Below are 109359 nucleotides of genomic sequence, written 5' to 3'. Positions count from 1 at the left end.
AAAGCGGAAGGCTGGTTTTCCAGGTCAGACCCCTTTGGATACTGCCTTTATAAGCAGGCCAGGCCAGGGGAGAGCAGAAAGACAGCCTCCCCCACCGCCCTGCACGTCCTCTGCGAGTCTGCGCTCGGGCAAAGCGTGCTGAACAGCTCTTTGAGTTTCATCTTCAGAGCAGGGTCCCAGAGGGGAGAGGAGGAATGTGGAATCAAACCCACTTAGCACATTCAAAACCCATGCTTTTCCCAATGCCAAACCCCGTCTCTCCTCTGCAAGGTGAACTATTCTGTAAATATTCCTAGGGGCTGCTTTTTTTCTTTCCTTCCTTCCTTTTTTTTTTTTTCCCCCCCTTTTGTTTTTCTTTTGGAATTAATCACTTGCGCTACTGAAACTGAAAAAGCAAACTCAAAGTTATAAGAGAATATAGTAATATAATATATGATGTATATAGAGGTGGCTGGGAGCCGGGGAAGAAATGGGAGGAGAGTCTAAAGAAGGGGTTAATTGTTCCTTCTCTTGGCAGGGAATAATGTTGTCCTACCGGGATCCAGTCCTCTCACCATAGCTTTACAGTCATAATCTGTTGTTTTCCTTCATCAGTTGGAAAATGTCCTGAAAATAGTGCTAGAGAGAAGCACAGAGCATCTGGTGGGTGGGGATTAGCAGTGGGTGTCCTCACGGTCCACCGGTTTAGCAGGAGACCCACAGCGTGAACAGAGATCCCGTCCAAGCTCATCCCAATCTCCTCCTAATCAGCGCAGGCACCTCTGGGGCAGATCGCAGAGCAGAGGGGCTGAGCTCGCCCCTTTAGGCAACGCGGGGAGCTGAAGGCAGAGTACGGGGTGCAATGATCCATCCCACAGCTGCCTTGCAGCACTGGGGCGGCCAGGGCCGCTGGTGTGCAGGCTGCCACAGAGGAGCTTGCGGACTGGTCTGGTGGTGCCGACAAGCCAGACCCTAGAGCTGCCTGTATCTGATAGCAGCAGGGCTCAAGGACAGACTTTACACCCAGTTACGGAGCAGAGGCGTCGTACCGATGCAGCAAAAGCTGTGCAGTGATCACAGCGTGGCTGCGCGGGTCAGTTTGTCCAGGGTGCTGGCCCTAATTATGACTTTATGACTTTATTATGACTAATCATTACGCTTCTTGGCACTAGCCAAAGGGAAGGGGCTTAACCTGCGCCTCTCCCTCCACCTTCGCAAGAAGAAAATGCCTGCAAATGTTGCACAATGAGAGAGTGGGGCATCTCCCCCAGTGGCAAACCAGCCTCCTTATTGCCTTCCCTGGCAGCAGCGGGAACCATCGCTGCGTCTCGTGCCGCTGCCCCAAGGCTGGAGCCCACCTGCGACGGTTGCGGGGGGCACCCACCTCTCCTCCCCCCGCAGCCAGTTCTGGCAAGATTCAGGAAAGGGACCTCCGTGCAATAACAGTCAGAATCAGGGCTCGGTCCCATTCGGTCCCAGCAGCGTGGGGGGAGGAAGGACGTGTGGGTGCCGGTTACGTCCTTGTAATCGCCCTAAGAGGCCCAAGTCAGGAAAGCTCTTTTATACAGGTTGATCCAGGCACTTTCACACTTGAATTTTTTTGCCTCTAAAGAGAGGAACGAGCTGTAGTTCTCCCAGCAACGCCAGCTTTTGATTCAAATATTATTCTAGTGCAATCAGCTGTTCCCACCACCCCTGCTAAACCTCTGGTGACACTTGCTTTGGGAAGGAGGGGATGCACAGGTCGCCTGCTCTGCATCTTCCAGCAGCCTGGCTTGTCGCAACTTCTCTTCCCTGAGCAAGATCCCTCCTTGCCAGATGCTGCCGGGGAAAGACAGCAAGAACAGAAACACTACAGTGGTGATAAACCTCACCCGCTTCTTCAGCTGGAAGGGGAATCAAGTAGGCGTGATCCAGCGGTGACAGACATTGCGGGGGTTGTAGCAAGATGGTGACTTAAGGATGGGATTTTTGAAAGCACTTTTCACTGAGGAAAGCACCCGAGGAAGTCAGAAGGAGCAAATCAGTGCCCACATTCTTTACATCCCTTCCCAAACTGACAAGCACTTGGGGGGGGGGGGGAAGTGACCCTCCAGACAAGGTCTGAGCCCGTCTGCTCCCTCCGACCTGGCTTCAGGCAGAGGAAGGTCTGTGGTCAGTGCCTTCGCTAAAATGTGTCCTTTTACCCAAGAAACATCCGCGGCTCAGCAGAAATAAAAGGAAACCAGTTACACTGATCTGGGGAAGGCTCGTCCCTCTGTCCAGCTAAGCTCAGCCAGGGCACGTGGCCTGGGGAAGCTGTGTTGAAAAATCAGGTTAACAAACCAAAAGTTGAAAGAACAACAACAACAAAAGCCAAATAAGCCCCAAGCCCTGGCACAGCAAGGGTTATTGCCACCTTCAGCCAGTTTTTGCTGAAGAGTTCTCTTCTGAGGACATTGACACAGGCAAACCTACCCAAAAAAAGCCCGGACGGCTGCCTGCCCCGCCGTGCAGACCCCCAGGCAGGCGGCCGAGCAGAGAGGGAGCAGCCCGTCGGCGGAGCGCGGAGGGACGGAGCGGGGAGCAGGTCAGCCTGGGTGAGCGGAGCTGCCGATCTGCCCCAGCTGCAGCTCAGCCCGCACACTTCACCTCTCGCTGCTGTTACCGGTCCCTTACCCTGCCTGTAAGCTTCTTTAGAGTGACCCAGTTAGGTTTCACCGTGCCCAGGAGAAATTCTTCCTTCACTGTCCAGATTAGTAACGAGCAGAGCTGCTGCCAAGGGAAATGTCATTAAACTCTATTTTCAAATGGCAGGTACCATTTGCAGGGAGCACAGCCGGCCTTACGAATGTTGCTGTGCGGAGCCCTGCCAGAGACCGGTCTGCCTTTGAGAATAAGTGGCACTCGTGACTGAGCAATAGCAACGTGTACCTACTGTATATATCACCACCTGGAGCACTGAGAGACCACTCCTCGCTGCCTAACCCGTCACATTTTCTATTTAGCCTGTTCTTTTTATACCACTCACTTTAGCACACTGCCAGCACAAACCCATTGAGATCACACTTACTTTTGCAAGTAATTTCTGAGCTTGTCTCTCTTGTTCTGTTGTGTTCCAGTTCAATAAAATACATTTATATATATATACATATATAAAAACAAATATACATACACATGTATTTTCAGTGGGAAAAACCATATACAAGTTGAGGATTCTTAAAGGAATACAATGTATATTGCAACTAATAATAAAGTTATGTTTTCTGAACGGAGCGTGTTTGAGGGCATCCTTGGTGACTGCCATCCATCCGGAGGGTGGGAAGGGAAAGGCAGAGAGATATTAAATTGCCGTTCAGCTTGTGGAGGAGGGGGCTGCACCCCTGGGCGCTGCCGGATTGCCGGCGTGGCCGGTACCTGCTCCCCAGCCACTGCGGACGGGGGCTCTGGGGGCAGCCCAGTCTCATGGAGGCCTGAGGTTCCCGTACTGCTTCAAGATCAGCTTTTCGAAGCGCCCTGAAACCCACAGCCTCACGCCACTGTTTGCTACAAGCCCAGAGCAGCACGAGAAAAATTTAGCTGGGGGCACTGCAGGTGTGAGACGTCTTTGCATCTAACTCTGACCTAACAGGGCTGGCTGGCTGGCTAATCTCAAGGAAAACTACCTCTACTCTCCTCAGAGTCAAAGCTTGCTTTTTTTTTTTTAATTGTAGCTGAGGTGCTAACTCAAAAAAAAAAAAAAAAATCCCCTGGCCCAAATGCTTCCCCACCCCAGACAAAACAGCAGTCCGGAGCTGGTGGAGGAGCCCGGAGTAACAGGCAAGCTCAGCCTGCTTCGAGACCTGGTTCCCACGCTTTTACAAGCCCGTTAAAATATTACATTGGTCCTGAACTGTACCCAATTCAAACAGGAAGCATCTGCACCGTGGCCAGGAGCAGCAGCCGCTTAAATCCTACCTTTTGCCCCCGCCTGCGACTCCAGAGAGGGCTGGGGAGTGCAGTTTGCGGCTCTCTCAGCTCCCCAGCAGTGCCCAGGTGCTGTAAGAGCCCCCGGTTCGTTTGTGAGGGCTCCCCGGCCACTGACTTGCACCCCAAAATGGGTGACGACTGGCACTGCCGCAGCAGGGGACAGAGGGGACAGCGCGTCCGCGTGCCCACCCTCCGGCGGGAGTCATTAGCAGCACCAGACCCGGCCCGCAACCTCCAGCAACTCATTTCATCCTCCTCACGCCTCTACTCGCTAAACCAAGAAAATAATATTCTCTTCCTGCAGCCCCACGCGGGCTGTATTTCTGATCAGGTCGCCAGGTCAGCAGCTCTGGCCATCGACTTTGTGCACATTGGCACCGAGAGCAGAGCAAGGGCTTTTTGCCGAGCCAGCGGGCACACCGTGGTGGTGAGGGACATCATTAGTGACAAGACTTGCTTTAATACCGGCAAGTCCCTGGCCCTTTCACCTGGTATTTTCGTGGCTCATTAAGCTCCTTGCAGCTTTGAGGGCCACCGGAGGGTGCATGCCATGGTGCTGGGACAGGGACCGAGCCCAGGAGGGAGGGGACAGTCCGGCATGAGGCTGGGAGCAATGCGGGCATAAAGGAGCCTTTTTGGCGATGCAGTTTTTCCTGGCGTCACCACCTGGTGCCCGGCAAGCTGTCACGGCTGCAGGTGGCCTTTCTGTTTTTAGCACGTGCTTCTAGTCTGGTCCCACAAGTCTGCGGGAGCCCTGAAGCTTTTTGCCCGTTGCTCTTCCCCCAGCCCGTGCTCACTCTGGTGGTTTCTCTCGGGGTTGGTGCAAGGTGGGGATCAGCTGATGGTAAAGCAGGAGCCAGAGCAGTGCCATGGTGTGTAGGGGAGAGAGCCCCTAAGGAGTCCTCTCCGGCCACCCCGGCAGGGCTGGCAGGGACAGGCAGCCTGCCCGGCCATCGGGGTGTGGGATGAGAGGTGTCACACTCGGTCATATGGCTGCAGGGACCGTGCCTCGGTCAGATGTCTGGGACCACACACCCCATCACCCGGGCCAGGTTCAGGCACCAGAAAAGAGCCAAATGCTGCAGCATCAGTGAGTGGTGGGGAATTTTAGTTCAGAAGATCTGCTCAGCATATAAACCCGCAGCGCTGCGGTCACATTTTCTGCTGGCAAATGGTTAAGCATAGGATTTATAGACCATGGGAGGAGGAGGGAGAAGCAGGGGTGTAATTCACTTCAGAGCTGCTGGTGGGGGCAAGCGGGGACTCGCACCTCTCCGGCTGCTGCCATCCCTGCCCGGCCTCAGAGAGATCTCCATCACGGGGAAAGGGGGACCATCGGAGACCACCGCTACCGCACACTGTGCCGGCAGCCTGACTCCTGCCACCGCTGCTCCTGCTCGCTCCAGGCTCTCAAAAGAGGGTTTTTCAGGCAGCTGTTTGCTCTCCTCTCCACGTACGGGCACAAGAAGTCCCCTTAGTGCACAGAAACAGGGCAATGCTCTCCCAGCTTATCAGTCTGGGATGGGGAAGCTGCTGATGGGGAGCTATCACTCACCTTCCTGCTGCTCTCCTAACAACTGCCCTGTTAAACCAAACAGCCGCATCCACAAGCAAACACTGCAGACCCACATCTCCCGACAGGAGCAAGCCAAACAACCGGCCTTCCCGTGGCCACTGCTCCTCGGGAAGGGGGGACACGGGATTGATTTCCCTTCCCTCCAGGGGAAGCTCTTCAGAGTCTGGAAACATTCCAGGAATTCAGATGAAGAACAATTCCCAAGAGATGAATTCAGAGTTGGGATGGATCGCATGATATGCGCTGATGTCTAAACAGAGGAAACTTGGCAAAGCAAGCTGCTTGGCCTGGGGGGGAGCAGAGGGGACGGCAAGGTGTCCAGCATGGAAAACTCGTCTTGCAAGAAAACACACAGAGACGAGAACGGCAGAGGCGAAGCAATGGCAGCTCGGGTGCAAAGGATGAGAGGTACCTTCCCTGCATCAGTTTAGGAAGGGTCCACGACCAAAGGCAAGCAAGTCCCTGCCAGACCATGGTAAACCCTGCTGTGAGCCAGAGCCCCAGGAAAAGCATGGCTTTCCAGCCTTCCCAAAGTCAGCAGCCTTCGTATCAGAGGCATGCCTTCATTTAGATGAAAAACCATGCAATGGCAACACCAGCAAAGCTCTCCTCGGGCCAACACAGTGAACCCTGGAGCAGGATGGATCCACACGCTAGAAACAAACAACTCCAGTTCCTCATCCAGAGGATAAAAAATCAGTTTTTCCCCTCATGCTGGACTGCAGGGTCAGCTTCATGCTGCAACGACAGCAACAAGCCGCCTGCCCGCAGCATGGGACAGCCCTCGTGTTGTCTGTATCAAAAGCTTTGACGGCGCTGAGCTTCCAGGGCTCACCCCGTGCACTTTTAACACCAAGTCCTCTCTTCCCACGCCAAGCGTGCATGCAGCCCACGCTGTGGCTGCTCTGCACCAAACCCCAGCCCGGGGCACTTGCGTGACTGGCAAGTCCTGGATCCCCAGCAAACCCTGAACTTTGCACGCTAGACCGATCTGCCCTGCTGTTGCAGCCAGCACTGCGAGCACCGCAGTTGGCAGAGCAAGAGAAGTACTTTCCCCTGGTGCGCTTTCAGACCTGGAAGATTGTTGTTTAATTGCATGCATGATTGGAAAAGGTCACATAAAATCAGGGAACAAGAAACACCATCTCCCGTGGCCCTGGGAAAGGAAGGAGCGGTCACCCCAGGAGCAGCATGGCCAGAGCCAGCGCCTTGGACGGCTTTGCAGACGCCGTGCCCCACAGGCACTCAGACCGGAGAAGCAGCACGGCAGGAAAAGCTTTCTGGACAAATCGCCTGAAGCATTTTCAGCTTCTCAATGACAGCCTTTGGGAAAGGGAATGAGATTGAACTTGCCGCCAACAAACTTGTTTTAAAACTCCTGGATAATTTTCAGTTTTAGATCCAGGGAGGAGGGGGGTGGAAGGAGTTCTAGTGAGCAGATTGCTGGCTCCCATTATGGAAGCAAGCTTAATAAAATTCATAGAAATATTGGTGGTTCTGCTATGCTGTGCCAAGAATGTGTTAGAATAAAACCTTCTGAGCAGAAGGGAGAGATTTAATGTCATCTTAGCCTTGATATGAAAGATCAGCGTTCATCTCCAGGAGCAGTAACTAACACATTCACTTGCCTTCCCTCCAGAGCAGGTCTCTGCACAGCCTTGCTCGCACGGCTCATCACTGTCGCAGCCTTGTACGAATGGTACTGGGATGACCCTGGCTCGCAAAAAGAATAAAGAGGGAGGCATTTTTTCTTACTGGGGTTTTAATGACAACCCAGCGCAACGCAGACCAGCTCAGTTTCCTCCATGGGAAAGCTACATCAAGTTACTTTGGATTTCGGACGACCGACCCCACACTACCCTGAGCCCATGAACCAATGCGTCTGGCCCCGCCATAGCAATCCCCTCAGCTCCCTCTTTCCTCACGCACCGTCCCAAAGCCGTCCTCGTCTTTTGCCATACCCGCTCACAGAGCGGGACACGAAGCAGACCCACTGGCAGGGAGCTGCAGCCAGGAGGGAGCAGATCTCGCTTTCCAATCCTGCTCCCTTTCCCCTCGAGCTTGCCCTGATGGTAACAGGAGGAGGGAGAGGAAAGCTCTCACACTCATTTCTCAGCGCTTATTTTGGGAACCGAGCAGCCAGACCCTTGGGACCAGAGCTAGCTCTTTGCCTGGGTACTGATCCTCTTCCAAGGCTTTCTTTAGTCTCCTGAAATGCTCTTCAAACCTTGTCCCGAACTTGTAGGCTTACAAAGTTAACCACAACTAGGAAAAGTGGAAGGCATGTGCATGCCTGCCCCCTTCCCCAGATGCTGATCGCATATAGCTTGAAGCTTGTAGCGTGGCTTTGGCCTTAAGGGTCTGCATGTCCATAGCTGGCCCCAGACGTGGCTGCTGTTCCCCAATACTCTGCCTCGCTGCAGCCCTTGCCTTGGTTATTGCCAATAACCCACCTCCGATTCCAACCTAAAGCCCTAGAAACCACCTGCAACCCTAGAAAAGGAGTTCTCTACCCTTCTCCTTCAGCACTTCTTCGAGGCAGGCAGCAACCCCGACGGAACCAGCGCCTTTATTCAAAACAGGCCCCAACGCTGACAAATGGTTTGCCAGCGTGGCCTCTCCTATCTTAATAAATTTGTTATGTCAAATCTGTTTTAGCTTAGAAGGTAAAACAAAAACCTGCTCTGCCAGCACCCCCACCCCCTGTGAGCAGAGAACCGAGCCAAGCCTTCCCTTCCCATCACCAGCCCTAAGCCAGGTTTGTTCATCCCTGGGAGCTGAGCACAGACAGACACAATCCAGCTCCCCAGGCTGTGCCGGGCTTCGCCAGGCTGCCCACAGCAAGGGAGAGAAAAAACTCAGTGTCACCACGAGCAGACGAGTCTGTCAACACACACCGACTGCGAGCTGTTACGTGGGAAGGTGCTGTCTCCACAGTTTGACCATGACTACCAACAGGAACAGCTCAAGCCTCTTCAAGAGCCTCGTCTTTTACTCCAGGCTCTCACAGCACAATGACACTCCTTGTAAGCACTGTTTATTGAGTCCCAAAAGCCTGATTAGTGCTTGAAGTCTTCCAAGCCCAGTCCTTCCCTTCAACAGCATTAGTCATTCAGATGCTATTAGGATCCCGCCCCCCCTCCAAAATTTGCATGTCCCTACATGGAGCCACGGGGACAGGCTTGGATCCCCGTTCCCTGGATGCCAGCCACGCTCTGAAGTCAACAGGGGCTGCACACAGGCAGCTCAGTTGCTGTCACTGAGACTATTGCAGCCACCCAGACACACAAGAAGGCAAAAGAGAAAAAAAAAGCATCTGTGGCCTCAGAGAAGAAAGGAAGGATTGCCCGGGCACTTCAGCAGACGTGAGGTTTTGGAGAAAACACATGCTTCAGAGGCTCCGTGAGTGCACTGAACAAGTCAGAGTAGTTAGGCACAGAGGCTGAGAAATCTCCGTCCTTGGATTTAATGGACAGTCAGCAATGACAGAGGCACGGGGTGACAAGAAGAGAGGGAGCGACAACTTACTTGTCGGGGGCTGCCCGGAGCAACTTTCCGAGATAAACATCACCTCCCTGACGCGCCACCACCACGCTGACCAAGCCTGTGCCACGGTGCCGCTAATGAAACGGAATAATCCTGGGAGAAAGGAGCCAGTAAAATCAAGCCGGTGCTTTACGCCCGTGTTCTGGCAGGACTGCGCACACGGGTCACCGAGGGAGGACAGCAGTCACGCTTTCCTCACTGCGTGGAAGCCGGGCGGTGCAGAGCCAGCCCTTGGCCCGGGTGCGGGAAAATAAGCTGAAGGAGCCCACTGAGTCCTTTCAGAAATAAAGCCACGCTGATGTTGTCACCTGGTAACAAAGAGGCCAGAGCAGGAACAGATATAGTGAAATATACTATTTTATTGCTGCACACATGCTTACACATTTCTTCTTAAATATACTGTTGCTCTGACAAATTTTACAATCTTCTTAATTCAACAAGTGGCTGGTAGTAAATGAAAGAGGACAGAGGCAACAGAACACAATAAGGACACTGGCAACAGAAGAAAAATCAAAAGGTTTTTATTTTGTGATAAAATTATTTGCAGCAAGAATAAAGTGAATTCAAATCTAAGTTTTGACCTGGCTCATCTTAATTAGAGAGGCTGCCTGCATGCTGACCATCTGCTTACGCATGCTTTTTGATAGCCCTATTTTGCCAAAAGGGATGGGGGTGGTTAAAGGACCCCGAGTAATTGGACAATCTGACAGGGCTCACAGATGTGACCACTAAGTGCATGCAGACAGATGAGGCGTTTGCTTGGCAGCCCGTGTGGAACTGCGCTACTGGGGAGGAGATCAAAAGGCCACACTGACCTTTCCTCCCACGTGTACAACTGCAGCCTCTCTCGCTCCACGCTTTCGGACGCAGGAATGGAATTATTCCAGAGCAGCCATATGGAAAATGCTTCCCAGCACCACTGCCCCTCCTCTGCCTTCCTCCTGCTTTGCCTACTACCCGTGTCCATTTTGCTTTAGCAGCTGAGGCATCTGCAGAGAAAAGCATTAGCACATTCCTTGGTAATCCTGTTTCTGCATCTCGTTGAGTACAAGCAGAAGGCAAAGGCCACGCTCTGTTCTCTGGTGGCTCCGTGCAAGCTTTGCGCAGGGCTGTCACAACCATTGCTGTGGAAAGCTGACTACTAAGATGTCAGACGCGGAATGTATGCAGGAGGAGCAGAGGGGATGTGATAAACTAAACATCCTGCTTATACGTTCAGTGTCATCTTCAGCCATATAGTGAAGAGAAATGCAGGGGAACTGAACCAGGTGGGTTAAGCTGTCGGTTGTTTCTCTAGCGGGCTTTCATGAGCCTGACACTCCACTGAGCAAGAAAACAGGCAGTTCTGCTTTCACCTTCTTTCTCCAAAATATATGGGACTTCATATTAAAGCTTTCTCAATAGCTCTTCCCCACCTCAAGTCCACTGAGATGCCTTTATCAGTTCAAGTTGTGCTGGGCTCTTTGGTGGTCCTGTCAAAGCCACACCAAGCTTAGAGATGGACATGGAGGGATTCCACAAATCACACACCACACACAGAGCTCCTCTCCATGTTGCCACCCCAAACAGGAGCACACTCCTGCTGCTCCCTGCTTCCACACAGCAACACACCCCTGCAGGGACACATCCTCTTCCCTCGCCCTAATACGGCTGCAGAAAACAAACCACAAGAACTCCTTGCGCTTCCTCACAAGCATTTTGAAACAGAAGAACTGAAGCACGCCCTGCTTGAATAGCCCTGCAGCCATCATCCCCTGCCCCAAAGAGACTTGTTCTGCAAGAGAAACCAGTTAAACACAGGTGACAAAGTGCACAAGCATCTGGGGTCCAGTTAAGTCAATGCACCTCATTCCTGCCCCACCAGCTCCGTCCCCAGCTTCTGTTAGTGCAACTCAGTCCTGACACATGATTTTGCCAAAGTCCAGCTTCGCTCAAGTGCAGCGGCCAAACCCTGGTGCCCCCTCCTCACCGCAACCAAACCTAGCCTACCTAGTGCAAGTGGTGCCCAAAGCCTGCCCACGTACACGCAAACAGCTTCAACTCATGCCAGGTACAGGCAGATGCTCTGAGCAGGGGCAGTGAAGCTGCAGTTCTCACATGGTGTGGGAGCATCAGTCTCTTCCCTGGTGAGATGAGCAAAGAAGAGAAACCCATCCTCCCAGTACAGCCACACCTGAAGCAAGTCCCTGCCAAACGCTGGATCTTCAAACCCTTTCCTCATCCATGTGAAGCACCACTACCATTATAGAAAACAAGACCCTGAAGCTGTGGGGCATCTGTGCCCAGTTCCCACCTCAAACACTAAAAGCACGCCTGACATGGATTATTTCAAGCTTTTGCCTCACAAAGTGACCAAAATGACGATATGCATTAGAATGGCACCACACTGCCTGTGCAAGATTCTCTGTGTGCTTCACACAACACCTCTTCTCCCTCCCAGCTCACAGCATGGCAAAGTATACCCGGCCTGTGCCTTGGTGACCGGAGACTCTCATACCATGCCATTCTGGAGATGAACAGCTCTGAGGGCAGCCTATTTGGGAAGGCAAGCTTTACGCAGGGGTATCGACTGCCGATTGGTGCCAAGGAGAAAGAACATCATTACCCTCATTAGGAGTCTAGGAAGACAACACGAGATAACACGACCTACTGCAGAACACAGATTCAAAAACATTCATTAGTACAAACAGTGAATTTCCTGGAGAACAATGAAGCTACAAGGCTCAAGGCTGAGCAAAGCCAGAAGGTTGACAAGCGGGACAGCTGCCCTGCGAGAGACCAAAACGGCCCCTTTTCCTTTTAAAAAAGATTTCCCGTGACCCCTCTTCCCTGACCCACCAAGCAAGTCAGTTTTGCTCTACCACAATGGACAAAAAGAAAGGGAAAAGTGCTGTTTCCAAGAAGAAGGTGTTTCCTTCCCCTGTTAGGGAGAAAAGGGGTGTTCTCCCTTTTTTATGCATTGAAAGCTACTGCTTTCTAAGAACGGAAGGACTCTGGTCTCTACTGTATTCCCAAAGATGTTTGTTCAGAAAGCAAAGCTTTTAAATTCTGAGCACTTCAAAGCAATGAAAAGCTAGGGAAGACCTGGAAATCACTTTGGTTTTTTTCATCTAAGAACTAGAATAGCAGGTGAAGACAGTGCCTTCCACATAGTCAAGTACTCCTGTGTCACCGTTAGGGAAGCGCTGCCCTCCTTTGCCAATCTTATAATGCTGACAGTGAAAGAAAGGCCACCTCCTTTCCAATATACTTATTTGGAGAGTTTAATCCAGTTTTCTTCCTCTGCTGGTAGCAATTCAACAAATATCCTGGCATGAACCAGTTTCAGAGGTGTGTTGTTGGGCAACAGAACAGGATGGGTCCTAACACCAGGCAGTAGCAAGTCCCCCAGAACAGCTCCCTTACCACCCCCAGCAGCTTGCAGTTTCCTATCCGTGCTGTATTGTACAAAGCGGCAGCTACTGATTTGGGCTGAGCTTTGGGAGCTACTTCTGAAAGGAGAAACAAAAAACAAAATAAAACCAAACAGAAACCAGACATGCAAATGTCCAGACATAAATAAATTAAAAAGAAACCATGCCTGAAAGCGGATGGGAAGGAGGACAAAGGAGGGGAAGAGAGACATTCAGAGACTCAGATGTTCTTGCACTCCAAGCCAACCCACTGGGGGCTACGCAGGCTGCATATGACAGGCAGGGTTTGCACACATCAGCACTCAAGCCCTATACTGGCCAGGAGGTTTTCCAGAGCTTCAAGTTTCTGGTTGGCTTCCTCAATGGCACTGTAAGTCTGCACGTTGCTGGTGATGTGGAAGCGGATGTCATCCACCAGAGGAATGGAGTCAGTCTCCTGCCGTTCCTCCACAGCCTCTGCATTCTCCTTCACAGCAGCCACAAACTCCTCCAACTCCACCAGCTGGAAAGGGTGGAAAAGAGAACGATTAGGAAGAGAAGACGACAGGTAAAAGGGACATAAAGGGTTGGGATAATGGGCTTGGCCACTGTTGAGGGATCCCACAGAAGAAAAAGGGAATGCTAAGGGTACACTGAGACCCAAATCTTCCTGTGTCTCCTACAGACACCACTTGGAGATCCTGCCATTCATCCTAAGGAGGTAGTAATACTCCAACAATAAATGCTCACAACTGTAAGCAATCTGCATCTCAAACAGCTCACTGTAATACCCACTAACTAAGCATCCATAGCTCTGGTATTGGGGCACATGAATATGCACAATATTCCCTCCAGAAAGGCTCCTCAGCAGGAACCAGGAGATGCTGCCAGACGCTTTTGGGAAATGTCTTGCAACAGGCAAGACAGCAGGTGCTTGTGCCCAGTTCAGAACCAGGAGCCACAGATGACTCTATCCCCACCATGGCTCTCAGCCCCACCACCAACAGCCGACCAGCAGATCACAGCAAGGCAGCTGCTCTGTTCTGCACCCAGCCTGACAGAATCGGGTCACCCATGAATGATTTTGCATCAAGTTCCCCAGGAACATGTGGTGTGCTGAAGGGTGCGAGGCAGCTTCCGTCTGTCTACGCTACCAAATTGTGCCTGGGCACGGCAGGTTGCTGAGCCCTGCTCTATGCTACACACACTGCCAAAATCTCTCCCTGTTGAGATGCATCCCTGTAGAGATGCACTGATGCATCTCTACAAGACACTGGCAGCTGCTGATGTTTGAACAGCTGGGGTGGCTCCATTTGTGCCAACAACCTTAGGAAGGCACGTTGCCAATGCTGGGTCCGAGGACTCCCACGCGGGCTGGAGAAGGGGAATGCAAGGGGAACACACAAGCAAAGCCCTACCTTGCCCGATGACTACTTGAGATATTCATTCAGCTTTCAAACCAAATCCCTTTTTCAGAAGCCAGAATCTGGGTGCATGCTAATGTGTCCATCATCCCCAAGCTATACACTGAACAAAATAACAACCCCAGAATCATTTCCTTCACTGTTTTCACATGCCAAAAAGAATTTCACACCTTTCAAGCTGCAGGTGAAAATGTTACATTCCCACCTGAACTGTACAAGCCATTTATAAAGATCTGTCTTGGGATAAGAACACCCCATAGATTCTAGTTTATCCTTCCGTATGGCAACTTTCTCCATGAGTCCTGAAACTTCAAGCTATAATCACTCAGGATTACACTTAAATGGAGCCACATAAAGAAAACTTCAGTGTTAGATTCATTACTTCTGGCTGTTCAACGGCCAAATTTCCCCTGTGGAAATCCCTACTGTTAGATTTATCAACCTGGAGGAGACCAGAGATCACACCGATTACTCCTTTCTATAGCGTTATGCCAGAAAGAACTCCCTCCAGCAAATGCTAAAATACATGTCCTGCACGGAGCTCCCCTGCACACCCCGTTGGGTTCTCCAGGCTGCAGCTGGTGTATTCAGGCAACACCGTTGTTGCTCTGGGCATGGTGGCTGAAAGCTCGGTGAAAGTCACCCACCCATGGCACTTGCAGAACTTTTTGGGCAGGTTTTTCACCCCACAGTCCACAGGGATGTGCTAGACAGCCACCGGTATCTGGCTTACTGCAGGGACATCAGGTACTGCCACACTCCTCATCCTCTGTCCTAAGTCACCATGTGCTTTGCTACTTAACCGCTGCTCATTTTCAGGAAGCACATTAAACCAGAGAGGGCAACCATTTATTACAGACCGAAGTGCAACCATTAAATCTGTTGTATCTATAGCTCACTGTGCAGTTAGATTTACGGGCACATGCGGTAAGCGCAGTGGGAAGTGTTTCTGCTACCTTCTCGATGATCTTTGCCATGTACTCCGTGCACTGGTCCTCCAGCCGGGTCAGCTGGAACAGCTTTGCAATCCTCCAGATGCTGACAATGTTGTCCTCATCAAGGATCTGAGCCAAGGTCCTGCCACAAAGGCGCTTGAGCCCAGGCAGCAGGTACATGTCTGCCACACACAGCACATCATAGGCGTTTTCCGGGGACAGCTGGCAATGGAAAGAGGGGAATTACTGTCCAGTCCTACCCACTGCATTTGTCTCTGGCAAACTGCCTTCTTCTCTTATGTCTTAGCAGAGATTCCCTAAAGTGTTGTGTGGTCCATTACCGGACAAGTGTTAACAGTACTATGGAGAGACAGGAGCTCAATATTCCAGGGCTAGGTCTTCCACTCAGTTACCACAGAGGAGTTTAAAACGCTGCAGAGGCAGCTTGCTCAGCAAAGCAAGAGGTTTGCCGTGCTGCAGGTAACCCCTCTAGCTAAGCACAAAGCAACGCTGAAGCACTGAAGTGCAGCCAAAAGCTGGCTGCTAAGAAATGTTCAATGTGGCAGTGGAAGGAGGTAGCTTTTACCAGAGGTACTGACAGCCCTTAAAAGAGACAAACGGAACAGGCCGGCAGAATAGAGCACCTTGTCCCCACTAGGACTATTCCTCCCATTTTGTACTGCTGGACTTGCATTTTGTGAAAAACGTGCAAAATTCTCTTAAGTTCCTTCCTCAAACTGGCTCTGCTAACTCAGCCAGCACAACCTCCCTGGCACAGGGATACATCCCAGGACAGAAAATTGCACTCCAAATACACTATAGGTGAGGCCCAACTAGGTAAGGAACAGACTCTGCACATCAAATACTGCTGGAGCTTTAACAGGCATTCAAACTGAACTAAATTCATGCACCAGATGCTGAAGCTTACACTGTTGTGAATGGCCTTTAACATTTTCAGTCTCTTGAGCTAGAAAACCACCCTCCCATTTCCCTCTTGGGTACTTTTGCTCTTTGCTAGTGATCTGAGGGTAAAAAATGCTGTAGATAACGCTGGTGACACCACCTCCAGCTTCACTCAGTCTCTTCCCCCTGGCTGGGCAAATCCTATTTTAGTCAGCCATCTGCGTCACTAACCTGGAACTAGAGCCTCTCTCTGCACAGTTCTGTTCCTGCTAATGTGAAGTGCAAAGAGCGCAGTTACCCCCATCCATTTTAACAGCAAATCTGCAGGATGCAGCGTACCCTGGCTGTGGAGGAGGCGAGATCACCTGCATCTAGAGACCAAGCCACACTGGTCTAGATCAAGGAATGGTAACTCTGGTGCACTCATGGTCCACTGCCCTCATAACTGGTCAGCAGCAAAACCACTGCTGTCCACATCTACACATGTGGTTGCTCACTCTGACGACTGCGAAAGGCTGATTATTACTTCCCCTACAGCTGTCCACACCGGTGTTTGGCGAGACTGCTCACAGCAAACGTCTCAGCTGTGTAACACCCTGCAACAGCTGTGCAGAAGTATACAAGATGTATTAGAGGCATGCCGTGAAATCCATAGTGCCAGGGGTGTAACAAAGCTCTTGGGGTTATTAATCAAGTGCTGCTTTGTCCTTTCATAAGCTCCAGAAACCTCATGAGTTGGAGGCGTTTGAATCAGTACTATTGATGGCAGCAGCTCCCAACTGCTTGATTAAGGACAAACCTGGCAAACACTCCTCCAAAAGCCCCCCTTGAGCCCACACAAGTATTCTGATCAGCAGCTTGCTTTCTGCCTGGAACCCTTTCTGTCCTCTGCACACACTCTTCCCTCCAACTGCAAGCGTTGTCATTACTACATGGCAGAGACACATATAAATCCTTTGGAAAAAGGAACATGGAACTGGGAGTGCTGACACTTGGCTGGAGAAACCCAGGGCAGGGAGAACACTCCACACATAAGCATGGAACTTGAGCTACATTCCTGTTTTCCTGACCATTTTTCCTGGTAGTTTTTTGTGACAGATGAATTCTCTGCAGAAGCTCACATCTTGGCTGCTCAGTTTGAATCCAAGCTAGTTTCTGTGACAGCACCATTCTGCCTAGAAAACATATGAGCAAGACCCTTTCAACTCCTACATGTTGTTGGTCTGTCCTCCTGCTCCAAGTCCAGCCAGGGCAGCTGAGACACCCCTTGGAAAGGAATGGCTGGTTAGGAAACATCCTTCCTGTGAGCCATCACAAGGAGGGCAGGCAGACTGGAGAGGTGCAAGGGAACAGGGTCACGCTGCAGTGCAGCCACAAGGTCAGGAGGATGTTCACAACCCCAACGTGCTGCTTTCCCTCTCTGCCTGCCCTTTCAGCACATGGCTGAGGGAAGAGTGCAGACAAGTGAAGCATCTGCTCTCTGGCATACCAATGGCAATCCTGCCCTTGCTGCCTGCTAAATACAGCTCTCCCTACCGCACATTCCCTGCTGCTACCCAGAGGTGAACAGATCAGCAGAAACAAGGTCACAGCTGCGTGCGCTCTCCATATGCGGCACCTACCCCGGAGCACAAATACTGCTTGGGAGAAGCGACACTGGCAGGTGCAGCAGCATCTCTGATCACCGCCCTAATGCCAGAACGCGTTCTGGCATCTTGTAGCTAGACCTGCTGAAAGCATTTGCCACAAAACCAAAGCAGGAAGCTCCTTAAATGCTAAGATTTGCTGCGCCTTCCATTAGGCGGAACGCTAGGTGGGTTAGGGCCATTTTGTTACTGCTTGCGATGCTGAGCACAGCAAGGCGTTGGTCTCCCAGTGGAACCTTTGCCCATCCCAGCAATAAATAACAGTGGAAATAATGACTTGCTACAAATGGAAAAGTGGGCTACGGTGCCAAGAGTAGACAAGCAGAATCTCTCAACCTTTCCACATCTCCAAATGTGTTCAATCTGCCATCTACTGGCAGTTGCTCACCTTATCCTTCCACAGCGCCCAAGAGGGAAATCTGCAAAGCCCTGCATTTATCACGCCAACATAAAACATGCAATCTAATTTCCAAATTTTTGTTACGGGATGAAAGACTAGGGATTTGTTTCCCAAATGTCATGCACATAAACTAGATCCCTGCCTGGCTAACAGCAAGTCCCAGTATGTGGGTTCCTGAGACAGAAGTAAGGGAGCAGAGTAGGGCAGTGGGTTTTAAGAAACCACACACACACACCCCCCCCTCCAGATGCTGCACGGAAACACAGCGGTGAACACCTCCAGAATTAACCAACAGAGGAGGAAAGGCTCCATGGCTGGCCTCACCTCTGTATCATCACTGTAGATGTAGTAGAGGACCCGGATGAAGATGTCTTCTGAGATGTTGTGGAGAGTCACCACAGGGATGCTGGGCTGTGTCTGCAGCTCCTCACTCTCACTGAAATGGTCTTCAAGAAGGGCTTTGAAATAATCACTGCGACCACAGAAAAATGCCTGGAGAGGGAAGAAAGACCAAAACACTAGCATCTTTATCATTGCACCAAGTCAAACAGCACTACCAACCAGCTGTCACAGCAGCTCAAAGATATTTCGGAAGTTCAGACTCTGTAACTCTAATTCTCCCTGTATTTTGAAGCTGCATCTCCAACATTTTTCCATACCTTATTTCTATCCATGCCTACCCTCAGAACAACAACCAAAAAAAATTAAAAAAATTGTAAACTTAAAGAGATTCAAAAGTAGCATGGCATTAGGGCAGGAGTTTGAGTTGAGGCTGGATCTCAAAATCCATTCTTAGTGCTGTTTATTTGCAGATCAAACATTCCCCTCTCCAGACGCTGAACTCACAAGCTGGCAGTAGGAGATTTTGCAGCTGTGAATGTTGTAGCTGAATCCATACATTTATCTCCTCACCTCTACAAGAAAGGCAGGGTTTGCTGTTTTGTTAAATGTTTTAAATATAGTTTCCAGCTGCAACAAGACTTTTGGTTTTCCAGCTGATGAGGCAATGCTGCTTCTGCAGAGCATATCCAGCACTCAGTGAGTTGGGGAGACAGGTAGACTAGACTCATGGCAAAAAAGGGAGGAGAATGAAGTCTAGCACAGGCACATACCTTATGGCACAAAAAGTTGTAATCTGCCACCCGGAAACACACATCAGGACAACTGTTAAAGTTGTCAGTGCTGTCAAACGGCAACTCCCCAAAACCAACCTAGGAAGAAAAACCAGAAAACCCTACCTTTAACATTCGTGCTTTAAACATGCTCAGGCTCCCAAGTTTGGACTTCTTGGTCTTCCCAGAAGCAACCATCCATCCGTTCCCTCACCACAATGCAGAGCACCAGAGGTGCTCTGAACACAGATTTCAATGTGAGGAAGTGGAGTCCTCGCACTCCTGATAGAGATATTTCTGGTACAAGTTACAGCTGCCTCCCTATCCGTGGAAACTCCCTGACCCTCCATACACCTCTGGAAAGCATTTCTGTGCCACCTAACAAGGCAGATATCCATTACATGAAGTAAACTTCACCTCCACTTGGTTATCATAAGCATACTAGAGCTTAGGACTAGCTCTTTACTGTGTAGGTGTACAGGTAGATGTACTAACATATAGATTATAGATGTATACACCCATTTGAAATGGTTTGGCTACAACTACTGCCTCACTTGAATAATCCAACGTTCCTAAAGCACATTTTAAATTTCTCATTTGATTTGCAGCCAAAGATAGTGTTGTTGCAGTATTAATACTCTAGTGAATTATTTTAACACCAACACACCTCCTCCCAGTCCCACATGCCAACAAAGACAGCACACACACACACGAAAAAAAAAAAATCTGTTGGCCTTATGTTATTTTAAAGTGACACTTCCAAATATTTTCACTTTCACCTTATCCTATATAAAGGGTAATTCAATTGTAGAAAAAAAAGTTTATATTCACAGTCATGTAACCAAGACAATTAATCTCTAGAAACAAAAGTTTCCCCTGGTTCTTGCTTTCCAAACACATGTCCCTGAGCTGCCTGCGCCGAGGAGTTTATTACCACTGTCTCTCATCCAGGGAAGTTACATCCCAAGTTTGCACCTGGGAAAACCCTGGGCTGACCGTGAAGATCAGTCTCCCATTCGCAGACTACTGAAGCACCATTTCCAACACGCCTGCCTCCATCCTAACTGAAAGCAACTGACTTTCAGCTTTACCGAGGAGCCAGATGACACCTCCCTCCCAAATTAAACAAAAGACACAGCCTGCAATACACTGGGTTGGTGCTCAGCCAAGCTCAGTTCACATGCAGCGGGGTTTCTCTCACAAAACAAGTTCTAGGATGTGGCAAGGCACCAAGCTGGCAAAAGCTCACACCACCACTGAACATGGCAATCTGGACCCATTTGCCAGGCTCTTTGTCTGTCCACAGCAACATTTGGCAGCTTCTGATTCCTCATCAGAGGAGAGTAAGCCCAGTGACATTCAAATTGTGCGCATGGCTGTCACAGTAACGCTGCCTCTCCATAGCACCTCTCCCCGTGAGTCCTTCCCCATCGGGGAACTCCTCTCCCAGAGGAGATGCAGCACTTCAAGGAACACTCCCCACCCGATCTATTACCTGCTTCTTATACAGCTGTAACACAACGAGCATCTCCAGCATCGAAGATGAGATCAAATTGTCTCAGTTGTAGATTCCCCAGGCTGCTCTTTTGCTGTTATCTGTGTCTCATGTTTCAAGGCTATGAACAAACGGCGGTCTGGGATCTGCAGCCGCGCTCTCTGTGGCATCCCATTACAAACACTAGTAGCCATGATCCAACTGCCCACTCTGTTTCCCCACCCTATGCCCACAACTTCCATGTCCTCTCCTAGAAATTCTGACATAACTTTCAAGGCTACATCTTTGCAGGCACATTACAGGTAAAACAAACCTAGAAACAGGCTTTGATAAGACGCTACTCTTTGTAGCATAAGAATTTTAATTGAGACAAACTCCGCATCTCCTACGTGCATCGCTTCTTTGCTCCCCTTTCATTGTCCAAAGGTAAATCTTTAAAAGGAATCCATCCCTCTGGAATGGACATGGGAGTTTTATTTGTCTCGGAGTTTGTCTCCTGAATTACAAACTCCTCTGGGCTCAGTTTCCTGCTTCTAGCCTTGCCTGCTCCCCACTCTGACGCTCAGGTTTACAAGGTCATTTCCAATTCCTACTACAAAAGCAGGTTTATGTCTTTGTTCCTCCTATTCAGCATAAAGTGTCTTTGCAGAATTTTCCCTTTTACTCCCCTTTTAAGTCTCTACTACTTCTACTCTCCTCCCTTCTCACGCTTGAGGAATTTCATCTCCCTTTCAGGGTCTCCCTTTCAGGGTCTCCCCTGCAGAAAACTGGCTTATTCCTCCCACCCCGCATTCAGGCAACCTCCTTAGCATACCCCTGTGCAGACAAAGCACAGCTGCCAAAGTTAAGTATGTTGCCCAGGAAGTCTAGCCTACAAGGTGCAAAACACATTCACAAAAAACCCACATTCACTGCAAAAAACAGTCTAGCCTATAGGTGCAAACACATTCACAATAACTCATTCACCATACAGAAATATTCTCAACACCTCTATAGCATAAGACTGCTTGAACATTCGCAGGATCTTCCAGCCATCATATGTGGAGGACCACATCTCTGCTGCTACCAATTTGCTATTAGCACTTAAACAGAAATGTTGCTGGAGGCAAAAATACACAAAACAAATCAGTGGCAGCAATTTGTACCTTGGCCAGATTATCTCAGCAAGAAAATTGTAAATAAATTACCACACAAAATACAGGGGTTAGTGATCCAAGAGAAGATTACCAGCCCATAACCAGATGCAAGCGGATTGGATTAAAAAAAAAAAAAAAAAAAATTGGAAGCATGTTGTAAATAGTTCAGTTAATTTGCTTCTGCCAAATGGGCAAAGCAAAGCACAGGAATAACTGCCATGGACAACCACACTGCACGGGTGTGGAGACAGACAAGATGGAACCATCTACTGGTTTCCAACTATTCTTTCTACATATTACAAGATTTAGCTTTACCCCAAAAGTGACAAATGGTCACATTTTTTTGCAGCCACACCAAACATCAATACAGATGGAGAGAACAGTATTTATTTCATGGCAAACTCTGGTCCTTTGAAGTCTGATTTCATCTTGGTTTGGAAAATAAGATTTCAGTTAAAAGGTAATAAAAACCACACCTAGAAGGAAATGATGTGCCTACAGTCTCACACACTGGAAGCCCTGGAGTCTCTAACTCAGAGGTCACCTGGCAGACACAAGATGAAGAGCTAGGCAGACAGACAATGGAAAGCCACATGGTTTTTGACAGCTGCCTGGCTTTTGATGGTATTTTACTTAAATCTGTCACTGCTAAATTTTATTGCAACAAACCAAAGAAGCAGGTGGTGTGGTCAGAAAAATTCTGGCCATTACTAGTTTAAAACAAAATAGAGACAATCACCACACTTTTAAAAACAAACACTGAAAGAGGAAAAGGCTTTCAAGTATATACGGGAATGAGAAACAAGATGCCAAGATTATAAACGTGTTTAAGAGTTCAAAGAATAGATTGTTCTTACTCTAAAAAACTAATAATGAACTGTGATTGGATCTCAAATGTTAATTATTGTTTTAGTCATATAACGTATTACTGAACTATGAAATTGGGATGCATAGAGTTTTCTGCATCATTCAAGTATCAAAGACATTACATGCAAATTATTTGTTCATAGTTAGAAAGTTGTGTATATCCCCATTTCATGTAATACGGCATTACATGACATGCAGCAGCTCAGAATCTCTTGCCAAATTCTGGAAATGCTGGCTTTTATCCAGAAGCCAAATACCTATTTTGTTCAGCATAGGCTGGAAAAAAAAAATAAATGTATGTTTCTCTCGAGGACACGGATGTTTGTACGTGACTACTCAGCTGTCCCTGACATTTGAGGTTACATAGTTTGTATACTATTCCTTGTATGGCATCAAACCCTGTAGGAAGGAGGATGTGCAATGCCTCTGTCCCAGAGCAAAGATGCCTAATTCACGGAATTTAACAATTTGCAAATATTAGGATGGGATATAAATGGCAATAGGATGAAGAGCTTTGTTCATATATTCTTTGTAAGTTAAGGGGAAAAAAAAAGACCTAGAGAGAGGAAAAATGGCAATCTTTTAGAATTTACCAGACTTTAACAAAGCACCCATGTTTGTGTATGGCATACAAATTCTCTAGTGAACAGGCGTGTGCCCATGCCCTCTTCACCTTAACAGCCATAACAAGTCTAATGCTACTGTAACTGCCTTCGTTCTGATCTATGAACATCGCAAGAAAACCACAGCTCAGAGGCATTCTCAGTGCTGTCAGATGATTATATTATTCCAAGTTTCGTATTTTCCATCCAGCTCCTATTCTGCATGAAAGAATTAAAAGGGAAGCGTTTCTAACCCTTGAGAAGAAAAGCTCAACCCAACAGGAGCGTGCCATCAAGGTCTGGGAACAAGCAATCAAACAGAAAGCACTCTTTTTATTTGTGAAGTGACTTAAAATTTATGTAAATCTCACTGTTTTGGGGCCCACAATCCTTTTTTTAGTTCTTGGGGAGGTAAATCTGAGGCTTACTTATAGTGTCACCTCCCTTTAAAGCCTGCAAACCTACAGAAAAGCATACTGAAAGCCACAAATAAATGCACAGTTATTTGAGGGAGGCAGGTTACATAGGAAAGATTTCTGCACTGGTAGATGGAAACTTGATGGAGAAAAACTCCCTCTATAAAGTGCTCAGTACTCAGAGAAATATGTCTGCCAAAAGCCAGCACAAAACACGCTGGCTTATTAGAGGTAAGAAACCTTATCCATGCACACACACACACACACGCTCTCTGCAGCAAGGCAGGGCTATTCAGCAGGGGACAAAAAGAAAAAATGCAATAAACTTTGCTACATCACTCAGTCATACAACCTCTGGGCACAGTAGCCACCTAAAATGAGTTCACGTTATTAAATTCAGTGGTTGGTATGAGAGAGAAGAAAAAATGGACAGACATAAGAGCAAAGTGAATCTGCTGATATTACAGAAAACAACAGATGCAGGGAGAATGAAGACCACTAATATTTATCCTGTTGCCTGCAACTGGGAGCGAAGATCCACGTATATGAGCCTAACTAATAATACTGATGGTGTTTTAACATAGTGATCATCAACCTGTGGTCTGTGGGCTATTTCTAAGGGTCAACAAGACGTAGTTATGAAAAGCAAATCTACTGCCAGTCAAGTTAAATTCGCTTCAGAGGGACTCACATTTCTGCTGGAAATATTTTCAGGGTTTGAAAGCACCTCTCCACTGCAGGGTGTCAGTTCCTAGCAAGCAAGCCATCTTCCATCTAATATGTCCCTTCGGGTACCAATGCCTGCTGATAAAACATTTCTGATACTCAAGAAGGATGGCAGAGAGAAGGAAAAAGAGCTGGGGGCCAACTCTTGTCCCCTTGTCATCAACGAGGAAATCCGCACCAACCCTATAGCAAGGGTTTTGTTTACAGAGATCCCTACCGGAGGAAAAATCCAAGGGAAAGGACCAGCACCGACAGCCTCATTAAACAATTTTACAGCTTTTCCAAGCAATAAAAGGCTTTCAGCATTTGGAGCACCAGCAAACAAGCAAGCACTAAACTCAAATGGAAAAAATGCGACTGAACACACGTGAACACATATCGCAGCCCCACAGAGACCAGAAGTAGTATAAATGCTCCCTACCCGCAGTTCGGCTGGCAGGGCGCAGTCTGCTAGGAGAGCCAGATCTTCCTGCAGCCGGCAGTTACCTGTGGGCTCAATCGTCAGCACTTTCACACAGGTCCCTGGCTTGGAAGAAACTGGAAGAAGCAAAAAACAAAAGAGCAGAGATACCTAAATTCCTCTACAAACATTCTCTCCCATTTAGAGAAAAGACACACACCCTAGGGAAAATCAGTATTATTGCTGCTTAGCTTTTCCTGCAACACACATGTGATTCCTCTATGTAAACATGCATACAGCACCCCTCAGTACAGCTGGTGAGCAGGGCTGGAAGGGGATGCATGTGGTGTTGCCTCTCCTCAAACCTCCACTTAATTCTTTGTGCTGGAATAGCAACCGTGGCAAACACAAAGTTGCCACAGGCATATCAAGCCCAACTTGCCCTCTGCAATCCTTGTCATCTGTCCTGGCTTCGGCTACACAGCACTATACCAGCTACTAGGAAGAAAATTAACCCTATCTCAGCTGAAACCAGGACATCATCAATTATAGCTGAGGACCATTGATCAGGCTGCCCCTGATCCCTGCAGGAGCCACTCATACAATGTCTTCCCCAGCCGACCGCCCCTACCACTGACAGTGTCGCCTAAGGTGAAGCCTATGCCAGGGCGTATTTAGTTAAAACAAAGCTGCTTCCATGCCTCTCTGCTCGGCCACGTGCTCTCAGGGGTCCCATTTCAGCTGTGCCGTCCCAACTTCACTCCAGGGAACAAAGGGATTTATTCTTGTTTAGGTAATAAATTCTCTGCACCCAAGTCTGTCCTCTACTCTCTACCTGTAGATCCCCAAAGCACAAAGACCCCCAAAACACCTAGGCTCCTGAGCGTGCCTGGGTTGTTTGCAAACATTAAATAAGCATTGCTACCACCACCAAAGAGATCAAATAAACCATACAGAGATGGCACCTTCATTTGCCTTTTTCAGACCTAGTGCGTCTTCCTGTCTTGCCTTACCAGCCTACACAATTAAACAGCCTGATAAAGGGGAAGCAAAATACAGGATCTTGCTATGGTCTTGCTACGACCAAAGTTGCTGTGGAGCTCATTGAAGCCAACCCCGCTAACTTCAAACAAGCTGCAGCCCAAAGTACACCCAGCTGCTGTGTTACGACATCGCTGCCATCACAGCCTTTCCTCTTTCTGGCCACCTCCTGCCCGCAGTTCACTACCCCAGGTTTGGTTTCAGCTCAGCATGCTTTGGGGTGAGGACTGAAGCATGTAAGACATTCAAGAGTCCCTGGCACATAGGAAAGCATGTGAAAAAACACAGAGCACCACTGGAAAAGGCAAAGTTGTGGTGAGGAAGACTCGAGATGCTGTTGGGAGCCAGAGAGACGCAGAGTTAACTTTCAAGGACAAAAGAGTTAAGCGGCCCCACACTGAAGCGTTCAGAAGAATTTCTGACAGGCATGATTCACCACATTAAAACCCCTCACAGGTGAATCACGCCACCTTGAGACCTCATTTTTCCTGACATTTTGCACAGCATTACATGAGCTCCATCAGATGACTCCACTGGGCCGTGGGCGAAACGAGACCATGATGTCTCACAAAACACGTTCTCCGCCCCCTCCTCCATGCTACTGCTGCACTCTTCAGATGTGCCACCACTGTACCTCAAATAGGCTGAATATCCCAGAAAGATACTGGAAAGGGAAGGATAATTTACCAATACAAGACAGTCAGGTACCATCATTGCTACACACGGAGCTACACCAGCAAGGAAACAGGCTGCTCTATTAGCACTAAATGGTACCGTCAGATAGATGACTTCCAGGGTAAATAAGCCAAGAGGAGACCTGGCACCAACACAAACAAGACTGAGTGCATTTTCTCAAAGAGCCCTGTCCACTTACAGACCAGCATGAGAGAAGGAAATTTCTCACTGGGCAATTAGAAACTCTTTACGGCAGAGAGAATCATTTATATTTGTGTAGGGCCTATTATAACAGTTGCCAAATTGATCAGGCTCTGTAAGCGCTAATGGACCCAGCAGGTTTTAAGCAGTAGTCAAGAGAAAGAGTTCTTCTCTTGGGATCTACAAAGCGTCTATGCACTTTCATAGTGACATGAAAGAACAGTGATTTGTCTGAGAAGCACATCTACCACGAGACATTTCACGCACTGCATCTCTCAAACCCAAGAGCACAGCATTTGGTATCACAAGCAACTCTCTCCTAACAGAAACAATAAAAATCAAAGAGACAGAACAGGAATAACCTGTTGGCTGCAAGCAAGCAGCAGGGACCATCACCTTCTTGCAAGAATCAGGAATGAAAGGGTTTCTGAAAAGAGCAACATAAACAATGCAAGGAGCTGGAGGGAATAACCCAACTACGGTTGAGAATGAAGGATTTTGTCTTTCTTCCCAATCTAGCCCAGCTGCATAGCACTGAACATCACCTACCAATTCATCAGCTGCCTTTGTTTCCACTGCTCAATACTTGTTTTGTAGTCTTTTGTTTCAACTGAGCCAATGCACCACAAAAAATAAAAGCCACAAAAACCCCACCAAACTCCCAAACCTTTCCAAAATGATGCCACACTCAGATACCTGCCTTATACATCCTCCTCCCAATGCCACGACTAGCTATAACCACAGATGCTGTACATCCAGTGCCTCCGCTATGAAGGCAAGCATCACAAACCTTGCTCTCAACCTTTTTGCCCTAAAACTTGTAGAAATAACTGCAGAACATTTATTTTCAAATACTTCCACTTTGAAAGGAAGGATTATGGCTTAATCTGGACAAACCCTGTCTAAGCTCTTCCAAACACTGCAACAGTTTTTTCTTGCTATAGCCACAATATACAGGTGAGGGAAAATATGCAAAGCATTCACACTGACGTCTATCTGAGGTGCAACAGAAGGCACTGGGTCATCTTCTCTGGGGTTTTCCTAAACTACTGTCTGTGCATGCCAAGATACTAAGTGCTTTTGAAATGCTGCTTAACTCCATATAATGAGATTGCAGAGACTGCAATTATCCACTGGAGCTGCACAGGCTTGAGTTCATGTTGTTTTATTAGACACGTTTCAACTTTATAATACAGATGCAAGACATGACCCTGCTCTGCAGGCCTGAATCAGCTGTCTATTCCACAGAAACCACTTGGAACAAGCGGAGATACCAAATGCACTAGAGGGAAGAGCAATGCTTTGTCAAGTGCCAGACATGATGTGATCTAATATCTTTCCCAATTTTTAACTTCTGTAACTCTTACATGTCTTATTTTCTGGAGAATGAAGTTTTCCTGGCTTCCACATGAGATCTGATACGAGAAACAAATATTTAACAGATCTATCACCAGTTCTGTCTATTCACTTGAACCCAACCTGTCATAAATAAAATCAAGCCTAGTACTTCCATCAGTGCTTTACACCACCCATTGAGTATGTCTTCTGTCAGCCCTTAGAAATGAAGAACAACTGTTCCCTCCCAAAGAACCCAAAAATTAAATTATTTAGCCAGTGCCATCCAGAAGTCTGTATTATCACATTTGCAAGCAGAGCTTGTATCTGAAACTCCCAACCAACCTGAAACGTTGCTTCACCATTTTCCATTTTTGAACCCCGCCAAGAAGTCAGCGTTTTTGCAGTTCATGAATTTAACCACTGGACTTCATGATCCTTAGGTTGCCAATTATGTACTATGCAATGGCTTCAGACGGCTAGCAAACTATCCACCTTATTTTCCTCCCACAATCTAATGCGAGATGTTAACTTGATGTATTAAGATAGAATGGTCACCTCCAGGGTCTCAGCTAGACCCTGGGAGAGAAAAAGAAAAAAAGGAAAAAACAGGGTGGGGAGTGGGGGGGGAAGATCTCCAGCATCTCACTGGATTACTCTGATATCAAAAGATGCCACAAGATAATTCTGTTACCTGATTGTCTGAGTAGTTTTTATTTTCTAGTCATGGTATTCACCACCACTCCCCTTTTCCACCACTTATTTAATACACAAACTGGTATCTTACACTACTTGTAGCAAGAAACCAAGAAATGCATTTCTCATGTCTTCAGATGCACCCTTACATTTGTGCTTACATGGCTGAGGTAAGATACAGCTTCCATGGTACAAGGACTTCCACCCCGGTCTACATGGGAACAGCTGTACTGTGGTAACACAGCACCCCACCACCACCAAACAATTGCGCATGCCTAAGGGCAGACATACATATGGTAATATCTTCCATGTGATTTGCAGATGAGGAATTTCTTGAGCCAGAAGTATTGCCTCTATCTGTTAAGCCCTGCAACTTCAGGAGGCTGAATAATCAGAACTCATAATTCAAAAGGGAAAGGTGGAATAGCTACACCCTTACCTCTCAGGTCAAGGAAGAAGATGCTATTGGCTTAAAAGTTACAGACTGGATTCTCTTCTCAAACCAAAATTAACTCGACTGAAGTAAAGGAGTTAACTCAGAGCATGAAATGAGAATCAGATATTTTCAGCCTGAAGGTTTTGTTACCAGATTATTTTTTTTACTTAATGACTAACACCACTTTTCCCTACTTGTGCTGTTTTGATTCTTCTTCACGTGTCCCTTAGCTTGAACTAAGGAGATGAATGATAAACTCCAACTGTTGGTTTTCATGCAATAAGCTGATATCATGCTTAGATCACAAGCTCTTTGGATAACAAAAAGCCCTTAAATAGAGGATTGCATCACTTAAAGCTTGGCACATACATGTGTTATAAATACTCACATGCTTTCAAAAATACTTCTCTGCTCTTCAAGAAGTGTTATATCTCTCTCTGCATTAATTTTGAGCTAATTATCAAATGTTTTACTTTGGTCAGATAAATACCGAAAAGGACTTTTAATTGTACATATTATATCTCCCCAGGGATTTAAACAAGGTCTCTGCTGAAAGGCACTTTCCAATATACCCCAAAGTGTTCCATGGAATGTCTGGCAACCACAGCAAAGTCCTGCTGCCATGGCTGCTCTACTATAATGAAAACATTCAATATAAATGATAAACATGCATGTGTCAGAAACCACTACGGCTGCCCTACAGAGAACTCACGACTGAAAACTATCATGCAAACATGGGAATTCCACAACAGAATCATTTTCTGGAAGCCCCAAGAGCACCATGAAACACCCACCATCACACTTCCATCTTTCTCCCTGAATCAACACACAGGCACAGCAGAGACAACAGCAAGTAAAATACTTACCAAATTCATAGACTTTTTTACATTTGGTCTCCAAATCGTCTATGAGGTCCTGCAGCCGACACTGCTTGGCTAACCTCTTGCAATCATTTACATATTCTACGTCGATATCAAGACGACCTGCCAAGAAGAAATGCAGCCAGCTCTTTTAACCCACACCACTTAGGTGTAAAAATGGCAAAATCAGGGATTGAAGACTTGATGGCACAGAAATTCAGTAATTAGACACATTGCCTCACTTCTCAGCATCCAGTTACAACTCAGTCCAAGAAGTTAAGACTTGGTACCCCACTGCCCACCCCTTTGATGAGACTCAGTCTGGCATCTGAATCACATTCCCACCTTCTAGTGTCTACCCTAACAACTTCATTCAAGAGGTCAAAAAGTGAACAGGCTTATACAAAAGGTGTCTAATTCCCTCAGAAAAGAACAAAAGAGCAGCACAACAGCAGCATGCATGACTGCCACCATTGGCTATCTGGCTTAGGGCGAGAAAAGACTTTAGGCTCACGAGCTGTCATCCCAGAATCTTTTACCATCAACTAAAAATGTGGTGTGGAACATTTCTGAAAACACTGGACTTGGGGAGGGAGAACCTTGAAGATAAAGTTATTTTCTGGCACCACCTCCTGGCCTGAAATAGTTCAGCAGTTAGCATGCCTACAATACAACATTTGGCATTTTCATAGAAGGTTTAGGATCAACTTCTGTTCAGAAAAAAATATTAGAAAGGATTCAAATAATTCAGCACACACTGCTCAGGTCTGCCAGACTGAAAACGTCCTACGTGGGAACCTGGCTTTTCACCAGCTTACGGGATTGTTATCCCAGATGACAGATTTACCTTCCTTAAGTTAAAAATACATTCTCCACATCCCTCCAACCAATCAACCCAAGCTGATCTTTTTTTAATTGACTGTATAGTTATTGGCAGGACAACAACTGGCAAAAGGTACAAACAACTTGGAAGAGATGGGGATTGCTCACATTCTCCCTTTCTGCCAGCAGAGAGGATGTGTTGCAATTCATGCACCCAAACACGGGTGTCTGCAAGCCTGTGCCACCATCACAGTGCTATGGCAGAGGCACAGACAGCTGCCCACCAGCCATGAATACATACGCTAGACACTGAGTAATTTACCTGTGTATAGATACTGCAGAAGAGAGCCAAAGGCTGCTGGATTAATCTAAAATAAAACATGAGAAAGTTACCTTTAGAATTCCCAGGTTGCCTGAAACTTGCCTGAATACAAACATGATCCCGAACAAGTTGAAAAAAAACCCACTTAAATAGCAATTCACACACTGCACCCAATTTCCTTGCTCCTTGCATAACTAATGCTGCCACTCCACCTGGCTGACACAGCTCTTTAAATGTATCAACTGATACGAATCCATGTGCCTAGGGGGACAAGACCTGACTAACGGAGGTGCTCCGATGACGCAGTTGTAATAGAGGCTCTGTAAAATCCAGTCTTTCACTGGTCGCAAACATTTCCAACCCTTCTTAATTTGAGAGGAAAGCCGTGTTCTTGTACAAAGAGAAAGGAGAGACATTAAGCAATGTCCTGAGAAACGGGAAGTATGTTTGTCACGAGAGGTTTTGCACAGCCACAATCAAGCTATAGAAACGTATGCCAGAGTATTGGTGATTAATGGATGGAATGCACTTATGGCCTATTTAGTTCTTGCTGCAAAGGCAACAAAAGGGACTCAATTAGTGCCAATTATGGAGGTGATGTCTTCACCACAGACCACCTGTCCACCAGGAATTAGACTCAACTCATCCCACAGAGGAGTCGCGGCGCAGCTGGCAGATGGTAACAGCTACCTGCTACTGCAATTAATTAAGATATGTTTGAGCCCACGACAGAGGGAACACAGGGGAAGTACGCAGTCTACAGCCTTTTGTTATCCGAGTAAGATGCTATTTTACTGCATAAAGTGCCTCCACAAGCCCCTCTCCTTGACTAGGGTCATTCTGAGCTCCAGGAGCTATTCACTGTGGAAGTTAACCCTCAAACTGTCTTTCCTACTCACTTTTCTCAGCCAGTTGAAACAGGAAAAGAAAGGAAAGAGCTGGAAGCACAGCCTTGCTCACCAGTGGATGTTTCAACACTATCATGTTCTTCCCCTTCCATTTGGTCTCAAACATTTCTGCAAAGTAGGCGCTGCGAGCGCTGAGAATGCAGCGGTGGGCACAGAAGGATTTGCCATGAACAATGAAAACGATGTCGCTTTGGTAACCCTGCTCCAGCAACCTGTAAGGAACAAAGAGAGGGGAAATTCATTGCAGAATGAGAAAGGAGAGAATGGAGTCAAGCCAGTGGGGGACACGGTAAAATTAGGTCTAAATGAACCTCTGGACATTGCAGTCTCTCCCTGCCCAGTTAGAAGGCCAGCATGGGGGCTGGTACATCACATACTAGACTGGGATCTCCCAGTCCCTCCAATGACTCAAAGAAGTTTTGTTAGTGCAAGAGGAAGGCTGGAGAATGAAACCTTCCTGACTCAGGTGAACCCCTGAACGCAGGGAATGGATTTTGAAGAGGAACTAGTTGCCCCCAAACACATCTCTAAAGGTTAATCCTGCTTTTAAATTGTCAGATGACAAAAAGCCCTACAGAAGCACACACTTTCAGAAAGAATTACCCCACTACAAAGTAAGGGGCAACTTTCCTGCTCTCGGGGCACCGTCAGCGTGCACGCTTTAACCATGCAGCAAACAGGAGAGGACTTCATGTCACCCACCCTCAGAAGAAGGAAGGATGTCACTAGCATGAAATGCAGGCAATTACCACATCAGAGATGAAGCCTCGTTTATGATTGCATGCCCATACCCTCTTTCTTTAAGAGGAAAAAACCAGAGATAGCTACTTCTAGAGTTTACGGCAACCCTCACCAATGTTTCCTAATGCCCATCACCCCTTGCATATATATATCTTCACAAACATCCCCAAGAGGTCAGATCAGGCAGACATCAGGCATCACGCTCCTGCTAGAGAGCGGGACTGCTGCACAGAAAGGTGCAGGGTTACACAAGGAGATGATGTCAGAGCAGGGTCTTGAACGCTGATCTCAATCTCCTGCCACTAGAACATCCTTCCTACTAGTGTCTTGCCCAAAACAAAACAGAAGCAGTTAGGTGTTTATTTTTTGCCCCCTACTGTTGCCCTTTGTTTCAATTTTAACACAAGGTCTGTTTGGAACGAGAAGCGGAAAACAGCACATTTTAGTTTTCATGTGTGCTCAACCCCACATCATCTGAGCCAGAAACTCACCAGGGGAGTGATAAATCACCCTGCAAAACTCTGCTTCCCTGAAAGGCAGAATCTGATTTTAAATATAAAATTATAATGATATGACAAATTAGTTTCCTTCCTCCCTTCTTTCCTCACAGCTTCAGAAATTAGGACTCTGTAGCAATGGGAAGATTGTCAGATCTTTCTAGGATTTATCTGCTCTCCAATTTTGAGGATACAGATGCTGAAACCTTGTTTTGTTTTTTTTTTAAGTCAGTCCAATGGGAGGAAAAAACCAAAAAACCAAATCTGTGTAATAACATCAGAACTACCAGGGTAGAAAAACAGCAAGAAGAAAAGATAGCCAGTATTCCTCTACTCCTAGAGCAAGTTAGGCTTCTTCTCAAGCTCTAGGCTAAGACTACAAGCTGTGACAGGCAACTTCCAGAAACATCTTAAAATTAACACATTTTAATGAACAAAATAAAGAACTGAGTACTGTCCCTATAAGTCAGAGCACCTTAAGGAACCTCAAACTATCTCAGAAATGAGACACCTATTATCACTGCTGGAAACGTCGGCTTGCAGGCTATAGCACTTCAGGCCTAAAACTTAATTTCAGTTGACAGATTATCCTAAATTGCTGATGTGGTCCGAGTGATCTGATTTTGGTTTGACGGTCAAGGATGACAGTCTAACGCTTCTGCATTATAAAGACCAGCTTTCTGTTGGCTCTGGAGTCTGTACCTAAGTCACTGGAGGCTATATTTTAAATGCACACATACCTAGAAGTCATCCCTAAGGGCACAAAGGAACATCTTCTAGGAAGCTCTAGATGCCCAGGAATGAGACATGGTACTGATCAGCCTTTCAAATCTGCCCTTAACAGAGAGCTTGAATATCCAGGTTAACAGCAAAGAAAGGATGACAGAACACGTTGCACATGGAGCTGCCTCATCTGCTTACCGCTGTAGGAAGACATCATAGTAGTCTCTCTTCATGCACTTTGCCGTGATCTGTTTGTACTCCTTCAGCAGACGTCGGATGGCATCACTCAAAGCTCCGTACAAACAACGTTCCCCATCAAAAGTGTTTGCCTCACATTTCGCTCCTGCAAAACGATCACAGATACATGCCAGCAGGCAGAGTTATGTCTTTCTCAAGTGCCCCCGAACGGTCGCTAAATGAGTATGACTTTTGGCTGGTGACATGTTTCAGTGTGATCCCCTACGCTACTGAGCACATTTACAAAAACCGAGCTCCCCTTACATGTGTATAACCTAAAGCTGTTCTCCCACAGCAAAATCCCTTTCTGAAGAAGTCATGAGTCATTTAAACTGACCCTGGTAATAAGCCTCTCAGCATGGCTCCAGCAGTGTTCCGGGAAGAAGAATTTCACTGTACAGAGTATGATCACTTATTGGACTTCTAACAGCTCTTCCTCAAAAGCATTTCTGCCTTGCACAAGGCAAGAGGTGCCTCTCTAGGTTAGACTCTGCTAGAAATTTGGAGGGTACTTGCATTTTGCTATTTTAGAATTACACAAGTGGTTGATTAAGATGCTCTGAAAGCAGTGGAAGAGACAAACCTTTTGAGATCTGACTCTGCACTCTGATTCCTCTGCCAGAACACAGAACACCACCACTACCTAAGGGAATTTGGGTGCTGGGAACCGAATGAGCAGGCACTTTACCTGGAGAGTTTGTCTCGCTTTGTTTGAGGTTAGTAAAAGCCCTTGCGTTTCACCTTTAAGTCCTGTTTACAAAGCAAGGCTATCAGAAGAGTATAAGAAAGTTTTACACAGACAGTTCTTCAGATGAAGTGCAATTCTTACATCAGCACACTACCAACAGCAGTGCACCCTCGCAAAACATCAGCTGTGATTTCAGAGAGTCGTGCTGCCTCGAGTCATCACAGAAAGCTTCCCTGTAGCAAATTCAAGCAGCAAATGGCCTGCAAAATGCACCATGAAAGCGAGTCCAGGGCTCCCACCGCAGCCTGAGATCACTGATCAGATGGCTGATTGTAACAGAAGAATTTTCCACGAGGGACAGCTAGAAGGACATACAATCCCTACAGACCAGTACGGAGAAAGATATTTCACTCATAACCAGGACACTTTTGCTCACCATTGGCTAGAAGATAGCGTACAAGCTCCTCATGTCCACAGAGGCAAGCATAATACCTGACAATAACAAGAGAAAGAAAATTAGAGATACAGTAGGAAGCAAAATTCTGTGTTTGGGCACAACACAGCATGCAGACCTCAGCACTGAGCCACCTCTGATAAGCTTAGAAGATGACTCCTCACGGGAGTGAGGCATTGCTACCAAATACCGTAGAAGTCTGACCCCAGCAATAGACTAAGCAGGATCTGTTCCCAGCACTCCTAGGCACTGCTGTCCTGCAAGGAGATCTCAAGGTCCCAATTTGGGTTCAGCATCTTCTGTTGCACCACCAGCTGCCAAATCCATCCTCATTTTAATGGAGTTCATTTCATGGGCACTCAGCAATTCCACTGAATTCTCAAAAACACTCCTTGCTCCTTCTGTTGTCAGGCTGACTGCTGCACGCTACGATAACAAGGGAACAGCACCCACACCGGATATACAGCAAATCCACCCCTCAAAGTCCTATGTACGATGAGTTTCGTTTTCTCTTTCACAATCTAAGCCTTTCATGATTCTCTTTCACAAGGACCTCAAATTGTCCTACAAACTAGGAGAATCCTGCAACGGGCACTGCAGCAGGCAAATGTTAGTCTTTGGGATGTTATTCCATACTCTAAATATATTGCAGATGTCTAAATGCACTTTGGAATTCGTATGTGAGGAGGTAAAAAGCTCACACCACCTTCCTCAGCACCAGCATGGGGATTCCTCACTACCTACCGCATGTTCACAGCCTTGCCAGACAGACTGTGATCCCACAGTCACTCTGCATCTCACCAAGCCGAGCCTCCGCCTGAAAAGACATGCTAGAATGCCATAGACTTTGAGGGGGGAAAAGCCTCATCAGGCCAAGAACAGAGTGCTTAATCCAGGGAATTCAGTCACAAAATTAACCACCCTTCCGAGCACTACTACAGCAAGCGTCAGTCAGATGGGGAGACAAAGACATATTTAGCACAGCACCCGCAGAGAAGAGAAGCAGAAATATCTAGCCAAATCTCCCAAAAAGCAGAACCTGAGACGTTTTGTAACAGTGCTCCTAGCTGCTGATGCAGAGAGAGCAAAAGAGCTCTGAAAGCCCTCCCCTCCCGCCCAGCCAGCGCTCTAGGCTGCAGGACTCACAGAGGTGTACTGTCCCATTTATCACGGACATTAATTTCCACATCCCGCTGTTCAAGAAGGTATCTGGAAGAAAAGGGAGAGCAAAGTTATAACTTCAACCAGCTACTCACTCAGTCGCATTCTCCTCTTTCAAAAGATGTAACTTTGAGTTTATGCAGTAACTTCCAAAGGTATGACAAGATCTTGCGTTCGACTTGGGGAGCTGTCAGCTATGGCTGAGGGGGCATCAGTCAAATCCTCAACCCAAAGAATGGCTGCAGCATGGCTTGGCAGCTCCCTTCAATCTTAAGTGGTGCACACGGGGAAAGAGGGGAATCAAACCCACCTCCTGCTGACCCCAACGAGGGCAGCAATCACAAAAGAAGCCTGAGCCCTTCAGCAGTACCTTCACATTCTCCAACAGTGCTCATAGCCTGGATGCTTATAAACAAGTGGCTGGACTCCCATCCTGCTTGTGGCTTTTCTTGCCACAAGTAAGGACATCAGTGTCGCTCCAGACTGCTCTTAATTCCTGCCACTTCCTTGTCCTGCATAGTTAGGCTATATCAAATGTGGCCAACACTCCCTCTTTGGCACCTCTAGAAACCAGCCTTTGCCTTGCACACAAATCTCCTACACAGCCTGGCTCTTGTTATAGCCTGTCCCCAACTGCTGCAACAACCATCGCTCCTAACCACACCTAAGAGTCCCTCTCAGCCTTCACAAAGATTCTCAAGGGTTGGTTTTTTTTTTCCTCATCCACCACATCAGTCCCCTCTTTCACTCCCTCCATCTTTCCTGCCTCAAACCTCAGGTTCCTCTGGCCATGTTTGAAACCCCAAGTAACTCAGCTCCTTTCTACTCAGCCTCATGTGGTCAATTTGTCCCCTCTGCTTTGACAGCATTCCCAGACCGATCATTTCTCCACTATCGCTTCTACGCTGGTCATCTTAAACCTCTGCAAGGCCACCTGCAGGGCCCCTCCTTCTACAGTAAACCTGCAATTTACTGCTTGCAATGAATGAATCTAACAGGAATACACAACCAATAACAACGTTCCCCAGACTTCATCTATCTGCCTATTTATCCTTCATTAGCGAGCACCTTGAAACAGAGAGGCTCCTTCTGATTATCTGGGAAGATCCACACGCTGAGAGCTGCAAGAATCAAGTAGGATCAAGAGGTGAGGAGCATTCTTAGGCTCAAACCAGAAGATGCAGCAGAAAAGCCTGTTGTAAACTCTGGGCCTTCGCGTTACAACGTCCATTCACCCTGCAGACAAGCAGCCCATCTGACTCCTGATCTGAAATCACTGCAGCCGAGCCACACTGCTGCCATCTGAGCAAGGAGCCTTGACCTGACGTCGAGCAGCCCGGTATTTCTCAGAGATACCACCACAGTCTACAGCACAAGGTGTCCAAATGTTTCCACGCTGATTACTCTCCAGAGATCTAGCTTCCTACCAACGCAAATACATTTTCCAACAGTAAAGAAACAGCAGGTAAAGGGAAGAGACTTTTGCAAGGACATCTGCCACAGACACCATTCACACCGATGAAGCCTGATACTCAGATGCCTGAATTTTAAGAAACCAGGCAAACCTGACACAAACCTAAGAACACTAGCAAAGACTCGGCGCACACCCAGTTCCTTCGGGGGAAAAGCCAGGCACGTTTATTTATAAAGAGACAAACTCTCCTCTTCACACCCCAGCTGCCCCCCGGCACCGCGGCTGCCCTAGAGAGACCCGAGGCCGCGAAGGGCTCAGCGCCCAGGGGGAGGCCGGGCAGGGCTTCTGGGAAATACGACCGGCCGCAAGACCGTAAGGCGGCCCGGCGAGGCCCGGCTGCGCCCCGCCAGGCCCGGCCCCGCCTCCCCGGGCGGTTAGAGCGGTGAAAGGCAGCGGATCACCCGGGGGGACGCCGGGAGCCGCCCCCCGCCCCTCGGCCCCGGCCCGGCTCACCGCACGCGGCTCACGTCCCCCTTCTTGCAGCTGGTGAACAGGTCGCTGGTGTCCATGGCCGGGGCAGGCCGCGGGGCGGCGGCGCCGCATTGACGCGGAGAGCGGAGGGCAGCCGCAAGGGACCGGGCCGGGCCGGGCCGAGCCGGGGGAAGGGGCCGGAGGGGCAGCGGCGGCGGGACGGAAGCGGCGGCGGATGTAAACACGGCGGCGGGCGGGGCGGGGCGGCGGGAGCGGAGCGGCCGCGCTGGCCTAGCGCTGCGACGCGCAGCGCCCCCCCGCGGCCCGGAGGAGCAACTGTGGCGGGGTGGGAGCGGAGCGGGCTGCTCCGGGACACGCGTGGAACTGGGACACGTGAAAGGGGTGAAGGGGGGGGGGCTGCTCTGCAACACACCTGAGGGGGGTCCTGGTCCAGAACGTGGGTGGGAGGGGGGTCTGGACCACAGGCAGTTGCGTGGGGTCCAGCTCTGGAGCAGGCGTGGGAGGGTGGGGAGCTGGCGGGGGCATCTGCCCTGGGACACGCATGGCCCGGGGGCGTGCACACATGCAGGGGCTCTGCTTTGGAACAGAGGCTTGTGCTAAGCCATCCTAGCAGGGAACAGGGGCCCTGGGCCGGTCCTGTGGGGATGGGGTGGGGTGGGGGGCACCCCACGGGGCCGGGACTGTCACAGCCCACAGCCCAGGCACCTGGCACGGCTCAGGGCTCCTGCAGCAGGCTGCGACAGGAGCATTAAGGAGCGCTGTGTGGGGCAGGGGGGCGAAGCTGACCGCCCCATCCCAGCAAAGGGACCCTGGCCAACACCGCTTTAACAGAGACGGCAGACACGAATTCAAGCAGATGCAACCAAGCAAAGGACTCCACTCGGGTCAGTGTTCAGACACCCAGGAGGTGCGTTTTATTGCAAAGAAAACATAAACCACAACCCTGTCGCTTCCAGGGCCAGACACGAGTGTTTCTAAGTGTTCTCCGGCAGCGATGCCGAGCAGTGGCCAGGGCTTGCGGACAGTTTAGGTCCAGCAGGAACGAGGGTGTTGAGAAGAACGGCTGGGAGCCTGGTTGTCCGCCAAGATGAGCCAACGAGGCTCTCGTCAGCCAGCACGGGTGAAGGTGCTTGTTGTCTCTGACTGTTCGAGCTGCCCCAAACCCTCGGTGAAGGAGAGAGATGCTCCTGCGTGGCTGCAAAGGTGGACGGGAGCAGACGAGCTGCTGACAGCAGTGGCTGCAGCGGGATCCTGCTGCGATGCTCTAAGGTCAGACTGCAATAATCCATACGATAACGTACCTCCATTTCACGCTGCATCCTTTGCCCAGAGGGATCCTTAAGGTGGTATCTTGAACTGTATTCTCAACCTGCATTACATACACCACAGTTACCAGGTTGCTTCTCATTGTTTCTTTACACCCTACATACCATGAGGTGGTCTGTAGGATGCACAGTCCCAGCATGTGTTGGACTCCACATTATAGACACTGTTCTAGACATCTGGGAGTAATCTGCAGCTTGGCCATCCCAGACCACATCTGGCCACCGTCCCACAGAGATGGAGAGCCACTCTGATCTTGGCCGTGCATCCAGCCGATGCCATTGCCGGCGTTCCCCAGGGCACAGAGCTCCTCACACCAGCACCTGATGCTCTCTCTGAAGAACCACCTCCGTTTCAAGCCAGAGCCTCTGCTTTCTGGCTCTGTTCCCCGGGAGGAGAAGAGGCAAGTGGAGGAGAAAGCAGGGAGATGGAGCCGAGACCCTGTATTGCTACCCAGGGCCTCTAGACCGGTGACTCCAGGGAATGTCTCATCTCGTTGCTTTGCAGACGGGGATGTCCTCACACAAACCATCCCTTACGTGCCGGGTGCGAGCCCCTCTGCTCACAGGCGAGTCCAGCAGCCCCTCGTGAATGAAGCAGGTGACTGTCCTAGGCAAGTCACAGGAAATAAATACCCAGAGCTAAGAGGGGGGAAAAGTCCTTTTTTTTTTTTTTTTTTTTAATTTTTCGTCTCCAACTCCCAGCAGCCACCAGGCGTCAGTGCGATCAAACGTTTGGCAGACGGGACTACAGTGAAGTCCGAGTAGGTGGAAAACAGTTTTCCAGGAATCACTTTGTCTCCTGCATCTGCTCTGTCACCCGGCACACCGCTCTGAGAAGTCCAGCTTTGACAGTTTTTGTTAAAAAGAAGTTTAACTACATTAAGGTGATAGAAAAGCTTCCTGTTACAAATGCTAAGACAAAGTTTCTCTTCCTCTTTAAATCCTCCCTGCGCAGAGCTGGAAACCCAAGCACTGAACAACAGAGTAAGTGGGCTAGCAACAGCCTCTCTAGAGTGCTCCCCAGCCCGCAGGTCCCCGGAGATGACCCATCTCTGCAAGGCTGGCGGGAGAGGGACAACAGTGCAATCGACTTACCAAGATCAGCCTAGTGCAAAAAAATGATACAGAGAACAAACAAATGGTAAAGGTATAAAAAGTACTACCAGACTAAAGTGAAATGCTATTAACCAGTAGATTTCTGGAGCTAAACTGAGATCATACAGCCAGGTGCATCCTGTCAGAGACAGCAGAAAATTGTTCTCAGCCTCGTGACGGCCACCCTTAGACACTCTCAAGATCGTGCGGATGCTCCGGACGCAGAAGAGAGCTCTACAGTCTCTGGAAAACCTTCAGGCCGTTAAGAAGCCAGAAGAGCAAATCAGGAGAACTTGCTAGCTTATTAACAAGCCTGCATAGCCCCCTTGGTTTCTTTAGAGTTTGAAGACTTTACATGAGATCAGCAGGTGCTGAGCCCAGCCAGAAGCATTGCTTTATCAGCACCTTGTTGTTTCTCTGAATTAGTAAAGTGGAGAGAAAACAGGGCAGCCAAGCAGCTCCTAGCAAAGAAGTGCAACAAGGGAGTGTTTTGTGGGTGAACTGATTCACATCTGATTGGTGGTGTTACCTTTTTAATAGCCAGCGGGCATTAAAAACATATTTAATGAGGATTATTGGACTTAGAAACCTTTATATGGCGAAACTGCCTAAAGGCCCCGGCCATGCCAGGCCCCGTTATGCTAAGTGCTATACAAACTCAAATTTTAACTCCATGCTTTAATTAACTCACCATATCATAACAACAACTTGCATTTAATCCTGTGAGTCCCAAAGTGCCATCAGCACAGCCACTGAACTTGTGCCGTTTCACTGCACAGACCCATCAAACTCAGCAGGAGCCATCATCGAGGGGTGGTCGGAGAAGAGCCACATGCAGCTCTCCACATACATGGACCTGTCCCCCATTATCCACTGCTGGGGCAGGAGAGGGAACTCCTCTGAGCACCTCTGCAACCCTACCAACAAGATATAAATGGAGCTGACGGTCACCATCTCCTACATAACACGGGGAAAGGTATGGAGGCAGGATAAAAACACTGAAAATTGGAATCTGGATAGGAAACGAAAGGCTATCACCTTTCTTGAATCCCTAATAGACCGTTATCAACGTGGTCCTACATCGAGGTGATCTGTGATTCAGTTTGTATGCAAAGCGCTATGCAAACTGAAACAACAGACTCTTGTACCTTGACTTTAGGCACTCACATCAGGGATGAACATGCTAAAAATATCATACATAAAGGGATAGATTTACAGGCTCGGCATCAGGCTGCATATCTGGGGTCTTTCTGTACAAAGGTTCCCTTAAAGGCCAAATGCGAAGCTGCACCTTGCAGTAAGCACACATGCAGATCACCATCACAAAGAGGAATACTGTTGCCTCTGACCAAAGCAAGTCCCTCAATCCCTCGATGACAGAAGAAACAAATGTTCTGGGATTTCAGGCTTGACAGTAGTTCTGAGTCTCAGTTTAGGCAGGGCTCAGAGAACAATTATGCATATTCACGTGCCTTTTATCACACCTCTTCAGGGAGCTGGAGCCTCAAAGCTGCCTGAGGCATGCCTGAGAAACGTTCATTGGGGAGCTCTTAGATCTGGTTCTCATCTCATCTGAACTGGCTTTTATGCTTGCTTAAATGCAGCGATTTTAAAGACCGTTACCCTGATTTACACCTATGGGACATTAAACACTTCCCCCCCCTCAGGGCAGGATGCTGAAAAGGAAACAAAAGGACCAGAAAATTAGCTGAGTTTTTACTTTTCTCCCTGTTTAAAAAGTCTCACATGGTCTTTACATTTACCTCAAAAAGACCAATTGAAACCAAACTACCCTGGAAAATAGACCAGGAGTGCAGAAGGCTGCCGGTCTAAAACTGAGACTTAAGACAAGGGATACTTTGCTGCTCATTTCACAGGCTGTTGCATGAAAGAGGCAGGTAAATGTCCTTTTTGAGCAAATCTCCAACCTAAAGCAAATTTCCAGCTAAGATGCTGCACCATGGCACTGAATTCTCTGCAATCAGTCAAGTAAGGGTAAAGTGCTCAAACTTTGCAAACTCAGCTTGGAGCTGTGGAGCTGAAAAAGGGAGTGGGGCTGTTGGTGGTGCGAGGGGGGGAAATGAGATGACAGCGGGATGTTTTCCCCAGATGTAAATATCAGCCCATCTAATTAGCAGCTGAATGCTAGAGCAGTGAAGGAAAAAACCAACAAAACTCTTCACAGGTGGAATGCAAACTCTGCCCAGGACATTGCCTGAGTCTTGGCTCCCCTCCATCCAGAATGCACAGGTTTTACTGCACCTGCAGGGACTGAACATGATCTCAAGGTCAGGATCTGGCTGCTGTAGCTCCAGCTGGACTCCCAAACTGAATTTACTCCCCAAAGCTGGACTCTTGGTGGCAGACTTAGCCTCACCATCTTGCCTCTCAAGCCCAGCATCTCTCAGCCACTACCAGAGAGCTACAGTAAGTGCATTTAAAGGTGATGAAAGCATTGGTGCTACTGATAGGAATACACACAGAGACCTACACACCCACCCCTCCCGCTTCCCTCTGTTCAGCAATCCTCCTGGCTCCAAGCCTCAGATGCAGGCTCAGGACTTCTACTGGGAAAACTTGCCCAAAGACTTGACCTGTCCCAAGCCTTTAAGAAGTTCCTGAGAAGCCACCTGATCCCGTGGTCCATCAGTCAAGATAGGAGAGAGACAAGTGCATTTAAGGGGGTGGTTCCCTCCCTTCTTTTTCTAAAGATGCGTGTCTTCCTCAAACACATCCACATCCTCGCTCGCCTGCTTATTGATCAGGACATCCCAGCTGTCAGGGCCATTGATGGTGTTTCCACCGTTCACGCTTGGCTTCTTCTCCTGCATTTCTGACTGGCTGTCACTGGCCACATCCAAGGTGGGGTTGTCATGGCAGCCGTTCTCAACAAAGCGCAGCTCCTCGCCGTGCGACTGCAAAGGACGAGAGGAACACAAATGGAGACAAAGGGGGACAGGTCTTAATGCTGCTGAGAAGCGCAATCAGACCAGGCTATAAAGGTCACCGAGGACTTTGCAGGATCAGTGGGAAAAGGTAAATTTACTCCTAGCCCAGCCCTCGCAGTGGAAATGAGCTGCCCTGAGCACAGCAAGAGAGAGGTTTGCACCTCTCTTACGCCTGAATGGGCTTCCTTGCTGCTCCAGCAGTGTATGCAGCTATGTCCAGTAAGTGGACAGGGGAAAACAACCTCCCTCTTAACTTTCCAATCCCCTCCATCCCAAGGGCTAAGAGCCCAGCCACCTTCTCCACCCATCCAGTGCTCACCATGTTCTTCATCTTGGGCAGGCGTCTCTGCCAGCAGTTGTATATGAGCCCCAATACAATGATGATGGCACAGATGGAGCCGATGATCACCAGTACCACAAAGAGTTTCCCATAATCGCTGCGTGTCTGGTTGGGGTGCGACTGGCAGCTTGTGGTGGTTGAGTAGTTCTGGATGCCAATCTGGAAGGAAGAAAGGGGTACACTAAATCCCCTGGCCTGCAGTCAGGTGGGATCCTGTTCAGACTTTCCAGGGTCCAAGTACAGGACCATCACTGTGGGCAGAGGAACTAAAAGCCAGGGTTGGGGAGTCAGGATGTACACTGTCTTACATGACTATAAGACACATAACTAAATTTAACACTATCTTCCATGAAAGCTAACACGTCAGCAAATTACAGTAGGCACAATCTTATCTTGATTGCCTGCACAAGGATCACACCTACGTGCAAGACAAGGAGGCTTTCATGGGAGAAACTGCCCACGGTTAAGAGTTCCCAAGACAAACTATGGACCACTGATGGGTGCTGAGGCTTTGGTGAGAGTTTGACAGATAATGTAACCATAATAAATAGGTTTCCATTAAAGCTCTGGTCCCAAGAGGGCACAGTGGTCTTTCCGAGGTCTTTCCAAGGTCTTGAAAGTGGACAGCTGCCTGCTGATCCAAAAAGCTTAGGAATAGCTGCCCTAGAAATGGGCCCCCAATGGTTGTCAGCAAACAAAGCCCAACATCCATCCCAGCGACTTGGCAGATTTCAAACAGGTTACGTATCAATTTGATACCAAGTATGATGGGTGTAAGAGAATATCCTCCCTCCTCCTTCCAAGCTCGTGCTAGCGCAAGGTCAGTGCACTGAGCGGTGTTTCATTACTGATAGAGCCAGAGAGCTGGAGGCAGGTGGCGAGGCTGCTCTGGTAGGATGCACGTTAACACAGGGTCACAGCTGCACAAAAGTCAAACCTTGCCCCAACGCAAATCCTTCTTTCTGGACAGTTCTAGCTGCTGATACTTCAGTCACACAATTTCTACAGGGTTGGCTTTTCACACTTTCTCTGGTGTAAGCCAATCAATACAGCACTGAGCACTTAATTTGCTTTGTATAACTGCAACAGTTTGTTAGGTCAGGGAAAAACCTGAGAGCCGACAGCCAGCAAGGCAGTGGCCCAACTCTGCTGCTAAAGTCAGCAGAATTACTCCAGTAGTGTAAAAAACCCGAGCAGAATCAGGGCCTCAGTGCCTACATATCCCATAGGCCTAAGGGGCAAAGTCAGACAGAGGCCATGGGACTAATCTGCCCTCATCTCTACCCTCTTCCAAGCTGTCCAGGGTTAGAAGGGAATACGTGAGGGCTAGAGGCAGCTGGCAGTGGAGTCTGGCATCCACCGCCTCTGGTCCTCTGCCTGCCCTTGGGTAGGCAGTTGGCTAAAGGAGTGAAATGCAGACCCTGGGATTGCAGGAAGGTGTGTGAACGTGTCCCATCTAGTACAGGCACCTCTCCCACCTCCTTCAGCAAAGCCTCAACAGCCAACATATGTAAATCAGCTGTAGGGTGAGCAGGGCCAAATCTGGGGCTCTGCAGCACCCACATCGCCACAGGCAATAGTGTAGAAGGGATGAGACCAAGTATCCCAACAAAATGAATGTGTGAAAAGCAACTTCACAACCAAGCCAGAAAAGCAGGGAGGGAATAACCCCCAGTTACTCTCTTAATGGGAGCAGACATTTGATGGCCTGGCAACTACCAGAGAGGGAAGAAGGGTTTGCCAAGTGTCTGACTCATCTGTTTGCCTGCTGCGGGTTCAGCAGTCGGTTAGACTGAAATATGGTCCCAGTTTTCAAGGTGCTTATTTTAATTGTATAACTAGTCTTAACAAATGGATGCAGGCAGACAGGCTCTTACCTCGGCTAAGCTCCTCTTAACATCCCCCAGTGCCATGAGAACATCTTTTGTAGGGATGACGCCTGTAAAGAAGGAGAGGGAGAGATCAGTGCTGCTCTCAGCTCAGGTTAGCTCAGATGTACTCATCCCTGTGAAATCCCCAACAGAATGGAGGCAGGGGAATGCACATTTTTGTTCATTGGTACTTTAGGAGGCTGAAAGAATGCAAGAACCACAACCAAGGGTACCTCCAAATGTTCTTTAAAGGGGGGAAAAAAATCCAGGCACGTACTGATACCGGAGGCACCTAGGTGCCCTTCCCACAGCCACAGAAGCTCTGAGGATCTGTGTCTGCTCTGGGACAAGCAGCAACGCCCAAAAAGTCATGGAGGCAGGTGCCTACGCTGCCCAATCCAGCCTCCCTGTCCAGCACAACTTGATCCTGAGCTGCAGCACTCAAGATGATCCCAGAGCTCCATGCTCACCTATCACAACCTTTAGCAGGTGTGTTTTGCTCTGCAGGACACCCTGGCAAGGTGATGGGCCTGGCACAACAGCAGAGGCTGCAGGAGATGTGCTGTAGCAGCTCCGCTCGCAGCAGGAGACAGCTTCAGCCAGGGAGCCACCAGCCCACACCGAGCCACCCCTTCCTGGGACCCTTCCCTAACAGCTCCCAGGGTGCTCTAAGCCAGGAGAACAGGAGCAGTCAGGGAGGATTTAGAGGCTGAGGCCCATTTCTCCCTTCATTTGCACAGCAGTAAAAAGAGGAAGTGAACAAAAGCTTGATTAATCAGAGCAGAAAATACTTTGGTTCCTGAGGTTTCTAAACTCAGGGATATCTCCCAGCCCGGCTGTGCTTCTGGAGTTCAGACCTGTTTTCTTCTCCAGGAAGGGGGATGTCCCCTCTCATGACGGCATGAAGGTTTTAGTTTAGAAGACGAAATGCTCACCAAAGCCTTTTCACTGGCACATGCTCCAGCCCAAGGGCTTGGGAGAGATGCAATGATTTAAGGCATCGATACAGCAAATACCACTTAAATGTTAGCTCTATTTTCCTATCACCGTGGGGCATTTTAGAATACTGTTGGGTTTTTTTCATACAGGCCGTAATGTCAACATTAGAGGCCTCTATCACTGAGCAGGCAGCAGAAGCAGAACAGGAAAAGCACCCCCCTACCAAAGGGAATTAAAGAGATGGTAAAATGTTCCAGCCCAGCACACCTTTCACTGCCAGCTTTTGTTTCTTTGGAGATGCAGGGGAGGCACCGTCAGGACTGGCCTAGTTCAGACAAGACTTAAGAAGTGTTAGGTTAAGAAGTGAACTAAGAGCAGGCTGTCATGTCCTGCCATTGCAGTGGCCTGCCCATGGAGGAGAGTATATAAGCACCAGGATAAAGCTGATGGATGCTCAAGTGAAGGCAATCCAGGGAGGGAGCAAAGCAGGAGGCAAAGAGCAGAAGATGGAGCTTTGTGCAAGCAGCGAGGGACAAGCCAGAAGGCAGATGTGAAGAAAAATGGTTCTTATGTCCTCGGTCCCCCTCCATCCTCAAGTCCAGTTAGCACTGGGAACTAGTGGGATTGAAATGGACTGGAGAGCAAAAGCTCCTTCCAACATGGCTGAGCACCTCCATTTGAAAGCCCCTTAAATACACCCGCCCATCACGGGAGGGCTCCTTCTCCCAGCACTTACCCTGTTCCCCCGCCAGTGTCATTAGCAAGTGCTTGTCGTTCTCGTTGGGTTTGCTCAGAGAGATCAGCCAGCGGTCCTGCGGTCCATCCGCCTGTCTGGAGAAGGCATCCTCCACCAGTGCCAACAGCTGGGGACCCCTCTCCAGCCGAAACTCCTCCTGCCGCAGGAAAGGGACCTTGGTGAGTGCACGGAGGGAACAGGGCAGATGTAGCACTGCAGGGCCGGCACGGCTGCGTGGCCGAGACCCCTGGCATGCCCAAAAGCCAGCAATGCCAAACCTGGTGCAACACTCCCTGCACATCCCCAGCACCCCAGGCTGGACCCACACGCGTCTCCTGACACACCAACCCTCCTCCTCGGCTCCTGCGGCCGCCATACGCCCCACAGCGTGCCGAGCCCAGCTCCCCCAGCGCACAGGGATCCCGAACCGACATTATCGTGCCAGGCGAGAAGGAAGCAGCCAGGCCCTTCCCCATGGCCAGCGCTGGGCCAGCGGGTGCTGCTCCGCCTGACGTGCTCCAGCCATCCCTGGGCAGGCTCCTTTGCCGCCTTCTCACTCCGGTGTTTCTATTCTTATCTCTAGTTGCCATGCCAACCTGAAGGCCACACAGATGATTAATAAAATGGAGAGCTCTTGTTGCCATGGCAATTCGAAGCGCTCAGGGCAGGCACAGGCCTGTGCTGAAAATGGCCTAATTGGAAAAGACACTGATGACTGGGGCCTGAATCACCAGGGCCTGCCAGTGCCTCGTCTCACCCGGTGACGGGTTTCGGCACGGGGAGGCGGGAGGAGCCGTGCCAGGACGCAGTGCCATGCCGCTCAGCTGCGGCACCGGCTCGCGGCCCCGCGGCTCCATTTTGGGGGATGCGGAGGAAGGGGAAGCAGCTTAGCCCAAGAGCAGGAGGAGGGCAGGGGCGAGATGTTTGTAGTGATGGGGAGCGCAGAGGTTGCAGAACGCTGATACCGAGCACCGATGTTTCTACGTGGTGGGGAAAAGGGAGCTGTGAAGGAGCCTGAACACAGGTGAGCCGGGGTGGAGGTCACCTCCTGATGTGTAGCCAGGTACCGCTGTCGGGTCAGATCCCGCAGTCCTCACTTGGGCAAAATTCCCAGGTATGTTGAGTGGGAGATGTGCCCGGGAAGAGACTGAAGTGACTGCCTTGCCCAGAGCCCATGAGAAAGATAAACGGGCTGCCAGCTTAACCCAGCAATACAGACACGCAGCAGGGAAAAGCCTGGCGCTATGAAGAACATTAAAGCTCAAGGTGCAACCCTCTGGAAGGGGCTAAGCATACTCCATGACCCTCGGCTTTTCAGTGGAACTCGGTACCACACCGGATCAGGGCATCAAAACATAGGAAATACGCGAGGAATCCCCATTCACACCGATTTAAACTACAGCACTCGCAACGCAGGTTCTCCCTCGCAACCCTGGAAATCCAAACACCACAGGGCTCGGATACAGAAACCGGAAAACAAAAGGGACAGGCAGAGGGTAGGTGAGTTGCCCAAACTGAGCAAATCACCATGGGCAGGAAACAAACTGCATCAGCATCAGTGGAAAGAAGAGCTTGATTCCAGCTTCAGCCATGCAAAGTGGTAGGGGGAGGCAGGGAAGGAAGCGATGTTCATGTTAAATATGTATGTTGACAAGTGTCCCTTTGAATAAGGGGGAGGAGGGCACAAATCATTCGCTGGGAAATATGTTTTGAAACATGAAATCAAGTAGAAAAACAGTTCAGTCCTGCCTATCCCAGGGCACTGTCTTCTTCCAGCAAGGCAGAACTGAGGATTCAACAGTAAAGACACAATTTGGTCAAGAGACATTTGCACATCTGCTTTTCAGTTCTCACCCTTCCAGTGGTTTAAACAACACAAGTGCAAGTGACCATAGGAAGGAAGCTACTACGCATTACAAAATTAACCAGCATTTAAACTCCACAGAGATGGCAGAAAGAGCAACAGGGACTAGAACATGGAGGAAACAGGGCAGCAGGACTCTGGTTTTCAAGGACTGCTTTTCTGAGTTGCAATTGTGAACTGTAGCAGAGATACTCAAAACCCTCCAAGGAGCAAACTGGTTTGCCTAAATCAGGAGGAGAGAGACTGACTTTTCATCTACCCTTAAAGCAGTCAGCATGCTTTATTGTGTATAGGAATTCCCCCATTCCCCCTGTCCCCAAAAGGTTCACCTTAAAAAAAAAAAATCCCAAACCACACCCCAAAAAAAATCCCCAACAACTCACCAGTAGTGAAAATAGGTCAGTGCCACAGAGCCACCCTGCAGTGACAAAACCAGCCGGCTCTGCCCAGAGCAGGAGCCGCAGCAAGCGAGAGTGCAGACACACAAGGCCAGAACACGGTTCCCCGATGAAACATTTTGGTCTCGGGCTGTCAGGCTCGTAATAATTTCTTAGAATTATGAAAGGCACCTTGACCGCAGGCCTTTCACAACTGGTTTTAAAGTGCCTGATAAAAGGCCCAGCAGAGGTGAACGAGCCCTTCTAGTAGGGAACCACAAGGGGCTCTGGCCTCATGAATTAATTGCAGCTTTATGGGGATGGATGGACAGGCATTGGATTAGCAGAGTGTGGCTGGTTAACACACCCAGATAACACACAAGATAACGGGGTGGGGAGAAGAGGCACTTAAGGAAGATTTAGTGACAGCTGCTTGACATTGAACCATTCACGCTGCAAATGGGGAGTCCCTATTCCTCTGAGCCATCAGAAGAACGTTACTATATCCTGGAAGGAGAGGAAGGCAAAGGCAGAGAGGGAAGGAGACTCACACCTCAGTCTTGCCGCGTTTCCTACCAGTAAGGGGTGCGATGTTAAAAGCTCTCATGTCTCATGACAATCCAGGTACTGACTGGCACAGACTAGCAGCCAGGAGTTAGTCAAAATCCAATACAGGACTGACGTGCTAGACTTTAAGCAAAATCCTCTCTCTCCACCCACTCTTTCCCCATTTGGGGAACAGGAATATTTCTGTCCTCCTCCCCTTCTCTCCACAGCCTCTGTAGAGACTTCGAGATTTAGTGCTTTTAAAATGTTTTGTAGCGAAAGCAGACAGCAAGAGCTGTGCCTGCCTCCACACCTCTAAGCACTATTCCCCCCATGCTATCAAATCTCTTTGCACTGACTTACACAGTCAATGTTATCCGACATATTCAGGATGATGTAGTTTTTCCCCGCAAGGTTGCTCCAGTCTTTGCAGATCACCTGGAGAGACAAGACAGAGACAGCTGGGTTTGGGTAGCAAATGCAGCTCTCCTGCTGAAAGCACGGGCTACACAAGGGACAGGAGCAAGGGGCTGTGCCATACCCCAGAGAAACACTTCTCAAAGGAAGTAACTGTCCTCTAACTCTCTGCACTAAGGAGGAAACGCTATTTCAGTGCTACCACATGGGGCAAGGACAAGGTACTGTGCCAGCTCGCCACAGCCCAGCTTACCTTCCACCTGTATCGAGACTCCAGGAGGACTCAGGTGCTCAGTGGGAAGCTCTCTAGCCTGCAGCCTTACCCTGTACGTGATCAGCACTTAACACAACACAAAACCTAAGCAGGAGCCTCTGTGGTCCTTAAACTGGTGAGACGGGGCAGCACTTTGCAGGCAGGGTTGGACGCACAGAGGGACTAAGTCACTTGCTCAGGGTCCCGAGTACCACGAGGCAGAAAGCAAAATTAAGCACTTTCCCTGGTACTTTCTCACGAGCCAGCTCCTGCTACCTATCTTCCCTCAACCAGCTGCCAGTTTGCTGGATTCAGGAACTGCAGTTCACCTCACACTTCCTCTCCCACGGGCTCTCCTAGACTAACATCCTCACAGATCTCTGTACCCTGCTCCACCTGCTCTGCATCTGGTCCCTGCAGGCAGCAGCAGCAAAAATAGCATTTCCTTCTCACTCCCTTTCCAGAAATCCTTGGGGCCGTTTTTGTCCTGACACTTCCAATAATGCAGGCTGAGGAAACAAGGAGCTTTTGCTGCTGTGCATGCCCCAGAGGGAAGGTGTTTATTAGAAGCAGGATTCTGTGCAGCAGTTTGCTGGCGAAGATGTTAGGGGGCAGGGCTTTCACCAAGGATGATGGATACCCTTAAGAAGTGCTGTAAAAAACATCCCCCAAAATTCAGTTTTGGCTGGGTGAACAGAAGAAGCTACTTCCACCAGTCAGACTTCAGGACACGGGCAAGGTTAAGGGGTTAAACAACCCCTCCAGAGAGAAGTACCCAAATATCTCCATTGCAACCTCCCACCCACTCCCTGCTCCCAGCGCTACCTGTGCCGAGTCCCAGGGCAGCTCTGTTGGCAGCATGGCCACACGGGCGTCCCCAGCCTGCGGTGACAAGCTCCTCTCTGCGGCCACGGTCTCAGTGGCTGACTCGGTGTCATTCCAAATGGGATCCAGCGCAGGCTCGTCAGCCCTGTCCCATGGAGACGCAGAAGCGGGGTGCTGCTCACTGCCAGAAAGAGTCTGGGTGCCTGGGGAGCTGCCTCCAGGAGAGGGTGTCCCCACAGGCGTTTCCGTGGTCTGCTCCATTTCAGTTAGCACTGTGGGCTCCAGCATCTCCCACCCCACCGTGGTCTCTGAGACCTCCTCTCTGGCTGAATGCTCTTCCCCACCAGCCTCCACCGTGGTCTCTGCAAGCTCTGCTCTTGTGGTAGTCAGAGTCAGCTCCGAATCTGCTCCCCCAACAGCCCACGTGTCCCCAGCTGTCACCTCAAAGGGCTCTTCTGAAATACTGGGAGACCTCGCTGCAGTAGTAGTAGAAAAAATAGAGGACACAGGCAGAAGACCTGGTCCCATGCTGCTCCCAAGGTCTAAGCCTGGAGGAACAGAGTCCTCCTCTTGCCCTCCTACGGCTGCCTCAGTCACAACACCTGGCCTGGCAGAGGCTGTGGAAAAAAGAAGGGAGAAGGAGTCCTCTTGGCCCAGTGGTTCAGAAGATGTAACCTCTGGCCCAGAGGTCTGGAGGCTCTCCACTCCTCCTCTTGAGTGGTCTATAGGGAGCAACCCCTCCTCTTCCTCCAGCGTGCTGGAGAAAGGCGTGTGCAAGTCAGGCTCAACAAATTCTGCTGGCGGCTGGACGGTGGCTGCTTCCCAGTTGTTTTTCACCTGTGTCCCATTCCCTTTCAGCAGGGCCTTCTGAGATGCAGCAGGAAAGCTGTAATCTAAAAAGAGATCCAGAAGACACGTCACATCCCAAGTAACCATGAATTCTGAAAGGCAGAGAGCTGGCCCCATTATATGTGTCTAGCCACAGATGCGGTCAAATGGTGGAGATCCTCTAAGAGCAGGTAGCCTGCCACTGAAAAGAACAATCCCATCTGACAAGCACAGTGCAACCTTCTGCACTTCCCCAGCTCCTTGTCCCATCCCAGCAATCCCACTTTCCCTAGGGATAATTCACATGTTCATTCTCCCCACTCCTTTCTGTCCTGAAGGTGTTTTCACAGACTTGCTAGCCAGGAAATCTGCAAATAACAGCTTTGATACCTGGCATCTCCAAGGTGAGGTTATGAGTGTTAAGAATTAAGCTAGGACCCAGGGATTAATTTCACATGGGATTCAGAAAGATACTGGGTGGTAGCAGCAGTCAGACACAGCTAAATGGGAAATACTAGGGAAGAGAAACAACGGCCCAGCAAATCAAATCCTACTCCCTGGCACGCCCAAGTAATACCACCAAAACCTGAATCAGCATGGGCATCTTTGAAATGCAGAACTTCAGCTTGTACAGTACTTCACAGCAGAAAAGTCATCCCACAAACATCTGCATTATGAGTTTTCCATCTCATTAAGGAACAGTTCTGCTGCAGGGAAACAGAAGCCAGAAACAGGAGCCAAATCTAACTTCCCTCCCTCCAGCTTCAGCCCCTGGTTGTTCTGTGGCTCTGACCATGAATGCATGTGATGTTGCTAGACAAATGTAGATGCTGAAGGAGAAAGATGCACCTCACAAATGTAAGGTCAGAGCAGGCAGTGGCTTCTTCTGGAAGCCCAGTAAGGAGCTGGGATCCCAGGGTAAGGAGAGTATCTCTAATATCAGACACATTAAGCTCAGAGTGGCAGGCATAAATCAACCTTCATCTTTCTTGAGAAATTGCCTGTAACCAAGGAGCTCCGTTTCAGGAGTTTCAGGAGCTCATCCCCAAGATGAGCACAGCACATATTCTGACTGAGAAAGGGAAGGATCCCTCCACAGCCAGAAACTAGAACCCTACTGTTATTAAGTGACTGTCTGAAATCCCCAAGGCCCCCATCTCCCCTCCTGCCTGCCAAAGCAGATGATGCTCCAGTGCGCACAGTGGGCAGCAGCTGTCTGGATGCCTTACAGAGATCTGCACAAGGCACCTCCATGCATCCCTGACTCCAATCCATCGCTTGCTGCTGCCGGAGTGGGTGCCAGCTCCCAGGCAGGGAGGGCCATGTCAGCAGACACATCCATTGCCTTGGATATTCCCTGGCAACCAGGACTGCCCATGCTGCTCCTGCATGCTCCTCCCCATCCCTCCGGAGCAGAGAACCACGCTGCTCCCTCCACCCTCAGCAGGAGGTGCAAAGATGCTCCTGTTCAGCTGGCAAGTAGCTTCCCTAATCCACAGCTCATTCCCTTCGTGCTGTCAGCAGCTCCCTCCAGATACTGCCCAAAGATGAGCGTGATCCAGCTGCTGACCCTCAGGGTCACGATGTGGTGACTGTCTCCCAGTTCTGGCTGCAAACAGGCCACCGAGATCTACTGACCACGGCAGGCAGAAGCAATGTCTGCTTTGCCGCTGTGTTTCAATAGAGAGCACCCATCCTGACTGAGACTCGACCCAAAGACCCAGAGGACTGAAAGATTACTGCTACCCAACAGCCTACCTGGTGATGCTCCCTCAGAGGCCAAGGAGGCTGGTAAGAGCAATCAGCAGCAGCACAGACAAACAAAAACCATCTCCCCTCTGCTGCCTGGCACTGGTCTTCCCAAAGGCCCCTACCAACAGCTACACGTCCCAGTGTCTGCAGCCACAGCCACTGCCTTGCTAGACGGATAGTGGTTAACGGCAGGAACAGCCACAGACCACGGGATTGAGGACACTAGGTTGGGACCCTCTTCAGACAGATGGTGAAGGTTTAGTGCATCTCCCAGGGTTCTGCTGCTCCTCCTGCTGCAGGGATACTCAGGGTTTGCACCAAAAACTCTAACCGCAGGAGGAACCCTGCCTGCACTGACGTGGGTGAAAAGTGGGGGGTTTGCCCCTTAAAACAAGGCCCTGTTAGATGAGGTGTTATTCTCAAGGATCAGTGATCCAATCTGCCATCTTCTTTGCCTAAAGACACTCTCAGCTATTCTCAACTCCTCTGCACCTCCTCTCTTCCCTGCCTCTCTTCCCACTTGGAGGAGAGCAAGAACTGGCAGATGGGCACAGCAAAAAAACAAACCGGGAAAAAGCAGCATGAGGTTTGCCCCATGGGAGCTAGAAATGCTCCTGGCCTGCCAGCTCTCCTTTGAACTCACTCATTCGACCTTTCCTTAAGGTGCTCTGTCACGGCTTAGCTAGATCCCGTGGGGGAAAGCCCCACATGGTGCAGCCATGCCGCCTCTCCACCAACAAGATGTAAGGATGCCGGAGGGACTGCCGCCTCTGCCATCTCTCCAGGGCGATGGAAGCTCAGGGAGAACCCATCCCACTCTCTCCCAGCAGGCTTCTGTCTTACAAGGCACCCAAAGACTGAAACCTGAGCTGCTTCTCTGGGCCAACAAATCAACAAGGCAGAAGCAGACACAGGAACCCTCACACTCACTGCTAATTGAGTTAACATCCCCACTGGCCACCAGGCTCTCCACTACCCTGCATGCTAAGCTGGGAGCATCCTTCTCCTGTCTGGTTCATAAGACCCCACTGCTTACAACCTCACTTCCCTTCAAGTCTTGCGAGGGCTGTTATTCAGATTCGCATGGAGAACAATGAAACTCGAGCCGTTTTGGTCAGAGTTGTGCTGGTTTGTGCTCCTTAAAACAAGGAGCCCTCCGTGCAACCCAGTTCCCAAAGGGGTTCAATCACTCTCCAGGTTCAGAGGTTCAGGGATGGTGAGTCAATCCTTCCTGCCAGACTTTCCAGCTAGACACTTAGTTCCTGTCTGGAATCACCTCCTACTGTCTCACTACCAAGGGTGTCTGTCCACTTCTCCAGATATGAGTGTCTCTAAGGCACTCAAATTTTCTTTTAGTTTACATCCCTCTTCTATGATTTGAAGGACTTTTTGCACCCTGTCCATCTCCTTGGTAAGATCCCAGCCACTAAGCTGGTCCCAGCATCATCTTCCCAAGGCTCCTTCCAGACAAGCTGGTTTCTGTCACTCATCTGTGTAATGCAGAGCTAAGACCTTCCCCACTGGAAGAGTCTTCTCAGCATTTCCCTTGATTCCCCTTCCCCCCAGCCCTAAGGGGACTCAAAGAGTATCTCTCATTTTTAGCAGCACCTTCCAACATTCAGCTAGCTGTTCCCCTTCAGCAAGTGGTCTCCTAGACCCTGCAACCCACCGGCCCACCTGGTTGTCCTCTACCCTCAGGAGACCCTTCTACACCTGGCTCCCATGCGCTGGGCACATGGAAGTGCACCCTCCCACCTACCTATGCCAGTGCTATCCACTCCCATCCCCACCAGCTTTTGTGGAAAGAAACAGCAACCAAGGAACAGGGAAGCCAGGCAGACTCAGGTGACCTGTGCTCAGGCCGCAGAAGTGGGGCAGAGTCTTCTGTTAAAGGAGACAGGTATTACGGAGCTGGCTACAATGCCAGATTCGTCAGGCTCGTTTATCACCTCATCTAATTTCAGCGAGGAAGCAGAGCACTGCCAAAGAGAAGGGTGCCTGAGAAGGGAGGAGGTAGTAACGGCACATATCACCAGCTCCTTCCCTGCCAGGGTCTGCTTTGTAAGTCTCCCACCAAGATCAGCAGTAGGCTGGAGCACAAGAGGACCTTGTGACCACAGGCAGAGGTTGCATGTGCCACGTACCCCTTCTAGCCACAAACAAGAGCAGCGAGCCACGATGGAGCCAGCCTGATCACAGAGCGGGACAGCTCAGGACAACTGCCTGCTGGAGCCACAAAACTGTCTCAGCATCTCTGGTCTAGCAGGGATAGACCTGATGAGTATAGCAGGCAGCCACAGCTCCACGTCATATTCTCTCCCAGAGCTTCTCAGTCACACCATCCCCTTGGGAGTCTGGTTCACCGATACGAAATTCCACACCTCCACCTCACCTCCTTGCCACCACATCCTTAGCTACACCCCTTAATGCTTTCCATCAGTAGTGATATTATTCACATTGCAGCATCCAGCTGTCTTCGTCTCCCCCAACCCTCCTCCAGCTTTTCTCTTCCAAGCTCTTGCAAAGACCCTCAGGCACTATTTTCTAAAGAAACGATCTTGCACAGCCCCCCTGCCACTCCAAGTCCTGCCCTTTGCATCTCCCAGCAGATCTAGGTCTGGCTCGCACAGATTCACTTCCTTCGCCTGGGGAGACGATTTGCCCTGGGAGAGGTGAGCACGAGCTCCAAACCTCTGCAAGGGACACCGTTTAGGCAATGTCCTGCTTCCTCTGCAATCAATACCAAAACTTCCCTGACACCAGATGGGCCAACACCTGGCACTGTGCCAAAGCACGACTCCCCCCTGCCAGACATTTAATTCATTACATTTCTGCTCCTCCTTCATTCAGAAGAGCTGGTCTCAGCTATCGCACTACAAGGTTCCCTACCCTGTATTTGCCACTATGAGCTGTTTAAAGCAACTGTGACAGCTCAGAAAAAGGGTGACCCTCACTGTTTTTAGTACACATAACCTGACCATAAGGTCTTTATGGGATTAAACTAGAAGATCATGTTAACCAGCGATTGAATTACTGATAACTAGAAGGCACTGTAATAAAGACAAGAACACTCCTGGGCTCCCACCGCCAGACCGCAGCCGGACAGCACCATTCACACTAAAGCACCTGCCAGCTTGGAGAACTGCAAGGTGCACTCTACTCGCTGCTTAAAATGCAGCCAGGTCTGAGGTGGCATCTGCTCGCCGTTTTGCAGTATAGAGCAGTGAGGCTTACTGCAAAAAGGCATACTCCATCCGATTGAAACTGCAGGGGGATTTCAAAGAGGCAAAATGCAATTACTCGTGCTGGAATTGAGCCAGTTGGGGCTAATATCCTAATCTTCCAGAAGAGCTAGGAGAAGTTACTATCTGCGACTCCAAGACTAGTCCACATACACAAAAGGGATCATAGTTAAAAGAGAGACCCAGGGTAGCAAAGGGTCTCATTATGCTTGGAATTTGCTTCAGGTAGACACTGGGCACCAAGTGCTACAGCTCTTCCCAAATAGCCCCGTGCCTTTTTCCTGCTCCGTACATGAACTGCAATAAGGCTAGAATAAGCCACCCTCACCCCAACACAGAGTCGGGCAGGGATAGCTGCACCAGAATAACACTATGCACAGAGAAACCCTCTTTGTCACAGGTCAGCCTTTGCCAGCAACGTCTCGGTCGAGACGGCTTGTCCCAAGATAGATCACCTAACGTGTCAGCGTACACTAAACCAGGGCGTAAACACGAGGCATCCCAGGAGCTGAGCTCAGGCAGGGGGCTGCTCAGCGCTAAGCTTCTTATGCAGACAGTCTTTACCAGGTGCTTCATTTCATTAATGCTTGGGTTGAAGATGGTATTAAGAACTGCAGATTTGCTGTCAGTCTGGATGAAGAGGCAGATTTCCGTAAGGCTGAGAGATACTGAGATCTCTCTGGCCAGAGGCAAGTAATTCATCACAGAAGGAAGTGAATCCCACTATCAGAGAAGAGTTGGGAACAGAAGATATTTTATCCCATTAGCTGGTCAGAAAACTTACTTTTCTTTGAATACAGTCCTTCTAACTTGTCTGTCCTGCTATCCCTCATCCTAGCTCTCCTAGAAATCCTTTCTGCTAATTACTATGAATAATTAAAAGATTACAATCCCCCCCCTCCAAGTGCCACATGCCATCCTAGTGAATCACCAACCTAGAAGACTAGATTTGATAGCTCCCAGCGCAGTCATGCCTTGGTCTTCAAAGGCACAACCTTGGAGCTAAAAGAGCAGATCCCGGCTGTAATGAAGCGAGCTTCACGCCAGCCCGCCATCACGCTGGAAGACGTGGTGATGCACGCCAATCCTTGGAGGCTCAGCTGTTGGGCGAGGGAGGAGAGGGACTAAGTGCCTTCACTCACCAGACGTTCACAAGTCTTGCATCAGTTTTTGGGAGCCTGCACTTCCCAGCAATTAACGATCAGGCTGACTCAACCTAGAGCCTTCACCGGACGGGGAGCACGTGGGCCACTGTGTTCTGACTGAGCCAAAGGAGAACACTGAGAGGTGCAAACCAGGGAGCACTCCAGGATGGATATGCCACCATATAACTCTTTCACTAAAAATCAGGGACTCAAAGGGACCTACAGCCTTAATGACTCCCATCTTCTAGCCCTAAGGCCAGAAGAGATGTTGCATCTGTTGCCCAGGAAATCCAGTGTGACAGTAGGAAACATGGGGGATTGGAAGCCTCCAGGCAAAACAAGATAGGGAAGGGGGGAAGAAGGGAAAGGAGGACAAGAAGGGCCAGATGCAAGTCCTTGCAGGTCCACTCTTATCTTCAGGGTTGATATGTGGCTCAGGCCAATTTGATACCAAACATGAAACAAAGCAGCCAAACGCAAACTACAACCTGAGAAGCTTCTGGGTTCCCTGGAAGCCTGAAGGCAGTGGGATACAGAAGTAACAGCTTCACAGCTCCACTGACTTGCCTCTTGGCTGAGGTATGAGTCACACGCTGCTTCTTTCCATAAGGATATGGCACCCACATTCCCACCAGACCTAATCCATCTCTTCTAGATGCAGCTCCACTGGGTCGCAGCTGTGCATGGGTTAGCACACATGCAAGCGTGCACTTCTACGCACACTCAGACAGAATGAGACAAATCTCAGGGTCCTTCCACAGGCTGGCACTCACTGATGTCAATACAGATTTACTGTTCCGTAGCATAAATCAGCAAAAGCACATTATTCAGGAGAATCAGAGCCCCAGGCTGAGCTGTGCTCTGCCAGCGGGGGTTTGTTCTCACTTTCTAATGGACTAACAGGTGGCCCTAGACGCTCCATGTTTTCCAGAAATATTTTTAAAGGATGTTCGAGTGCACTTAAAAAAAAAAAAAGAGAGCACCAGCTGCAGATTGTTATTACTTTTTATCTCTTGCAGCCTCAAAGTCACACAAAGGCAGAGGATTCTCCCCACACAGACTTCAGAAGGACATTAAAAAAAAAGAGAGATGACTAATGCAGTTTTGAAATCGCAAGAGGTCTGGCCTATCTGCAACAAGACCACCAATTCCAGGCCCAATATCTTTACACCAAACACAGAAAGAAGCCAGCACAGGTCTCTCTTCATAGCAGGGAATTTCCTCTCTCCAGTAGTATAACCACCCTGTTTCATGCCTTGATTGATACAAGGTCTGAAATCTGTGCCTGGGACAGAGCTACCAACTATGCCGGGATAAACTTCACTGTTGTTCCGAGAGAAATCCCACGTAAGGAAAACTTATACCATAAACTTTTTTTTTTCTTAAACAGCAGCTGTTTGAAAGCGTTTAATGGATTTATACGTTGAAAATTACCTAACAGATGTCATCACACAGTTCCACAAGGTATCACATGGCATCTATCACACATGCAGCACGTAAGATCCGGTGGTTGTAGGCACCTCTCATGCACAGGCTTTGCAAGACAGGAGAAGGCTGCCCAATTTAGGGATGCTATTACAATATCCTTTATTGTAAAATGACACACAGCAGGTTTCTAATTAAATTTTAAGTAGAAATGGGCTCCCAGCTCTTGAATAATTCAAACTGTTCTATTAACCAAGGTTCTGAAATGCCACCGAGACATGAGCTCTGGACACAGCAACGGCCAGGGGAAAAAAAAAAGCGCTTGGAAGCACAGAAGTGGTTAGCTGGGCACTGGATAGGGCAGGGTACGCATAAAGGACAGCTGAAAGAGCACATCTGTTCATGAAGGAAAGCACTGCAGGCAAGAACGGAAGGAGAGAGGAGCACGTTCTGCATATAAATGGGGCGAGGCACGTGCAAGAGGCGAGGCTGGGTTTGGTACCCAGTGCATCTCGCTCTCAATGCACAAGCACATGCTGTTCTCCAAGTCACGTCCAGATCTGTGAGTACACGCAGGTGCCTGCTGGCACACAAATAAAAGCGCCGCTGAGCACTCTGCCAGCGCACGAGAGCGGCTAAGGCAGAGCATGTCCCAAGGATGCGCTGGTAGGAAGAGGCACCATCCACCCCCAGCACCTCCACAGCTTCCCCACGGCCAGGCCTGCAAGTGCCCCGGGGGCCACAGGAGCCGCAGGGCAGCACGAGCACGGCCAGATGAGTTCAGCAGCGATGTTAGTGAGCAAAGGGCAGTGGAGACCTCAGCTGGGATGGCCCTTGCCCCGCACAGCGTGCGCTGTAGCCCAGAGGGCAGCCCGAGCCATAGCACTGCGGCAGCCCTCAGCCCTCTGTGAGCACAGGTCTTGTTTTAAGGTCACAGAAATAGGAGTGAAGATAAAACAAGACTTGTGCTTTCTAATTGCAGACCTCAGTCAGACCTGCTGAGAGGGAGGCAACGATACCGGATAAGGGAGGAGGGAAAAGGCTGAAGCCTGGCTCCTGGGTTACACTTAATACATGCCCCACATGACACTTAAGAGCAGGAGCATGTGAAATAATCTCCTAAGCTACTGGAAACCCTGCAACGCTCCTCCTCCTTCCCCCCATCCCTCTCTCTGAGAGCATATCGAAGCCAATGAGGGGCTCAGGGGAGACCACTGAGGGGACTCGATGGTCTCAGAAAACACTCCACAGAGGAAAGCAAGCTCAAATGCTAACGAAACTCAATTTGGCCATGACTCCCCAGGAAGCAGGCAGGACAGGGTAGGCAACAGGACAGCTGCCCAAGGGAGAAAATCTGCTGTCTTCTCTTGGGCGAAATCTCCACTGAAGTCACAGAGTGAGGAATCCAGAATTTGGCCCAGGGAACCCAGCTTTCACTCAAACCCCAAGGTGGCCTTGATCTCTGAGCTGGAGTCTTGAGACCTTTAGGTTGTGCTTCAGTGACAGCCACAGACAGAAGGGAGAGAAAATAGAGCATAAAAGGGGGAAGGAAAGAGAGAAAGAAGGGCATGAGGCAATGGGAAACTAGGTGGAGGCAATACTTTTCCCAGCTCATAGCAGCTCAGGAATAAAGGCTCAGATGTAACTTGCTTTCTAAAGCCTGTGCTTGCTCAGGGTTCACTGGGGACACATCAGGCACTGAGGTGAGAAACCAGAGCTGACGTTTAATCTCAGGCCCTCTTAGCGAGAGTTCTGTCAAAGCAGGAAGACAGATCCCTGCATCCTTCCACCTCCCCAGAGTCCCTGCAGAGCGGGGAGGAAGAATGGGGTAAAAATAACCTACCTGTTGCCGGTCCCAGGTCCAGGCTGGAGTCGTTGAGCTCTCCCCCATCTTCCCAGAAGTACTGCGGGGGCTGTAAGATCTTGGACTCCTCATTCTCCTCGCTGGCAAAGCCCGATCCCGGGGCAGCATGGAGAGAGCCAGGGGCAAGATCAGGCTCTGCAGCCTCCGGGCTGGTTTGCTCGTGGGAATTCATGGCCTCCAGGTGCGACATCATGGCAAACTCCAGCAGGGAAGTTGACGTGAGGCCATCGGCGGTTGGCTCCTCCGAGGAAGCAAGGCAAAGACACAAGGTCCCTGTATAATGACAGTAAACCCGTATCAGAGATAGGACTGACACCCACTGGGCTTGTCTTCTCCTTACAGCCTGCTCCTGCCCAACCAACCTGCTGTGCACGCCTGCCTCGGGGGCAACCTGCCCCTCAGACCGGCTGTGCTCTCAGCTGATGAGGAAAATCAGGGTATTTTGGGAAACACCCACAACCATGCAGAGGAGCACTCACACCCAGGAGGAGCTGGTGGCAAGCAGCCACCCAGCCTGGGGCACCTCACTTCAATGGGGCAGTGATGGTTCACCCTCGCCGAGGTTTTTTGCCTCTTGGAAAGGATGGGGTGCCTTGTTAATCACCCACCCTCGAGAGGAGGTGGAATGCCTCACACTTAAGCCATGAAATTTTGGCCCTGTGAAGTCAATGGCAGTTTCCTATCCGACTGTCACCCAGGCTCCTGATCTGCAGCCATATTATATGCAGGGGGACAGATTTAAACCAAAATTATTTACATCACCAATATTAATCATGTTTTAAATCAGCAGACTGGAAATCTATTTTTAAGTCATTGATTTGAAGTTCATTTTGCATTCACATTTTTCGTTTTCATAAGGAAGGGCTGACTGTCACAGGTAAGAATTAAAATGTACCAACAGCAAACATGGACCTAACGCTAAGCAGGGAGGCAGGTTGCATTTTATACTTTTCTTTCAACAATTACATCCTTGTTATTCCCATTTTATCTATTAGAAGGTTTGACTGACACTTCTTGATTCCTAGATGAGACTTTTAATTGTGATTTGTGTCAAGGTATATTCACATGCATACTGAACTTCAATCAAAATGCAAGAAAACAGCACCTGGAACTTGGCTTTATTCAACCGATAAATACCATGATAAATATGGAGACATAAGGAAAAAAATGAGATTACCAAAACATGTTTTACATTTAAAACAGTTTTGTTAAGCAAGCAAAGTAACTAATTTGGGTGAACTGAACCAACTGCTTCCTAGCCCTCTGTTCTTCAGCACATTAAAACTAGAAGATCTCATCTTCACAGCTGATTTTTATTCATAGATTAGAAGAAAACAGGACAAGTTTTCCCGCTTTCTCAGCTCATACTCAGTTTCTCAGTTCTTAATGAACTAGTCACTGAACTGAACTAATTGAATAAGCTGAAATGAAGACTAATTTGGTATTTTTCTTTGATAACTTATTTTCTAGACAAGAGAAATGCAGCAGATCTAATCCATCTGGACTCCAGTAAAATACCTGACACAGTGCCTCATGCAGAATTACAAGAGAGGCAAGAAAAGACACCGATTCGCAGGAAAACTGTAAGGCAATTGTAAGGCACTGGCTATATGAAAAATGACAGAGGCTTGCGCTGGAGGGAGGCTATTAGTGGAATTCCTCAAGGTCTGTCCTTGGATGTGCTGTTCTTTAACATCTTCCTAAGTGACCTTGGAACAAAAAATTAGGAACATGATAACGAAATTAGCCAAGGACACAAAGCAAGGAGACATCCTCACTGCACAGAAAGACTGTAGGTACAACTAGGTGATTTTGAGAATGGAAATAACAGAAAGATTATGAAAAGAAATAGTACAAAGTGATAAGTCACCACCTTGAGAACTAGCACCAAACATTTCTGATATAAGACAGGAAACCATCCATTAGAAATGTCTTAAGAGGAGAAACTCCTGTATTAGAAACGGCTCTGAGATATCACTGGAGTGCAGATGTGAAAATGCTTGCACAGTCCTGAAGTATTAGAAATAGAGAGATTTTACAAAGCACTGCTGAGACATCACCTGGATGCTGCACGCAGACCTGCATACACGTGGCCTGAAACGATTTAAGCAGAGCTGAACTGCCTTCAGGCAAGGGCACAGACTAGGCAACCTCCCGAGGTTCCTTCCCACCACGATGTCCTACGACTCCGTGTCCCAGAAGGACAAATTCAAATCAGGGCAAGTGCCAAGATGAGCTGTGGGGCAACGGCAGATGGGTTGGCCCTGGTGCTTTCACTGCAAATATTGACTTGTTAGCACAAAAAGTTTGGGAGTTGCTGCTCACTTGCAAGGCTGATTACCAAACCTGTCCTGGGAACGCTGGAAGCCAGAAACGCATTTCTCAAGCCTTCTGCCCGCTCTGACCCCCTCCACCTTCCTCCACTATTCTCTGAACTGAGCAAAATCCAATATTGGTTACTCTTTCCCATATACGCTTGGGCCAGGCTTCAGCACTTCTCAATCTCATTTATTTTGTTCTATTGATCCAAGGCAAGATCGGCTGAGGCCAGCGCAGCAACAAAAAGGGAACAGCAACAAAGGCAGAGTTATCAAAAGGGAAGGAAGCTACTGCAGCATCACGGAGCCAACCAAAGCACCTCTGGGCATCCCTGGGGACGAGCCGGCTCCCTGTCAGCTGTGCACGCACAGTGAAGCCCGCGGCTGGAAATGAGAATTTGCACGTCTCTTGTGCAGGAGCATGGATCCGGAGAGACCTGGCCAGGCCAGCCCCCGTGCCGATTCAGTGGTGCTCACCAGGCTCCAACGTGATGGTGCCTAGACTGGGCTTCCCCCCAGGCTGACACGAGACACCTGCATCAGTAATGGAGAGCACTGCCAAGCCCCGTGCAGCCCAGTGGAGAGAGCACTTGTCTTGAGGAGCTTACAGCTTAAGCAAACATGACAGAGAGCAGCAAGGGGGAGAAAGGGAACATTATTCTCAAAGTTATCCAGAAAAGGGGAGCAGAAGGATGGGGCGAGACCACGGCAGGTCCAAGGCCACATGGAAAATTTGGTGTAGTTGAGACTGCAACTGACTGCTTGGATCCTACGTCAGCTCTTTATCCACCCCAACACCTCAGTTTCCCCCAATTCCCATTAGCAGAGACGTGGCTGACGTGGCGTCTTGGCTTTCCAGCCACGCTACAATACACATCCTGGGTCTCCCAGCCAGCTAGGCAAAGCCTCAAACTGTAGCTCTGCGCCAGCTCCAAAGACTGGCCCAAGCCTCTTTGTTTCCACTGGCTACACCCCATTTGGGCTGCCTCCTGAGCTCAGCCACAGCCCGTCCCACCACCTCCACATCTCCTGGCAGGGCACCCACAGAGCTCATCCCATCCATGCAGGAAGCTCAGATCCCGAGAGTTTGTTTACCCTCATTTAACTCTGAAGTGTTTACACAGTTAAACCCCCTAAGCTGCATTATCTTGTTTACTGGGAAGCTCTGCTCTCCTCAGCCCAAGATAAAACTATACCACCTCATCCCTAAGAATGAGTCATTAATAGATGCAGCCTGAGCAAGCCAGGTTTCTCCTGGGGTGGATTTGGAGTAGGACAACATCTTGGGGGCCTGATCCACAGGCACAGGATGCAGAGGCTGGTCTGGGGGAACCCTCTGTGCCAGCAGCAGCCCGAATGCCACGGGGCTAACAGCACCATTGCACCAGTGTACAAACCAGTACCCCTCCGGACAGCATCCTGACACCACTTCACGCCTTTTGCGCCGGCAGCAAAACCCCAAAGGCTTGGGGTGCCAAACAGTGGACCCAAGATTTGCCGCCTTCCCCTTCTCTTCCAAGCATCTCATAAAGGAGCTCAACGCAGCTGTCAACTGCAAGGCAAAGAAAGAATCAAAGCACGAGCTGAGCTGGGAGGCAGGGGAGCACAACCAAGAGAGGAAATCTTACGCCCGAGACATCAGTGGCTGGCCATTTTCCTCCTAGGATGGGGAACGGGGATTAGACGACTTCTATCAGCCATCAGTCTCCCAATTTTGTATTCTAAAAGGCAGATCAAGTGGTAGGAATAAAGAAACACAAATGAATAAAGCCCTGCGACTGTAGATGGGAGGGAGCAGGGAACAGAGCCAGGGCTCGCCAGCTGCTTCAATGGGGCGTTTGTCTCTCATTTCTATTTTTGCAGCACCTCTGCGTAACCTGGAGGAGATGAGGCTCTGCATGCTAAAGAGGGCAGCCAGCCTTCGGGGAAACGGCAGGGCTGCGAGCACGGGAGGGAAAACCCTCCCCAGATCAGACAGAGGAGGGGCGAGAAAGGAGAGAAAGTGGGAGAGGTAGGTGGAGGGGGGAGAGGGAACAAAGGCGGAGAGAGAGCACCGAAACCAGCATGGGAGCTCCTGTGCTAGCTGCGAGCTCTCCAGCTGCTAGCACCCACAAAGGTGACACGCGGAGGTAATGCTGACTTGCAAAAGATGCTTCGACCTCTGCAAGGAGCAGAATGGGGCGATTTCAACAACAGGGAATAATACCGCAGTGTTACCTTTCCAAGGCCAGTGGAAAAGAGCCAGCCGGGAGGATACACAGATGAAATGAGTTTGCTAGTTGCTGACCCCACTGGCCCCTCGGAAAACAGCTCCAACTCAAAGCGGTGATGCTGGCTCTGTTCAGCTCAGCAGAGGATTCGATGCAACAGTCCCGGACAAGGCAGATGGGGGAGTCTCGCTCAGCAGCAGAACAAAAAAATCTGAGGAAAGAACATCTGCCATCTCTCTCCCAAACTGCTGTGAATAAGAGCAGTTTCACATTTCTAAGCAATTCTAAAAGAACCCCAAAGTATTTTCTACATTAGCCGACCAAGAACCACTTTATCCCTTTGCCACAAGGCAAGCCACCTCTCCACGGGACGGGGCAGCTGTTTAAAAGCTCCCAACTGGCCTACTGAATAGGACTAGAAGTGAAAGAGGAAATAAGTCATCTCTGTATCCAGCTGAAATGAGAGGAGGGATCTGGGGAGATGAAACGGAATCTGGCTGTGACTGTGTCAGCCTTTCAAATTTTCCTCGCTTTTTAATTAACAACAAGCACACCTCAATTTTCTCTCCAAGGACGCACACAAACATCCCTTAAGATGTCATCCCATCGGCTTGACCTATAGAGGGGTGTGCCCTTCGGTGTACCCAACTGAAGGTCGGTTTTACCTCTCCTTCCTGGGTGCTGTGGCTATACCGGGGGATACCCGGGCTATACCGCCGCCGGGGAGGCAGGACCAGCCTGCTGAAGGGAAGAGCACTCGCCCGGGGCACATGCTCTGCCTTACCTGTCCCTCACCACCAACCAGCAGAGCCTGTACACCACCACCCAAGCGCAGTTACACAATGGGTACCCGGGAAGGGGGGTCAGAGCATCTCAGTATTGCCAATGCAGCAGCCACAACAACGTCCATCTGGCCCTGCTACCGTTGACCTTCCTTTCAAGCCCACTCCAAACCCAGGAGTTACCCAATAATGTTATTTCCTAGGAAAGCTGGGTCAAGAATGGGTCATTTACTGATAATCGGTTAGGACAGAAACACAATGACCAGATGAGGGAAGCATCTGCCAGGGATATTCCCTCCCCCAGACCACCGTGCCTGGAAAAGCCGGGAAGCAAGGTCCAAGGGCAGAGGGGGCCCAGGGCAGAACAGCCAACGGCACAAACCCCTTCCATAACGTAACAAAACACAGAGTAATTTAAATAATTAAAAAGGATCCCAACCACAGACAGCGGAGGAAGAAAATAAAATGTTGTTCAGCTGAGGGATGTCCAAGCTGATTCCCCCACGCTCACCTGGAGTCTCTGCACCCCAGACCCTCAATAGCTTGCACAGGGAAGCATACGGGATGACCACGTATCAGACCAAGTCCTTTTGGTGCTAACTCAGAGTTACGGACCATACTCATGCTGGGATGCTCCACCTAAGAGACCTCTCCCAGTCCAGCTCCCACACGGCCTTATTGCTGCTCTCCCACGCTGCACTAGACCACTTACAAATCCAGCCAGGTCCCTAATCTCTGAGATCATTTCCAATTAGGGATCCAGAAAACAAGATCAGACTGCCATCCTCCTGTGGTACTGCCAGCAACCAGGTCCCTACCCACGCGTCCCTCTAAAACCATCCACCTTCCCATGGCCCCAGAACATTTTACAAAGCAATGGGAAAAGTACTCAGGGCTGTGAGGAGCACATACGCTTACCAATCTGCACCAACAAGAGGGACAAGGCACAACTGAAGAAGCCCTTGCAATGGGACAACTCTTTAGAGGGAGATGCTAGAGCGCACAGTAGCTGTGCCAGCATCTTTGAGCTTTTACAAATCTTTACAGCTAGCATAATCAGCGAGCTCAAACACCAGGCTACAGGCTGTGCACGTCTGCACGTACTGAGTGGGCGCTACCTTGCAAAGGACTGCCATTTGCTCCCTTGGCATTTCAGCAGAGAACATCTACAGCACGCAGACCCAGGTATACCCACAGGAAATGGCAAGCTGCTGCCAGAAGATGCACCTGCTTTTGCAGATAACTGCAGATGTGCCCTTTGCCAGCAGATGTGCACCAGGGGCCTGACCCCCAGGGGTGCCGGGCATCCTCAGCCCAGCGCCGAGAAGAGTCAGGTCTCCTGTCCTTACGGTCAGTAACATTAGGACTGCTCTAAGCACCACCACACATCTCCACAGGACAGGCTCCATGCAAGCACGTCACGGCAACTCAGACAAGCCTGTCTGTCCTTCCCCGTTTGCTCAACCATTCATGCCGGGAGTCACAAGCTTGCTTGGTTTCAGTCTCCCAGACTGTTTGCCTTCGCTCCCTCCCCAGATCGTCTCGTAGCCTTCACACCTCCCTCCTCTGCTGCTGCAACGTCTGCTCTCCTCCGCGCTTCTCGCTATCGACAGTGGCAGTTCCCAGCTTGGGGCGGGGGGAGATGCAGCCCCTGGGGAAACAGCATTGGGTAGACAGTTGTATACAGCAGAAGTGAATTTTCTTTCCTCAGTTACCTTTCATAGGCCTCCTCAAAGCAGTCCACAGGCCCCTGGGGGTTAACAGACCACAGGATGAAAGCCACTGATCTAAGAGAAAAGCCACAGCCCGCAGATTCCTTTGCCCTCTCGCAGGCTCAAAGCATTTCATCTGTCTGCTAAAAATCACCTGGCCAGGCCTGTGCTTCCTCTTCTCGCTCTGTCCCAACCTGGGCCACGTACCCCACGGCACTCGGTCTGATTTCCAGCACACCAAATAAAGGCTCGTGGCTGCTTCGTCTTCAAAGCCTCCCTGTCCGGGCAGAGCAAACACTACTGCAGATGCAGGAGGGACTTCCCTCGAGACACAGTCACTGGTCAAAATACAATAGAAGCCTTTTACACCCCAAAAGGTCTTTAAAACTGTGCACAAAATGGTTACACTCTGCTCTGTGACGACCACCCTGCCACAGGCTGGCATGCCACGCAGCCCTCTCACCCCCGAGAGGCTCCACTCTCCAAACCACCTCGTGCATCCTAGGCAAAAAAGCTCATGCAAAGGTTTGGTAGTCCCAGGGCACGTGTACGGGTCCTGACTACCTTCACAACACATCAGGCAGGATAGAGAGAGCAGAGAGTGGTTGCAGTTGTCATATAGAGGGAGGGCTGCAAAGCTGTCTTCCCAACAGTCAAAATTTATCCCCAAAACAAGAATGTACACCCAAACGCTGGTAACCACAGTGGGGCTTAGCCAGGCACAGGGACGGCGGGGGACTGATCCGAGCCCCAGCAGGGCGTACCTTCCTTGCCAGCATCCCTGGCCCTCTGAACAAACCAACGCACGCGTTTGCTTTGCCTCCGTGCGGGCTGCGCTCGTGTGGCTGACAAATAGCCTCTCTCCATTCTTTTGGGATTACGTGTTTCAATAGCCAGCAAGAACTGGAAGCAAGTTCACCCGACCGCCAGCTGCGAGCCGTGATGCACCTTCCCCGCAGCCCCTCTCCCCCGGCCCTGCAGCCAGGCTGCCATGGCTGCTGCTGCTCACCCAGGTACCCACAAAATGCCGGAGCTTCTTCCCACGCTGAGCGAGTGGAAAAAACTTTTGTGCGCTCTGATCTGCAGCTCGTCGCCGGCAGCTTCCCCTTGAGGGCTTAATGTAGTTATTTCTACCCCCGATGCCTATAATTAAATGAACATTTCCTTATGGCACTGAAGAGGCCACGGAAAAACTGACTACAGGGAATTTTAATCCATTCTGATTTATACTCCCTCAGCTTGGGCTCATTCACACAATGCTAACAAGGAATCTTCTAAGCAGGCAGAGGGAAAAAAAAACCAAACTTAAACAGCCCCCATGCAGACAAGCACCTGGGGAGACAACAAGAGACCAATTCCCTCCCTTCTCCCTCTGCTTTTAACCACATCATTTTCCTACTCGCAAAAGCAAAGGGGTTCAGCTACCCTAGAGTCTGGAGAGATGTTTCCACGCTCTGCGGGCAGACCTGTGCTGCCCACCGGTCTGCTGGGACCCCTATGAGGCGCAGGTCCCGTTTCAGCCCATCCCGCAGGTCTGCGGAGGCTCCTGATGCTGGGAGGCACGCTGCAGGAAGCATGCCTTTCCCCCAGCATTAAGGGATCTTCCTCCTGCAGGAAGCATGCCTTTCCCCCAGCGTTGAGGAATCTTGCTCAGCCCCTCCAGCTCTTTCTCAGGTTTTAACCGTTCCTGTCCTGCGGGACTGGAGAAGCAAGGCTGGAGTGCACTGAATTATTCCAGACTGGAATAGCTGAGCAAACCACAACGAGGCTTGATTTATAAATTCCCAGCAGTCTGCATCTCCAGTTCTGACCTCCCATCTAGGTAGGAGTCCAGGTGTCCAGAGATGCCTGGCCAACGGAGTCCAGCCCCCAGAGCTGCCACAACCCACCAGGATTAACAGTTTCACTAGATTAGGAACTGAGCTGTCTCGCGGAGCTGCCGCTTGCCTCCCACCCCTGCGCCTCTCCCTGCTAGGACAGCAGAGAGGATCACAGGGAAAGCCAAGGACCCAAATCCTCCATCTCATCACCAGCTGGACAGCAACACTAGAAAGTTTCCAGCAGCCTCAGCAGAATAGGAAACACACCCTCCCCTCGGCACAGCAGTATCAGCTGTGGTCCTTTCGGCCGCCAGATTTTAAAAACACCACGAGGTCCGTCTCCTTACTCCGCAGAGCAAATGTAGCTTCCAAGCGATGGAAGCTACCCAACCCTTGCCGGCAGATCGGCAGGGTGGGAATATGGCAGTTCCCCTCCATGCACCTTGCCCTCCTCTGTGGGGGAGGCAGAGGTCTGGCTGAATTTGGGGACGCAGGTCTCCTGCTGAGACGCGGCTAAAGGACCTTTGCCAACCGTGCCCGAGGCTTTCCCTAATGTGCACAACCTGCCTGGAGGAAGCCACAAAATTGGCTCCCTGCTCGGCTCTGGAAAGGCTTATTGCTTCTGTGCCACAGAGTATTGGCACAAAACCCCAACAGGTTTTCTGATCCATTTTGCTCTTTAAGCTCACTATTGTTTGCAAACCTAAAAGGCTTCATCCCTTCTCTTTAGGGAGCCCCAGACAACAGGGGCAAGGGACTGTACATACAGCTCACGGCCAGGGCGGCTCCACAGATGACACATTCCCCCATGAACATTTTTGGGAGATTGGGGTAATAAGAGAGACATGCCAGGGGGCTGGATGTCACCGTATCACAGCTCGGTCGTGCTGGAAGACAGCGACTGGTTGGGAAATCAGCCCTTCCCTCCCTGCCAGAATGACTCAAGACAAAGACTCCCCCACTCTTTAAAAAACGTCCCCGTTCAAAACTCCTGTTCCACACTAAGCAGATTTCTGGACAAAAGGGATGGGGGAGGGAGGGAGAGGGCAATCTCAGCCTCACGGGTCTTTGGGGGGATCCCTTTGTTGGGAAATTTCCCCAGACTATTTAAAAATAGAAGCAGAGCCTTCGTAACTATTCCGAGTATAATTATTCCTGCAGTTAATTGCCTTTCTCTGGCACCCTACCTCCCCTCCAAATTTCAAGAGGAGGCTCTTGGGGGAACGCAGAGCAATTTGTGGCTCCCCCTTCCTTTGTGCCAGTTCCACGGTAGTTAGCAAAATTACCACGACGCCAGAAGAAGCCATCAATACAAGAGAAGGCGCTTTTGGGGCAGCCCTGGCATAACAGCCTCCACCCTGCCGGCCAGGGCACCGGCCGGCCGCTCCCCGCGCCGCAAGCGCCGTCGGTGCCGGCCACGGCGTGCGGGGTCCCCGCACCGCTGCGCGCCCCGCCTCGGGGGCGGGAGACCCGGGGTGAGCCCCCACGGGTGAAACCCGTGTGCATCCAGCCCCCCGCGCCGGCAGCCCGGGGGTCCCCTGCCACCCCTCGGGGCAGAGCCCGGTCGCTCCAGAGGGCTCTGATGCCCGGGTGGGGCGCGGTGCCCGGTACCCAGGGAGAGCGCCGGGGTGGGGGACGGGGACCCGACGCAGGTCCCGGTACCCGGGGGTCAACGGTGCTCGCGGGCGGGGGGAGACGAGGACCTGCCTCCCGCGAGGTCCCGGGGAACCGGACCCATCGCGGGCCGCGGTTCCCCGGGGTTGGGGGGCAGACCCGCCACCCCGCCGGGGGTCCCGGTGCTCGGGGCGCTCTGGTGCCCGGCGAGGGGACCGACACCCGCCCGCTGCCCAGCCCCGCCGCGGGGAGGGGGGGTCCCGGCGGCCAGCCCGCCCCAGCCCATAGGGATGGCGGCGACCCCCGCCCCACCGGCCTTCACTCACCGGCGGCCAGAAGCAGCAGCAACGCCGGAGCCCGGTGCAACGGCTGCATGGCGGCGGCCGCTGCCCTGCCGCGCCGCCTCTTCACGGGGAGCGGGGCCGCCCCGCCGCCCGCCGGGCTCTGCCCCTCGCCGCCGCCCGGCGCCGGCTCCTCCCGCCGCCGCTGCCCGCCGCTCCGGGGGCGGGGGAAGCGGCGGGGGGAGCGGCGGGAGGGGAGGGGGGGTCCTAACTGCCCGCCGGGTGCGCAGCCGGAGCGGCCGGGACGGAGGCGGGGCGCAGCCGGTGATTTGCACCTAATTTCTGGGTGCGGAGCTGCCGCCTCCCGGCGCGGCGCGGCGCGGCCCGGCCCGGCCGCCCCCGGCTGCTGGGCCCGGGCACGCCGCCGCCCCCGGGCGCCCCGCGGCGCCCACAACGAGTGCCGGCGGCGCGGCTGCATGCGCCGGCGGTGGGTGATCAGCCCCCGGTGGCGGGAAGGGGGGAAGCGGCAAACCCCGCCGGCGACGCCCCCCTCCGCCGGGCGAGGCGGGGACAGGAGGCGAGGTCCCGGCTGGAAGGCAGCTCCCTGTCAGCCGAGACATCGGGGCCCTGACAGGAACGGTCCCCAGACCCCTACCATCTGTCCTCTGGCCCTTCCTCAGTTGCCCATGGCCCACAGAGCCGCTGTGCCGCCCTCAGCCACCGCCTCACCTCGTAACCTGGAAAAACTTCTGCCCCAGGGCAGCTTCATTTCCCCACCTCTGGAGGTCATTTGGTCCAAACCCCCTGCTCAAGCAGGTCACCTACAGCCAGTTGCCCAGGACCACGACCAGATGGCTTTTGAGTATCTCCAAGGCTGGAGTATCTCAGCACAACCTCTCTGAGCAACCTGTGCCAGCGCTCGGTCATCCTCACAGTAAAAACATGTTTCCTCATGTTCAGAGGGAACCTCCAGTGTTTCAGTTTGTGCCCACTGCCTCTGGTCCTGTCACTGGGCACCACTGGAAAGAGCCTGGTTCCATCTCCTTTGCACCCTCCCTTCAGGTATTTACGTACATTGATAAGATTCCCCTCAAGCCTTCTCTTCTCCAGGCTAAAAAACAGTCCCAGCTCTCCCAGCATTTTCTCATATGTGAGATGCTCCAGTCCCTTCATCATCGTTGTGGCCCTTTGTTGGACTCTCTCCAATATGTCCACACCTCTCTTTTACCGGGGAGCCCAGCACCAGACACAGCACTCCAGGCGTGGCCTCACCAGCGCTGAGTAGAGAGGAAGGATCACCTCCCTCAACCTGCTGGCAATACTTTGCCTAATGCAGCCCAGGGTACCATTAGCCTTCTTTGTGGCAAAGGCACATGGCTGGCTCATGTTCAATTTGGTGTCCACCACGACCTCCAGGTCCTTTTCTGCTAAGCTGCTTTCCATCTACGTGGCCCCCAGCACACATTGGTGCATGAGATTGTTCCTCCCCAGGTGCAGCACTTTGAACATCTTGCTGAACTTCTTGAGGCTCCTGTCAACCCATTTCTCCAGCCTCTCAAGGTCCCTCTGGATGGCAGCTTGACCTCCCGGTTTATCCACCAGTCCTCCCAGTTTTGGGTCATCAGCAAACTAGCTGAGGGTATGCTCTGCCCCAACATCCAGATCATTAATGAAGATGCTAAACAGGACAGGACCCGCTATTGACCCCTGGGGTACACCGCTAGTTACTGGCCTCCAACTAGACTTTGTGCCACCACCCTCTGGGCCCGGCCATTCAGCCAGTTTTCAATCCACTGTCTGCTCATCCAGCCCATAATTCAACAGCTCGTCTGTAAGGATGTTGTGGGACACCATGTCAAAGGCCTTCCTGAAGTTCAGGTAGACAATATCCACTGCTCTCCCCTCATCTACCAAGCCAGTCATTTCATTGTAAAAATTTAACAAGTTGGCCAAGCATGACTTCCCCTTGGTGAAGCCATGCTGACGACTCCTGGTGATTTTCGTGTTGTTTGCGTGCCTGGAAATAGTTTCCAGGATTAGCTGCTCCATCACCGTCCTGGGGATCGAGGTAAGGCTGACTGGCCTGTAGTTCCCTGGGTCCTCCTTCTTGCCCTTCTTGAACATAGGAGTGACATTTGCTTTCCTTCAGCCTTTGGGCACTTCTCCCAGTCACCATGACTGATCAAAGATTATTGAAAGTGGCCTTGCAATGACACTTGCCAGCTCCCTCAGCACTCATGGGGGCTCTTTGAAGAGCCAAAGATCTTTGAAGAGGCCAAAGTCCGCCCTCTTGAAGGGTTATGAGCTTGCTTTTGATCCTCCTTCCTCCCCTCAGGATCCTAAACTCCACCATCTCATGATCACTGCAGCCAAGGCTGCCTTTGACCTTCACATCCCCAATGAGCCCCTCATTGTTGGCGAGTATGAGGTCCAGCAGAGCATCTCTTCTTGTTGGCTCCTTCATGACTTGGAAGAGGAAGTTATCGTCAACACACTTCAGGAACCTCCTGGATTGCTTATGTCCTGCTGTGTTGTCCCTCCAGCAGATATCGGGGTGGAGCACATCTGGCTCCCCTTCAACCCTGAGGCTGCTGAACTTATTTGCAGTTGTAACTTAGTTGTAAGTAGTTAAGTAGTAGTAGTTTAGTAGTTCCCTTAGGGGGAACAGGAGCCTTCCTCTTGGTGTCGGAAGCTTCCATCCTTCACCTTCTCAGAGGCTGCACTTACCTTAATATTAGGGGTGGACACTACCTGCTTCTCTGCTTCAGCCGGGGTTGGGGGCTCTTCGAGCTGTTTTGTCTCAGAGAGGATTCTGCCTGTCTCCCTTTGCTCTCCTCTGCAGCAGGATGCTGCGCAGCCTGCTCACTTCCTCCCGTAACTCCTCCACTTGGTGGCACAGCTCCTCCAAGAGAAGACACCTGCAGGACAGACAGACATTTCTCCTGGTGCCAGAGGCCCCAGGCACTCGCTGCAGCCTGGCCCTTGGAGGGCTGCATCCGTTATCAGAAGCTGGGTCTGGGTTGGAGCCTCTGCCCTAGCAGGGACACCATTCTGTGGTGTGTCACCACCATATCTGAGACTGTCACAGTGATACTAATTCAACTGATGCCCCCTTCTTTGTGCCCTTCTGCACAAACTGCTGCGTCTGAAAAAGAAAAACAAAAATTTTATAGTGCAGCAGTTCTTGGATTGGTAACTCTTAGAGCAGTTCTCTGTTTTGGCGGATAGTACAGCAAAGAAACGCGCTGAGTATCATGCCGAAAATCATTATTACAGCACCAAGAAGTCCAACTGCTCCAATTACGTTCCATTTCCAATTAAAAACATCTTTAGAGGCCTCAGGGCACGACGTTACAGTAAATGATGCAAGGAAGGTCTTTGTCGGACAGATGTCCAAGAAATAAGGCTCAACAGGTCCTGTAATACCACAGCAGTTGAGGGGGAACATCCACCAGCTCCCTGTGCTTCAGCCCCTCTCGCCAGCCTGACGAGCCGCAGCCTCCCCGCTTCCCTCCCGCAGCCGTCACCTCAGAGGAGCCGTGCAGCTCCCAGTCCAGCCCTGGCCAAGCATTTGAGAGACCTGGTCAAGCCCTGAGCATCACAAGGCTGCAAACATGGTATGACTCCAAGCTGGAGGACCCAAAAATGTATCGGTCCCTTTCCATTAGGCATCCAGCTCATGTTTTCAAGCTTTCCTCAACAGCAGCAGCTCCCGGTCCAGCCTGGCCAAGCATTTGGAGACGTGGTCAAGCCCTGAGCATCACAAGGCTGCAAACATGGTATGCCTCCAAGCTGGAGGACCCAAAAACATATCGGTCCCTTTCCATTCCAACTCACGTTTTCAAGCTTTCCTCAATGGCCGTGGCTAGAAGCCTTTTTCTTTGGTTTCAAAACAATTTTCTCCAGGAGGGCAGGAGGTGCTAAAATCCAACATCGCAAGCTCTGAGTGAGGAGACAGCCACGCTGTCATGGCCTCACCAAGTGTCTTTGCGCTTGCAATGTTTGCACCGGGTGCCCAGTGCTCTGCGTCTCCCATATGGCGTATCCCTGAGACAACAGGACATAGGTCTGAAGGTGATCAGGGTTTTCAATTCAAATGTTCTTATCCCCCAAATAAGTGTTCATTAAAAATATGCTTGAGCTTTTTTTTTTTCCCTGTAAGAATTGAACTTTTTTATGACTGAAGAGTGACTCTCCCGAAAAAAATAATGATGGTATCTTTTTTCTGGCATGAACTCGCTGGTTTTCAATGACTAAAGAAAGGTGCCATGTGCCAAAGACGGCTGAACCCTCTAGTGAATCAAACAGCCAACCGAGGGGACTTGGTATTATCGATACTGACCTTTACAGCCCCTACCAGACCAGCGCTGGCACACGTCACCCCTTTGTGCAGCTGCCTGCCTCTTCTGCCAGCTCTTTCCTTCCATCGTCTGCTCCCGTGCAGCAGCTACCCCGAGCGTGACAAGGGCAGGTAACAGGCTGGCTGCACCCCTTACCCAGCACGGTGAGGCGAAGCCGACAGGCTGGAACCGAAGCACTGGCTTTTGGCTTCTCTTGGACCACGTCCTCCCAGTGCTCTGAAAGTCCTTTTTATCCCAGAATCAATGCAGCCCCCAGCCCCCGCCGAGCAGGAAATGCAGCAGGAACTACCGAGCTGTCACTTACCCATTAGATGAGATAAAAACACCTCAGTGCACTCAGATTCTAGTCCAGGCATGGCATTTAATGAATGCTCTTGTCATTTTTCACTTTGCTGCTGGTAATTTGGCTGTCTTAGCATGCAGGTGGCTTACAAGTGGGTAACTAAAAGCCTTTCAGATTTCCTGACCCTGCCACATCCAGCTCCCAAGTCTTAGAAACTGAATCCAGTGTCTGAAGCAGCCTAATCACATCAAAGAAAGCGCAAACAACACCCTCGTGTATCACCCAGCCTTGAATCAGAGGGAAGAAAACCACCCAGGCATGGCAGCGTGCACACTTTCGATGAGGCTCGTGGCGTTCCCTGGATTTATTTTGACATTATACATCAACCTCAGACTGAGCAACAAAGGGGGAGTATGAAAGGAGAAGATACATCTTAGGCAAGAAAATTAAATAAAATTAGTGGCAACATCAATCAGCCAGGTCAGCGCTGCCAGCGGAGCAGAAAACAGCCAGCAGAGATGGGCAGCACCAGTTCTCTTTAAAAATAGCACGAACTTAAACACAGCACAGCCCCTGTGTCTTCATTTTACGCTCCCTGGAATAGGTACGGCTGGCTCAGCTCTCTTCTGAGGTATTGACAGCTTTATAGGCACAGCCTTGTCATTTCTCATTTGATCTCCTCCAGCCTCCCTACTTGGTGTATATTCTCCAACGATGTTCAGAGCACTGGTAAAAGGTGCTTTACAATTGCACTAAATGCCTTTTTTTATAGCTGCTTCAAAGCTGTAGCAAATTTTTTCCTCGGTATTACCATTATCTGTGCTTTTCTGTTCTTCCCCAAAATTGTTCAATTTCACAGTTACATCTGTTAGGCAGAATCAGAAAGCAAGCGTGTATTTTACGCTGGCAAAACTGAAAATCCTTCTGCCGCCTCCCCCTGTAAGTTACCGTAACAGCTTCTGCCTTCAGGAAATTCATCCAGCTTTCTGATTTCAATTTAAGGGTCACATTTTGTTCCAAGATACTTGCAAACAAATACTACTGAGGTAGAGGAATGAGGTGATAGCTAAGGGAAAGATTTTGGTGCCTAGGACTTGTTAATTAAAAAGAAATTAACCACAAAGTCTAATCTCAACAGAAATGTAACTTATTTTGAAAGCCCAGTTAAAAAAATAAAAAAGCAACGCATTAACTTGAAATATGCGGGCGAGATGTTTTATGCTCCTAAATACAGCAGAAGTGAATCCACCTACAAAGGTGTAAGTGATCTATTGCCCTTGCTCAGCAGAGCAAGAAAGTAACCAATAAGCAAAACAAATAAGCAGTCAGATGTTAAGTTCTGGCAGCGGTAGCAAATGCAAGATGTCACTAATACTTTAACCCTTCTTTCTTTGCACGCTGACAATTGTCCAGACAACAGAAGGCAGTCTGTGCCCATTCCTAGATCGGAAGGAAAAACCCTACTCGCAGACTCTGTCCCCTTACCTCCATTGCTGGCTCTTTGGGACAGAGACCGGGTGGCACACAGGATTGTGGCACACCATGCGATTTAACCCCATCTTCTATGAAGCTGTGCAGCCTTTTGGCATCTCATCCCCCTGCGAGAGGAAAAGCTTGAGAATTCCCCTGCCCAGCCCCTCCTTCCTTAGGCACAAGGAAAGATTTAACCTCTCCCTTGTTCCAGTATATGTGAATTGACTTCAGAGCCTCTGACAAGCTTTATATAAGCTTATTTGCTGACTTAGCCTTTTTAATGTGGGGACACTGAAACATTTTGACTGTACCAAGCAGGGGCGCGGACCCGCTCTACTCTTGCGTAGCCCAGGCACGCAGCCATTCCCTGGGCAAAATGCACAGCTTCTGCTCTCATCCAAAATCCTGCTGGGGAAGATGTATAATAAACACTTCAAGAGGAGTGACCTGGAGCAATTAATGCCTTCCAGGATACACTGTAATTAGAAGGGAACAGAATCTGCTCTATTTAGAGCCCAGGAACAAGATTTTCTGTATCACTTGGAGCCTGTCTTCACCTCTCTCCACCAGCTTGCTCCCCTCAGGGGAGGGCACGCTGCCCAGCTGGGACACAGTGCTGTCACAGCCCGGCTTATTCCCCATCCCCTGCTGTAAGGTGCAGTGGAAGAGCAAGCACAAGTTGTGCTTTACTTTTCCAGTTTGCACGTGTCCCTGCTGCCTCCCATCCCTGAAGCTTTACATTTCTCTCTTCCTAAAGCGGAGCTGATTGCTGCATTAATAGCCATGCCATTCTCCTGCAGGAGGATCTGACAGCAAACCTCAGCACGCTCCTAGAGGGCATAGGAAAACAAAGCTATATTGAATTTGATTAAGGGGCCAGAATAACCTTTAACAGGGCCACCTGGGGCAAGGAAGCAGACAGCTCTCCAGCTGAAAGCCCAAGCAGGTTTCCTCATAGCTCAGGGGACAGGGCTCCTCGCTCGAGAGGAACAGCAACCCAGTCACGTTGCTCAGTTGGAGCTAGCGCGCAGAGGGATGGTCACAGCCTGCCACTTGTGTGAGGTGACTACCGAGGTCCCAGCAGGGATGGAGAAAGGACTACATCTCTCAGGGATTATTCACATCATTTAAGCTGGGCTTCCGTACAGCACAGCTTGGAGAAGCCCCTTATCTCTGTGTTGAGCTCATCAACTCAGATCCTAAGCAGAGACCAAATGCCTCTCTGGACGGGATGGAAAATCTGCAGAAATACAGAAAAGTAGATGTCATGAGGGCAGGCAAACCTCAGACCTTCTGAAGCTGTTTCCTGGGGCAGAAAGATAAGCAGGCTAAAGCCCAGTAGAGCCAGGAGGTTGGTGACAAGGTGCAGGAGGTTTGTTCTCAGCTTTGCCTGTTTTAGAGGTATGACCTGAGCCCACATAAGTGACTGCCAAGCCCTTGCTATGCAGGGTTTGAGGAGCACACATCAGGGGGCTGAGCACAGCAACAGCCAGCAGGACAGGGGCCTCCCAATACCCAAGGCAGACGAGCAGAGCAGCTCAGGGATGGCAGCCAGCTTCAGCCAGAAGTCCAGATCCCCAGAGAAGCTCATGGTGATGAAGCCAGTCCAACATCAAACCAAGAAGTCAATCCATAGGTCAAAGTCAAGGTCTGCTGATGGTAACCATCATCGGACACCATCCAGTGATCACTTGGCAGCTCCAGAGCAGTAGAAGAGGACCCAGGTCAGGAAGACACTCTATAGGTCACAGCTCAAAGCAATAGGGCCCATAACCAGGCACAGTGGGCCAGAAACCAGTACTCCCATCTCATAGCTCAGGCATCCACTGAGGGCCCCAGGCTGAGCTGAAATAGAGCATCTGGGCCATGGGTGTGGGTGGAGGCTCTGGGTGAGCCTGCTTAGGGCAATTAAGGCCTATTAGTACCCTCAGGGCCCTGACGACATAAGTCGCCCTCCTTGCATGGCGACTTGAGAAACTGTCCAGAGGGGAGTTTCTATCCCACACTGAACAAAGTATCATCACTGAGAAGAACCCAGAGGTGGTTTACGGGTTGCGCTTTTCCTTGCTAAACTGAAAAGCCCAGTGCTATCTTCAGAGCACCTCCTGGTTCCTTAAAGCTGGGATGTGGGTGCCTCCAGAGCAGAGGGAGCAGCCTGCATCTGAAGAGGGCTGGTCTCTGTTGACTCTGAGGAGAGCCATGCACTGGCTTGTGGGGACTACTGGCACTCATAGCTATGCGTTTCCATGTGGTTTGATGGGGCTGAAGACCCTCAGCATCTTTTACACAGGACAGTTACTTTCACATCTCCCTGAGCACTAGATAACCCAGAGGAGAAATTTGGCACCTCCCCTGGGTTCCCCCCACAGCTTCACCTGGCCTCTAGAGGGAAGTGACTTGCAAGATGAGCAGAAAGGAGCACAACCCCCTTCCAAGGAGCTTTTGCTCTAAAGATGCAGAGCTCAGCAGCCCCTTGAGACTCCTCACAGACATTTAGTTGTGGCCGAGGAGCATGCTGGACGGCTGGAGTCGATGGCAGACCCATACTCCATGATAATGGAGGCATTAAATCAGTCATGGCAGCAAGAACTGCATAATAGATGCAAAATATGGCAGAAGCCTGATCCAATTTTGGCTCTGCCTTGTTAAGTGGAAAAGCACTTCAGGAGATGGAAAAATACTAGAAGTTCAGAGTGCATCCTCCCTGCAGCATGGCATGAGGGGTAGCTGTCTGCAGTGACTCGCCTGTATCTGTAGATACACATCCTCCGTAAGCGTATTCCCATACTGTCTTCACAGCTCAGAGATCACGTGCTGGAATTCGGGTATTCAAGGTCAACAAGGACGGAGCCATAAGCACCTGGAATGGCCCTCCTGGCTGAACTGCAGCTGGGTGGCCTCCTCTAGAACAGGAAGATGACACTATCCAACACGACTGCTACATCTTCAGCACAGTTACACTGGGAAAGTTCTTGTCAACCAGTTTCCAGACAGCTCTTTAGTGAACACACAGGAGATGGACAGAGCGGGTTCCAGCCAAGGTCTGGCATGGGAGAAAGTGAAACGCTGCCGGTCTAGAAATGCTGCATATGCTCATTTTTCCAAGTAGCTTTAGCATGAATTTGAGGGAAAAAAAAATGTATTACTGGAGGTAGAACTTCCCCTACTCAAGGGGCATCTGCCATTTGACAAGCAGACTCAGAAACAGCCGCTAGCACAGTGGATACAACCCAGGACTTGCAGATGTAGCGTGCTGGTTTACGATCACAATAAAGGCAGAAGCTATCAAGACTCTAAACCCTGTCGTAGGTAGGAAAGGGCTTGCAGGAAGGGGAGGGGGCTTGTGTCCCCCTTTTTCCCAGGTCACACACCCTCATGTGTTAGCTGGTTATCTGCAGGCACCTGCTCGGGTACCCCAAGCAGGCACGTATGCATCGTTTGCATGCGTGTGTGCATATATACGCCCTGTGCTGGGCTAAGGTCAAACAGCTTTTTGTGAGACGCAGAGCGCCGTGCTGTTCTCCCAGGAGTGTGCACACAGCACGTTCAAATTAAACTGGATCAGGATCTGGCCCATCACGCCCTTCTCAAATCAAGATGCTCTTCCAAGCCAGTCTCACCCAGCATTTGCCAACAACCACAATCCCAAGGGGGAATGACCACTCGAAGGGACACTGCCTGGCTTCACAGAGCCCAGTCTGCTTTGCAAGGAGCACCCTCATCATCTTCAATCTGAGCCCAGGCACAGCCTGCTGTGGAAAAACCTCACCGCCCCAAGACTCTTGCTTTTGCCCCAGGTTGTCAGAGAAGCTGTGCAACGTTCGAATCACAGCAGCGAGAAGCCAAGCACTCAAGCTTGGCTAAACTCAGGGTTGTCAGGGGAGCAACTCCTCGTTTCATGAGAGCGCGGCTTGGCTTGCCGACCTCCAGAGCCCTGCAGTAAAACCCTTGCTACGTTCTGCCAGAACATGCCCCCTGGCTAGGCAGTCCCTGTTCAAAGCAGCATCTGTTTTCACCCCTGTCTGCACCCCTGTCCAAACCAGACACCTGATGCTGTCAACAGCCAAAGCTTGCTCCAGGGAACCTGAAAAGCTCCGCGGCTACGAGAGGAGGAACATGCCTTCAGACTGGCATTAACACTCCACTGAGCGGCTGATGCCAACATTAGCAAGGGCACAGCTGCAAGAATTCATTGCTCTGCTGGATGCTGGCAAGACAAGGTGGGAAGACGTAACTGCCTTCGTAGTGAGGATTTAGGAGGAGGCAGAGTGAGCAAAGCGACAAACAATGGCATCTCTGTTGCCACTGCTCACACCGTGTGCCGAGTGAGGTGGGACCAGAGCACAGGAGGCAGGAGTTAAGTTGCAGGACAAAACTGAAGGGTGACTGTCAAGAGCCCTGTCCAGCAGCAGGGCAAGGAGCTGGGAAAATCTGGACTCCCGCTCCATTCCTGTGTATTCTCTCATGGTTTGTGGTGACACGCTTGGCCACGTATTTAACTCTGTGTGGCTCACTACAGGCATAGCAGAGCCTTCACAAGGTTGCAAGCGTTTAGGAAGCGTTTTGTATTTGTCCGGTGCAACACAAAGCCTCTTTCTCCTCCCACACCCAACATCCATCCCCACAACACACAAGTTCAGTTTGCTTGACAAGCTTCTCGCATCCCTCGTCACTGCTGTTTTTGCTATCTTAGGGCCAGCACTTTCCCGAGCAAGGTACGTGGGTTCCCGCAGAGCTGGGCACAGCTCGCAAGTGTCGGCAATTGCTCTCCACAGGGATGGCCTCTGCCCGCGGCCTCTGGCATTAGGAGGCGAAGTGCGACCAGCTCTGTGCCCGGCCCAGAGGAACCACGCTGGGCCTCACCAGGTTGTGGTTCCAGGCACACGGCACCTCTGCCCTCCCCAGCACACACCTGACCCAGGCACACATTCAGGGGGCAAAGGGCTAGCTCAGGCACAGAAGGCATGCCAGGAAAGCGTCTCTGTGGGCTGCCTGCAGAAAGCCCTGGTAGACAAGAGACCCAGTGGGAAGGGAAAAAAAGCAGCCAAAACAGTTAAACAATTACACAGGAGGGAGCTGGCAGACAGAAAAGGCAACACGCGGAGCCAGTTTCAGGCTGAGAGTCATGTGCTAAGCCCGCAGCAGAGTTCAAGCACTGCTAGCTCCAGTAACAACCAGGCTGAGAGGACACATACGCACGCACATCACCATGACAAACCCCACAGTGTCGACAGCCAGGGACATGGTCTGCTTGGCCAGCGCAGAACTGCAGCAGCCAGCTCACAAATTCTCTCAAGCACAGGCGGTAGGAGGCTGGAGATGCCTTACGGTCCCGAAGTCTAGCCAGGCAAAGCACATTCACTACAGACCTCAGCTGCGTCTTGGAGAGGGTTTACTGCTTCTCCCAGACTGGAATCCAAGTGGCAGCCAAGCCATGAAATCAAGGCTGTCTAACGCAAGAGTGGGAAAGGAAGGGAAGTGGGAGATACGTACGGTGACAAGACAGTCTCGAGGCGGTACTAACATTTACAGGAGAGAATCCCAGAGAGGGATCAGTGCTCCAATAAACAGACAAGACAGGGAAGGAGCCACTGCAGGCAGGCCCTGGGTGGGAACTGCAGTGTTCATGACACTGTCCTGTGGACAATGTCCTGGTATCTATCACAGTGAGGATGTGCAATAGCTGAGAGACCAGCACTGGCAGTTCCCGCTAACTTGAAGACCAAACACGGGATGTGTTTGTACCCAAACTCAACCCCACAAACTGCTGAGCAGCTGGTCCAGCATCCAGGTTGCTCACTTACGCTCCTCCTTCCCCCCACGGCTGCAGGAGTTCCCAAAAGAGGAGGAAACACAAAAGTATTGGAAAACAAATGTATTCAAAACACACACAGTAAGAAAATTGGATGTGAACACTGAGCCCATCCTGTCCTCCCTGAACATCTCCGGCTCAGGGCTCCTCCACTGCTACTCCCCAAAACAGCACCATGGGTACTTCACCCTCAACAAACGGGTGGGAGAGACGGTGTTCAGTTTAGGTGCCAGCACTTCGATCCAGTCATAAATTCACATCTGCTGACAGCTGCACAGAGATAACACCCAGTAAGGCAGGGGAAGCCCCTTCCCTAAGGCTTCTGGACACTGCCCCAGCATGTACTGAAGGAGTTTTCACTGCCCATACAGATCACCACTAATATTAGAAATAGTTATGTTTTATTTCACTTTTTATCTTCCTCTGCCCCTCCCACCCTTGCAGAAACCAAGCACAAGGTCAACCCATGTGGGCACCAGGGGAAATGTCAAGTGTTGGGCACAAAGGCCTGGAAGCGAGAGGCTGGCTGGTTCACGGAGAGTTGAAAGCAGTCTCAATTATCACCCAGCAGGCTGCACAGTTGCCAGAGATGGGAAAAGAAAATCCCTGAGGGTGCTTACAATCCAAGGGGCATGGATAAGGCAGACATGCTTTCTGAATGCTCCCACTTGGTCTCTCCTGCAGATGAGCCCATAACTAGCGACGAACAAACAGCTAGCATGCCATCTACGTGGCCAGCAATTCTCTCCCCGTTGTGCTTAGCTACAAGGCAAAACAGTGAACGAAGTTGCTAAACAGACTTGGCTGGGCATTTAACTACTTAATTCTGTTCTATTTACAAGGTCTTCAGCAGCTCAGCACTCCCTTAATCCATAAGGCACAAAGCAAGCAAGAGAATATGCAGCTTAGTCTCTCTGGATCACGATCTCTGTAGCGTTCCTGGGAGGGCTGCAAGACAGAGGTCTCATTTCACAGGAGCACGTGGCGAACTCCGCTGCCAGCCTCAGAACTGCTGGACAATCACCTTCCGCTTCACATCCCGGCTGAACCTGTTCATCTTGAACACTTCACTGTCGTAGAAGACAGAGAGGTTGTGGATGTTGATCTGCCGAGCCTGGGAGGAGGAGGAGGGAGGGGAGAGGTAAATGTTTATTTAAAAAAAATAAGAACTATGTGGTTTTTCCGTAGCAGAGGATGCATAAAATTTGACAGTCAGCAATCTCTGCTCTGCTTAGCAGGAACCAGAACTGCAGTAGTAGGGGAGACCGCAGGTCAGGAGAAAGGAGCATTGGCAGAGCTGAGCTGAGCAAGAGAGGATGCTGCCTCAGCATCTGCCTGCTCTCAGCTTGTCCTTTTACTTCCACTAGAGCTAGAACGTAACTACTATCCAAAAGCCCCTAATACCTCACCCAGTGGGAGCAGTTTTGCAGGAGACACCTGACTGGGGGTGGTCACACTGGCAGCACCAAGCCGTGGCTCTGGAAGTAGTTACTCTGCACGTTTGATGCAAGGAGCAGAAAAGCAGCAACCCAGGAATCAAATACTGCTTTAGTGCCAAGCAAGGTCAATACTTTGCACAGAAAGGCAGAGTCAGGAGCACAGCCCCTGGACCAGGATGAGGACGCATTAAGGAGCAGGAGGAGGAGGGTGAGCCTCAGGAGAGATTGGGAAAGTTCATACAGAGATTTTTCTGCTGATTGTTTCTTCAAATGCAGGTGCCAGGGAACTCGTGTTCTCATTCACCTGCAAAGCACCAGATGTACTGCAGGATTTACCACTCCAACCCCAAAGCTTTATGGGGGTGCATGAGAACTGAGGGGGAAGAATTTGGCACTCCCAAAGAGAGGAGAAGAGACAGATGAGACAGCCCTGATTCTAGGTTAAATTAACACCAGTTTTTTTCTGGTACCGTAACTCAGGAAGGGAAGTTACAAGTCTGAGAACACCTCTGGTTCTGAGGCTGCAGAGAGAGAACAGGAACCAACCCCAGAGACGGCTTGTTATGATAAGCCCATACCTTATCCACCAGGTCCTTCTCTGGGACTTCTATGGTGTCTTGCTGGGCCCCATAGCGGTTTCTCTGGTACATCACCTGCTCTGCAACCAGCTGCTTCAGGATGAACAGCAGCAGCTCGTTGTTGTCTCGCTTGAATGAAAGGTAGCGGGAGAACGTCTGGGAGGGAGGATGAGATGAGCCAAGAGGGTCAGGAACCGAGTGACGCACTGCAGTCTCCCATGCCCAACACCAACCAACCCCCTCCTCCCACAGAGCACAAGGGGAACCAAATAACACCGCTGTCACCTGCACCCTTAGCATCTCTTAAAGGACTGCGGCCTTGCCAAGCTGCCACCTGCACATGCAGTTAAAACACAGCCCTGTGACAGCCACGACACTCCTCTGCCAGCTGCTCTTACACCCATTAAAAATCTCCGGAGGGGCCCTGGAGCCTCGCGGGGGCTCGGCAGTGCACTGCTGCAGAGGTGTGCTGCCCATGGGGGAGGCAGCCATGGGATGGCTGGCCCTGGGGAAGGTGTAGAGCAGCTTCCCTTAACCCAGGCTGCCCTGTGCCTCCCCAGCAGACGCTCACACTTGGCTGGCTGTTTGCAGCCAAAGAGAGAGGCCACGAGTCGCCCAGACTGAGGGCAGACACTCAGAGTGGATAAATGCCAGGCTGTGGGCAGCCAAAAGCTGTTCAGAGCCAGCCCCTGCCACTCAGAGAAAAGGGCAGACTGTGCACTAAACCACAGTGAGTGCTGCCCTGTGGTTAACTGTCCCCTGAGGAGCCCTAGAAAAAACACGAAGAAACTAACTGCCTGCTCGGGCTCGATCACCTGGCAGCAGCAGCAGTGGGAGTCCTGTGCCAAAATAGCAGGGAAGGCATCAAAAAAGGAGAGAGACGCAGCAGTGCTTTTGATACAGAGGCTCGGGGCATGCTTCCTTCTCAGCCCCAACAAAAACATTGCCCCACCACACCCTAACGAAGGGCAGTCACATAGCAGTGCCTTCGGACTCACAGTACTCCATTTACACGGGCTCAGCGCCTGACTCTGCTGGACAGACCCCTGCAGAGCCTGGACGAGCCTCTGCCCACAGCCAGGGCAGTGCAAGGAGGCCGCAGTCGAACCCCCGGGGTCTGGGGTGCGGCTACAGCCCTCGGCTCAGCCAGTGCCCACCTTGCGCATGCTCCGCATGACGCTGAACTTCTGCGTGTCGATGAAGCTCTCCAGCATCACCCGGATAGCCATGTTGACGTCATCTTCCACCACGTAGTCCCGCAGGTGCATGCGGGCGTGAGCCTCGGCCATCCGGATCATGGACTCAATGTGACGCACTGTGATGGGAATGCTGCCGGTTGCCTAAGGGGGGAGAGGAGGAGGCAACTCCTTATGGCAGGATAAAAGACATGGGGCAAGACAGGTGGCTTCTGGCCCAGGACCTACTTCACACTGCAGGGAGCTGCTCCTGGACCTTTGAGGACTCTCAGGCCAAGGAGGCTCTGCCACCTGCTGGCATGTTCTGCAGAGTGGTGCAGGCTCCCCTGTCCAACATTTTAATTCAGCAGGGTGCGAGGGGATGCTATGTGCGGTCCCTCTTTGCCATTGTTCAGTGCCTTTCCAGGACGGCAATCCCCAGTTACTTCAAGCAACTTTTATGAGGAGTTAAAGAAACAAAAAGCCAATTAAAAAAGAACAGATATCATTTTCCCAAGCTCCAAAAATCTCCCTCTGACCTCAACAAATTCACCGTCCACTTGTAGAGGATGAAACGAGCCTGAGAGATCCCACTGACAAAAGAGAAGGGCATTTCTACACAGAACAGCTCCCTGTCATGTACCAGGAGCATATGGGCCTGAGTGAATGCAGACATCTCCTGTGGGCCCGCCAGACCGGGTGACAATAAGGACTTTGCCATGGCAGGCACTAGTACATGTGTCCAGTCCATCAGCCCACAGGCCACCAACAGGCAAGACTGCATTTAGATGAGGAATCATCTGTTCAGCAGACACTGCAGGATCTGCCTGTCTCTCACAAAACAGTGGCACAGACTTTTGTGATGGGAATGGCAAGAATGTGTCAACATATGCTGGAGCAGTCTCAGGCTGATTTGCTGTCTAGATACATACTTCTTCCCCTCTTTCCTCAGCATTCTCACCATAGACTCTTTCCTGAGGTCACTGTACATCCGGGCCACCTTGTCCTGGTCCATCTGGTTGAGTTTGGGATGGACCTTCTCTTTGGCATAGATGATGTATTTCCTCAGGATCTCCTGGGGAATGGGTTCAACCCCGTATGTGTTGGGAAGAACGACCTCGCTGGCGTCCCCATTCACTGCCTCCTTGCTACCTGGGTGGTGCTTGACGTGGCTGCCAACAACGAACCGGGCAAGCATTTCATCCTACAACAGAGCAGTGGACTAACAGACACTGAAGACACTCACTGGATAGCAAAACTCAGTGAGCAACTGCAGCTGAGCATCCCAACAGCAGCATCACAAGCCCAGCACAAGCCCAGATCCATAGCACAGCCTGTACCTGCACAGGGTCCACGGTGTCTCTCACCACGCACAGGATATCGAATCGAGAGATGATGGGCTCTGTCAGGTCTACATTCTCCGAGAAAGTTAACGATGGGTCATATCGCCCACCTAGATCACAGAGACAAACCTCAAAGTCAAACACAGGCTCCAGGGCTGAAGATTTGAAGCAAGCATAGACCTCCTGCACAGAAAGACTTTACTGCTCACTTGATCTGGAGAAACCAGGCAGAGGGAGGGGAAGCTGCACCACAGTTCTCGTAACAGCAGGACTCATGCTGGAGGCCTGAGATGGTCCTGTGGTCTCTCAGCACTTACCTATGGGATTAGCAGCAGCAATAACGGTGCAGCGGGCTTGCAGGGATGTGACAATGCCTGCTTTGGAGATGGAAATGCTTTGCTGCTCCATGGCTTCGTGGATGCTGGTCCTATCTTGATCATTCATCTATGAGAAAGCAAGAATGGCTTAAACTGAATCTATGTCTATACCCATCGCCCAACACACCAAGGGGAATCAGCTCCTGATGCTCTCAAAAAGTAGCAAACTGCACTACAGACCAGTAAGGGCCTAAGCAAACTGCAGGAGTCTTGGTCAGCTGGGAGATGGCACCATGAGTTACAACATCTCCTCATCGCAGAGGTTACAGCCGATCCCTCCACAGCCAGTCCTTCTACAGAGACGAAACTAGGCCTCACCTTGTCAAATTCATCGATCAGGCAGACACCTCTGTCAGCCAGCACGAGGGCTCCTGCCTCCAAAGTCCACTCCTTGCTGACAGGGTGCCTCTGGACATAGGCTGTGAGGCCCACAGCAGAAGCACCCTGGCCAGTGGTGAAGATTGCTCTGCTAGACGCCTTCTCTATGTATTTAAGAAACTGTGATTTCGCAGTACCAGGGTCTCCACACAGAAGCACGTTGATGTCACCACGGACTTTGTGTTTGCCACCTACAACAGTAACGGGAGAGACACGTTGGCAGCTGAGTGCATGGCTTGATAGCAACCCTGCCCTGAACACCACAAAGCTGAAGGAAAGGCAGAGAGCAGGCAAGGAAACCACTTTGCAGGGAAGTTGAGGGAAAAAGAAAGTCAGCTTTAGAGGCGGTCACATGTGTAAAACAGCATTTCTTAAGAAGGATGTGTTCAGGAAGGTTAGAAGGAGATGACAACAAGTCAGGACACCAAAAGGTCAAACTTCTGAAGGGGCAAACACGACCTCCTAGATGAGGAGGGATAAAAATGTGCCCAGGTTTGCAGCAGGAGCTGTTTTCGGTCTTAGCGTTTCTACTGTCACACCAGAGTTTTCAGCGTGATAAAAGCAGTCACTTCCATCACAGATATCCCTCAGTCTGTTACCTCGTCTGTCACCAAGACACACAGACAGCTCTAACCACTCTTATTGCAACAGCACAGACAAACCCAGATCCATTTGCTTCCAGCTAAGTGAAGCCCCAAGTGACACAAGTGACACTCACCTGGGTTTTTGGGCTCTCCACCGAAGAGAGCTAAAGCCAAGCCCCGCTTGATATCTTCATGCCCATAAATAGATGGGGCAATGCTGGCAAAAATCTGAAAGGAAAACCAGAGGAGTTGTCCAGGGAATGACATTTCCCAGTCTGGGCAGAATTTGGCATGACAATCAGCAAGGGGCTGTATCTATGGTTACCCTTACAACACTGCTGTCTTTAAAGAGTCTTATTATCCATGGTGAGGGGGCTTTTTCAAAGGTAACTACCTGCCCAGAGTCCCCTAAAGGTGCTTCACAAAAATGGGGCACAGCAGATTGTGTAGTCTGGCACTGGAAGCTGCTGTCACTGCCTCCGCACGCCTGTAGTGCACAAAGCACACCGCAGTGGCTGTTATCAGCTGTTGCAAAGCTGGAGACCTTGACTTGAGACTTACTCACTGCACATGATAGTAGTTGGATGGGCTATGCTGCACATGAATTGTCATCACGGTCAAATATTACGAACGACCGGCTTATTTTCTCAAGGGTATTCTGATAATAGCCTGATGCTGGCGACTGCTGATGTTACAACAGTCCTGGCTCAATTGAAGCTGCTTCACCCACTGGGAACAGCAGTCAATATAAAACCAGCATGACCAAGGCAACAGAGTGAAGTCCCCCTATTACAGAACTTAAACCTGACCCAAGTGAGGTTGAACACGCACCAATCCAGGAGCTTTGTTCTTTCAAGTATTGGATTCAGGTCTTAGCATGCAGAGAGAGGCTAAGCTAAGATCTCTACCACAGCTTATGCTAAGCAATAACATCCCCTTAAGGGGACTGGAAACGCAAGCACTGGCCCCTCAGAACACTTCCCCCACTTTGCTTTCAAGATATGGGGAGGGAAAACAATGATCAGATATAAGCAGTGTCTGAATGTCTCTCACGTGTCTTCCAGCCCTGTTGTGATGTGAAAGGCTCAAACAAAGGGGAGAAACAGAAAATTTGACCCTCAAAAGTACAAGGGAAGTTTCTTATTTACTTCCCTCCTATAACTCACTCTTGTCAACAGCTGTCCGAGAGCTACAGAAGACCAGAAGACCATGCAGAGGGAACTGGGATTTCTAAAAGTTTCTTTAACCACTGTTTCGCCAGCTGACACCTTTCATCACTTTCTCATCCAGCTGCCAGGTGATGGCAAGCTATCAAGAGGAAGAGAAGGGATGTCTGAGGCTGACCCACCTTCTCCCCAATTTGCTCATCCTTGGACAGACCCACAATCACTTTCACATCTTCATCAGTCAGTTCTCCAATAGCCAGCTTGTTGTCCTTCTTGGCGATGTGGTTGGCCAGGATCACAGTCGCAAACACCGGGAACCCGTTGGCAGTGTTCAAGGAGCCATCGTAATTGTTGTGGTAGATCCCTGTTAGCTCCTGGGAACCAGGAGATGCTATGTCAGTGCCTGCACAGTACAAAACAGGCCCCTCTCCATTTTAAGGCACCAGTCTCAAAAGTAGCTGCCCAAATGCATCTGAGGAAAATCCCTCCCCACATCCCCACAGATGTTCTCATTATGTCGTTGTCAGAGTTTAAAAATGCTCTGCGCTCAGCCCATACTTGAGTTCAACAAGGTACTCACAATCTCATCCCCTGGCTTGCAGCTGTCAACCAGATCGGCGAGGAGAATGGCATCCTTGGAGCGGGGCAGCCTGCCGGCAGCTACCCTGCCAGGGCTCTCCTGGATTTTGATGCGCTGATAGTTCTGATAGACTGTCTGCAGCAACAAAATAGAAGTTACCCAGCAAGTCTGGCGGGCATCAGCATGGCCAATGCTTTTCAAAGGCACCTCAGCAGAGAAGGTCCATTCAAAGATTCACTAAACTTTGGTTAGGAAACTATGGGCACGGGAGGATGGAGGTTGTGAGGAGCAATTCCAGGGTGTGATAGACAACAATGGGGACAGGAAAGCACTTTGCCACATCTCACCACTGTGTTTCAGCCACCACAGTCTTTGTCCACCCAAATACTGCACCAGTTCCTGGGAGGAGGATGCTCTACGCGTGATGGTTAAAGATATCAAAGCAAAGAATGAAAGTCAGAAGATCCACATCAATGATTTTGCTACTGTCCTCTAGTTTCCTTAGCTAGCAGATCAGGAAATACTGACCTAACTTGGGAAGGAGGAGAGCTGGACAGTTGGTATCTGCATTTCTACAAAACAAGATAGGTAACTGTGTACCACAGAGATGATTGTGGCAAAAGATTCAGCCCAAACACTTACAATGAGGCAGTAAATTACTTTTGGCTGCTAAATTGGGCAGATTCAGGTCAAGAGCTCAAATAGACAAGATCTATCTTCACAGACCCCTGAGGTACAGCAATAGACCCCTCTCCCAGCACGAAGCCTGTTCAAAGGGTGGGAGCCAAGGCAGCGCTGGGAGGAACAGGCAGTGCAGCAGCCTGGGCAAGACGAGCAGACAGCCCCGTCCAGGCAAGCACATCTCTTACCTCTTCCATGTTGATTTCAAAGGGGCCAAGAGACTGACACTCGGGACAGGAACCGGGTTTCACCTCCTGGTTCTGGGACTGGAAAAAGGGCCCCAGGATGAAGCTGCACTTGCTGCAGTTGTATTTGACCATGCTGAGCTGAGGCAGGACCCCTGTGCAACTCGTCACCACTCCACTGGTCCGGATCAATTGATTCAAGTGCAGTTGCCTGAGGAAAGACAGAGAGATGCTGGATGCCTGCAGGGCACAGAAGGCAGAACACCCTATAGAAATACTCTTGCTACAAGGCACAACTCCCAAAGGCCTAGAAAGAGACAGTTAGCAGTAGGAGTCTTCTCGCAGGGTTTGCGTTTTACCTTTGGGAACACTGGAAGTTCATCCTTAATCTGACCCTTTTTCTGTAATAAGCTCAGTCATCCTGTTGGACTTATCCAGAGTTTTCGCTTGCAGACTAGTTCTTCTGAGCACCCCAAAGCCTGCTCTGCTGCAGGCCCCACAGCCACTGCTGGCAATTCTGGCACTTACCTGAGCGATCGCAACTCTTCCACCAGAGGGAGGTGGGAGATACGGACATGGATCTCCTGAGCAATACGATCGTATTTGGGGTACATGGCCAACACCACTTCCTTGGCTGCTTCATCAAAGATCTTCAGCATTTCTGCTGGGGCCTCAGGCAGAAAGTAGGCAAGGACATGTTCCTGGGCTGCCAGATCCTCGTAGTTCACCACCAGACTCTCTCTGTTCTCTTAAGAAAAAGATGAGGTGAATTGTATTTTCAATCTGCTCGCTCCTCAAGGAGTCTGCAAAAGATGGCTAGAACAGACAAGCCTGTATCCTGCAGGCTGCAGATGTCTGCACCCTCCCTGAAAAGTGTTTGAGGTCAACAATTTGAAAATGGGTGGAACTCTTTTTAATTTATTTCTTTGACAAATTCTTCATCAGTACCAAGCTTGTGATTGTTCCCCTCCAGTTCAGCACAGATACTTCCCCGGCTCAGTGTTCCTGAGACTCAGAATCCCCAGCCCAACACACAACTCTCCCACAGACCTCCAGGAAACAGAAGTTAATAGGAGAGACAACTGTGCTGAATGGCTGGCAAAAACCTTCTGTGTTTCATGTTCCTGGAAAGGGACAAGACAAATGCCTTTTCTTTCCTAGCTGTATAATACTGACCCTGATCCACTACTCAAGCTTCTGGAGCTTCTGCCTCAGTATAAAGAAGAAATATGAACAACTGCAGTTACACGAGCTGTTCCTAGATGTGACAATTTCTGCTTTTAAAATTTCTCAGTGACAGCCTTAATGACTGCTTCTTCTGGCAGTGCCTAGTCAGAATACAAGGCTACAACACTGACATGGTTTTCAAAGTCACAACGTCTATTTGTGTCCCCTCGGTGGATGATCCAGTTTCCAGTGTGAGAAAGTAACTGGCACAGACAGCAAGCAATTGTTGTCTCTTTCAGATTGCAAGCTTGCAGACCACTGTCTGCTGCCCCACATATTCTTTTGCTAGCATTTCTACTATGAATATTAATGAGTAGCAGACGCCAGGGGCCTTCTAATTAGTCAGCCAGAATCAAAGAAGATAGTAGACATGTTTCCGTTATTCATTTATCTCCATCAGCATCAGAGTTTCTTAAAGTGCTGACTAAATGTCTGGAACAAACAGGGCAGCAGAAAAAAATCCACCTATGGACTGGATCACTGCCGTGACCAGTAAAGTACCGTAACCCACATAAAGAGGAGAGAGCCTCTAATCACCCAGCCCTACCTTTGCACATGTCGCTGATCCTTTCCTTGAAGACATTGTGCCCATGGTCATCTACATGGGTCTTCAAGAAGTTCTTGAAGCGGTGGTAGATCTCAAGCCGGGGAGCTGCCATGGAAACCCACTCCCTCACCGAATGCCCTTTCATGTCTTCCAGATTCTCAATGCTCTCAATCATGTCTTCATCTTCCTCTTCCATGCCGTCGGCAGCTCGTTCTGCCAGCCGCCTCTTCCGTGAAGGACGGTCTTCGTCTTCATCGTCACTATCTAAGGATTGGGAGGAAAAATTGCTAAACAGTTGGGACTCCTATTCCCACTCTTTGGATTAGTCACAGTTGGATCGCACGAGCTGTGGAAGCAAAGAGGTCAGAGCCTGGGATGCAAACCAAGAGCCATCCCAGGCCCAGCCTAAATCCAGTTCCAGCCTGGCTCCTACATCTTCCACAATGTAGCTACAGACTTTATGGGGGTGAATAAGATTTGTGTGCAACAGCACACAGTCATGTCCATTAATGCACTGAGGGAGGAAGGCCAAGGAATGGGCTTCCAAGCGTATCAAAAGCCCTCCCATCCAGCCCACAAAAGTCTGTAGAGGAACACCAACACCAACAAACTCCACAGTGTGTGCTTGGTAAAATCCCAAACCCTTGATACAGGTCCAGAATCCTGACTTTGTTTCAGCAGCAAACACACAACCAGAAGAACACACCAAATGAGCTCCTAGGAAGCCCAAATCAAAGGGATCGTGCACTGGTGAGTCCAACCAAGCCCACAGCCAGAGATTTCACTAAGAGCCCAAATACAGCGGAGCTCTAGAGACCTCCCTGCTAATCTGAGGGTGAGAGTCCAGCTCCCCCCAAGGGCCGGGTTACAGTCAACCACACGAGGATCAGCAGCCCACTTGGTACAGCTCATCTCCACCTACCGTAAAGCAGCCCCCTCCTCATGCGGCCCATGCCCTGCTCCAGCTCGCGGTCTCGCTGCCTCATTACTCGCTCTGCGGCTTCCCGCTGGCTGGCAGTGAGCTCCTCCACATCTTCATCGTCCAAGGCCAGGCCCTCTGCTTCATAGACATCCAGCTCAGGGATGGGGCGGTAGTCCCTAGCACACACACAGAGGAGTGAATCAGGCCAGGCTCCAGAAAGCGTTTCTCCAGCCCTTCTCTGGCTACTGCTGGGTAGGTGTCAGGACAGTTGTTCTGCAGCAAGACTGAGCGTGTTGAGCAGGAAGGCACTTCACAGCAAAGATGCCCTGCAGTACAAAGGGCTCCAGCACCGTGGTTATGAATGCCAGCGTTCAAGCCTTTGTATTGTCAAGTTCACCAGCTTGCCGGCAGGCCTGGCTGAGTAAAAAAAACGTTAAAATTTATGCCTGCAGGAGTAAGGAGCTGGATGCACATCACGCATCCAGGGAGACCCTGGTTTACCCACGTGGGATCATGATGACACTTTGCTCCCAGCTTGCAATTTGCTCAGTTCTTCTGGGACTCAAACGACACCGTGCCCTGACCTTTCTCCACTGCCCAGCAGCTCTTGGGCCCCCTCACCCCAGCTACCAGCACAGCAGAGGGACCCCACCATGGCTGAGAGCCCCCCCATGTCGCTGGCTGCACTGACACCCCGTTAGCAAAACCCCATCCCCAGCCACAACACCCCAGAAGCTGGCTCCCGCTGCTTTCCTTACCTTTCCATCCCTTCACCGATGAGCTCTTCTCCTTCTTCCTCCTCTTCGGGGAGCCCCTCTGTCCCCAGGAGCCCTTCGGACTCATCCTCGAAGGGGGGCAGGTCCCGGCCGGGGCTGGACGTGAAGGCATCGCCCCGGCGTGAGCTCCGCACGGGGCTGGTGGCCGCCGCCTGCGACTCGGAGGAGTCCTGCGGGGACAGGAGGGAGAGGGTGAGGGCGGGGGGCCGGGACACCCTCCTCCCCGGCACCGGGCCGCGGGGGGAGAGGGGAGGCAGGGCTTCCAGGGGCCTCGGGGCGGTCAGAAGCGGGCCAGGGATCACGGGTCAGCGATGAGTCCTCTTTGCCCAAAGGGAGAAGATTAAAATAATTAGCCCTCCTTGCAAATGACAACGGAAACGCATGGGGGGGGGGGGGGGGGGCTGAAAAACTTCCCGGGGCATTTAGGGTGTCCCCGGCGAGCGCATCCCCACCTACCCCTCCCATCCCCCCCCGAAATCCCCCTCCGGACCCCGCGCGACCGTGACCGCAGTGCCAAGACGCCCGCGGCGGGGAGGAACCGGGGTCTGCGCCCCGACTGGCCCCGCTCCGCTGCCCCGGCCCGGCCGCTCACCGCCATCGCCGCCGCCTCTTCCTGCCCGGCCGGATTCCGCGCGAAAACAGCCCCACGTGGTCGGCAAAAGCGCGCGATAGCTCATGAATAATGGATGAACTGGGGGGCGGGCCCCGGTGCGTGAATATGGATGAGGCGGCGGGCGGGGGGCTCGGGCGGCCGGTGGGCAGCAGTGGCAACCCTGGGGGAATTTTGGCCAACGTTTGGGCATTTCCCTCTGGGCTCGAGGGGGCCCCTCCTGCCGGGAACCCGAGAGAGATCCCGCTGCGAATTCCCGCGTCCGCGTTCTCACGCCTGCCGCTTCTGCCGCTGAAGTCGAGTCTGGCCTGGCCAGGTTTGCCACTGACCCACGGGAGAGCCGCTTGGATTGCCTTTATTCTGGTTCAGGCTTAAACTACAAGAGGTGGGAATGGGGTTCTGGGGTTGGGGAGTTTTTTGGCCTGAGTCTGTATGTAATAACGGTAACGGGGAGCTCAGCAGAGCAGTTCTGAAGAACAAACACCTCTGTCTCTGCAGTTGCTCGGCACAGCGAGCGATGCTCCAGAGGAAATGAAGAAGAGCACCTGCCCCATAGAAAGAGGAAGAGGAATTTAGAGAGACAAAACATAGCAATGGGCTGATGTTCAGGAAGGAGGTGAAACACTCCCATTCCAGGCCACCGGCTCTTTCATAACGGTAGGTGGCTTGGATTTTGGTGATCTTGTCTTCTCTGAAGGGCTTCTGACCACTATTTAGTATCAGGCTATTTCTGCTCTTGGCTGCAGTCAGACGTGGGACAGTAACCCTGAAACAGGAGACACCAGAAGCAAAAGTGACTAAAGAGGCAGCTGACAATCATAGACCTGAAATGCCTCTGCCAGCCCGGCTGGATGATTCAGCCCAGTACGAATATAGCAAAGCAGGAGCATCGCGATATAAATAGGAGAGTGGCTCATCCTCCTCTCTGTGACACACGATGGGGAGCTGGCTGGTGCTCGGAGTGAAACAGGCACAGGCACCCCCCAGAAATGCCCCCGCCTGTAGGCTAGTAGAGACCACCGTGGCTTAAAGGAAGGCAGCCCAGGACCTGCGTAAGGTGGTGCTGTCTGCCGAGGCCCAGGTGACACGCTGTGATGAGCTGTTCTCACTGCAGGGCACTGGACGGCCAGATGGACAGCTTTTCTGTCTGTCCTTCTCAGAAGACCATGGACCACATCCACATTTTCACTGCTCTCTTTGGGTGCCAGGTACAAGTGGTCCTGTGCTTGAGCTGGGGTGCTCAGTCTCTTTGAGAAGAGCTGAGGTTGGGCAGCTAAAACCATCCCTAAAATCAGGTGGCTGCCGTGCATGGGACAGAGCTCCTTCTGCTGTGCTAGAGACCATGCACTGGGGCAGGCGAGAGGGCTGAGATGCAGACAGGGCCCGGACAGCTCGCTGGGGTGAACGCAGCTGAGCGCCAAACTCCTGACCGCATCAAAACACGCCATTAAGATTTTGCAGACTGGTGGCTTACAGCACAGGAGGAGTCCTGGGGACTGAATTCCCTGTGAAAAGAAGGGCAGAGACACAGGAGTACAGCCCAGGTGGTATCCCGTGGTGCAAATTTATGCCTAATACTAGAAATCAGTAGCTTGGTAGAGCAGCTTTGAAACAAGACAGGCACATCTGGCTCTGCAGTTACTCAGCACCGGAACAGCAAGGCAGTTTCAGATGAGAAGTAATATCCTGTCCAGTAGACTGATCTAATAAAAGCTGAAAGAGTATTTGAGAGAGATAAGATGTCCTACAAGAGTGGAATTTGGTGACAATACGAGGGTGTAATGCTGTTCTGGAAACCATGACTGTACCTTCTGCCTCCAACGCCTGCAAGGCAGGTGAGATTGCCAAAGGACAGCAGACAGCAGCAGGTACAGCGCCGAGTGCCAGCTTTCCTTGGGGCCCTCAAGGTTATACCAAGGCTGCTAAATACCCCCCTTGTCTTGCTTCAGCCTGGCAACACCAAGTGACACAGCAAGAACAAAGGGAGTGAGCTCTGCCAGCTTTATCCACTGGACGGAGAAGATGACACAGAGAGCAGCGGTTCTCTGCTGAAGTGGGAGGACGTGTGCAGTTAAGGAGCTGAGGCAGTCCTTGGAGGTGGGAAGAACAGAGTTATGTTTGCACACACCATGTTTGGGCTGAAGGGCATGGCTCGTTAATACAAAGGAACCATACGTGTGGATTCCCCACCTCCTCTGTTTCACGTAAGCAGTGAGGAAGGCAGGATGTAAAGTGTCACAGCCCTTGCGGTGGCACCCAGCAGTCTTCTGCCTGAGATAGCTTTTGGATCTGGTGTCCCCAGTGCTGGGCTCTAGCCTCAGAGTGAATCAGATGGAAAGAGCAGGTAGATTGGAAAGCAAAATCTCTCCTGACACAGTTATGTGAGATTTAATGTTCAATTAGTTAGCGCCTGAGGCTACAAGTGAGAAGACATGGATTTTACTCTTCGCTCTGTCACCAAGGAACTTTTTAGGCAGAAGCACTCCACCTCTCTTTAAACGGAAGTGTCCCTTCTATAACTCAGAGATGTTGGTGCCTGCTGAGCCTTTGAGCTTGGATCCATAAACAGAACATGTCAAAATATAGCAACATATCATTAACCTGAACGACACTGTGGGAAGAGACAAGCTAAGGACCGGCTTCTCCAGATGTCATTCCAAAGGCATAAAAACCAGCATAAAAACCTCGTTCACTCCAGTGGAAAATCAGAGGAATAGGGCCAAGGCAGACAACACAGTTTCAGGGTATGTCCCCTCCATGAGGCTTGCTGCAGCAAAGCTGGAAAATTAAACCTGAGAAGAGGATCAAGCAGACTTAAGTTGAGAAAGATGTATGTGTGGGGTGGGCCTGAAACACTCTGTGTGTGCTGTTTGCTAGAGCAGGGCATGAAACTTGATCAATATAGGGATCTTCTAAAGAGGTGTAGACCTTGTACAGCACATTTCAGCTTAGCAAAAGCCTTGTGTTCCTATAGAAGCAATCCCTAGGGCCCCAGGTGAACCACAGGTAGAAAACCACGCCAGAGTTCATCCTCCGGCCCTTGAAATGACTCAGATAACGAGCATCCCCTTTGAAACTCTGTTCACAGTCAGACAGCTCTTACTGCCAGAGTGACCTGCTGATATTTAGCCAGTTATTTCCTTTAATTTCCTTTTTAAATCCTGGCTCATTTGTCCCAGTTATTCCCTTGTTTACTATACTAAACGTCTCTTTTCTCTGTCTGGTATTTGCACCTCCAAATCCTGCTAATTATTTATCGTGTTTCGCTATAGCTGCTCTTGTCCAAGCTATGCCAGGTTACTTCTGTCAGCTTTAAATTTTCCTTAAAAGCTGAACTTTCCAGCTTGTGAATCATTCTCTCCTGCAGGGACTTGATTATAGAATCCAGTCCATGGAAGAAAATTATTAACTCCCCTGCCTTGCAATCAGTAATTCCTCTACAGAAGTAGCCTATTTCTACTCGCCTTGGAGGTGTGTGACGATACGGGTGCTGGATCACAGAGTGTTCGCCGTTGGGTGCGTCGTTGGGTTGCGCGGCCTGGCCTGGCAGATATGATCAGGCTGTAAAAGGCAGAGCCTGCATGTTTCAGGCAGCATCTAACACGGCCGGCCTGCGGCAAGGACAGGCTTCTGCTGGGGCAGGCCTGCGGGGATCACTGCCCTGCGCGTCCCCCGCGCTCCACGCCAAGATGGCAGCGGGGCCTGGCAGGCCCTGGGTGAGCCGCTGATGCCATGGCTCCTGCCTGGCGACGAGGTGTGAGGGCAGGCCGGGGAGAGGCGTGTGGGCAGCTGAAGGCCGCGGGGGTTCCACAGGGAGGTGGGCGAACCCCGGCCCGGCCCCGGGGTGGATGGGGATCTCCAATCCCGGCGTGGGGGAGAGCGTGAAGAGAGCAGCGGCGGGAAGAGCTGGCCCCCGGGCAGTGGGGTTCAGCTCTGGGGCTCATGGGTTGTTCCTCCCACCCACTTCAGGGCAGGTTCGGGGGCTCAGCGCCCCGGCGGGGACGGCTGCCGCCTAGGCTAGGCTAGGCTAGGCTAGGCTAGGCCAGGCCAGGCCAGGTCAGGTCCGGCCAGGTCAGGTCAGGTCAGGTCAGGTCAGGTCAGGTCAGGTCAGGTCAGGTCCGGCCCGGCCCGGCCCGGCCCGGCCCGGCCCGGCCCGGCCCGGCCCGGCCCGGCCCGGCCCGGCCGCCCCCTGCTCCCCATCCCACAGGAGGACGGACGGCACAGCGCACCTTTAAAGCGCGGCAGGCCCGCCCCTCGAGTCCCGCCTCCCGCCCCTTCCCATTGGCTCGCACCGCTATTTCTTTTGGCCTCTTTGACAGAACCCCTCTCTGCTTGGTCTCTGATTGGCCCAAGCGGCACCCATCTCGGGGACCCTCTCTCAATAGCGCCGCTGGGCCCGGCCGAAAAGGCGTCTGCCCTGGCTCTGGCGGCGCGGCGCTCTGCTCGAGCAGCTCTTCAGCGACGCTCCCTGGCTGAGGGGAGCGGCGGGGCCGGGGCCTGGGATGGCGGGGCTGGGCCCCCGCGACTGAGCGCCGTCGCCGGGGAGGCAGGGCCGGGCGGGCCGGGCCCGCGGCGGGTAGGAGCGGGGCCGGCGCCGGGAGGGGGGCTTATGGGGAGGGGCGGCGGGGCAGTTCAACCCGGGGCGGCGGGGCCTGCCCCGGCGGCACAGCCTGGCTGCGGCGGGGGCCGCGGCCCTCTGAGGTGAGCGGCGGGGCGGTGCGGGGCCCCCGCGGGGTCGCCGGGCTCCGGCCGTCGGCCGCGGGTGAGAGGGGAGCCCGAGCGTACCTGTCAGGCTTTAACAGCCCGCGCCTCGCTGCCCTGCTGCCCTTTTGTGTGTCTAGGGAGTCCGGCAGGAAGAAAGCTTCGTGCCTTGCCTGGGGCGCTGCGGTTCTTCGGTTCCAGCCGGCGTCAGCTCGGAGGTTACCGGTGGCCCGGGTGGACCTCGCTGCTCTCTGGGTTTCTGCCCTGCCCTTTGCAAACGCTTCAGCGGGTCCCTGAACGGCAGCTTTGTGCCTCCTTTTGCAGGCTGCGAGCAGGGCAGGAGCGTCCGGAGGCGCCTTTGCCTAGCCTAAAGGGTAGAAAGTAACTTAAGATTTTCTCTAGCTCTCTGGTTCCTTTAGCAGCCTTTAAAATCGGCAAGGCTTCCTCGCCAGCATAGAATGAAGTGACCATGTACTGTTACTTTACTTCACTTGCCGCCTTCTTGCTTGTTGTCTGTGCACCTGCCTTCTAGAGGGGAAAAAAAACCGAAACCAAACAACAAAAAACTTAGGATACTTATTTCTGAAAGACATCCCTGAACTGGGATTTTCTGTTTGATGGTTTTGGATTATTGTTGATACTTCTGCGTTTGGTATTTTTCTTTGGTTGTTTTTAGCATTGCGGTTCCTTTCTTTTTAAGTTTAGTTCAGAACGAGGTGTGAGAATGAGACTTGGAGAAAAGAGAGGTCGTGGATCACTGGGGGAAGATGCCTGTCTTGTGAGTTCTAAGGGTGAAATGCAAAATGCAACTGTTGTGACCAAGAGTGAGGTTTGAAGAGTCATCTTAAAAAGGAAGAGAAGAAAAAAAGGCGGTGGTTTTTTTTTTTTTCTTTTTAAGCATTTAAGTTATTGAAGTAACAGTTGTATTTAAGCAGGGGTCTGAACAGTGCAGTTTTTTCTTGCGCAAATACAGTGTTTTAAGGAGCAATCTTAACCCTGGTATGATCTGTACTTGCAAGATTTTCTGATACTGTTTTCAGAAGGGAAGCAAACTTTCATTTTTTTTTATTAGAGCTGAAACTCTGGTAGTGTATAATTCACTTTTATGTGGTTGGGCTTTGAGAGCACAGAGAATTGCCAGTGATTTGAGGCCCGAGTTTCACTGAGCTCTGATACCATTATGGTGCTATGAATCAAGACATAACATCCCCTCAGTGAGAGACAATAATTTTCACGGACGGTGCAGCTGAGCCTTCCCCAGCACTCTGTCACAGCAGCCTACGAGTCGTGTGGATGTTCTTGATCTGGATGCAACTTGGGAGTCCAGTGCCTGGACGGAGGAACAGGCCTCAGCCAAGTCAGGCTGACTTCAGCTGTAGTGTAGAAAGCCATTTTATTTTGTTTTCTGGTGTATGGTGAATAGAGCTGCCTGCTAGAAGAACAAGGGAGACCAGGACTGCGGCACTGGTTTCCTCTTACGTGGCTACGGGATGATTTTACCCCCGTTGCATAGGTTGGGCTGGCTGAAGTGAACAGCCCCGTGGAGGCAGGGTGTGGTGAGTGATCTCTTGAATATGCTCAGCTGACTGGATTTATTTTGGACTAGACAGGGCAAAGGTTTGGACAGTGTGCTGTAAGGAGCAGCGTTGCTGGGGATGACGAAGCCTAGCCGGATCCTTGCCATCAATTCCTGGTTCTGTTGCCGCAGAATTTTTGCTGGTGATTTTGACAGGAATGGGACAGTTCTCCACATCCTTCCTGTAGGCTTTAGATATTAGAAAAGCATGGGGATCGTGCTGTCTGGCTGATGGCTTCAGCTGCCCTTTCTTATCATGTTGGACATTCTGTTGCTCTGCCTTTGTGTATACTCCGTCTCGGGAGGAAGAATAGGATACTAATACCAGGCCGTAGTGAGCAGCCTGGCTGAGAGGTAAGCTTGATTCTGCTTTGCCCTTTGAAACCTCGTGACTGGAGCTGTGTTACGTGTGGCCACCTCCTTTCCTTATCAACAGCTCGCTGCTGTTGTGTGATAGTGGTGGCTTCTAGGGAACAAGAACGGAGCCTGTTTATCCTTTTTATAAGGAAGATGTTTTTCCCATGTAATTCTCTTGCAGCTTTATACTTGAGCTCTTTTCAGTGTGACAGGCAGATCAAATTCTTTGTCCCAGATATTAGAAGATTGTGATGGTTCGCAGTTGCTGATGTTACTCTGCCCATGCTCTGTGAGGTGTTTCTCTACCCTTCCCCACCTTTTTTAAAAATCAGGTAGAATTTTCTTCTGTGTTGGCAAATGTGAACATACTTGTCCTCACTGCTGCTGGGATGCAGTGGTGTTTCAGAGGAAGAGAATGGAGCAAAATTATTAACAGAAGATCATTCTCAACGGTGTCAATTCAGAGAGGTGAGAAGCTGGAGGCAAGAGAGATAAGTCTGGAATATGAAAGTTGTTTTCTAGAACCTCTACTAGAACTAGGATTTTTTGGCACAGATTTTGCCATCTCAGCACAAAGTTGATCTTTCCAGGTCTGTGTGTGTTTATTGAGTGTGATGACTCTTGGGCAGCACAGCATACGGCAGTCGCAAAAGAAAAATCCCAGCTCAGCGAGTATCTGTCAGCATGGATGAATCAAAGGGAGGGTTTGTTAGCTGAGGGTGGGATGATCCCCTTACCCCTCAGAAGACCTGGGAAGAGTCTCGGGCTCTGACGAGAAAGAAGAGTCTGTGGCTGACAATCCCGAGCAGTTTGTGGGGAAGGTGCTACTGAACTCTAAAAGCTCAACAGATGACACAGGGCTGTGCTGATTCTTTCAGACTTGTGAGTCACCCAGAACCTCGAAGGGAAAATACCTTCTGAGTCCTGTCATGGAGGCTGTCAGTTTCTGCCATGCCAGCCAGGGCTAAAGTCAAACAGGGAGTATTTGTTTTGAGATGAGTCCTGGATTGACTATAGCACACAGACTGCTAGAGCACTGTCTTTGGCAATGTGCATCTTTAAGATGCCAGTTGATAGAGATTTTTTTCTTTGAATCTGTGTATCATCTGTGACTACTTTTTTGGGGAGTGCCAGGAGAGATGATAGGACCCTATGTTTGCATTCAGCTCGTAGCTAGTCAAGTGCCTTAACAGCGAGGGTTGCTGTTTTAGGGTGGGAAGAGGACAGGATTTGTACAAGGTGATAACATTGAATCAGGAGCAGGCTTAGTAAGGTAAATCAGGACAAAACTCTAGTATATACTAAATCCTGATCTAAAGTACTGTGTGCCATAGTCCACTTAAGCTTCCAAGGTGATGGCAGAACCAACAGAGGGATAAACTGCTGCTGCTGTTGTTTCTGCCAAAGCCACCGTCACGGCCATGAAGCACGTGGAGTTTTATGGATGGCAGAGCAGAGTTTCCCTTTAACTTCTGGAGGGACAATTAATATCGCAGCAGTATAGGGCCTGGGGGATGGACAGATGGCAGAAAAGATGTGAATGTTTTCTCAGGGAAGGCGGTACAAAAAAGTTTCATCAGGGGAATGGGAAGTTCTGTCTTGTCATCTTTCTGAGAGGCAGGAGAGGTGGAAGGTAGGGCAGACAAAAGAACTGAGGGCCATGACTCTTCTGATTCTGACCATAGCTCTCTGCTGCCCAAGAGTTTGACCTTGGGAAACCCATTCGGTAGGACTGTGTCTTGTTCTGGGTTTGTAAACTACCAGTGATGATGCTGATCTGTGTCTGAGAAGGGCAATGCAATCGAGACTGGTGGATGTAAAGAAGCTGGAGAACTTTATGCTAACAGGCTTTTAGGCGCTGTCTTTTCACAGCCTTACTGTTGTGCTTAAAATCAGAATAGTTCTGGTGTCTTGCAGAGGGTTAGAAGAAAAATGCTGAATCTTGGCTTTTGCCAGTGTTGGTTTTAGAAGATAAAGAGTCTGTAGAGTCCCTTTAGGTAAAAGCATGTGAGGCTCTCCCTGCTCTCAGACTGTGGGGCTGGTGACAGCAACAGGTTTTAGGCAGGGGCCTTCACTTTTTCTTTGCCATAGTTGAAATCAAATCATTGACTGTAACTTCTTGATCTTGGGAGCTAGAATGATAATTAATGATCTGGTACAGCAGGGTTTCTATCTCCATCCGATGATGCCATGTATTGCTGCTGAATCTTGATTTCTTCTATGAATCTGGCAAAGCTCAAAAAATCACAAAATTTAATCCAGCATAGTATTACACTATTTTGAAGGTGCTTGTTAGTCTGATACAAGATAGTCATTTTGTACTGTCCACCCTAATGGCTGTGTGCAGAGTAAGGGCAGGTGGCATTTCACTGTGTAATACAGCCTTTCAGGTGATGATAATTTGCTGTAACAAGCAGGAAGCAGTTGTGCAGGGGCCTAATGGCAGGGATGTGCTTTTTAGCTCTGACTCACAACTGATTTAATGTTGCTTTTTGTTTCTGCTGTGGTTGGCTTGCGCTGGGTTTGACCTGGACCAGAAGGAAGGCAGGATGTTCCAGTCTGTGACGCCTGTGATGAGATTCTCTGTGTCTGACAACATCACACATTCGACTGCCCTGGTGACAGCACTGGATAATGTGACAACTTTGACCCCGACAACAACGCAGGCAATCAATGACACCAACATCACTGTGCCTCACAAGTGCCTGTTGTTGCTCTATGAGGACATTGGGAAGTCCAGGTGAGACTGAGGAAATGGGACCACAGTCTGACTGTGGGCCAGGGGAAAGAGCTTGCTTTCTCAGGGTTTGATTGAGAAGGGGCTGGGGCTGGTGCCTTCCCTTCTAGATGCCAAGGAACAGGAAAAAACCTGTTTTATTTACTTTTGCAGAGTCCGCTACTGGGATCTTCTGCTCCTGGTTCCCAATGTGCTTTTCTTTATGTTTCTTCTCTGGAAGCTGCCCTCTGCCAGGGCCAAAATCCGGGTCACTTCCAGCCCAATCTTCACTACATTCTACATACTAGTGAGTACCACTCTGTGCTTCTGAACTGATGAGTGAGTGTTTTTTTTATTACCACTCATGAACAATATCACTGAACTAGTGGAGAGAGCCTAGACCAGATCTCACAGGGATAACATCTATTTTTAGTTGAAGGTGTACTACAAGAAGTAGACACAGATATTTTTTTTTTTCACTGTCTGAATTCTGCTTTTCACAGATTGTGGGACGGTATCTGCTGGATTTGAGTGGATTTTGTTCTGTGGTGATTTTTTTTTCTTTTTTCTTCTTTTGTTGCTTTGTTGTCTTGGAATCTAGTATCTTACACTTTCCTTGCTCCTTGCAGTAAGTAGCATGTGACACAAAACCAGTTTCTCACTGAGGTAGTGAAAGTGAAACACTGGAGAATAATTTGTGTGCAGCTCTTGAAAAGCTTGGTCATCTGCTGTAGAAAATGGTGATGTGACAGGGTTCTGGTTAGTCTGAGAATGTAGAAACCCAACCCTGTTAGTTTCTTTCCCATCATATCGAAGTGGCTGCTGACTTCATGAAGTTCTTGATACTTCTTAAGGTGGAAACAGAATATATAGGCAGTATAGTTACAGTTCTCAAACATCGAAGATCCTGTCTGTTCTCCTCTTCCCCAGTTTAAAAAGGCACAGGCAACTTTTGGTCACGTTAAGGTAGTCCCTTTAGTCATTTCTAAACATCATACCTATTAACTGTGATACTGCTCGCAGGGCATGGTAAATGCCGCTAAGGACCTACTTGCATTTGTTTTAAAATATTATTCAGAAGCTTTATCATAGGTGCTTTTTGAGATCCTGGCTTGCCTCTGTGTAGTGCAATGTGCTTGCTCTTCCTCAGTGAGATTAGTTCAGGTTGTAGAAGTAAATGTGTGTTTGAATTGGGTGAGACGGGAGGCATCCTTCTTTGGGCTGTGTACAGGTACTGGCCTGGAAAAACCCAAGAAGCATCAAAACCAAATCTGAGCTAGTAGCCTCAGCTGAATCTTTGGTGGGAAGTCTTGTTAGCTCTTTCAGGCCTGGAGTGTGGGCGCTGGGCTTTTGCACAGTTTTGTGTAATCGGTTATGCTCCAGTTAAACACAAATGCTCCAAACTTTTGAAAATATTACCAGCCATTTCCAGTCTGGATTTAAATCTTTGTTTCTGCTTGCAGTAATGCACGTGGCTCAGTAGGAAGTTCACGCCAAAGGCTTTGAAAAGCAAAACTCCTGATAAACCAAAGGGAAGAAAAAAGTGAACTGACTCTATGCTGTTGACTTTTTCAAAACAGAGTGAGAAGCAGGAAGTGATGAAACAGCCTTAGAGGGGAACGCTTTCATTCGATTTGGTCTTCTGGAGTATGTTACTGGGAAATGAGGATGGAAGTGTGTTCTGTGAGGATTTCCTTTCAAACAGCTGTTTGTCATGTCTTGAAGGAATGCTTTCTTACGGAGTCAGTGATTAAAGTTAATAGATTGAGAAGAGTCTCTGCCTACTTAGAGAGGAAGCAAAAAGGGTGTGTTTTCCTCTCCAATGAGTCGTTGCTGCTCTAGAACACCGTTATATTCAGGGACCCTTCTTTTTTGTCACTGTTATGTCCCAGAGTTTTCCACCCCAGGAGGGAGTGTTGTATTATTCTTCTTTCATGCCATTTGTGTCCCTTCTTCCTCTAAGGAGGAAATACTCAGCTGTAGGTGGCTTATTAGTAATTTCTGTTCTCCAGTCACCTTAGAATCAGCTTGGACTCTTTTCATTCTCTGCTAGATTTAGCTGTCTCATACCTGCCTCATTAGAATTAGCCTGTGACTCGGAGAATTTTATCTGGAAAAATCTGCTTTCTTGGAGGGCAAGTCTGCACAGCGGAGAGTAGGTATATCCAACTGAGCTCTTAATTGCATAGTATGGCTGTGACAGCACAGGAGTTGGTAAATTAGCCTTCCTGAGCTCCATGCTATCATGCTTAAATGGTACATGAGCTGACTTGGGTATCTCTATGTTGCACTGTGCAGCAGGGTAAGATGTTTTAAAGCTGTTGGCTGCAGCTGACTTTTTTCCTCTGCATTCCTGAGCATTGTCAGTGTTGAGTGAGAGGACTGCAGGTTTTAGTTTTATCATGGATCTGAAGTGTGGTAGTTGGTATCCAGTGGCTTCTGTTATCTGATGTAATTGGTTTATTCAGCCATACCAAGTACTTGATCTTGTAATTTGGAGGGATATGTTTTTTCTCTGGTTTTTCTCCTCCCCTGCCCCAGTAGACTGGAGAGTGGGAAGACTGTTTGCCTGTAAAGATACTGTTGTCAGGAGTGGATGAGACCTCTTCAGAGCTGTTTAATCCAACAGTTGAGGAAATTTGTTCCTTCCTAAATTCTAAGCCAGTACTCCTACATCTAACAGGCCTGAGGAATCTTCTTCGGCAAATCAACTCTAATCTGCTACAGGAAATCCTTAGTACACATTATCAGGCTTGAAAGCTGACCTGGAAATGGTA

General features: G+C 50.3%; 4 protein-coding genes across 11 annotated transcripts in view; 1 reads left to right on the top strand and 3 right to left on the bottom strand.

The window, feature by feature from the left end:
* Positions 1–9553: 9553 nt before the first annotated feature.
* Positions 9554–38429, bottom strand: ABTB1 (ankyrin repeat and BTB domain containing 1). 3 transcript variants are annotated; one of them, XM_072875968.1, is made up of 12 exons: positions 38228–38429; positions 36286–36348; positions 35122–35177; positions 33959–34103; positions 31852–32011; positions 30892–30937; positions 29754–29870; positions 24525–24640; positions 18862–18960; positions 18074–18241; positions 14822–15022; positions 9554–12964 (listed from the first exon to the last, which is right to left on the bottom strand). In XM_072875968.1, the coding sequence occupies exons 1-12, from the start codon at positions 38281–38283 to the stop codon at positions 12758–12760; spliced, it is 1434 nt and encodes a 477-aa protein (XP_072732069.1). In that variant the 5' UTR covers positions 38284–38429; the 3' UTR covers positions 9554–12757. The 3 variants fall into 3 exon arrangements, with proteins under 3 accessions (XP_072732069.1, XP_072732072.1, XP_072732070.1); XM_072875971.1 differs by lacking the exon at positions 38228–38429 and adding an exon at positions 37369–37867; XM_072875969.1 differs by lacking the exon at positions 36286–36348.
* Positions 38430–39091: 662 nt separating this feature from the next.
* On the bottom strand, positions 39092–73158 carry PODXL2 (podocalyxin like 2). The gene is made up of 8 exons (XM_072875571.1): positions 72781–73158; positions 61978–62271; positions 51743–52635; positions 50611–50685; positions 47461–47617; positions 45792–45853; positions 43894–44073; positions 39092–43541 (listed from the first exon to the last, which is right to left on the bottom strand). Exons 1-8 carry the CDS (start codon positions 72827–72829, stop codon positions 43332–43334), a joined length of 1920 nt encoding a protein of 639 aa, XP_072731672.1. The 5' UTR covers positions 72830–73158; the 3' UTR covers positions 39092–43331.
* Positions 73159–85048: 11890 nt separating this feature from the next.
* Positions 85049–97288, bottom strand: MCM2 (minichromosome maintenance complex component 2). The gene is made up of 16 exons (XM_072875561.1): positions 97215–97288; positions 96605–96792; positions 95847–96022; positions 94925–95188; positions 93679–93898; positions 93154–93361; positions 92285–92419; positions 91887–92078; positions 90673–90766; positions 89895–90145; positions 89517–89643; positions 89197–89309; positions 88818–89060; positions 87839–88021; positions 86682–86837; positions 85049–85778 (listed from the first exon to the last, which is right to left on the bottom strand). Exons 1-16 carry the CDS (start codon positions 97218–97220, stop codon positions 85668–85670), a joined length of 2667 nt encoding a protein of 888 aa, XP_072731662.1. The 5' UTR covers positions 97221–97288; the 3' UTR covers positions 85049–85667.
* A 4284-nt stretch (positions 97289–101572) lies between these two features.
* TPRA1 (transmembrane protein adipocyte associated 1) overlaps positions 101573–109359 on the top strand; it is an 18373-nt gene continuing 10586 nt past the window's right edge. The window contains exons 1-4 of one of the 6 annotated variants that reach the window (XM_072875566.1): positions 101573–101808; positions 104199–104334; positions 106407–106606; positions 106757–106889. In XM_072875566.1, coding sequence (XP_072731667.1) covers positions 106416–106606; positions 106757–106889 — 324 coding nt within the window. In that variant the 5' untranslated portion in view covers positions 101573–101808; positions 104199–104334; positions 106407–106415. Of the gene's footprint in view, positions 101809–101863; positions 101934–102315; positions 103864–104198; positions 104335–106403; positions 106607–106756; positions 106890–109359 lie in introns of those variants that run through there. The other 5 variants (XM_072875563.1, XM_072875565.1, XM_072875562.1 and 2 more) reach the window with 5 other exon arrangements.

Source organism: Ciconia boyciana, chromosome 11 (assembly GCF_034638445.1).
Source record: "Ciconia boyciana chromosome 11, ASM3463844v1, whole genome shotgun sequence".
NCBI classification, from domain to species: domain Eukaryota; kingdom Metazoa; phylum Chordata; class Aves; order Ciconiiformes; family Ciconiidae; genus Ciconia; species Ciconia boyciana.
The sequence above is the reverse complement of the archived record's forward strand: the minus strand, read 5'-3'. Positions and strand labels throughout refer to the sequence as shown.

Excerpts from the sequence above, each read along its gene's own strand:
- ABTB1 (XM_072875968.1), bottom strand. The coding sequence starts at position 38,283 with ATGGACACCAGCGACCTGTTCACCAGCTGCAAGAAGGGGGACGTGAGC. Across the intron at positions 36,349-38,227 it reads GGGGACGTGAGCCGCGTGCG|ATACCTTCTTGAACAGCGGG; the intron begins GTGAGCCGGGCC and ends CTTTTCTTCCAG. Across the intron at positions 29,871-30,891 it reads TCTGCAGTATCTATACACAG|GTCGTCTTGATATCGACGTA; the intron begins GTAAATTACTCA and ends TCTTCTTGGCAG.
- PODXL2 (XM_072875571.1), bottom strand. The coding sequence starts at position 72,829 with ATGCAGCCGTTGCACCGGGCTCCGGCGTTGCTGCTGCTTCTGGCCGCC. Across the intron at positions 47,618-50,610 it reads TGTCGGATAACATTGACTGT|GAGGAGTTTCGGCTGGAGAG; the intron begins GTAAGTCAGTGC and ends TTCCTGCGGCAG. Across the intron at positions 45,854-47,460 it reads GACACTGGCGGGGGAACAGG|GCGTCATCCCTACAAAAGAT; the intron begins GTAAGTGCTGGG and ends CCTTCTTTACAG.
- MCM2 (XM_072875561.1), bottom strand. Across the intron at positions 93,899-94,924 it reads GATCAGCGACATGTGCAAAG|AGAACAGAGAGAGTCTGGTG; the intron begins GTAGGGCTGGGT and ends CTTTTTCTTAAG. Across the intron at positions 89,061-89,196 it reads ACACCGTGGACCCTGTGCAG|GATGAAATGCTTGCCCGGTT; the intron begins GTACAGGCTGTG and ends GCTCTGTTGTAG.